This window comes from Periplaneta americana, chromosome 3 (genome assembly GCF_040183065.1).
Source record: "Periplaneta americana isolate PAMFEO1 chromosome 3, P.americana_PAMFEO1_priV1, whole genome shotgun sequence".
NCBI classification, from domain to species: domain Eukaryota; kingdom Metazoa; phylum Arthropoda; class Insecta; order Blattodea; family Blattidae; genus Periplaneta; species Periplaneta americana.
In genome coordinates this window covers 42,491,612-42,613,507 of record NC_091119.1, presented here as the reverse complement: position 1 = coordinate 42,613,507, position 121,896 = coordinate 42,491,612, and the positions used below count along the sequence as shown (strand labels likewise).

The 121,896-nt window shown below is 35.9% G+C and overlaps 3 protein-coding genes across 3 annotated transcripts; 1 reads left to right on the top strand and 2 right to left on the bottom strand.

The window, feature by feature from the left end:
• Window positions 1-2,203: 2,203 nt before the first annotated feature.
• On the bottom strand, window positions 2,204-4,465 carry LOC138695958 (cytochrome c oxidase subunit 5B, mitochondrial-like). Its single transcript, XM_069820372.1, has 3 exons — window positions 4,288-4,465; window positions 2,659-2,732; window positions 2,204-2,580 (listed from the first exon to the last, which is right to left on the bottom strand). Exons 1-3 carry the CDS (start codon window positions 4,367-4,369, stop codon window positions 2,377-2,379), a joined length of 360 nt encoding a protein of 119 aa, XP_069676473.1. The 5' UTR covers window positions 4,370-4,465; the 3' UTR covers window positions 2,204-2,376.
• A 12,415-nt stretch (window positions 4,466-16,880) lies between these two features.
• Prosbeta5 (Proteasome beta5 subunit) lies at window positions 16,881-31,462 on the bottom strand. The gene is made up of 5 exons (XM_069820371.1): window positions 31,289-31,462; window positions 26,494-26,644; window positions 25,325-25,566; window positions 21,720-21,924; window positions 16,881-17,102 (listed from the first exon to the last, which is right to left on the bottom strand). Exons 1-5 carry the CDS (start codon window positions 31,430-31,432, stop codon window positions 17,002-17,004), a joined length of 843 nt encoding a protein of 280 aa, XP_069676472.1. The 5' UTR covers window positions 31,433-31,462; the 3' UTR covers window positions 16,881-17,001.
• A 535-nt stretch (window positions 31,463-31,997) lies between these two features.
• LOC138695956 (transforming growth factor beta receptor type 3-like) lies at window positions 31,998-94,860 on the top strand. The gene is made up of 15 exons (XM_069820370.1): window positions 31,998-32,175; window positions 45,002-45,065; window positions 46,678-46,880; window positions 50,288-50,667; window positions 53,090-53,400; window positions 55,612-55,807; window positions 58,784-58,979; window positions 59,323-59,511; window positions 61,826-62,067; window positions 65,749-65,922; window positions 68,097-68,268; window positions 81,941-82,230; window positions 85,893-86,031; window positions 87,518-87,667; window positions 90,757-94,860. Exons 3-15 carry the CDS (start codon window positions 46,766-46,768, stop codon window positions 90,894-90,896), a joined length of 2,694 nt encoding a protein of 897 aa, XP_069676471.1. The 5' UTR covers window positions 31,998-32,175; window positions 45,002-45,065; window positions 46,678-46,765; the 3' UTR covers window positions 90,897-94,860.
• The last annotated feature ends 27,036 nt before the right edge of the window (window positions 94,861-121,896 follow it).

Below are 121,896 nucleotides of genomic sequence, written 5' to 3'. Positions count from 1 at the left end.
TAGAGTGAAACCTACAGAGCAACAATCGGTCGGCAAAATTATGTTTTAAAAGCACACCGCACGTTATTGTATGATGCAGACATGTTAACCATGAAAGCGTGGCAATAATACCAGCATGGGTATCAGAATGTTTAACTTCAAAGTGACACTTGATGTTGTACATTGATATGGCATATTAAACATTGAACATTGCTGTTGTCAGATTGGACAACAAGATACATTACCTCCCAAGAGGTGTTTTAATCCTGAACCGACTGTCGACACACTTCTCTTCATTCTTGTTCACGACAGTTAAGCACAAACGATAGTAAACCATATGGATGAATGAATGACTGAAGGAACGCATAATCCAGCAATGCCTGAATATCATCCAACAGACGAGAGGAAGAGTTGATGATCGCATGCATTCGTACACAATCACAGCCTCAGCGACAGAGAAGAGTGGGGGGTCCACCCTGGGCAGACATAGGCCAGCGTCTGGGCTCCCTAGCCCTCAAATGCTGTGTTGGAATGGCCTGGTGCAGTCAAGTAAATACTATTAATGGAGAAAAAAAACTTGATACGAAGGAGAATTCGCCAGCACTGTGAATTGGTTAAGAGCACTCAACATGCCATGCTGAGGGGTCCTGAATTCGATTCCCAATGCCAGAACGAATTTTTCTTCATTAATATAGTATAGATCAACAAGCTGATCTTTTTCATTTTCGGTGAAATTTGAGCCTCCATGCTGATAAAAGAACTTGAAACCACGAATTGTTAAACTTAGGAAATGGAAACTAATCTCTGAGTTCATCTTCAAATTATGGTGATGTATGAGCCAATGATCCCTTATAGAAAAAACTTATAAAAAATGTTTGTGGTTATTGTGTTTAAACTTACAATCTTACATCGTTTAATAACATCAATAACACTCAAAGGCTGTAAATAATAATCGAACGAATTTATAGGTTGTAACAAAAAAGATCAATGTGCTTGTGACGATATTGCCATACAAAAAATCCTGCTTATATTTTTACATTAATAACACACGAAAGCTGTCGATAAAAATTGAACGAATTTATAAGTTGTACCCAGCATATAGGCAATTGAGTATGGACACTTCGCGTCGGCACCTTTGATGTAGCCGGACTGATTTCAATGACCTTCAAGCCAGCTAGAGCGTGAGACTCTGCTATCTCCCTAGAGTTGGAGCTGACATCACACCAGCTAGCAGTCGACACAGCGGAAATATAACACATATGATTAATACATCTAGGTACATTATGTACTCAAATAAAATAAATTGGATCCATAAAATAATAAATCCGTCATTAACTGTAATGTCTAGACTCTAGAGTTCCTTTATAATGAGTTGAGACGCTGATCCCAACAACAATTAAAATATGTAATGATTTGATAGCACTGAAAATGGAAAAACAAAATTCTTATGAGAAGTAAAACCATATACCTATATTATATTATATACAAATATTAAACGAATTCGATACTTAATTTTATAATGCATTATATTATTTTATAATATAATTTATTATATCTGAAATAAAAAAAAAATTATTATTACAACTAATTTGCCACTGAGAAATAAGGAAAAGCTGTTAACTTGAATTTATTTGAAGCAAAGCATTACTGGATTATGCAATAAGGTAGGCGATGTTTGGATCCTGTGTCTCAACTCTATACTCAATTATTATCTTACCATATGCTCAATTACACTAACCTCTAGCGCTTGAAAGTGGAACTAAACGCCGGCGCACAGAGAAACAAAACACAGGAAAATTTGCTCAGTGTCCATTCTTTATAATCCATATTCGCTGTTGTACCAACGAAGGACAATGTGCTTCTGACATTGCCACATAAAAAATAAAAATCCTTCTCAAGAAATGAAGAAATATTCCTACCCACAATATTCGCAGACCCCCAAAATGAGTTTTGGAGGACCCCGGGGGTCCACGGTCCCCCCTTTGAGAACCACTGTCGTAAGTTATGATAATCTTATATTAGCATATAAAAATTGAAGTCTTATTAGACTGTATTAACATTCTCTTTTTGCCTTGTCTATTTCAATTTCCAATTCATGCCATTTTAAAGCTATGAAAAAGACAAAACCATATTTGTATAACTTTATAGTTTTCATTACTTCCGCCAAAATTAAAAGAAAGTGTACGTCACTTGCCAATCAGGGCACTACAATGAAATTAAAAACTTTATTCCTACATTAGAGCGAAAATTTCCCTCTATTTATTTTATTGTTTTTCAAAATACTATACACAGAGTTTTCATTTAACAAAGCATCTTTTTTTTAAGTGCATTGATCTGCTGCACTTCAAAATTACACCACGAAAAAGTCTACAAAGTACTGAGCCAACTAAAAACAAACTACAAAGCTGGCTTCTCCACAAGCTTGAACCAGTAGCCACAACCACACCGTGAAGCCTGGCCCTTGTACAGCCACATCCAGTTTATGTGGGTCGACTCATCTTCACACATACAGCCAACAATCCTAGAGTCGAATGCGGATGGGATCAAGTTGGGCTTGTCCTTGGTGCCAGGACCCCTCTTGATGGCCAGACCATATGGATCCTGCAAACAGTGCAAAAACATTATAGTGCAAATGACACAGGAAAGGAATTTCAGAAAGTCACAGCAAATTTTACTTACTGGGTCTTTTCCAACTTCGTCATTAATGATTTCTCGCTTTTCCAGTCCAGTAGCTAATTCCTTTGGATCAGTAACTGAAAGAAAAAAATTAACGTCCATATCATTTCGGCCTTGTTCTGAACACAAGTAGTTTCTATTCAAAACGCAATGGTACAAAGTAAAACAGAAAAAAAATATTTGTAAGTTATTACGTGAATTGTAATGTCTACAAAAATTAAATAAAAAAGATTTTTAAATAATTACAAAATTCATAAAAAATCTCACAAATACTAAAACAACAGTTAAAAACCTAATTCAGTAAACTATGGAGCAAGTTGTACGATACAACACACCAAAAAAAAATAATAACAACAAAATTCACAAATATCTCAGGAAAACTGCACAATATTTGAAGAACTAATTCAGCTCATCTTCTAAAATAATAATATACGATATAAAACAGGTCTTTCAAATATATTGCATAGTCGTGAAGTTTAACTCTTAAACAAAATAAATTATGTTGCACGTCTAAGTCCTTTTACAATCTATATTATTGTCGAACATTTTTCCAAAATCCTATATTAACTTAGATACTCCTTCTCTAATATGACCTAATCATTTCCTCGTCCCTACTTCTATTTTTGTGTTTACGTGTACTACTTCCATTTTACTTTTCAATGTATTTGGTTTTGCGCTGAACTGAAAATGCAATCTCGTAAACAAAGAATTAAGTAGGCTATATTATTACAAATTACAAGTGGCAAACTCTCAAGTAAAATTACAAGTTTAAAAAAGGTGATAACTTTACATATCTCGATTCCGGTCACCAGTGGTAGTAATACATCCAAGGATATTGCAAATTGACTGATGGTCTCTAATAGAACCTACAGTACTTTGGGTTCAAAATCGATTAAAACCCCTCTACTCTCTAGGAAAACCAAAATTATTTTATCTAAAAGAATTGAGAGGTCAGCTATAACGTAGGCCTACACATCAGAAACTTGGATGATGAGAAAGACGAAAGATTTCGTATATTACACAACTTAAATCTGTGCTCCAAGCGGAATTCAAACCATGACCATACCCCTACAATGTTAATAGCTACGCACACCAGCCATTAGGGGGGAAAGAACTGGCCACCCTACCCCATTATCTCCTGGCCTAATTGCCTCATAGGTGATGCCTTCTTGGTATCACTTGTGAGGTTCAGACCTGTCTTCGGACAGTTGACTAAACGTCTAGCCATTATGTACACTATTGGCTCAATTCCTAACCTGATTTTCAAACTCCGATTTCTTTAGATCTTCGCCCTTATGAATACGCACAGCCAAGACATCGTATTACACTGCTATCAGCTTTTAAATAATATAACTGATTACATATTGTATCTATCATCGCTAAGTTTAGATAATCGTCTTTAGAAAATGGCGGTTGAAAGAAATTATAAGATTTCCTTTAATTCTTATATATTTTTTTCTGATAGACTTGCTTCAATTGAGTCTCAAATTATAGCCTCAATCTCATTTGAAAGCCACATTCTGCAGAACCTAACAAAGTTTGCTCTTATAGTCTACTTGCAATAAGACATTCTCTACCCTCTGATCACAAGTAAATGGGTACACCAGCAAATACCTCAGCAAATCAACTTACATGTGTTGGCATATCTTACACATGAATACACGGCATTTCGTCGAGATGCCTGTAACGCAATTCTTGTGCAAAGAGAAGCCATCTTAAACCAAGCCCAAAGGCCAGACAAGAGCAAAATTTAGACCCGAAGCCGAACCCTCCTACTGCAACAGCTGAGGATACGACCTTTCAGAGTGACCAACATTCCTAATTATTACTGTATATACTAGTTTCTAGTACTGTAAGAAAACAAAAGCTTTTTAAGTTCTGAAATATTTAAATAATTATATAATTTTATAAATAAAAAACATATATTAACATAAAGAGCATAAACTTTAAGTTGATACATTCTTAAGGCGATATATGTCGCCATCAGGTTGGTATACGAACTATCTATAAAAGTTACTATAAACACCAGATAGCAGCACCAAAAATCACTATTGACTATAGTCAATCTATAAGGTATATCTCACACTGTTCAACTCGTTTCAATTTTACGCATGCATGCTCGTATGCCACGAGCCACATTAGTGTGACGTCACACCCTTAACAACCGCATGCCGTGTTTCCAAACAACTTTCCTGTCGCATTCCTAGGCTAAGCTATGAGCCTAGATCATATATAAAACAGATTGACCAAGCTTATATTAAATTTAGACGCAACTGGAAAATAACGGACGCTATGCGTCGCTAGTGTCGAGAAATGAGCTTGCAATAACCAACACTAGATGGCAGAGTACCTGAAAAGTACATAGAGTAATACGACTGTGGGATGACTTTTTTACGTCATGCCACCTCCAAATTTCTTTCTCATTGTAATGTGAGGTTATGTTACTTTGATGTGTTGCTAAATTGTAGCATACAGAAGCTTGTTTTACCCAAATTCATAAACACACATAGATGACATTTTGGTACATGGTTGATATGATGTTGTATGCGTTCAATATATAATCTGCCGTCATTTGATGTACGAAATCTAATTGTTTTTAATTTTCAGTATACAATACCTCCCTAGAAACAATTATCACAAAATACTAAAAAGATCAGATTTGTCTGCGTTTGTTGAATGCACATCATGATGCTCACGAAAAGGCACTAATTTATTTTGTGTGAACAAGATTACAATTTTTGAATATGAAGGAAAAGCAGGTATCCCTTTTCTGAAATTTATCCGAAAGGGGAAGAATAACAACTCCCTCCTCCCAAAAATGTTTCCTCTTTGCTAGGCCTACATGTTTTCATTTTACAGGTGTATTATATGATGCGATATGGAAGCAGATAAATAATAACTGTGCGTTTCTCGTCCACATTAAATTCAACGTGTTCATAACGTAGACCTGATATATTGCTTCATGTAGGCTACACAGCTGGCAGTGTTCTTTTTACGAATAAGCGGTCGTACTAATCATTTTCTTTTCATCTGAACTATTGCTAGAATATGCGTTTGTGTTTTTATTTGCTCTGTATGTTGTTAAATAACTACTGAACATCGTCTTTGGTTAACAAATTGTTCTAGTATTCGTTTCATATCAGTCTTACGGTATTGAATTATGTCCATAACGTGGGCGAGATATTATCAGGCTGGAAAATTCGCTCTGAATGCATTTTTTTACACAATTTTCTAATTTTCAGCAGATTTACGATACCCTGTGCGGTTTCTCTGCCAATGCAAAGTTAATTGCAATATACGGTAATTCTGTTATTTTCCTGACACTTTATTATCCGTTCTCATAAACGTACTGATTTAGAATCTTTACCCTACTGTAGGTATTTTGCTCTCTACAAATCATGGTTAGTCAAATGAAATAGTCTATAATAGTTGTTTGTAACGAATTAGTAGACAACCTCAATCCCTCCTGACCGCCTCCCTTACGAATTTCTTTCTCACTTTAATCAAATTTCATTTATACTGGTCCTTAAATTACTTAAACTAGTGCTGAGGTAGTTACGGTGATTTCTGAAGTGAAAATCGTTCAATTTATAAGGATGAAATCAAAAATAATTTTTGTAGCCTTTCCTGTCCTTAATTGGAAATTTGAGTAACTTCATATTACGACAATATTTCTTCCTTCTTCTGCAGTTAACATAATCGCAGATGGACATTTCTAAATGAAGTTTGTTACACAGAAACCTTTGAGACAATATTGACACTTGAAGTTCTTTATATATATATATATATAGTTCATCTATAAGAGTTAAACTAGCGCTGAGGTAGTTTCCTTCATACTCAGCTTCTTCACCTTGCATACATGAGCCAGTAACAGGTTAGGTTTGGTCAGTGCTGTCATGGTAATTTTTTTCTTGGCCATGCACCCCACCCCTTGTTTTCTCCCTTGAAATATATTTCACTCTCCTCTTTCTATCTCTCCAATTGTCATTTAATTATTATTTTTTTAATATTAAAGAAGAAGTAAAATTGCTTTGCTTTACAATTTAATTGTACAAGTTTGATTTAAAGAATACACCATGTAACACCACCATTGATGCACACTTGTCTCAATGAATCTTGGAGTGTATATTTGCAGCACTTCTTGTTTTTCAACCATTATTTTATATAATTCTGTATTACAGTGCTGAAGAGGTGGATAATTTTTGTTTATGAACATCAAACAAAATACCGGTAGGTACAGTAGGAACAGCAAGAGATGATCTAAGATCTGTATAGATCTCCACATACAAAACTTAGACACCCATATGCCGTATGGCTCCTTACAGACAAAATTTTCATTTCCCCATATGATTAATTAAAAAAAAATTGTAGGTTCCATACGATATATGGCCTCGTGTGGCCTCCATGACAGCACTGGGGTCAGTTAGTTTAGGCACTTTTACAATATATGATCTAGGCTTGCATATACAATCAACTGCATCTCCACAAAAAAATTCCTTATAAATTGAACGGTTTTCACTTCAGAAATCACAGGAACCACTTCAGTGCTACTTTCACCCAGGTAAGTAGTTAGCAGTTAATCATTTCAAAGCTCTTGTTATATTATGAAATTGCATCACACAATGCTGCCAAAATAAATGTTCCCAGTGTTAAAATTACAGAGTGTAAATTTCGCTTAGGACAGTTTTGCTCTGGAAAATTAGAGGAAACAAACAGTATATCAAACCAGCAGCTGAGACACAAAGCACCTGAAATTCGAAAGTGGTTAAATATTTTTATATTTAGTTCTTTCTTATTTACCAGCAACAGAAGTACCGGTATCAGATTTTTTGCAGAGCTAATATCAGAGGCCCCTCCTATTAGAGAATGTTTTGAATATTATTATATTCTGGGAAACTACATTGGCACATCAACCTCCCCTCCCCCCGCCTGAATTTTGGGCTGAAGCACGAAAATTTCGAAATGTACAAACTACAGATGCGGCAGAATGTTACCACAATGGTCTTCAGCAAGAATTTTGTAAGATATATCCAAATATCTTCATGGTCATTATATGTATTGAAGTAAAACATATACTACATGTGAAGTACCTACTAAAATATGAGAAATAGAAATGGGAAGCACAATAAAAAAAGTGGAATGGACAAACACTAAGAAACTATTCATCTTGAATCAGTATGAACAATAGGACACTTTTTTTTTTTTTGGTGCCAGTGGTATAGAATATGAAATGAAGTTGCATCAATAAGTTTTTCGAGTTTAGCATTACTTTAAGTATTTATTGTCCTCCTGTTGGAAAGATGGAATTACTTTGTTTGAAGCTTGATTAAATTTTATTGTACCTTAACTCAAATTTGTAAGGTACAATAAAATTCAAAATAATAACTGCAGGCCATTTTAAAATAAATCTGTTGGATGTACCTGAATTATTTCTTAATTTATTAGGACCATAAGGGTATTGTTACAAGCGATAGATTGAATCATTTTTATCTTAATAATTTAATGTAGGATGATTATTTCGGGAATTGTTATGCTCTAAATTGTGAGGATATTTTAATACTTTTTTAAAATATAAATTTGGAATATGTTTCCAGTTAGTAAAGAGTAATTCAGAGAGACAGAGGTCTCAAGCATATTTATTGACACATGCCAGAATTATTAAATATGAAAAAAAGAGTTCTTGCACTAACATACTGTTTATAAAGTAACCAAATCTTAAGAAATACAATATATGTACTGGTATTGTATATAAAGGCATAGGAGTGAATATAAATCTGTTTTAAGGAATTCCTATTTAATATTTCTGCTATAGGAACATTACAAAATAAATACAACGCAGCATGGAAGCTATTTCAACTCTTTTTATCGAGTATTGTTGATGAGATGTGTTATGAAGATAGACCGAATCATTCAATATAAATGTATAAATAGGACGAATAATAGATTAATTTCAATGTATGTAGTATCAAAACTGAAAGCGGTAACTAGTCTATGAATGATGTCTTAACAAGTATAAATAAAATGGACTCTTGACAATAGACACACATTTGGCTTCAGTAATAACTAGGACTTCAAGGAATTTATGGTAGCTCACCTGTCAGGCAAAACTCTGAATAGTCAGCATTGTCGAACTATAGAAGCGCGATTAAAAAGTATTTTTTCCCCACCCATTACATATGATTGCTTTTTTCAAGTCCCGGTAATAACATTATTAAATTAATTATCCTACATATTTGGGTGGTGCCTTTCTTTGTTTCTGACATAATTTATGAGAGTTTCTCTTTTACACTTCAGTAGAGAAATACAACTTTCAGTGGACAATGAACGTGTACCGTAACTCTAATGGAACTCTAAGAACCACAGCATTAATGTTTTCTTCTTTCCTTTCATGTCCTTTAGTTTTTGTTGCAGATAACATCATACTATTGGATAATTATACATGCACCTTTCTAATAAAATTGGCATATATTTCACTGGTCTCAGAAGTAAAATTAAATGTATAATAGCTTCTCGGTGCAAAATATTTACTGAAAATTATTGCAGGATTTGAATAGAAATGCCACTTCTCAGGCAAGGTTATTCGTGGATGGCTGTATAATATATAGAAAAAATTAGTGATAAATCTCATATCACCGCCTTGCAAAACTAGCTTGACGTTATTGAAAACTGGACTACAACAAATAAAATTAAAATCAATGTGAGCAAAAGTAAATCAATATGTATCCTTCTGTAAAACGCAAAATTAAATTCGTCTCATATACCAATTAAATGGCTCACCAGTGCCACAAGTAAACACTTAGGTACTGTATATATTTTAGTAACAAACTCGTTGAAATAAGTCACTAATATTACAAGGATAGCCTGGAAAGCACTAACTTACATTTCTTTATGCGTATTCTTAAGAAAGCTAACCGAAAGTCAAAAGAATTAATGTACATAACCCATGTTCGGTCCACTGCTGTGGAGTAATGGTAGGCACATCTGACCGTGAAATGAGTGGGCCCGGGTTCAAATCCTGATTGGGGCAAGTTACCCGGTTGAAGTTTTTTCCGAGGTTTTCCCCAATTGTAAGGCGAATGTCATGTAATCTATGGCAAATCCTCAACCTCATCTCGCCAAATATCATTTCACTATCACCAATCCCATCGAGGCTAAATAACCTAGTAGTTGATACAACATCGTTAAATAATCAATTTTAAAAAAAGACGTCAGATAAGCAGAGGAAGTTACAAAAGCTTGTGGTGGCGAATTTAAAGTTTCCGTGATGTTCAAGAAAGGAAAGTACTACAAATGGGAGGAAAAGTGGTGTATTCATCACATGATATTACACAGGAGATATCACCACATATGGTTGTAAATAACCAAGGACATTTTAAATCTGAATGTGTATTTTAGTGTAATCAAGTGTTGCTTTGTATAATAAGAACTGTAGGCACTGTGTATAAATCTCGATATGCATCTGAAAAAAATAGTAATCAACTTGGCAGAAATGTTCGTGTGTCACAATATAATTCGTAATATTTTATTTGTTAATGGCACTGTTTTTTTTTTCATTAAAGTATTCAGCAGTTACATGTACTACACAAGTGTCTTAATTCTTTGGAAAACAACTATTTATGTCATTTGGCACAATAATATGAACATTTTCCATTTTGATAATAAATTAAGTGGCAAGAAAATGTTCGTCACACCATATAATATTTCATATTTTTTACATGATTAATTATTCCTTTTCATTAAGATTTTCTGTTTATATGTTGGAATGCTTATGTTAAAAGACAGTGATGTCTCTTTCATAAACTCTTAAGTATTTAATTAAATATCCTGTGAAGATCATAGTTACTTCGAAAATGTTATGTGTGTCACTATGGAATGACCATCAGTATTGTTAGTATTGTTACAAATTACAAAACCTGAAACTGTTAGAATGGGATCAGGAGTAGTGACAAAAAAATGTAATGTTGTAGGCCTACATCAACATGACTATTTTAATCCAGTGTCTAATAAGGTGTGAAGGCCTTTTGAGGTAAACAGTATTGAAAATGTGAGGGAAGGGGTATTTCTTGGTAATGGATTAGGCCTGTATATTTTATAATATTATTAACTATATATTGTTAAAGTACCTAGTAAATATCGTAACATGTATATTATATAATACTGTAAATGAGACATCACAGGCTGCAAACTAGATTATTCTTGTTTTTGTATAATTATACGAACATGTATGAAATAAACAAGACTACTATTGCTTAGGTTAGGATAGTATTACTTATATATTGTAATCAGGCTATATGCACAAATTTTCTAATATACTACTATCATAACTAAATAGGTAATGTTAACATTAATTTTCATACGTTTTTGTGGTTCAAGTTAAAATAATTCAAAGTAAAGTATAACGAAACTCCGACAACATTATAATTATGAACGTCAAATTCTCTTATTTTATTTATTTTTCAGTGTTTGGTCCCTTATTTCCCATTGTTCATGGATTTATCATTAGTAAAATATCAATTAACGGATAAATTATGTTATACACTCAGTTGATAATATAAATAATATTCACGACAAATATATAAAAACAGAAGAGATAACGAATCATAATTTAGCCGACGGATAACTTTATAACATGGTCTACATATTCTATATTCTATATAGGTAGATTGGCTTTGCGCCGAGAGACTGTATTGTATTCTATTCAATGCAAAGGCGTACTTTATCTTATCTCTTCGCTTCGCCCACGTGACAACTATATTTAGCTGCATCGTTCCGAACTTTCCAAGGTCATATAGGCCAATAATATTTATCCATGGTCATCAGTTGTCGACAGTACATACGAGATAATCTCGTAAGCAAGAAATAATCGATTTAGACCGACCAGATCGGTTCAGAGTTCGTTTCTCGTGATGGTGTTGGTCATTGTGCCATCTGTTAACGATTATTGAACTACATCAAGCCGGCCTCCAACTGCTAACTCGAAAGTCTATATAAAGGAGTTATCTGTTAGTATATATGATCTAGGCTATGAGTAATAAGAAAAATGGTTTACATTTTAAAAATCTACAAAATTACAGAATTGTAATTGACTGCACTGAAATTTATCATGTCCCAAAAAAACCTGAGCCATCAAAGGACAACATATAGTGTACATAAACACCGCCACATCGTGAAAGGATAGATTATTTTGTTTCTAATTAAGTACCGTAGTAACTTATGCTAAGTGGACCATATCCTCCTCCTTTTTCATTGATACTACAGTCCTTGTAGTCTACCATAGTATTTTAGCCCATTCTTGTCTGTCTATTGCTTTCTTTCTCCATCTTTTTACTCCTAGAGTTCTTAAATCATCTTCTACATCAACTGCCCAACTCAGTTTCTGTCTACCAATATTGCATCTACCTTCAGGTTTTGAATTTAAAATCTTTTTAGGAGTTCTACTGTATTTCATCCTGGTCTATAAGCTTTAATTTCTGCTACAATATCTGGAGATTTATATTGAGTTTTTAATTCTGTATTGTACCTAATTCTCCAAAGACCATTTTCATATATAAGACCATACATCTTTCTTAAAATTTTCTCTCCCATGCCATCACTTGTTCCAGTTCCTTAGCGTTCATGTTTCGCTACCATAAAGCACAATTGGTCTTATGACTGTTTTATACAATGTAACTTTTACTTTTTTTACTTATTCATCTAACTTAGTACTCAGAAATTTATCAAGAGCTCTCGAACATTTACTTTCAGCTACAATTTTATGTCTATCAGCTTCCACAGTATTGGTTTCGCTACTACAGTGTAATAAAAAGTTGGACATAAATATGGGTCGCACTGTGTGTGTGTGTGTGTATATATATATATATATGAGAGAGGATATTATTACAGTAACATTTATGATTAACATACAATATGATTACGATTTAATAATAGAGGATTATTACATAACAATATTTATATAGTTGGCCTACAGTCTATACAACACTAGAAAGGTATTGACATTTCAGTGGCTTCAAGGCGTCACCATGGTAACTGCTCAAACCAGCCAACCAGACTCCATGGTGACAGATTGGCATTGCTGCCTATATCATCAAAAAGATTGAGAAACACTGTAGTACATTCTATACTTTAGACTAGGAGCCGTACTAAAGTAATGTGAGGAAAAGAGGAGCTTCATCATCAAAAAGGTTGAGAAACACTGCAGTACATTTTACACTTTAGACTAGAGGGCTGCACTAAATTATTGTGAGAAAAAGAGGAGCTTCATCATCAAAAAGATTGAGAAACACTGTGCTAGACCAGTGGTTCAGTGATTCTCAACTTTTCAGAGACTGTGGTCCAATAATTTATTTTTTTCTATAAGACATGGGCCCAATCCCAACAAATTTACCTGTAAATATCCCTACCTTTCCAGTTTCTTTTAAAAGTTCATACATTTAACTAACGTAAGTATTAATAATTAAGTATGGTATAAGTAATCATAAGACCTATAGAGTACCAGTGGTTGAAACTTGGGAAATGATTTTCTTTTCTTTTAAGTGTATCTATTTTATGTATGAAGAATTCAATGGGTTTGTTGACTAAATCGAAATGGTTTGTTTTGAGATCTCGATAAAACCATGATGACTTCATTTCCCAGAACAGTAGCACAAATGACACATTGAGATCGTGGTAATTGGTCAGTGTCAAGGTAGTGTATGAAACCAAACTTTAAGTAGTTGTCCATGTATTTACAAGTGAATGCAGACCTTTTCTTGTGTGTGCTGTTAGTTTTCCAATCCTTCTGCTTAGCCTGGAGATCGCTCTGTGGACTTGGAGGTGGATGCAGAACTAGTTGTGTCACAAAGTGCTTCAGTATGATATCTCTTAACACCAAAATTAGGCAAAGTCTCTTGTCTTTTATTCATATTAATATTAAAAAAAATCACGACACTCGAATTTTGAAACAAGCACTTTTACACTGCAATGTGAACTTGAGAAGAGACAGTATTCACTATAACTATTAAATGTATGGTTACAAGTCGCTACTTTTGCTGTTCAACTTTTGTACTGCAGCTGCAAAAGTTGTGTGTCATGTTCACACGTAAGCCAAAAGTAGCATGCTGCACACTACTTTTCGTGCTGTGCAACCTGAGCGCTGCAAAAGATACAAGTGGAGGTTGCGAGACTGTTCACACACAAGGTGCTAATGTTGCAGCTTTCCATCTTCGTGTATATATAAATCCCACAAGGGTAGCTACCCTTCAGTAAGGATTGCCAAAAGACACAGCATACTAAACAAATAAAAATAAACATTTGTGTTATGATTATTATTTTCAAGTGAAAGCTACCCTTGGGAAAGTATGTTTATTCAATAATTATTAATAATCAGATAGAATATAAAGAAATTTAGGTGTATAGGTGGTTACGTAAAATCTGAAAGAATATTTCATTATGTCTACAGCAATAATTTTCAAAATTTTTAAAGGAATTCCAAAAGACTTAAACATTCAACTGAGAATTTTGGAATTGTTCCCCTTGCTCCGAACAATAATCCAAATACTTCAATCTGTCCTTGTATATGATGATAATCCCTAAAGTATTGAATATACATTTTGTGGTTATGTTTGCATTAGAGTTTCAGATTATGAAACTCATGTGACAGCTTACTTATGTATTATTTGCTTTTCTGTCCTAACTAATATTCAGAAACTGGCATTATTTTTACTATAAAGGTATTAAAAAAACGCCTATACACTTAAATTATAACCAACAGCATATTCACGTAATCAATGTTGGTAACCTTCCTGTTTGAAACTACGCTACGGAAAAAAAAAAAAAGAAATGAATTATATCAGCAATATACTCTGACTGTGTTGTACATTTAGTAACTGATACAAATCATTTATTTTCATCACATCAAACATTGAAATATATCCAAACAATAAAAGTATCATTGACACATTTGGGTGGCAACAATGGTCGCAACTGCTGCAAAAGTTTCAACAAAACCAATATAAAAAATGCTGTGGCTACATGTCACTACTTTTAAGGTGTGAGCAGCATGAAAAAGTAGCGGGCAGCTGGTTTGGCAGCTGCTACTTTTTGGGTTGCACCGTTCACACATCACAGTATGAGAGTTGCGCAGTTTTCTATACTGCAGTGCTGCAAAAGTAGCGACGTGTGACCATACCCTAAGTATCGAGAACCAGATACAGACTGCCTTAATCTTCAATTTAAGTGGAAAATTTTGTTATGCTTTCCAGCTAATTGGTCACTGACATCTGCAACACAGAAGTTATTTCGTTCAGTTTTGAGATGAGAGGATTCACCATCCATTCTTATAAACGGCTTGCAGACAAACAGTCATAAACAGCTGTATTTCCTTTCCTGAATGTTGAAAGATTTCTAGGTCTGAAAAATTCTCGATCATTAAAAAATAGGTGGGCTGACCAATGACATTTACTAGAGATGTTATTTAGTTCGATTTTAAAATTTAGGGTTTAGGGACGATCTGGCTCTGTGCTTTTCGACACAATCACGAAAATTATTCTCCTAAGAATATTTCCCTATAAAATATTTATTCGTGAAAAATGCTTAAAAGAGTAAAATGACAAATTCCAGAATATCTCGTGGTCTGGTGTAATTGGTGCCATGGCCCAGTGGTTGAGAAACACTGTGCGACTATTAAGGATGACTATTTGTGTGTAGCACAATTTATGAATTTATGTTTACAATGTTAACCTCCATGACTGCTATGGTGGCTCAGTGCTAGCATGCTGGACATACAAGCCTAGGGACCCAGGATAAAATCCTCGTCGATCCATCCTAAATTTATAATTTCTGTTGGGCAAGCAACTCGGGGATTTTCTCCAGGTATTCCAGATTCCCTGTGACATCCCAACAATTCTCAATCATCATTATCATTCATTACAAGCACAATGTAGACCTACTGCCTGTGGTACACCCTGAATGGTCTCCAATGAACTAAGTGGTTTATGCTTCTCGACACTAATGACGTCTCTATGAGGCATGCTCGTAGTCTGGGTGAACAACAGCTCAGAGGCACCATTGAGGAGAAAAAAAATTGAAAGCAAAGATTCTTTATGAGTCATCAACAATGGTAAGTTTGGTTTTCCAGCTGGTCTTTGAGAAGCAGCGAACCCAATATCTCTGAAGTATGATGTTGGGAGGAAATTTGCCAGCAAATGTAATTGAAGATTGCAACTATTTTGAGTTCTGATGAATTTTATCCATTTTTCTGTCCAGTTAATTTAATTTATTTTAATCATTATTTATTTCGAATAAATTTTATTCAGCTTCTTCCAAGTGAAGGCTGCCTAGAAGACAAAGCTTACCATAAAATTGTTGTTATAATGAAAAAAAATAAATAAATAAAAATAAAACAATGGAGAAGAAAAGAATAAGAAATAGTACAATTAGAAATAATTGGAAAAGGCTAAACAAAACATCATTAATTCCAGAAGAAACATAAAAATTTCCTAGTATCTATTAGATGATCACAGTCGTCTATTTAGCACTGGTTGCAAGACCCAACTTAAGTGAGCAGATCGCCATAGCAAAGAGATTAATCTATATAACTGTAGAGATGGTTTCTTAGGATTTTTATAGATCCCTTCACTGCAGACATAGATACTTCAGTGACAAGAGTTTGTCCTAGACCAAACTGCTTACAAAAATGCGCGAATATTTTTGTGATGGTTCCTCTAGCCCCAATCAGTAATCCAATAACTTCGATCGACGTTAGATGATATTTTTCCTTATAATATGGTATAGTGGGGTCATATATGTCGCATTTTTCCTGATTTACCTCGGCAGGTTGATTTTCGTACATTTCCATCTTACAGTTGGATCAATTATGAATCCGCTTGTTGATCTTGTCGGGATAGCGGTGATGTCAATGCGCCTTGAAGATATCGTTCACAGTCTAACAAAATGGATCACCATAAAATATTTTTAAATCAGAGTCAATACTGTTATCAGGATCGGTGTTTTCTGGATGTGATATTGAACGTAACATATGGAAAAGTTAATGTGGTATTGGTATTACAAGAGCGTATGATAATTATGCACTTTAAAATATACAAACATTTCAAGATCTATGATTTATTATAGCTGCTATCCCTGTGTCCCAACAAGCAAACAGGTAGGAAGTGCACAAACTGAAAATGTTATCAAATAAACCGAAATTAACTCACATGCTGTGTAAAATACTTAACCAAACAATCTAATTAAATTTAAATCTGTAATATTTATTACGGAACTCAATTACACTTCAGAATTACAAGAAATGCAAACAGTCAGTCAAGCAAATATTCAACTTAAAAAATTAGACGTAACTGTGACTTTTCTTTATGATGGAATAATGCCCTTTTCTTCCTGGTATTTATAATGCAAATCTTTGCAGTCTTCATTGGATATGTTCACCCAACCAGTGCTCTTCATGTGATACACTGAAAAACAAAATAGGTAATGACATTATAAGGTTTTATATTACATTAAAAGTCTGTCCAACGAAAGAATAAGATGATGTAGACAGATGCACGTCGTTTGGAATCTCTGAATTGGCAGTGGCTCCTTTGTTTGTTGCCATGTAAACAGATATATTAGTGTTCTACAGTTTACATCACTTTACCTTTTTGTTGGACAGAAGATATATCCATTTATTTTAATGGTAAAGAAAGCATTAAAAGGAATGTTAATTAATCTTACACTTTGATGAGCTTTTCATTTATATTTGCAACATGTGTTATAAGCTTACATCAATGTTACTAAATTCTTTGAAAGGGATAACCTCTTTAAAGAATTTTAAAATTATGTGGAGTGCCATTTCCAAAAATGCATTAAAAATATGAACTGTTTTCTTAATAACATACGGTGTGCTTGTTTTATTTCCTTACTGTTAAGCAGCACTTTCACTCTACATAACTGGGTTACCAGATTTCGTCATGCAACCCACAAGATAATCAATTGGACAATAAAGGTAAGTGCTCATTGACCAGCACTGCAAGCACAGCAAGAGTCACCTGAATCGCAATATTTATGTGGAGTGTGTTCACTGATCAGCATTTGTATCAGTATCATCCGCATTGCGAATTTTCTCTCATTCAACAGCTACAAATAAAACATTTATGCTCACCCATGCCGAAATGTAGTAATTATACACCTGGTAGTAGCCCTTTAATGCACCTCATTAAAGTACATCTATTCATTATAATTCAGTTGTTCAGCCAATGAGAAATCACCATTGTACCATTATGAAATTGCAAGTATCGATTATTCTTGGATATGCAATCGAAAGACAATTAGCGAAAAGTCACGGAGGCTGGAAATCCAATACTGTCGCAGAAGGTTATGCTGTTACTATAATAATTAGCGTTAATTGTAAATAATATTCAAATAAATTCAATCTGTCACTTATGTTTCAATTCTAAATCAATTTCCAGGCTATATCAAGCCTAATGTTCATGTTATTCTCTAGATTATATCAAGGTCAATGACATTCGTGCCTTGGAAAAAATCAATACTTTCGCGTGTGCGCCCATCTCACAATTTACGAGATATTGCACATGGTCAGTTCCGCTCCCCAGTCACATAAGAATAACATGAATACTTATGAATAATTTCAAGTTAGAAATATGGTCGAGCATAAAAAGTCGTATGGAACTTGCTTATAATGGTAATTAAGACGCTCGTATGAAAATTATGAAACTCGCTTGTGCTCGTTTCATAAACAAACATACTCGCGTCTTAATTACTACCATTATAGGCTCGTTGCATAATGTACTATTTTGAAACTTACGTGGTTGCTTCATTACTGCTCCAATCTCTTCCCATATATTGTTCCTACATTAATAACAGCTCTAATCTGGGTGTTTTAGATTAAATACTTCTTCACAATGTTCAACAATCGTGATAAGCATGCCATCATCCATTGCACTTGTCAGCTTGCCAGTGAGGAATCCTGTACTTGAAGAATATGCGGACGCATGATATTTGTGGTATCGTTCACTAACCAGAATTCAGCTATCATGTCGTCAGCGTGTGCCAAAAGAGTTGTTCTACCAAGAAATCCATCCACATTTTCTGAGAGATGACTCCTGTGATGTGGATCAGTGAATGTATGTCTATTTAAATAATGCAAAGAATATGAAAATGCGATTCATGTGGCTCTTGCAGCACATGAGTGCGGTGTAAATCAGTGAACGCTTACCTTAATTCATCCTTACCACTTACTATTACACTACATTATCATTATTTAAAAACGTTCTACATACTGTTTAGGATTCTTGGTTCAAAACATGTCACCTCCTACATTTTTTTTTTCTGTTCACTTCATGTTTTCCTCAATTTGCATTGTAGCACGACCAAAAACTTTGACACATGAAAAATTCTTTGTAAAATATTTTTGCACTTATCGAGCAGAGTTAGAAACAAACACTTGCTGTTATATACAGCGTGATTATAAAGTTCTAAGACATTTTTGGGAAGAGATTAACCAATCTCATTTCTGTTTACAGATGCCAAATGCTGACTTTAAAAGAGTGTATAACTAATGTTTCTGCACGTATAAGAGGTAAAACGCACAAGGAGGTTAAGGATATGTTGAAACGAAAGTTCAGGAAACCATCTCTAGCACAAGGAATATCCAGTTACTGGTAAACAAATTCATGCGCACAGGATCCGTTGTGGATGAGAAGTGCACAGGTCGACCACCCATATCCAATGAGAAATATCCATGACATCATAGAGCATGGTCCTTTTGTGAGATGATCACTGTGGATATGTCGTTGTTGTTTTCTAATGCCAGGCGTTTGACAATAAAGTCATTTGACCTCTTGCACGCCAATATTTGTCAAAGATATTGTCATGGTCAGCCACTGAAGCACAGATTTTGAGGTGTTCCGAATCCATTTCTTGATTTGAATTGCACAATGGACAGTTAGGGGACTGATATATTCCAATTCTATGCAGGTGCCTGGCCAAACAGTCATGACCTGTTGCCAATCTAAATGCAGCTACAGATGATTTGCGTGGTAAATCGGGAATTAACTGTGGATTATGATGCAGGAGTTCCATTTTTTCCTTTGAGATTGTGTTATCAAATTTTGTTTGTTGAAGTCTAAGTATGTAGGTTCCATAAATCTTTTCACAGAGTAATACGTAAATTTAGTAACAGGTCTGTAAGTAGCAGTGCTGCCCTTCTTTGCTAAAGCATCCACATTCTCGTTTCCCAGGATTCCACAATGGGATGGTATCCATTGGAATACAATTCTTTTATTGAGTGATATTAATTGAGAGAGCATTGTGGATATGTTGGAGAAGGTGTTTAAGATTACATTGAACATATTGATGGAGGTCATGTGAAAAAGTATTGATTTTATGACATCTCATCTGTACTGTAGTACCATTCATTTTGTTATTAGCTGGCTATTTCCCAAAAATATTCCGGGTATAGTAAACTGAGTAAAATCCATCCATTTCAATCACATGATGACCATAAAAAAATTCTCGCTTGTAACAGATGCCAGACTCAGCAAGAACTTCCTTGCAGGAACTGGGTGAATCCAAGTATCTTGTATTATTGTATTCTTACCTCAAGTCTTGATCTTACAAATCTCACACTGTGTATGCTGGCTAAGACGATTCATAATGCAGTTAGAGGAGTAAGTACAGCTTAGTAATAAGGACCCCCCCCCCCCCAAAAAAAAAAACAGGCACTCTGAATATTAAAACTGCAATACCTTAACAGATAAAAACTGATTTCATAGCAAATTACAGCACACAATTCTTTAATTTCTCAACATATCTACAGAATATCTCCACCTGCACTATCACAGTTGTTCTTATAATTATTATTGCATTCATTCATAACTTCAGCTTTATACTATAAGCAGTAACATGAGCTGCTGGCAGGAAGTTGAAAGGTGGATAGGAATGACAAAAGAAGCTTTTAATAGAAAAAGAAGCATGATCTGCGGAAATGTTAAATGTTATATTTTATTTAACGACGCTCGCAACTGCAGAGGTTATATCAGCGTCGTCGGATGTGCCGGAATTTTGTCCCGCAGGAGTTCTTTTACATGCCAGTAAATCTACTGACATGAGCCTGTCGCATTTAAGCACACTTAAATGCCATCGACCTGGCCCGGGATCGAACCCGCAACCTTGGGCATAGAAGGCCAGCGCTATACCAACTCGCCAACCAGGTCGACTGATCTGCGGATCTCTGAAAAAATAACTAAGGAAGAGACTAGTAAAGTGCTTTGTGTGGAGAGTGGCATTGTATGAGGCAGAAACATGGAACATATGAAATGGGCAGATAAAATAAGAAATTGAACTGTGCTAGAAAGAGTGGGTGAAGAAAAAATAATACTGAAACTGATCAGAAAGAGAAAAAGAAATTGGCTGAGTCACTTGTAAAGAAGAAACTGCATACTGAAGGATGCACTGGAAGGAATGGAGAATGGGAGAAAAATTAGGATACAGGGATCGTATGGAGAGATAAAGAGAAAGGCAGGAAGGAAGAAGATTGGAGAATGCTGGGTTTGCAGTGGAAGACCTGTCCTTGGGCAGAAAACTATGAATGAATGAATCATAACTTCAGTACATGAATCCAAGTAGCTATTAATGTCAGCAGTATACTTGACTGTGGGATCATCTGTTCTTTTTAATATTTTGGTTTGAAGCAAATTTCCAAATAATAGGTCTGTATCTTATAAAACCGTAGAATAGAACACAATTTTCAGTTAGTCCAGCAGCATGTCATAAGCTCACAAAAAACTGGAAATATTAATTTTCCACATTCTTAACAGTGCTAAAAACACGCTCATAGAAAAGTTTTAGAAAAAATGGTTCATGATGACAGAGTTGGTCAATAATTTTACCCATCAGTAATTATCAACCTGTGGACTACGATTCTTCATATATATTAAGTTAAAGAACTGCAATGTATTACTGAAATAAATATTTTTTATTGGATAATGGTTTTGCTTCACACTCGATCAAGTCACACTTGGGCAGCATAGTTTGAGAAACGCTGATCTAATTTACTAAAAACTTAATCTTACCTCTCACAATGCCTCCACTGTATGCATCACGATGTGTTGCATGATAGATAGACCTGCGACCCAGATCATAGGCTTCTTCATCTTTTAAATCCCAGCGATAACCTGAATCTAGGACTCCAAAGGCATAGACAGACCCAGATCCAACAGAAAACACTTTTCCTTTTGTGCGTGTGCCTTCACTATCAACGTAATATAGACCAGGTCCCTATCAAGAAAAATCACTTTAATACACAACATAGCACATTTCTTTCCTTCCATAAATTTCCTTGTTATATCTATGCCTGAACATTTTAGGATTGAAGGTTGGCATAAATAATAATAATAATAATAATAATAATAATAATAATAATAATAATAATAATAATAATAATAATAATAATAATCACCACTATCATAAAAAGAAACAAAGATAAATATCGAGTAAGGAGGGGGGGGGGCAGCATGGGGAATTCTAACTAATTTCGTCTTAAATAGACACTGGATGATTAGACATTAAAAGTTAAGAGCTGATCTGGTATCTGTAGGGACGGTTTTTAGGTCTAGTTCACAAGATTCCGAAAACTAACAATAGAGGACAGACACACAGCTAAGATCGTCAATGGTATTAACTTGTAACTGTCCAAATCGGAGTCTCTTTCACTTTAGTGCACAGTTTACCAGATAAATGTTCCAAACCATGTGACTCAATTCTCAATTATGTTGCTGTTGTTTTCTAATGTCAAGCGTTTGACAATAAAGTCATTTGAACTCTTGCACTCCAATATTTTTCAAAGACATTATCATGGTCGGCCACTGAAGCACAGATTTTGAGGTGTTCCGAATCCATTTCTTGAAAAATATAGCTGCAAAAGGGTATCTGTCGGATACAGGGGGGAGAGCCATTAATCCTTCCCACTGAAAGCTCTAAGGAACCAACCTGGACAAATACCCAATGTCCCATCCCTACCTTCCCGTGGTGCAGCTGTTAGTAAGCATAATTTTACAAACTGAACTAAAGGGAGGGGCTACTCATCAATTAGCACTGGTCAGCTTGATGAGTTAATGACTGAATTTGGTATAATTTTCCTCTATTCAATACCTAATTCCCTCTTTACCCTTTCCTATCCAGTCCTCTGACTGAACTCTTACTTTCTTCGACCCCGACGGCATTAGGGCATTCGAGACCTAGGGGTTCATTTCACTTTCCTTCCTCCTCTTTCTACTTTTCTGTTCCTAGTGCTGACCTGCTATGGCACTAAAATCGTCCTCCAGTGGCTTAAGGAGGGAAAGCTGGTGATCAACAAGATCTCCCAGCTAGGTCCAATGGACCCGTCGACCAACAGCAGGTGTGGTCCTCCAGACATTCTGGGGGTTGTGTGTGAATGAAGTAGCCACCAAAACGTTAAAATGTGGTGTTCACTTAAATCGGCTACAACTTGCCATTTTCACTCCAATATGAAATGAGTACCATTACGGTAAAATTATCCGGAGATAAAATAGTCTCCCAATCGAATCTCCGGGCAGGGACTACTTTAATGGTACAGAATCAATTCTCAATTATAAGACTTTGGAATCTTGTGAATGAAGCCTAAAAACCCTCCCTATGGTCACCATATCCACATTACTATACTTAGTGGCATTCTTAACTTTTAGTGCCTAAACAAACTTTCTATTAATAGTTACTTTTCCTCAAGATTCAAATACCCCAATCAATAAATTAATGAAAATATCAATATCAAATATAAATGATACTCGGGAGGAAATTAAACACAATAAATATAGCCTTCGTGTAATAGCCTATTGTTTACTGTAGTGTGTTTTGTTTTATTCTGAAATGCAATTAGTTCTCAAAACTGACGAAAGATGGATTTTAGAAAAAAAAATTATGTAGGAAAACTAACGCTTCACTGAAAGTTACTATTTTTCTGAAAATTCTTGGATGCCAAGCTTCAAAATGACGGGTCATTCATTAAAATTCGTTCAGCCATTTTCCCGTAATTTCCATTACCAGTTCAAATTATATATATAGATATCAAATATACAGACTGTAAGCATTGATGGGAGGTTTTAATATTTTTAATCAGAAAGTCCCCCTCCCCCCAAATCTATATAACAAATTCATCCGAAATGTTGTTGCTGTTGTTAACTAATGCTGTGTTCTTGACAATAAAGCCACCAACTTTCTTGCTCTCCAATATTTCTCACACACAATGGGTTTAGAGAAAAAGGCTGGACATTGCTGAAGATGATTCTGATCCATTTCTTCCTGAAGATTGCACAATGGACATAGTGGTAAAAATACAATTCTTTACTTTTTGGAAGATTTATCTCTTCCATCCAAAATGTAAAAAAATGAAACTAAGACAAATGTTAAGACTCCTAAACAGAGAGAGACTCAACTATAGCAAATGTGAGTGACACCCAGTACATCTAGTGCACAGCCACAATCTCCGAGAAGTTTAACAATCAGTTTACTTAAAAATAGAAGCAAAAAAAGAAAATCCAAGACAATGCCGTATAATATAGTATGTTTTATATTATTACGATGTACCGAAGTACATATGATATTTCAGTGCAGAAATTCTGCGTCATCATACGATGATGGATGAGTGGAACAGAGTAAAATTATCTCCGGCACCGGGATTTGAACCCAGGTTTTCAGCTCTACGTGCTGACGCTCTATCCACTAAGCCACACTGGATTCCCATCCCGATGTCGGATTGAATCCTCTCAATTTAAGTTCCACCTCTTGGGTTCCCTCTAGTGGCCTACCCTCATGCACTGGGTCATAGATGTATGACAGTGGCACAATGTCCACACATGTGCAGAGGTGCACTCTGTTTCACTCATCCATCATTGTATGATGACGCAGAATTTTTGCACTGAAATATCATATGTACTTCGGTACATAGTAATAATATATGATATGAGAAAAATAATCACTTAGTGATTTAAGACGGCACTTATTCCGTCGGATCCCGGCTACGTAGTCACTCATATATATATATTATTTTAATGTACCGAAGTACATATGATATTTCCATGCACTCATAACCATTGCACCTCAGCACATGTATGGACTTCAGTCCTATGTTCATAGACATCTATGACGTAGTGCAGAGGGAACCCAAGAGTTGGAACTTAATCTGAGACTATTCTGTCCGGCGCCGGGGTGGGTATCCGGTGTGGCTTAGTGGATAAAGCATCAGCGCGTAGAGCTGAAAACCTGGGTTCAAATCCCAGTGCCGGAGAGAGTTTTTCTCCGTTCCATTACTCTTTCATCATTTAAGCTAATCCGACATCGGGATGGGAATCCGGTGTGCTTAGTGGATAGAGCATCAGCATGTAGTGCTGAAAACCCGGGTTCAAATCCCAGTGCTGGAGAGAATTTTTCTGTTCCACTCATCCATCATAGTATGTTTTGTTAATTTTCATTTCTAATGTTAAATTCAACTATTACTAAAAAAATTCAAATTGTTAATGTTAATAAAAGTCGCAATTTCATCTTTGAAGTTTAATCATTAAAATAATATATGTTAGCTAATTAAATTTATATTTAAATTAGAACAGTATAAAATCTATCTATCTATAAAGCTTTACAATATATCCTGAGAGCAGGCACTTACTCTCTTGTCCCATCCTGCAATCATCATACCCATGGAGAGGCCCATGCCCTTATAGTTGTAGACCATGTTGGCCATAAGTTTGGAGGCTGCAGCGACAGAAATTCGTTCTCTGTTCCGTAATTCGTACATCCGACACTGCTTTGCCAAGACTCGGTCCCAGTATACACAATCGGCAGCTCCTCCTGCCAGTGTCCCCAGTAGGTAGTCATTTATTTCAACTATCTTCTTCATGGTCTGCGATCCTAAGCACACAAAAACAATTTACATGACAGATTTTATCTATAATGAGGACGAAAGTAAGAAGCTCATCTATATGCAGTACAATTTTTAAGTTATGTAACAGCACTTCCACAATAATATGTTGTTAGATTTTCACTTTTGATCCAATCATCCGAATTTCTGCATATCCAGGTCATGCCAATCCCTAATTAGTGTGGATAATATAAATGATGCTCGGGAGGAAATTAAACATAGAATAAATATGGGAAATGCGTGTTATTATTCGGTTGAGAAACCTTTATCATCCAGTCTGCTGTCAAAAAATTTGAAAGTTAGAATTTATAAAACAGTTATATTACCGGTTGTTCTTTGTGGTTGTGAAACTTGGACTCTCACTTTGAAAGAGGAACATAGGTTAAGGGTGTTTGAGAATAAGGTGCTTAGGAAAATATTTGGGGCTAAGAGGGATGAAGTTACAGGAGAATGGAGAAAGTTACACAACACAGAACTGCACGCATTGTATTCTTCACCTGACATAATTAGGAACATTAAATCCAGATGTTTGAGGTGGGCAGGGCATGTACCACGTATGGGCGAATCCAGAAATGCATATAGAGTGTTGGTTGGGAGGCCGGAGGGAAAAATACCTTTAGGGAGACCGAGACGTAGGTGGGAGGATAATATTAAAATGGATTTGAGGGAGGTGGGATATGATGATAGAGAATGGATTAATCTTGCTTAGGATAGGGAACAATGGCGGGCTTATGTGAGGGCAGCAATGAACCTCCAGGTTCCTTAAAAGCCAGTAAGTAAGTAATTGGAATTCTACTTATTAATAGTAACATAACGTGTAACAATTGGTACCAGTAAGTGTAAAGATAGATGAAAGTGACTGCCGCCAATTCTACAAGGCAAATAGTAACATAGATATCTTGATGAACAGCCAGTACCTATGAACTGGCCGCCTGTAGCTCGGGAATCAACAGCCAGCACTACACCTCCCTGGTATCGAAACCCAAGAGTTGTAGTTCCATGGTCAAACTTGATCTTAATGTCCTTCCCATTTTCATCAGTGGAGAATCTTGCAAGATTTTCTGCAGGCTACAATTAAAACAGAAGGAATGCTAAAATATTAAATGAGAAGAATACAAGAATGTATACAAATACTCATACAAGAAAATCTGATTTACTTTAAAAAGTCTTCGTTTAATTTAGCGTTCACTCTGTTAAGGCTATGGAGCTGTGAAATGTCTAACTTCTACATTTTTGTATTAATTAATCTGAAACTTTCACCAAAAATTTCTTACAATGTGGACATGCAATAAACAAATTTTCACTTTGATATTCCAATTAGTTTACTTATAATTAATTTTTGTTATTTTTTAAAATACCTAACTATAATAGTCTCAATTTTCAAAGTTTACATAATTTATCTTTAAATTTATATCTAATTTATTCCTGATAGATGTGAAATATGACACAATCATGGTTTTCAGATTCATTCAATTACTTTTTGAAAAAAAAAAAAAAACTACCCTTTTAAGTTGTTAATTTTTCAATTTTTTAAAAATTATCACATCCTCAACACATGGTGATTTGAATATTTGCAATAGCAGAAGAATACACATGTGTCAGTTTACTTCACATGCTTTAGTGAACTTCTGTGCAAAATTTCACTAAGACTGGAGAAAAACTGTATTCATTAAAGCATTTTGAAAGTTACAAAATGTTGAAAACTAGAAATTCCAGAAAATAAGTATCAAAGTACAGTATGTATATAATATGTACTATTGATATCCTTCCTTCCTATACAGGTCTACCACACACATTTTTCTCCTACATAATAGGGTGAAATATGAACTGAATGAAAAGTAAAATTAGTTAATGAAGAACAAAGTCTGTCAGAATGACAGCTGAGTGTCAATTTAAAGGGCTGTAGCTCCATCACTGGTCCTTTTAGAGTTCAAAACAAAATTTCCATTTTAATAGATTTTTCATTATTTTTACTGATCCACAGCCTTAAATATATACAGTAAAGGTAAAGGTATCCCCGTAACATGCCATGAAGACACTTGGGGGGCATGGAGGTAGAGCCCCATGCTTTCCATGACCTCGGCACTAGAATGAGGTGGTGTGGTCGGCACCATGTTCTGACTGCCTTTTACCCCCGGGAAAGACCCGGTACTCAATTTTATAGGAGGCTGAGTGAACCTCGGGGCTGTTCTGAAAGTTTGGCAACGAGAAAAAAATCCTGTCATCACCTGGGATCGAACCCCGGACACTCCAGTCCGTAGCCAGCTGCTCTACCAACTGAGCACAGTAAGGTCATCATAATTACTGAAATGGACACACATTATCAGTACAACAATGAAATCAGTGGAATCAAGAAATATTTTATAATAAGGTTTGGATTTACGCCAATTTTCATTCATTCATTCATTCAGTATCCTGCCCAAGAGCAGGTCTTCCACTGCAAACACAGCTTTCCCAATCTTTCCTATTTTCTGCCTTCCTATTTGTTTCCTCATATGATTCACATATCTTAATGTTGTCTTATCTGATATCTTCTTCTGTCCCGAACTCTTCTCCTGTTCACCATTCCTTCCAGTGCATCCTTCAGTAGGCAGTTTCTTCTCAGCCAGTGACCCAACCAATTCCTTTTCCTCTTCCTAATCACTTTCAGCATCATTCTTTCTTCACTCACTCTTTCAACACAACTTCATTTCTTATTGTCTGTACACTTAACACGTCAATTTGTATTGTAAGTTACTGTTTTAAATCCATGGCACGGCAGGCCATTGAGAACCAAGGCCAATCAGCTGACTGCTGACCATAAGTTCACATGCCTCAGTAGATATGAACAATCATCCAACCAATATGGCTCCAGATAAAAAGCGGTCAGCACAGTGATTTCCCCTCCCCCTCCCCCTCCCCAATCATTGAAACTGGCTTAGAGTGGGCGCAAATGGAGCCATCGTCACCGGTGGCTGCCACAAACTGTGATCTAGATTTTGTATGCAGCTTTAACAGACAATGATAATGCAGACTAAGTGCTCGTAGTGGGATGGGCCGTACACTACGGTAGTGGCGATGTCTCACTGCTTGTAGAAGCATTCGAACACCATTCATCCCACACAAATGGAACCATTTGCGTCTGGCACGCCATTCATTGAATGTTTTCAAACTCATTCGAAAATACTTTAAAAAAATTTACCTTCGAGCCTCTTTAGCTTCTCGAAAAGTGTAGCAAAATGGTCGTATTCGCTGCGAGTTCTCAATATTAGATGTATAAAAAACGGCGGTCTTTGTCGTCGCACCGTATTATTAGTATTGCGATCAATGCTTCCATATCGGAGTCTATTTTTCTACTGACGAAAAGTTGGAGAAAATGTCTGCATTAAGTGGAGGCCACTAGTAGTCGTGTTTAGCTAGTGGCTAGTGGTTGGAAAGGAATTCGAAATTCGATTCTTCTTATGTTTCAGGGTGTTTTCGTAAAATCCCCCTTTAGTAGGCCTACAAATGATTATGGCTGCCAGGATTCGCAAGTGTTTTACCCCTGGAGCAATAATACAATGCCAAAACAGTTTGCTGGCATACTTCCATACAGGGGCAGCGGCAGCGGTTAGAGCCCAGTTTAGGTGTGTGTGTGTGTATTAATCGAAAAAATGTCAAACATGCGTCCTATTCTCAATATTTTCTAGCCCCTAATTTTTAATTAAAAAAAACACACACACACACACACTCCTGCAGGACAAAATTCCGGCACATCCGGCGACGCTGATATAACCTCTGCAGTTGCGAGCGTCGTTAAATAAAACATAAAAAAACGCACGCACGCACGCACACACACACACACCTAAACTGGGCTCTAACCTTAGAGAAATGCCGCTGCTCCTGTATGGAAGCGTGCCCCACTTGGCCGGCAGCTATAAATATTTCTAATAAAAGTGTGATTTTTGCCTAACAGAGTGTGGGGAATAAACAATGGCAAACTACAGTGCCTATCGCTGTCAAGTCGCCTGTTGCATGGCAGCGATAGCAACCGTTGATAACCGAGCTCCTGCTGTGAGATTGAATGACTCCCGCTCCTATGAAGGGGAGGGGATTCAAGTCGGCCGCAGTGCCGGGAGCTCGGTTATCAATGGTTGCTATCGCCGGCCGCCGTGCAATGGGCGATTCGACAGCCAAAGGCACTGTATAATTGTAAAAAATAGTACTACAGAAATATAAGTGGTGGACATAACTTATACAAGGAATGTACGGCAATAAAAATTTCCAACTCCTTCAAAATTCGATGCTTACACAGCCTAGTGAAAAAAAAAACAATTATTCTCGCTTGTTATCTAATCAGTAAGTTAAAAAGAATTTCCCCTGACCACGTTAACTCCTTCAATTACCTAGGGTGCAATGTATCATACTGCCAGAGAAACGATATAACTTATAAATTGAATAAGTTCCAAAGAAGGTGTGATATTATAAGAAGGATCTTAGGACATAAAATTTTGAAGTCCTCACAACTTAAATTTTATAAAGTTATGTCAGTCCCTATGCTCACATACAGCAGCAAGAACTGGACTTTGAATAAATCAGATAGAAGGAAGATAGAGGCCGCAGAGATGAGATTTTTGAGATCGGTTGCGGGGTTTACTCTCTTAGATCATAAAAGATCTGAAAACATACGTGCTGAACGTAAGATTTTTAACCTCAATGATAAATTATTACAATGTAAAGAAGACTGGAAAGAACATATTAAACGAATGCATGAAGACAGGTTATCAAAATTACTTTTGAACTACACCCTAGTTGGAAGACGGAGTATATTTAGACCTTATAATAGATGGGAAGATCAATTTCTCTGAGAAGGAACGGACCAAATGGCCCAAACATTGATGATGATGATGATGATGATGATATCTGATCAATATTTTTAAGAAATGGTGTAAAATGACAGGTATATGGAGAAATATTCGGAATGGTTGAAAGCTGAAGTGCGGTTCCATCAATAGAAACCCAGTAATGTAATATTAAGAGATCCATTGTTACCAGTTTCGGGTATTGAGCGGCCAAAAAAATCCTTGCATGAAGCAGGACTCAAAACGAAACAAATAATTGTCTTTGCCATTCGGTATCTCGTGGAATCTACATGCGCGTAAGGGAAGAAGTGAACTGAGAATCTTCCCTCCCTCGCTACACTTTCACGTGCAGGTAGCTAGCTCGCTTATCCCTACCATCAGGTTCTTACTATGAGCTATGGCGCACCCAAGTATTTGGTATCATGAGGTAACAAATTACCTACAACTAACTTAATCTAACTTTTTTCGGAGAGTGAGAGGTATAACCTAATCTAACCTAACTTTCGGAGAGTGAGAGAGTCTTTAAAGGATAGCTGGATGGAAATCACACAGGTAGTAGAGAAATAGTGGATAAAAACGGTATCGCTAAAGTAAACAATTCTTTTCACACAATCGTATTATCACATCACGAAGACATTTTGAAGGATTTAATGCCATGTAAGTTAAAATAGGCCTGAACTAGAATTTGATTAAATCTCAAAATTGTATTTTGTATGAAAATGCGATACAAAAATTTTGCACAGAAATACTTAACAAATGTTGAATATATGGGAATCTGAATATCTATCTAGAAATCTAGATTTAAGATATGGGTAAAACATGTCAATTTATGAAATGTCATGGTGAAGCAGGTTAGCTTTTGACCTCTTCAAATTGCTAGGTGAATACTTACGTCCGGGAAAGGTGGTACAGCTAATTCAAGATTATTTGCGAAATTCCTGCTGTACTGTTCATATTCGTCCTCGTATGAAAGATCTCTGTTATTAAATCCAAAACTCTTCCGAGAATCAATGCCACACAAAGATTCCAGCGCCATGACTGCGTTGATTTGAATAGCTATTTTATCGAAGTCGAAGTATCGAACATAATGTAAGCGGATATGAGCGAAATTTGATGAACTTTGATTTCTAAACGTTGTCATAGGTCGCCAAGTTTAAACATTTGTGAACACGTATAAATAAATTGTTTAAGTAGTCAATTCACGAATCTAGAACAATCTGATTACGAATTTAGATTTTTAAAAGTTACTATAGTTGTCCATGTATCTCAATCATATAGTTTACAATATTACATGGATAGCTTTTATATTTATTATGTTGGTAACCTGAGAACGTGGCAACTTTCATTCATACATGTTTTCGATGACCTTATGCGAAAATGAATATGATCGAGCGCAGTACACAATCGAAACAGCATTGCTGTTTGTTGAAAAAAATATGCGTCAAATGGTTAATAAAATATAGTCACATTTAAAGTAGTATTCATATTATTGTAGTCAAAATTAAATATTATTATCATATAATTCTAATTAAAAATTTTGTCTATCAATTGCTCCTCTAGCGGCGAAATTGAAAGACCACTAAAAACTCCAAAATTCCGCCCAGGGCGCTTTCACAGCCGTAAAACGAGGGTCAATGGAATGGATGACAACATGAACTGGTTGCGTCATAATGCCTAAACTTGGAGTTGTAAATGTGTTATTGATGTGCGGTGAAGGCTAGGAAATTAGAAGTACGCAGTTGTGCTCTAAATCGAATATTTTCAACTGTTTCAAGAATGGTAATAATCATGTATTGTATTAGTGGTACATTATTGTTGCGGAGTAGTCTAAATATATATAATTTTGGCAGATGGATTATATCGTATTGCTAAACGTATGATTGTTACTCGTGGACACTATTCAAACATGTTTATTAGTGTAATTGACATCTGAAAGTATATTAGTTCCCCTAATTAATAAATACTACCGTGTACTGAATTTCCATACATTATGGATTAAAAGTCTCTGTAGATGTTTCAAGGGAAGTTCTGCCAGAAATTCATTTCAGAGCTATGGAATATTGTGTTTGTTTTGTTAGTGTAAGTAGGTCCTATGCGTGATTTTGGAATTGTGTAGTAATTAGGATGGTTAACAAGTGATTGAAACTATTTTTCGTTACGTTTACTTTTTACAGAAGTAGATTATGGTAGTTTTGTTTGACTTTTTACATAAGTTAATATGGAAAACATGATTTCTTTTACAGTATCCATGCTCTCTACTTATGCTGTTGTGTATACATATCCTAGAGATCTGTGACAATTTAATATGGTTAATTTATCCAGTCTTTTCATAACACGTTTGATGTATAATGTAATATTTTACCTAGGAAGCAGGAAGGGATCTTTGACCCAATGTTAAGAGAAAGCTCTTCAGTCCATTAACATTCATCTGAATAGACTATTAATTTTGTCGGCATAGCTACGGTAACATTAGCGTTGTATAATTATTCGCGTTTATTAAATTTAGCTCTACAGCATTTGATTTTCAATCTTGTAAGTTGCAAGTGAGTAGCCTACAAGCATTTGTTGAGAATGGCCTAGATTAAAATTACCAACAGAGTGTTTTAATTGTGCAAATGGTTTTAGTGCGAATTTTTCACATACGTAGACGCACTTTTCCAGAATAAATTAATGCCTGTGAACATGGCTAATACAGTGTTACCGGATATGTTTAATTTATTGTGATGTTTTTATGGAGGAGTGTCATTTAAACTGTCAACCCAGGATGCCATGGTAAGCGACTTTAATATTTTCAAAATTTCATGTAACACAGCATATTTTAAAAGAGATGTAATTAAATTTATCCCAGAATTAATGTTGAGGTGTTGCTCATGTGATCCCTGAATGCTTTCATGCCCTAATTATCTGTACACAAATCTAACATAACCTAACCTAACCTTATTGCACTAGTAGTCTGGAGTGTAGTGAAGCGGTGTTGGAGGGAACGGTAAATCTTTCTTATGTCTCAGCCACTATAGAAACTTGATAAAATACTTTGAAAATGTCTTGGATTTGTAGTTTTGGTCAATAGAAATTGATGTGATCATGGGAGAGCTATAAGCCCACCCAACCCGCCCTAAATACGTACCTTATATACGAAAATCGTCGTGCGTGAACGAAGAATACCACCATATTTCTTTAATGTAATAGTGGGTTTCAGTGTTGCCAACATAGTAATACTACTCACCTAATCAAACCTAACCTAACCTAACCTTTCTCTTACTACACACGTAATCAAACCTAACCTAACCTCACACATAATACACACCTAATCAAACCTAACCTAAGCTGTCACATAATACTACACACCTCAGTAACATTCCTCACATTTAGTATCATTTCGTTTTCATGTATTGCCGGCTCTGCCAATCGTGTCTGTTTCCATCTAGTGGAAGTGGATCGTACTAATACTACTAATTCGGACAAGATGCTATGGCGACTTTCATAATAATTACATTTTACATGTTTCGTGATATGCTATATGTGTAAATGTAGTAATCATTCTATATGTATGGTACAATAAGATTTGAAATGTGTTGTGGTTGTGATAAAAGTATTGAAAATTGGTTTATAGCGTCACATTGGCAGTGATAGAAGTGTGCAATATTCGTTTAGTGGCTGGTGGATGCTCTAGATTGACCGAGGTAACTTTTAAGACGTAGTGTTTAGATATTCCTTATTGTTACTACTGTACCTTAGAAATTACTTTGATAGAATGGAGAAGACCACAAATGACATCTAATAGCTGAATCCAAACTAGCTCATTATGTGACTATTACTCTGTCGATAGGCCTAAATTGGCTTCATATGGGCGAATCACGAACAATCAAGTACCCACCGTAAAAAGAAAAAAAAAAAGCGCATATCATGTGACCTGTTCGATGACTAATTAGTTCTCGTTTTATGATTAGCAAATTTGGCGTTTTCAGTGAGTTGAAGTCCTGTACAATAAAGCCTACCACAAGTAGTTGCGCATATTAATACAATTTCTATAGTATATTATTCATTGTATTTTTCGAGCGAAAATTATGAAGTCTGTTCACTGAAAGAATAAAGTGATGTCAACACATGCATGTGGTCTTGAGATCTTTGAATTGGCAGTGACTAACTATTTTGTTTGTTGCCATGTGAACAGATTTCTTGATGTTCTCTGGTTTATATTCTTTCGTTGGATATAGTAGCAAATAACTTATCATATTTGTAATTCTCCTCTGGAGAAGACAATTTTCTTTTTCATCATTGGCTTCTGTGAAATGTACTGTATATAGCAAACACATGGTGTTAGTGTGCAATCACAAATACTTTAAACATGCAAATTGTTTGATTTTTCCCCCCCCCCCCCCTTTTTTAGTGATTTATTTTACGACGCTTTATCAACTAGCCTACTATGGTTATCTAGCATCTGAATGATATGAAGGTGATAATGCCAGCTAACTGAGTCTAGGGTCTAGCACCGAAAGTTATCCAGCATTTGTTCTTAAAGGGTTGAGGGAAAACTCCGAAAAAATCTCTACCAGCTAACTTGTCTCAACCAGTATTTGAACCCAGACCCGCTCATTTATGGTCAGGCATGATAACCATTACTCCACAGTGATGGATTGTTTGATTCTTACCTTTGTATTCTAATGCACTGTTGTAACCCTCTCTCCCCCACTTGTTACCAATACAGTTGGCACTCCTCTAGAGTCTGCTTTATCCAGTTGTTCACTAAGTCTGTAAACAAAGGATGTTGAGAGAGGGAAGGTATGATTTACAGTACCGCAAAGTAAAATGTCTTCACAAATAAGAACAGGAAAACCATGTGGTTGATAGAGACGAAATCGACAATGAAATAAGAGAGAAACAAGGAATACTGGACAGATTGACGAAATACATAGAAGAACCTATATGAGACAGGGAATCTTCTAGATAACTTAGCTATAGAAGATGAAGCAGCTATACCAAAGGACGAAAAGAATCTTCTATTCTGAGAGAAGGAGTTGAGCGAGCATTTAGGGAAGTGAAAAATGGGAAAGTAACAGGAGTTAATGGAATCTTCATTAAATTATTGAAATAACTGGGTGAAGACAGGAAGGAAATTCTATCATTATGCAACAAAATTTATGAGAAAGGCAAATAACCTGAAGATTTCATGGAGAGAATGTTGCTGCCAATACTGAAGAAAAATAATGCCAAGAAATGTAATGAGTTCAAGACTGTCAGCCTGATATCACATTTGCGAATACTCAATCAACGTTTATATTCTAAGATGGAAGCAGAGTTGGAAGAACAATTTGACTTCAGAAAGGGAAAAGATACGAGAGCTGCAATTGGACTGCTGCAAGCAATCTGCAAAGAATACCTAGACAAAAATAAAGAAGTATATGTAGTACTTTTGGACCTGGAAAAGGCATTTGATACAGTGGATTGGAATAAACTTATGGGGATCCTGAAGAAAATTGGTGTGGATTGGAAAAAGAGGAAACTATAGTCGCGACGCTGTTATTCCCGGCATGACTCCTCCTCTTTGCTTACGTCTTAGGAAGTCAAGGCTCTATAAAGTCTAGGTAGGTAGTATCGTTCGCCATTTTTGTTCTTTCGTTGCCGAGCTACCAGACGAGGGATCTATTTGCCACACCGTTAAACATTATCATGTCGTAGCTCCTATGATAATAAATCAAATGCACTGTAATTCAGCAAATAATTGAGCGGCAAATAATGTCCTCGTGCGCTTTCTGCGAACGCCAACGAAAGTGCCAAAGTGGCGGGCGATTATATATTAAGTATTTATCCAGCCTTAGGAAATGCTTTACATCTTCATCAGCGAATCACAAGACGCACACTTTAAATGTAGCCGACCTGCAACGTGATTGGCTGCCGGAAATTAGAGCGACGGGACTATAGTCACTAATGTTTATATGAAACAAGTCAAAATCAAGATAGGGGAATAAATGTCAGAGGGAAGTCGATTAGGGACAGGAGTATGATAATGATGACCTTTATCACTTACTCTGTCCAACATCTACTTGGACGATTTAGTGAACTGTTTTCAGAACAAAGGAGAGGTGATAGTAGGAGAAAGAATAAAGTTGCATAAGATTTGCTGTTGATATGGCATTGTTAGCATAAAAACAGACAATACTAAGGGATATGCTACTGGAGGTAAATAACAGCTGTGAGCAGTATGGGATGAAGATAGGTGCAAACAAGATGAAGACTATGGTTATCGGAAGAAAAATAAAGAAGATAAACGTGCGAATTCGAAATGAGGCAGTGATTATTACACGCAAACTTGTATATCATGGACTTGTTGAAAAATCGAACTTCAGGAAATTTACGAATATACTACATGAAGTGATATTGCATTTAAAATTTATATCATAGCGTAAGTGTCTGTAGCATTTGAGTGGTCTAGACCTTCTGCCTGCCACGTAAGTAGTCCTAATTCGAATCCTGATCATGTCTGAAAAATCCATAGTGACACTTGTGAACATGTTAGTAATTGGGGTTTTCTCGGGCTTCTCCCATTTCCACATATTAAGCATCAACATCATTCTGTTTTATCTCCATTTCATATCATTCCTCGACTGCCAGCTGGTCTACAGACGAGTGAGATTGCCTGCTCGAAACCTGGAAACTCTGTGAATCTTACTGTAGTCAGCTGGTGCGTTGTGGAAATGTGTTCAGCTGTTCTCTTAGAGGAACATCATGCTAAGATTCGCTCTCCTCCTTCAGAGAACTAATATCATAGAATAGCTGACCAGTGGGCCTTGCACATGCCATCACTATCTGGCTTGGTTTGATTTTTCGAGAGCTGGGTGGATCTGCACACTTTGGCCATTGTGTACCCTGTATATGCAATGATTGTCCAAGTTCGAGAGTGGCCTGGATGGCATTCGTGAATCCGATGCTGACAGGTGAACCACCCTGTCTCAACCCCTGATAGTCAGGTCCCATTTTGCAGACAGGTAGCCCAATAAGCCCCAGTGGGCCAGAGCCTGAGCTCTGGCCCTTCCTATATCAGCTTTGGAAAGTCCTACTACCTCCAAAACTTCACCTTAGCTTATTTTTACTAATGAGATGATAGATGAAATGTGGGGAAGATGGAGAGTGTTCGTGGAATGATTGAGGGAAATGGGAATACCTCAAGAAAAATCTCTGCAACATCTGCTTATCCACCACAAATTCACTATTCATCGTGACAGAATCCGTCAAATCAATAACAGAACCAACATTAATGCTATTATCTTATTTTGACTAGCTTCCCAACCAGGGATGTTTCTGGAAGTAAACAGATTAAGTGGGCCACAGTTGCGGCCAGCAACATATTTCAGTTTGATATGTGAGATTGGAAATACGTCGTATAAATTGTGAGACTTAAATTGTGGTTGCTGGCTTTTTGAGGGTCGAACGTGAAATGTGTTATGTATTTAGGCTCAATTGGCCCATTGTGCGCCCTATATGTATCTGCTTTAGAGAGCTGCAGATTAGAGCTTACAACTGATTTTCTTTCGGCCGATCAGAGAGCATCCATCAAGGTAGAGCATCAGAACGAATATTTGAATTTCATCCAGTTGCTCCTGATGTTTTGCAGGCTAGACAGGACACTGACATTTTCTGAGTACACAAACAGAGTAACAATTGAAGGAATTTACCATGTGTAATTTAAAAAATGTATTTGCTTAATATAGACCTACAATTGATAGCATAGCCTACTTACTATGCTTATCTTCATAACATATATGGATGAACAAATGGTCACCGGTAATAACAAAGGAAATAAATGTAATGAAAAATATGAAATCTGGCGTGTAAAGAAATGCAAGAATAGAATAAATTACATTTACTTACTAAGTAGAAGAAAAAATAAGTACATATATTCAATTACTAGCCGTACCCGTGCGCTCCGCTGCACCTGTTAGAAATAAATATAAAGTAATTACATAATTAAAATAGGACGTTTGATCCAGGGAACAACTTTTACAACAGCGCAAGATAATCTGCTTCGCTCATTACCCAATTTTTTTGCATTGCATTTATTGCATATATATTTTATGTATTTTAACACGATTCATTTGAGCATAGTTAAAATTTGAATTATAAAATAATGGATTGCTAAGCTAACATACTATTACTGCATACTAAATCAATACACTCTCGTTGTTCGTTAATTCTCTGAGATTAAAATTAGTGTACATAAATATTATTTTAAGAAATACAGAAAACGAATGTACAAAATAGCCTATCAAATTTTCTGTGCATAAGAAGCTATTTTAATCTTACCTGTCCTCGATTTACTCAGACGTTACTGTAATAACATTATAGCATTATGTCCATCTAGAGAAACTACACTTTTCAATCGTGAAATTATAATTAATTATACAAATCACTTAATTTAGCTTCTGATATTACTTCATAAAAACACAGAACATTCTCTGCAGGCTATGTTTAATAGCTTTCGATTGTTGATGTCCAAGGCCCCTGTTTCGATTGTTGTTGCCCAAGGCCCCTTATAGACGAAGTCATTTGTTCTTAATTCATTGCACCGTCTTAGATGGCGTTATTTTAATTTTAAAACTCATTTATCTCATTAAATATCAGTCCTGTCAAAATTTTGTAAGGAATAAAACTTAACGGAAATCATTTTTAAAGAAACTTTTGTTATGTAACATTTTTCACAAAAATCAATAATAAGCGAGATATTTCGATTTATTTAATTCAGGCCCCCTTATAACCCCCCTTTTAAATAAAGTATTTTGAATGCCATATAGCCTAAAATCTAAGTTACAATGAACTTAATTTATATTCCAATTTTCATATAAATCGGTTCAGCCATTATCGCGTGAAAAGGTAACAAACATACAGACAGACATACAAACAAAAATTTCAAAAATGCGATTTTCGGTTTCAGAGTGGTTAATTATATATGTTAGGACCAATTATTTTTGGAAAATCGAAAATTACCAGAAAAATTTCGGCTACAGATTTATTATTAGTATAGATAACGTTTACAGTTTAAACTCAGAATGCATACCTCTAAAACCCTTGGGGGGTTCGCGAAATGATTTACAAAATAAAACAAAAATGCCTTATTAACATGCATTTACTTTCTATGTACAAACATGAAGTTAAACATGAGCTTTGCATACGGTACTGACTACAGTGCCAGGTGTTCAATAGCAATATATAATTTCTATTTTTCGTAACTGGTTGTGCACGACTCTAGTCTGTTTTGTCGCTACAAATCCCATCATGTCATAGCCGGGGTTGAACCAGCGTGCGATAGCACTGAGCTGCATATGCGGCTTGAATTTTGTTAAGTGTGCTTATGCTGTACAACGAAATTTTATCATTCGTGTATTGTGATACAAATTCATTTCATATTTGTTTGAGTATGACCTCTCCTGCCACAATATGGGTTCAGGTATAGTGGTGAGTCAGTGTTTGTAATGTAGCTTATAGTCTAGATGTTACCAGTTCGAAAGCTGGTGAATAGGGATGTGGTTTCGAGCGGCAGTAGAGTTAACAGTTGACACAATCCTTTTGCGTTCTTCACAGAACTGTTGAGGTGAGACCCATATGATATTTCCAATCCAAATAGGGTTGTGCACTCACGCACACAGATACCCACACGAAATGTAGATTACAAAAACACTCACTCACTCACTCACTCACTCACTCACTCACTCACTCACTCACTCACTCACTCACTCACTCACTCACTCACTCACATCTTCAATAAGTCTAGTTTTTTTTGAAATCCCGCTGCTAATTATGCTTCGGTGTAAAGACTTCCAATAAATAACAATATAAATTGCAACTGGATTAGAGGATAAAGTTTAGTGACACATGAACATAACATTTTTGTTCGAAATGTTGTCCATATAAGAAGTTGATTGTTATGTGATGTGCCTCACTTTTACATTTATGAAATATTAAGAAATGAAATGGTTTTGAAGAAATATAAACAAATGTCCATTTGAGCGTGACACATGAACTCTCAACCTTTCTTTGTAATAATTGTAATCAAGCACGAAATAATCATTGTATTACGGTTTCTGTGCATTATCATTATTGACAAAGGTCAGCACTTCTTATTAATTCAATTTAACATACGGAAGTAATGATTTATTTGCCTTAAATGTGCTTTCGAATATGTGATTTCTAATAAATAATTTCGCGTTCTTAAACCACAGACTTCTTTATGTTTTTCCTCCCACATCAGTGTTGTTACACAGTTAGTGTTGTCAGATTAAAGAAATTCGGATCATAACGAAAAAAAAATGACATGTAACAAGAAGAGATTCGTGAGATTTTTTGTGTTCGTGAAAATGTTGCATTTTCATGGAATGACCCATGTTAACAAAAGTTAATGCTATTTTGAATACTCTGTGAAATTATGACAAAGAGAGAGATTTGAAGCAGATGTGGGCAACTTGCTTAAGTGCATTGCTTAGCTGAAGAACTATGTTTTTAATGAAGATTGTTTCTTTAGATATGTGAGTTGTTTGTTACTGAAAGGTAAATATGATTTGTTACTGAAAGGTAAATATGATTTGTTACTAAAAGGTAAATGTGATATACTGTGGCTTTCACTTGGGACCTATTATAAGACTTCTAGTGTACTCACACTAAATTTAGATAAACTGTACAATGACTACTGTGATCTCAGAACGATGTATCCAGCTCTTAATATAGATTCATGTGATGCTAAATACAATAGAACCTCTATTATCTGTGGTAATGAAGGGGGTGAACTGAACGGTTAATCGAAAAAATTGGATAATCCGTATCATAAAATATTTTCGTAAATTAACAATACTTTACTTTTGTAATTTTCTGCATGATCTTGTGTTTAACTTGCAAGTTTGCTCATTCAAGTTCGGTTGTCAACGACTGGTTTTCAAGGGGCAAGGAAACTCCTTGTAATGCCTGTCAGTGGAAGGATAGGAATAGTAGAAGTCTCAAGCTGTAGATTTACATACTTCATACACTTCATCCTTGATTTTTTTTATTAAATCGTGCATAGTTGTAACACCAGTCTCGTATTCTGATGCGAGATGAGTCACAGTTTCTCATTTCCCAAACTTCTCAATTATTTGCACTTTTTTCGATACTTAGCACAACACATTTTCTTTTGACATTTTGGAGTACATTTTATACAGAAGTTGAGTAGATATTACTGTGTAAATGAAAAGGCATGTAATAACACTCTCTAGAAAAAATACTTACTAATATAACGTAAAGTAGTACTTCATATGTTTCTGTGGGAAAAAAAGAGAGAGAGAAAAAGCCAAAGACAGTCCGATAATCCGTCAGTCGGTTAATAGAGTGACAGATAATCGGGGTTCTGCTGTATGGGCAGAATTTTTCCACAAACATGAAATGGCTAATAAACTATTGAAGTTGGTTTCCTTCGTTTTGTCAGTTCCTTTAATGTATATGCTGAAAGGACTTTCACTATAATAATAATAATAATAATAATAATAATAATGGTGATGATGATGACAACGATAATAAGATAATGATGATGATGATGATGATGATGATGATGATGGTTAATCAAAATTGACATATCACTGTCAAAATCAGTCTTACCAACAAATGTCCTACCTGCAATGTTGTTTAGTGAACTGTCCGCAGGGCTGGGCAGTATTTGAAATATGTATTTGAAATACATTTGTATTTTGTAATTTGTAAAGATTTTCGAAAGTATTTTGTATTTAAATACATAAAATTGATGTATTTTGTATTTCAAATACTCAAAATACTTTTTTCTTCTTCTTGTTCTTCAAGTTTTTGGATTTGGATTTGAAGAATGAACTTTTGTCTTATTTGCCTACCCATTTCAGTTGTGCTAGCCATACACTTAGTTTTCTTGCCACAACTGATTTCCTTAATGCCATGAAGAAATCTCCAACAGCATCAAGGATCCATCACCCAACACTTGCTAAATGTTTAGCATTATGTAATGCGTTTAGGAGACTCAAATACTCAGAAATTATATCAGATGTCTTGAAATATTCATTAAAGTTTCCTTGCCCAACTCGATGGAATTCTCTTTATGACTCAATTTCTCAAAGATTGCAATTTAAACATGATGTAAACAGTATATGTGAAAAACTGGGATTGCCAACCTTCAAAGATGTTGAGTTTCAGTACCTTGAAGAATATTGTGCAGTTCTGAAACTCATTGCCGTAGCCTTTAATATAATGCAAAATGAGAAGACGTGCTATTACGGCAACTTTTGTCCACATTAATTTCCCTTAAAAACAGATTACATATTCTGTTACCTAGTAATCTACGCCATCTATTCCAAGTAACTTCAATCCTAATAAGTTCGCTTTCAAGATTTAAAGTGATGTTTGATCTGATCCCAGAAGCAAATTGAGCTATTTTGGCAGCTTGCTCCACCCATCATTGAAGATGAGATGGCTACCTGACACTGCCTCACTAAATGATAAGAAGAGGACACAGAATATGTGTTGTGAAATCAGCTGAACAGTTGTCTGCTACATCTTTGGTCAGTTCAGACGATGAAAACAATTTTTATGTTTTCAACTCAAGTACAACAGACTTTGAAAAGCAAAAAGAAAAGAACTTCTCTATTGTGGAGTATGAGCTCATACAATTCTTCAATGGCAAAGGTACAACTCTGTGCACTCTAGAGAATTACCCAACAGTGAAACAAGCTTTTATAAATATAATACAAGTTTGTGTTCCTCTGCACCTGTAGAAAGACTGTTCTGTTTTGCAGGATTTATTCATTCACAAACAAGGGGATCCTTATGTGATGAACTTTTTGAGGAATTGGTTGTTTTGAAAGGGAGCAGTAATTATTCATATGTAGCATAATTTTATTTCTCACTGGGAAAAGGCAGAATGTTCAGTTACAGTGTTTATATAAAACATCAAGGTAAAAATACTTTTAATGTTGATATAATATTGTAAATTTTGATACTGAACAACAATGTAATTTTATTATCTCAACACTAACTCTTCACTCTCTACAATTTAACTTCACTCCCGTCAACAATGGGATTTGCTCTCCACACAGCAACACAGCGTTTGTTATTGCACTCCACAAACGACAATGACAATTTACTTGGACTATTACGAACAACAGTGAACTGTTAATCTTAACTAATATTCACAAAGCACTATTTACAACACAGAACTGTCAGTTCTCAGTTCATAGCTCGTTTGTCTTGGCTAGTTCTTCTAGCTCAGTCACACGCGTTCACAGAATCTCGAACCCCAGACCTTCAGAGACTATCCGCTGCACTTCGAACTCAGGTCCCCGAACTGCGGTCCACTGCACTCGAACTCCAGGCTTCAGGCTCCACAGTTACAGACACAACTCAAGTCGCGCTCTGGTCTTGAAGCTGGCTTCACTGCTACACAAGACTGTCTGGCTTGCTCTCCACTGACTTTAACAACACTGCCTGACTGACAGACTGACTGTCGTTCACTTGCGCGTTGTATTTATAACTAAGCCATAGTTTCTCGAGAGTTCGCGGTCGGTCGAAAGATGCCTAGAAGATAATGGATATCCAGACTTCTCTGGATCTTTCTCCTCAGTCACCAGCTGCTTTACTTTCCCCTCTCTGCCACGGAACAGCGTGTCGCAACCTCCTCTCTTCTCTCCCTGCCGCGCACCGTCCCCCAGTGCTCCGTGGAGCCCGTGTCGACTCACGCGCGACCTGCTCTCTTGCGGGACGCTGGTCGTGAGTTCGAATCTCACGTCGCTGTCACAGTATTTTAGATTTTCAGTAATATTCTTTTTTCTTTAGGCCTATGTCTATTATATCGAGTATTTGAAATACAAATGTATTTTGAGTATTTGAAATACAAATGTATTTTGGTTAATTTTTTAAAAGTATTTTGTATTTGTATTTCAAATACAATTATTTGAAGTATTTTTTTTTCTGTATTTGAAATACTTGGAAATCAGTATTTTGCCCAGCCCTGACTGTCCGAAGACAGGTCTGAACCTCACAAGTGATACCAGTAAGGCAGACTTATGAGGGAACTAGGTCAGAAAATAATGGGGTAGAGTGGCCAGTTCCATTACCCCTACATGAATTAGACAGATAAAAAAAAATGTGATAACTAAAAATAGAGAAATATAATTGTAACTGGTTTGAAATGTGATATTGAAAAAAAAATTGCGAAAATATATATATATATATATATATATATATATATATATATATACATACACACATACACACACACACACACACACACACACACACACACACACACACACACACACACACACACACACACACACACACACACATATAGTAAGACTGGGAATGGAGATTTACATTTCAATTTTTGCTGCAAAGATGGGAATGGGTTAATTGGGTGCTGTAACTGATAGACTTCACTAAACATTATTTCCTTTTCCGATTTGTTAAACTTGCTGCTCTCCTCTTTAGGATGTAATTATAACTTTCATGACAGACTGATGAATAATATACGTATTTTTCATTATGTAATACATTTATGATAATATTTTAATGTGATTGAATTTTTATTCCAACACTTTACCTTACAGGTTCGTTTCTTTTGTTACAGGACTTGATTTTTTACAAAACACAACAATTAAGCTGTAAAATAATCGAGGGCACAGAAGTGCACAGTAAGTTTCTAATGTCTCATTTTAAAGTTAGAGACAGAATATTCTCGAATTATAAAAAGTACTATAAATGTTTTCTGAAGATCATAACCTTTATGTTAATGTAAGGAAGAGTGAGGATATTTACCCATTGGTCCTGTAGCAGCTGACTGTTACTTGCACAAAAAAGTTCATAAACTAAGACAGTCCACTGCATTTCCTCTTTGCTTAGTATATTCAGATTACAGTGACATCCAATCACACAAAAATTTATTGTAGAGATGACAACAGCTCTAATCACTAGTCAGAAGTTAGTGCCCCTTTCTCTTGAGTATAAGTGAGCATGCTTTTGCTTGACTAGCACACACGGTCTGAATTATCATTGTTTTATTTAAATTACTGTAATTCTTGTGAGTGCATTCATTACCTTTATATTAGTCATATGAACTTGATAAAAATTAGTGAGTTGTAACAAACTGGACCGACCCTTGTAGCTGATACAAAAGAATCCTGTGCTGTGTATTGTGTCAAACTGTGGTAATTTCAATATGGATAGTGAAGCCAGAGGTGTGTACTGCTATTTAATGTAAAAATATGCAAATATCTTTTCCGAATAGAGGTAGAAATGTAATTTTGATTCCAGATGAAAATAAAACTCTCAAAGTTTCTTCGTCTGTAAGTTTGAGGCACTGAAGGAAACAAAAGATGGTAAGAACAAATGCAATAAATTTCATTGTTACAATTAATTATACAAGATGATGTGTTTTGTGACTAGCAAAATTTGAATCTGTGACTCTGAAATCAGCTACAAGGGTCGATGCGGTTTTTTTTGCCGCTACTGTACTCATTGACTGCTCTCTTGAAACATCAAAACATAAGAATAATTTCATAGATCCTTGAAAGAGTAGTCCCTTTTTCCTTAATTTCATAGTTTATGTTTATGAGTTTTCTGCATCTTAGTATTTTTCCCGTGAAATGAAAAATCCAGTCTCCTTCGACCAATACTACGTTTTTAACGTCATAATTATGATGCTAGAAAATTCATTTTGTTACTTTATTGTTGCAGATTTGAATTCTGCGTTTACAGAATGTAGAAAAAATGCTACATGTTCAATATTTTAAGAATGAAGAAAACACGTTTTGAAATGATGCTCTTCATATGTTGTCTACTTCATTTTGTATTTTTTTTCTCTTTCATTATGAAAAATTAGACAACTTATTTTGTGCTTTTCCCAAAACTACTGTTATAGTGCTTACCATCTTTCACACTCTAACCCTTCAAGTACTGATTATGTAGGATAATACAATAAAGAATACAATAATTTGTTTCATAAGGTTATATAGAACTATGTAAATAATAGCTTCTTTTTTAGCTTAGACCTGATATCAGCTGACTTTGAAAAACAGAAAAGCAAAGGAACATGAAAATGAAAGAACCAAGCAATTAAGTTCGGTAGCAAGATAAAGTTTTTATTGAAATGAAAGCAGAAGTAGGTGTAAAGGTAGGCTGTACAGTATATGGTTTGTATAGGTTTTACAAAGGCATATCTAATGTCAGATATCAGCCCTTTATGTTGCTATGCTACCTATTTCCTTAAGAAATCTATTTTAATGTACCAATATTTTTATGTTACAGATACACAAAAAAATTCTACCTTATTTTAAAGAGTCGACAATGTGAACCAAAAAAAAATATAAAGACAAAACATCGTATTGTGAGAGAGATGTGTAAAGAATTGATGACCCCTGCAGCTATGCAACCTACAGTACTTTCATCTTGTCTCTTTTTTGCATTGAGCATTTTATTAGGCTGCAGGTCGATTGTGGAGGGAAGTTCAGGTAAAAGTTGTAATATAATATAATATATTTTAACTCTGAGCAGATTAACATGTGTTAGCATTACTTATCGCTTTGTTCACTGTGTATAACTATAGGTGTTTGAAAATGGTTTTATGCTCAATCATGCCGAAATGTAGTAATTATACACCTGGTAGCAGTCCTTTAATGCGTGTCATTAAAGTACACCTATTCATTAAAGTTCAGGTTTTTTATTATTCTCGGATATACAATCGAAAGACAATGAGGGAAACGTCACGGATGCTGGAAATCCAATACTGTCGCAGAAGGTTATGTTCTGTTACTATAATAATTAGCGTTAATTGTAAATAATATTCAAATAAATTCAATTTGTCATCTCGTCTTTCAATTCTAAATCAATTTCCAGGTTATATCAAAATTAGTTCATGTTATTCTCTAGATTATATCAAGGTCAGTGACATTATTGTTCCTCGGAAAAAAATCAATACTTTCGCGTCTGCGCACATCTCACAATTTACGAGCTATGCACAAGGTCACTTCCGCTCTTCAGTCAGATAGGAATAAAATGAATATTTCTGAATAATTTCAAGTTAGGAGTATGGTCGAGCATAAAAAGTCGTATGAAACTTGCCTATAATGGTAATTAAGACGCTCGTATGAAAATTATGAAACTCGCTTGCACTCGTTTCATAAACAAACATACTTGCATACTATCATTATAGGCTCGTTGCATAATGTACTATTGTACTATGGAAGTCCCTAATTCAGTGTTTTTAGTATTGTTGATGGTACTGATGACCTGAGCAATATGTTAAATATAGACTATAGTTTCCATTTTTTGTCTGTGGTTTCGTCACGAAACAGAAACATGTCACTGTCTTTTGTTCTTCCTTAATTTCATTCTTGCTGTTTTCTCCTAGTAGTCGTAAATAATGCTGAATTTTATTGGCAGAAGGCATTTCACTATTACCTGAATATATTTCAACAACTGTTTCCCATATTTTAAGATCGAATTTTTCAATAGGAATATTGCACTTCACAAAAGTTTAAGATGTGTCCAGTATAAAAAAGATTTCTTCTTTCACTTTCTTCTTTTACTTTTTCACGTTCTTAATTGTTTCTTATAATATTTAGTAATCTAGTTTCTTCACGTGCTTTTCCAACTGGCAGTGCTTCACCTATGCATCCTTTCATTGATAATCAAATAGACAGTCGCAGTCCAACAACCTAATTGCAACATGTGGTTTTATTGCTAATTAACAAAAACAAACTTCTCAGAATATAACATACGAGATATAGACACAAGAGCAAACTTTTCTCTAGAGGGTATCCCATTTTATGTCAGGAATGGTACCCAGAGCTTTATTTCTGGGCAGAATATCACAAAATTTATTTATGGGCAGGGCAGGTAAAACTCTACATCTCACAGAGTGACAAAAATTTACTTCTGGGCAATGTATCAAATGGTTTATTTCTGGACTGAGTACCAATCCATTTACTTCTAGGCAAGGTACCAAAAGCTTTTCTTCTGGGCAGAGTACCAAAAGTTCTACTTCTTGACAGGGTGCTCATTGCTCTGTTTCTGGACAAGGTACTAAAAGCTGTTAAAAGCTTAATTTATGGAAGGTTACTGAGAGTTTTACTTCTGGGCTGGGTACTCAAAAACTCTATTTCTGGTAGGATGCCATAGTTTTACTTCTGGACAGGGTCAGAAAGTTTAATTTCTAGACAGGGTACCCATAGCTTTATTTGTGGACAGGGTCCGAAAGTTTTGTTTCTAGGCAGGATACCTCCATCTTTACTTGTGGACAGCATGCTCCTTGTTTTAATCCTTATGAAGAAAGCTATGTCTTAAAAATCCATTCGTCACTTTCCTTTGGGTGAAATTAAACAGAAAACCAGGGAAAAGTATAAGTTAACTGGTTTGATTCCGTTTAAATTCTTAGTAGCCAAAGAACAGTTTGCAATCTATTTATATATGGCTGCAATTCATGATATGGAAGCAGACTGTGCAAGGAAATCTCTTCATTCTTGCCACATCGCCTACATATGACCTTACAAGACTGTCCTGTCAGTATACCCTCCCCCTTGTCGTTAGTGATAAAAGGTTTACTGATTTGAGGCAATGTGCTCGGGACGAGGAATTTAGCCTATCCCGTACCTGGTGCTTCACTCTAAATTCTTCTTAAATTCTTTTGGATTTCTTAAGAAAATTTTCTTTCATTGATCTGAGTCTGACACTTGTGAGAAGATCTGGAAAGTTCTGGTCCAGAAGGGGTGGATGAAACCTGCATTAATTGAAAGTGTCGGCTTCTTCATAAAGAAAAGAAATCTGCATTGCTTAACTGTGTTTGAAACCACCACCCCCGCCCCCGCCGCGATAATGATGATGATGATGATGTCGAGTATTAGGCTGTTAGGCCTATTAAGACCTTTCACAGCTAATCACTGAGGATGACTCCTTTAGGCCCAGTTGTATGATCACAGAATAAATCTTGGAATAGCTATTCATGGAATAGCCTAACTATAGAATAAATGGAGTATCGTATTGTATGATGTTCGTTTCTTCCAAGGTTATCTATTCCATAGTTTAGCCGAACTGGAACAAAGGTTGGCAATATTTTAGATGGTATTTTGTTTATAAAGTACATTCAGAATACCAGTAATTGTTGAAATTTATTTTCTGAACATATCATTATTTTGTGTACAGATTTTATTATAAAGAAATAAGTAAATCAAAATAAATTAGAAGTCAAAATTATTAGATAGAAGATACACTTAAGCTAGTTTTGTTAGTGAATGACTATAAGAACGTGCTAGAAAGGAAAAACTGATGCCATAACTTTTAAACAAAAGACAAGAGCTTGGGAATCTATAGCTAGGTTATAATAATGCAAAATGTAATACTGATATAATATTATGCTATGAATTTGCTTAAATTTAATTTTAATTATTTAAAAATAACAATTTCTTTATAATGATGAAATTGTGAACTATTTTTACCTGTGTGTTATATGTTCCAATAATCATTAATCGATCCTAGCACGCTGTAAGTAGTGTCCAATTTTAGACTGAATCTTGCCAGAAATTCTTCATTGTTATACTCGTCTGATAGATAAAGTCTGTGCCTTATTTCCTTTGTTTCCGTACTCTCAGTAATACATTATATGTAATTCATCATCACTATCAGAGATTCATGTCTAATGCTGCTGCCATTTTATATTTTATTCTCTAGATAGAAATTTAATAACTACTGAAAGCATGGAATAGCTTATTCGGAAGTTATCCTCCGAATAATGCACTATTCCAAGTTTGTACAACATATTTCTCGCATAACCGTGGAAATAATTTTAACAGGACTTTATTCCGTGTTCGTACAACTGGACTTTAATGAGTGGATGTGTAAAATGTGTAATTTTCCATTTCAGATAATCCTGAACTATGTATAATGAAGTCTTTGGTGACACCCTACTTTATTCCTCTACTGGACACTCCTCGCAAGACACGTGGGTGCTCAATTCCCTACAAAGCTATAACAACTCGTGCACGCTCCAAGACGCACTTGCTGGCACAGTTGCAGGAAGTGCATGTGATAATGCTGCACAGTACCCCTGAGACTCCGCCTATGCCTGTGAAACTGAGTGTGAACTTCAGTCAAGGAGGCAACGAGTCAGATGCTGATGTGCTGGGGCGCTTGATTCTCGTGTTGAATTCAGATCATCCTGTTGCATGGGAGTTGGCAGCTAACTTGGACAACGAAGATAATGACAATGATGATCTGTATTCTTCACCTCAACCTCTCATTTTGGTAAGACTCAAACCTACTTGAAGTATTTCATTATCACATTGAAAGGGATTTATTGTGTTCTGTTCAAGTCATCTGATTGTAGTTATGTCATCAGTGAATTAATGTAAGGAATTTTTTCGAAAATATTGCACATGTGTACTACTTTTAAAGAGAGAGAAGAACATACGTTCAACTTCAAGTTGAAATGAGGACAAGGTTTAACGAAACTGATTTTTGTTTAAAATATATTTAATTACAAATGGCGATCCTAATAATTCTGCCAAGCATGAATGAATACACTGGTAGACAAAATATTTGGAACACTTTAATTTTACATATGTAATACGGTTAAGATGACACCAAAATGGTTTTAATGCCGATTAATTTAATTATGTGATATAATAATAATAATAATAATAATAATAATAATAATAATATCCACTGACAATCAATATTATGTTGGAAATTGCAAAAATGACAGCCATTGTTGTTGTTCTCTCCGTTGAACGATTTTTCTTACAACAGATTCCTGAATGTTGTATTAATTGTTGACACACTCCATTGTTTATCAATACTGGACATGTAGTGCATCTTCACCATCATGCCCGTGATGAATGACTGGCCATGTGCCCGGTGGGATGCCGCGCTTCTGCCACTGAGATGGCAAGCGCGTTCGCACAACTTAACTCGTTAAAACTTACAATGGAACTTCATGCACAATATCTGGTTCTCTGATGATCTATATCTGTCATTCTGTCATTAAATAGGATTTTTTTAAACTTTCACGTCGGTAGTACAGACAATGGCTGTGAGAGGAAGTATGTGCAACAATAGCAAAGATGGCCGATCGCCTGTCTGTTTGCGAGTGATCGCAGATTGCTACATACTATGAAGTGTGAAATTCCGTTGTTCTTGTACAGAGATAGTGGCGTACGCCGTACAGTGAAGTGAAGGAATGCCAGTATTTTTAGCAGTGGTGAAATTCGGTAAGCCTCATGGTTGTATTGTGAATTTCAATGATAGACATTAGAATATCCACAGCAGGGTTCTTGTTGAAACGGTATCTCTTCTTAAATTGTTGATCATTGTATATCTCTAAAGGATTTCGATGTCTTGGATATATCTTTTGTTTTGCCGAACCACATTTTCATTTTTATTTTAGAACTCAATAAATTCAATAAAATCATAATTATCATCCATTGTATACCGAATCAGCTGATTACAATGCATATGAGGAAACACTTGAGTAAGCTGACAAGCTATCTTATTTGAATAAGTGTTTACTTCAGTGGGATTTATGAACTGGAAATGATTATTAGCAACTGCTTAAGAGTTTCCTTATGATAGGTGTTGACTATGAATTCGGCCCTAAGGCCCAGTTGTACGAACACGGAATAAAGTCCTGTTAAAATTAATTCCATGGTTACGCGAGAAATGTGTTGTACAAACTCGGAATAGTGTTTTATCCAGAGGATATCTTCCGGATAAGCTATTCCATGCTTTCAGTCGCTGTTAAAATGTTATCTAGAGAATAAATTATAAAATGGCAGCAACATTAGGCATGAATCTTTGTGATAATTTTGATGGATTACTATAATAAAGTATTTTTGAGAACGTGCAAGCAAAAAAAAAAGTGTATTAGATCTGATCTATGAAATAAGTAAAACGATAAAGAGTTTCTGGCAATATTCAGACTGAAAAAGGACCTGTTTTAAGCGTGTTGGAATAAATGATTTGAAACACATGATAGACAGGTAAAAATAGTTTACATTATCATCATTGTACCTTTTTTAATAAATTAAATTAAATTTTAAGCAAATTTATAAGACAGTAATTATTATAATATCACTATCACATTTTACGTTCCTGTAGGTAGTAGTCTGAGCATATAACCTAACTTTAGACTCCCATGCTCTTGCCTTTTGATAGATGTTATGACCTCACTTCTTTTTTTTAGCACATTCTTATAATCATTTATTATCTCAACTAGCTTAAGTGCATCTTCTATCTTATAATTTCTAATTAATTTCGATGTATTTATTTCTTTATAATAAACTCCGTAGACAGAATAGTAATAATATGTTTAGAAATATTAAACAAAAAATACTGGTATTGTGAATGCACTTTATAAACAAAACACCATCTAAAGTATTGCCAACCTCTGTTCCAATTATGCTAACTATGGAATAGACAATCTTGGAATAAATGAACGTTATACAACACGTTACTCCATTTATTCTATGGTTAGGCTATTCCACGAATTGCTATTCCAAGATTTATTCCGCGATCGTACAACTGGGCCCTAAGTCCATTATTTCTTTACAGGTATTGTAACATAATATTTGTGTTTGAAGCCTTGTTTGACACATTAAATCCATTATTTCTTTACTGTTATTGCAGCATAATACTTATATGTGTAATAAAAGTATTTCTAATTTCTTAGGTATCTGAGGGTTCTTCTGTCAAAGGCAATTTCAAGTTCAACTTGTCGCACAAAATGTGGCCTAACAAGAAGGCTTTGCAGCGGTTTGTGAAGAGAGAATACCCGATGCTTGCATCATATACAGAGGTGAAGGGGGCAAATCACATGGAACTGAGAGTTGGTTCAATTCTGAACTTGAGTCAGAACCCAGGACTTGGAGATGAGTGCAACATCAACGACCTGAGAGAGAGCAATGTGCTGACTGCCTCTTCCACTGTGCAGCTCAAGACTGAGGGCTGCTTCCATGAGGACTACATTGGAGACAACCAAGTGTAAGCAACAAAACTTTGATTATTATTCACTGTTTAGGTTAACTCTCAAGTAGGGACGTTGTACAGGGTAGACTGCTCGAATGTACCTAATTTCAATTGTATGTCACTGGTGAACGGTTGAAGATAGAACCTTACAGTAACGTTTATATGAAAGGAAAACTCAACAAGTTTCGAATCCTGTTGGTAGATGGTGTGCAGACACGGTTTCTTTTCGTAGATTGTATCGATTGTCACACCGCAGATGAAAGCACAAACTGTGTTGTGGTATGCGGAGTTTAAGTCAATTGTTAGAGTTCAAAGGGAGTATCAGCGAGTATTTAACCATGATGCTTCAACTGCTAAAAGCATTAAGAAGTGGCACGATACATTTTTAGCTACAGGATTGGTGTTGAAGAAGCATGGTGGTGGTCATAGAACATCCGATGAAATAGTTGCAAATGTTCAACCCACATATGAATGAAGCCCGCGGAAGTCATTAAGAAGAGCTTCGTGAGAACTTCAAATACCAAAATCAACTTTGCAACGAATTGTCCACAAACATCTTAAACTGTACGCATACAAAGTGCAGTTAATACAACGTCTGGAGCTGGATGACAAACCCAAATGAATGGAATTCGCCAATACGATGCTAGACCGTCTCTGCGCTGATCTCCGGATTTAACACTGCTTGATTTCTTTCTCTGGGGCTACGTCAAAGATTAAGTGTGTGCTACCCCAGTCAGAGACCTTCGTGATCTTCTGGAGCGCATCATACAGGCTACTGAGAGCATTCCAGAAGACATGCTCCAGCGTGCTTAGCAAGAAATCATTCATCGCCTCGATATCGTCACAGTGACAGCTGGAGCTCACGTAAAGATATGGTGATGTGCATATCGAAACTTGTTGAGTTTTCCTTTCATATAAACGTTACTGTAGGTTTCTATCTTCAACTATTTACCAGTCACATACAATTGAAATTAGGTACATTTGAGCCGTCCACTCTATATATTAATGAAGCCCCTATTAAATGAGGAACATCCATGAATTTTGTTTTCCGTAGAAATTGAGTTATTTTTATGGGAAATACGATATATTCTCATAATAAATATTTTAAAACTATAACTTCTGTTTTTCCTGGTTAAAATACAAACAAAATATGAAAAAGTATTTTTAAATGTCACGTGGTTAGAGAATTCTGTTTAATATGTGTGATGTCACAACGTAACATTACTCCAACAGCATTTATCTGATTTCATATGGAGTGAAATTGTTCTGCACTTCATATTTACTTTCCTGCCAGTTGCTTATTTATCAGCTGTTGTCAGTGGCGCCAACTTACATGAGCCAATGGGGCCTGTCCACCCAATAATTTGTCGTGTTATTATCATTATTATTTATGAAATTTATTTAACTTATAACTCTAGTGTTTGAGCCAACCAAATGTTTTCCAAAAGTTGGCGCAACTGGCTGTTGTAGACATTTGTTATGACTAGGGAACGGATTTCTAGTTCCATATCTATTTTGTCCTAGACGTATGTTATTCAGATAGGCCTATCTCTATGTTTTATGTACACAGGATCCCCCTATTAAAATTCTATAGGATCTAAAATGCCTAAATGAACCATAAACTCCTATAAAGGCTAAAAACTATGTTTGTTCCTTGAAAAGCGCCTTTTTAGTATTATGCTTATATTTAAAATAAAAATACTCGTATTAAAAATGCAGAAATGCCCCCCCCCCCCAAAAAAAAAACTACAAAAATTCTATTTAAAATGTAAAAAAAATTCTCTTACAAACACTGGTCTGGCAATTTCGTCCCATATTGGTCTTAGAAGAGAAGGGAAGATCATCTTATCTAATTTCCTAGAACTGAATTTCGTTTGGAAAAGTCCATTCTAGAATAAAAGAGCGACATGAAATGTCACATATCCGGGGCTCGTGTTGGACTGGTGAAGTGTCGGACTACAGAGACACTACTGTAAAACATACTTTATGTACAGTGTGTGAACAAAGCCAGACATTCGGAATTTTCTTTTATAAAAACACATTTATCCTTTAAAGAAATTGTAAAAACAAGGCATTTCAAAAACAATTTTGAAGTGATATACTGAATTCAAATAGTTAATCTCAATTGTATGTAACAATGGTGGAGAATTTTCTGATGGTTTTTCGATATTTTAATTTTCCAATCTTACGTTGTTTTTTAGATATTTTAATTTCCCAATCTTACAGTGATGTATACGTGGTGGAACTAGATGCAGGTGCAAAGGGAAATCGACCAAATAGAGCTCCTCTCCCTGTGCTGATACATTTACAAGGAGAAGGCATCCGCCCTGTGCCTCGAAATGTCACTCTTGTTCTCAAGTCTCACCAACCAATTCGGTGGCAATTTGGAGCCAATGGAATCAATGGAAATATTATTGTAGTAGTAAGTACATAATTTGTCCTGTATAGTTTGTGTTACACTTTTATAATATTCAACTTTATTTGTAGCAAATTTTTCAAGCACAAAACAAATATGTAATACTGGTAGGTCTCTCTCTTTGTGGTATTATATTCTTTGGAGAGGTAAAACCTGCTGTACAAATGAAGCATCTTCATGATGCATGAACAATAGACTGAGATTGTTAATCTTTATATTCTACCCCCAACTTTGATCATATCTGTGTATTTGTGACTTCCAGAGTTAAGGGTGACTTACAAGGAGAGGATACGCTCTGTATATCACCGAATGGAATAAGATTTTGTGAGATGAAAGTAAAAGACGTACTGTTTAAAGTCATACCTGGTATGGGTGGCCAATGACCCCTCGTTTTGAAAATATTGGCTATTGTTTGTGACATACTTCCATTAGGTGCCTAATAGGGAAGCATTAGACTGTGTAGCAGCATAGCCCATATGGTTGGATGCTGAGTTATTATCCAGGCAACCTCAGTTCGAATCTTAACTGGTCCTATATTTTTTTCTTTTAATAATGATTAATATTGTGATCACAGTTATCTATTTACATACGTATATCATATTTCTCAATGTATTGAATGCTTCATCAGGTTTTAAACAAATTACTAATTAACTAACATTGTATTGTAAAGGATAAACATTGAAATACTGCTCACGTAGGAAGGTAAGATGTGTCACTGGTGTTTGTTCTATTTCTGTAGCAGCTATTCTATTTCATTTTGTACCCGATTCATTATGATGTCATAAAAACACACAAAACATACATATTTCCTGCACCATGCACAGCAAATGAAAGAAGGTTGTCCACAGTCACACACATTTTTCCGCACTTCTGCTGCAAAACAGATATCCTTCACATTCACAAACACTTCTCGTTCGTTTATCAATTTTGATGCATACCACGCATATTTCAACATGGCTTTGAATATAGGAACTGACAACTGAAAGTGAATTAAAATAATAATAATAATAATAGCGGTGGTGGTGGTGGTGGTGGCGGCGGCGTCGTCGGTAGCAGGAGCAGCAGCAGCGGATGAAAATGAAAAGGCATTATGATTCGAACTCGGGTTGCCTGGATGACAACTCAGTATCCAACCACATAAGCTACGCTGTTACACAGTCTAATGCTTCCCTATTAATTACCTAACGGAAGTATGTCATAAACAATAGCCAATATTTCCAAAACGAGAGGTCATTGGCCACCCATACTAGGTATGACTTTAAACAGTGTGTCTTGTACTTTCATCTCACAAAATCTTATTCCATTCGGTGATATACAGAGCGTGTCCTCTCCTTGTTAGTTAGACTTCCGAGATTTGGGCATCTCAGATACTTTGGAGTCACTATTCCTGTTCAAAAATGTAAGCCCCTGCAGATGTACATAATAAATACGATAGAGAGTCAGTAAGTAAATTACAAATTGAAAGCGACCTACAGTTCTGAATGGAGAATCTGAAACTATCACTACTAGATGGCAGGTGTTATTGATGTGTGCACAAGCAAAACAAATAAGCATCTATGCAAGATGGCAGTACCTCTGTATGATTGCACCATTGGTGACTTGATTCGAACATTTTAGCATGCTTTGTCTCGGGGTGATAATGATGCACCCAAGACTCATTACCTGTCTGCTAAGGTCAAGTTGCTAACCTGTTACACATTTGTCTCTGTGACTAGTGATGAGTCCAATCGACTCTTCAACTTGAGCTAGCTCGTCAGGTCATGCTCTCAAGAGGGAGCCATTCAAAAGAGTTCATTATTTTTCACACTTAACAAATGCAGTATTTGTTTCACAAGGATTAGAAATCTTTCTTATTATCAGTTGCGTATCACTGTGTCGTCTATATCATGAGCTGTTTAACCCAGCCTTGTTAAAATAACGCAAATCCTTCCTATCTGCTGACTTGGGAGCATTTGGCACTGTTCGGAAATGACAGCTGACAGGTTATCTCAAACAAGTAAATATAATCGTGAGTTACAATACCATGCCAATTCGTTACTATTCATTTGAAGGGCGATTTGTTATGATTCTTTTGAACGACAATTGAAGCATGCATTTCCAGAACGTTGTAAGTGCCAATTTGTAAAGTATACAGTAGGAACAAAAATAGTTTTATACAGTACATACAATGCTGTAACTTGCGCAACCTGAAAGTGCACTACTTTATTACTTGGAGCAGCACTTTCTTCATAACCTTTCGTAATATTGTCAAACAGGGTACCTACAACTGATATGTGTAAAAAAAATAGATTCTCCCGGTTTCGGCACTTACAACGTTATGGAAATGCACGCTTCAATTAGTTGATACCACGAATTGATTCTTAAAATTCTTTGTTATTAGTCGTTCACGAATCGACCCAACTCAGCTCTACAGTAATGAACAAGGAGAATGTTTTGCATTAAGGAAATCAAAGAAACCTTTGCTCCACAATATCAGGCAGGAAGTAAAGACAGAGCTATTTTGTAATAGTACTTCACTGTATACTCTTCTTATATCCATTTATTTATTTATTTTTTTCATTCCATGCAACAATCATTCTTTAAAGTGTTGACTGGTTAAATAAAACTGCTATCACCTATCCAAGTCCTGACTGCTGTTTTGCAAGCTGGGCCATCGTGAAAATCTTATTAAGCTGCCAGTGGTGACCTTTCTTCTGATAGCTGCTCCCTTTCTCACTACTATATGTACTAAACCCCACACTATACTTTACATTTAGAATAGCTCTTGGTAACAGATTCGACACATAGGTTCTTCCTTTTCCTATCTTCCCTGATGATGGAGTTGATACAACTCTAAAAAGTGTCTGTACGTCTTTGGCATGGCCTCGTACCACTTAAAAGTGTTCATTCTTTAGACTGGCACTAGTTTAACATTTATTTGCTGCATGTGTAGTTAAAACTAACTGGAGTGATTACAGCATTGTTTAAATATTTGCCTTCTAGAGTGATCGTGAAGATCAGGTCGAAAATTATGCTGTGGAAAACCAAAATTTGGAGGTGCGTTCCAAACCTCTGCCTGATAATCTTCCAGACCTCCTGCTCTCTGTAACGGCAGAATTTGGTCCACCAATTTTGTATGCAAAAACAGGCCGTGCATCTACACTTCGATTGTTGGTGGGAACAACAAGGAATAAAGCTGGTGAGTGCAATTGAATTACTGGCAGAGCTTGCTAAGGCTCATTTTCTCTACTCTTATATTTGGTTGAATTCAGGTGATTATGCCAATTCATATGAAATGAAGGTTAGTTGCATCATTCATATTTCATTGAGAAATCACTTCCTTTTATGTATTTGAAGTTAGGATTAATTCAGATAATTCGGTAGATTAGTATAGTGTGATTTTAGCTGATTTCTGTATCTTTTTTGTAAGATAAAATTTGACTTAGGCTTCTTTCCAGACTACTTTCAGAATGCAAAAATTGTTCCTGCCTTTCTATAAAACGTTTAGTTATATTCAACATGGTTTCTTGAATCTGTTACAGGTTTGAGGAGTGGGCCAGAAGTAAAATTAGTTCATGGTGTTCCTGAACCAAAACTCAGCAAACCCCTGAGTACAAAACCAGGCAGATGGGACGAGGAGGAGCAGACCAGGAATACTGGCAGCCACGAGTTGATGCAACAGCAGCCCAACTATCCAGGTGCTGCACTTTTGAGTGGCTTGAGAGGCCAGGGTGAGTCAGTGAGATAATTCATTCGATCAGCTGCTATTTCAAGTTTAAAAATTCCATTATCTTTGACTCCATAGCCTTAACAGGGTGAGATATTTTGGTTAAAAGTAACTGCCTGTAAGGTGACATTGCTTGAAAGGAATCTCATAACTCAATTTATTACTCTCGTCATTGTTGACATGAAGTAGGTTCTTCCATCCCATTTGAGAATAAGCAATAATTACAGGACATACACATGTAGTAGAACTATTTGATCATTTAGTCAACAAAAGGTTAGAGACACATGCAGTGTCTATGAGAAGGAGATAATTTTAAGAATCGATCCTGGTTCTGCTGATATGTGTGCCAGCAATGCTGCAATTTGAGCCACAGTGAACGAAGTGTTGTTGCTGCTGCTACTTCTGCTGCTACTACTGATTTATCATCACTATTATCAGGAATCTCTTCTATCTTAATTAGATTTGCTGATTTAAAATCATCAACTCTTGAGAATATTCCTTTGTAATGTATGTTTTGTTATGGAGAAATTTGCATGCTTGCAGGTGTGTGTGTGCATATGTACATGGGTGCATGTGCGTGAGGGAGAGTATTCAATGTTATGTTTTGTTCTGAAAATTGTTAAAACAACTAGAGCTGTCACTCGACTAAAATTTTTTATCATTTAATGGGGTCCTTTCAATCGATTAATCATCTGGTTAATCGAATTCTAATCATTGTTAACAGTGTTTGTAAGTTTGAATAAAAACACCTAATATTATTTTATAATACGTAGTTTCAAATGCTATGAAGAAGAACATACGTTTTCACAAAATATTTTTTTATTTCATTTATATACATCGCAAATTAAGAAGGAACTGGCACTGATGATTTAAACAGAAAGTTTTGAAAAACAAATGTTTCCAGTTTACACTTACAGTCTGTGACGCCATGCCACAGCTCACCACATATTGGTTACGGCTGCTAGGTCAGATGGTAAAGGTGATGTGGATTTGATGAAGTTGCACAGTGGAAGCATACAATTAGTAATGCTGGATATTAAATAATATAACCTATAATTAATTACATATGTAAAAGAATACAAATATATACAATGAAATTAACTGACAAGAAAGAGCAAAGAATTAATAATGGAAAATATGTAACAATATTACACTAAATCAAATTATAAAAAATGAGAATTAATGGCTGATAATCAGTATAATATATTCTAATATATTACTTCAGGTTCCAAGCCGTATTCGTATTAACTCTGCTACTAATAAATTATTAACACACATCTGTACAATATTAAATTATTAGAAACATGCCTTAGACTAATGAGAGAAGGAAATGTTTCAAAGAACTTAGAAAACACCAAGCTAATACTTTACCAAACAGGCGAATCTCTCAGTACTCAATAGATGTTACTATAATCAGGAACCTTCTAGAATAACTCATCATAGGCAGCCTATAACTTCCTCGTTCTCAAAACTTCAATACTAATCCATTACTAAACTCCGCGGGATAAGTTCACACCCTCTCATTTACATCTCTATATGCAAAGCCAAATCTCCGAGTAACGAAAAGTAATTTCTGAACGTAACTTATCTACATGTCTAGGCAGAGGTGAATTCCCGAGTGTAACGTTTCTACATGTCTAGGCAGAGGCGAATTCCCAAGTGTAATTTGTCTACATGTCTAGCAAGCAGATGGTGCGTTGCTCCACAAGGTCGTCTGTGATGGTTGGCCTCCCACTGTGCTCCTCGTGATGCACATTTTGGCATCCTGCTGAAAATTGTCTATAGCAGCAACGCACCATCTGCTTGCTCATGAAATTAGGCCCATAGACCTGCACAGCTGACAATAAATTTCAATCGGCGCTATGCCCTATGCATTCAGAAACTTTATCACTGATCGCACTTCACAAGTGACGGGAGCTGGAATAGAAGCGTCCATCTTCAACCAATGCAACGAAGCTACTGAGAGCACTTGGGAAGTTCTGCTAGCGCATGAGCCATGCCAGGACATTACTCTATCACATACATGCAGTCGCTTCACGCAACGTATGGTTTGCTAGCTGTGGGACGAGTGGGAATGTTACTTTATGGACACGTCTCGTATGTACATATTATTTACTGCAGGAGAAGATGTCTCTGTTTTCACTTAACAAGGGCCCAAGAAAGTGAGCCCAGGGTGTTGATTTGGGTCTGTACTTGGAACATGATTTTCCGTATAATAAAATATAAGAGGGCAACTAATGTTAAATAAAGTTGTTGGTTGTAGTAGAAATTGATGTGTCTATTTTTAGTTAATGTAAAAAATTGCATACTGTTGGCAGAGCCTCAAGTGAGTGCTGTGGTCCGCCTGAGAGCAGCAATGATGGTTGACTGTGGCAAGACCCGCATCACAGTGAGCTTCCCTGCCAGTCTGGTCCACGAGCTGGGCATCACTCGTCTCAGCCTGAATGATGCCAGCTGTGTGTCACGATCAAATGGAACCCACGAGTTACTTTCTAGTCTTATAACCTCATGCGGCAGTACAGGAGACAGTGATGGCAAAGTTGTTTCCTCTACAAATGCTGTAAGTATTTACCACTGTTGCTCAAGAAATACACATTAAATGTATTAGCTATAGAAATTACTACATTTCTGTTAATATAAGGCTTATTTTTATTGCCGAAGGATCCAGTATGAGGAGTAGTCATTAAGTTTTAATTTTATCATCATGAGAAAATCATAATGCCAGAATATCATCATATGAAGGAGATAGCCGATTTCCTGAGCTTGCTACACAGTTAAATTTTCCCATCCAAGTGAATACTGGGAGCCATTGGCAGTCTGAGCAACATCAGTTGAGCAAAGGTAGGCTCGCACTGCATTAGCAAAGGAAGTCTGCCAAAGAGATCCCCAACCAGATGACCGTTGTGTATCAGAAAGGTGTGCCAGCATATTATAACAGACTTGTTGGATGAAAATGATGCTTTCATTGTGGCCAGACAACCCTCCATGATGAACTCGAAGTGGAAAGGTGACGTTGAGTATGTTCTGGGATCGGCAGAGTGTCATCATGTCTGCCTGCGGACAAAAGGGCGTCGTCATCACTGGCGAGTACTATTGGAACCTTTTCGAAAATTACAGGAGGAAATCTAGAAAAAACTATGAAAGGTATGCTACTTCTTCATAACAATGCACCAGCTCATGCTGTGACAACACTTGCTGCCAGTTTGGGATATGAAATTCTCCCCTATCCGCCATACTCATCAGACCTGGCACCCAGTGACTTCTTTCTCTTTCCACTGTTGAAGAAACCACTTCGTGGTAAGCTATTACAGAGCAATGATGGCGTCATTTCTGCAGTGGAGGACTTTTTTAAACAGTAAAAATGCGACCGTCTATGATTAAGGTATCTAGCAGCCAGTGCATCATTGGGAAAAAATGTGTGGCTTGCAGGGAGCATATACAGTGTAAGATTATTCAAAAGTAAATTCCCATTTTGAAATGGTAAAAAGTTTGTCAATTTTTTAGATTCCACAAAAATAAAAACACTAATTTGTTCGTAAAGAAATGGAATTTTATTAAAACACGAAAAAATTAAATATGACCACCACCGTGTTGTTCAATAAGAAATAGTCTTTCTTCTATGCTATAAACAACATTAGTAAGCCTATTCCTAGGGATGTTTTCAATGACATCTGATTATTGACTGTTTCAGTTCCTCATGTGTAGTAGGTCTACTAAGAAATACCTTTTCTTTTAGATAACTCCATAACCAGTAGTCAGCTGGATTTATGTCTGGTGACCTAGAAGGCCAACTGTTCGGAAAATGCCTACTAATTACAAGATCACAAATGAAGGGTACACGGGAAAAACGAACAATGTCACATTACCATTAAGGGTAAGATAATGATCTATTTCAGTATATTACTGGAAAATTTATTGGTATTTCTACTTGAAATGAAGGAAATGATGAGTGTATCCATGGTTTTAATTCTCCTTTACCACTTTTGGTAAAAATAACACTATGGTTTGTAGTAATACAGTGAATTAGATAACGACATCACCCTTAAAGGAATTGTGACATTGTTCGTTTTTCCCGTGTACCCTTTAAATGTGTTCCGCAATAGTGTTTTTACATTATTGTGTATGTGAGGTGGAGCACCGTTTTGCATGAAAAGAATGTTTTCGATTTCATAATTCTGTAATGCTGGTATTGCAAAGTCTTGCAACATTTGGAAATATCGCTGCCCTGTTACCGTCACAGTTTTTTTTTGTCCATTTTCAATTTATTCATAGAAATATGGTCCTATTATGAAATGTGACGTAAAACCACACCAGACAGTAACTTTGATATCATGTAATGCTTGCTATATAATTATTGTGTTCAGATTATCTTCTGGCCATATTCTGCAATTGCGTGTTAACACCTCCGTAATTCGAAATGTGTCTCATCTGTCCATTTCTCAATCCATGTAACATTCGATATCTTCTCAATGCATATGCATATTGTCTATTGCATTCGTAATAGCACTGAAAGAGGCCAATTCGAACTCGTAAAGGTAAAAATCATTGTAAAAATTATTAAAATTACCTTCCTACAACTGACGTTTGTATTCTGAACAACAATTATTGTTTATATAAGTGCGACACAGTTACGAAACACATCGATGAAAAACTCTAAACCTTCTAAACAGTAACAGTACCTATATGAAACCAAACTGCTGATATATACAGAAGATACAGCTGTTTCAAAATGGGAACTTACTTTTGAATAACTTTATATAATTGGTATAACATTTCTTGCACCTGTGTGTCTATTTCTTCTTCTGAGTGATAATTAAAACTTTATGACTACCACTCTTATTTGTTGTTTAGTCAACTGTCCGAAGATAGATGTGAACCTCACAGGTGATACCAAGAAGGCTCCACTTATGAGGCAACTAGGCCCCACTCTTATTTAATGGTCGAAAAATAACAGAAATAAGGCACTAAATTAATGATAACATAAAATTTCCCAAAAAGATTATGACTGTTGGGAGAGATGCATTTTACCAGTGCTGTTACTCATTTGGCTCTACTCAGGGGGTACATGTAGCTTAAGGACGCTATGGATGTGAGTTCAGTAACTCTAACCCCTTGTCATTGTTTTATAAATTAATATATTTTGAAGTCAATAAATATTTCCTCTTCTTTTTTCATTACATTTCAGTATGAACACCTTGTGTATTTGTGCATACATTAAACAGTTGATGTATTTGTTATCAAACACACTACAGCAGTATTTCTAGTAACATTCTCAACCACACCATAAATCCATTGCTTTATTTCTACATTCTGACTGTCAATTTATATCTTTTACATCTGTCATCGATTTGCAAAAGGGAACAATAACAAAGTGTTGGAAAATCGCAAAAACTATAACTCAGTTAACAAATTAAAATGTTCACATTTTTTTCTAATTAGATCACTATGGATACATACATTCAGGATCTATGAACATTTAAATTTTTTAAGTCTATTATTTATTTTGTGATTTGTTATTTTGGATGTGTCCCCTTTTGAAAATTGATGACAGACATAACCTCAGATGAATAAATCTTGGGGGGTTTAAATCAGTTGAGCGAGTATATCAGGAAATCAGTTCTGCTCTACCAATCCATCTACTAGGAAAATCCTACTTCAGGATGTCTCGGACAACATTAATATGTTGGTGTCCCTTGAAGTTGATAGATAATGAAAACACCATAAAATTGCAATATATTGTGAAATTAATTGCTTGTTAACTCGTTGGGAACATTTGGGCTTTCCTTTTTAATAGTGTCTATGTTGAAATTATTTAGATTCTATGCTTTTATTAATGCTGATATTAATTTTGATCTTGATATTAGTGATTACGTCATGCCATGAATTCCCTGCAGAATTTTTGAATAAGCAAGAGGGAATTGACTCAAGAATAAATGTCAAACTTCACTGGTGCTTAAGTAACCTCATTGCACTGAAATAGTAATAAAATGGTAAAACAATCTAAGGTAAATGTAGAATAGTCTTTTCATAGCCTCGTCACATGTGTGACAGGTACATTCTCAGTCCCATCACAGATCAAGTGTAGAACATATTTTGAACAAAATTTTGTTTAGGTGAAAACTTTCTCGTTTCATGTCTCTTATAGTTCTCCAATGGTGAGTGAGTTTGTAGATCTTTGCTTATCACAGCAGTTGAATCTGAAGTCCTGTTACCTTTCTTCATGAGTCTCTCCTGTGTGCAGATCCATGTGTCGTTTGGAGTAGATGACAATGAGAATGACGATGAAGATTTTGAGGAGTCATCTGGATGGTATGGAGACGGTTCACTGGAAGTTGGCAAGATACCAATAGTGTGCAAATACCATCCGCACTTCCCTATATCAAAGCCGGGCCTGGATACTGAAGATCCATTGACAGTAAGTGGTCTGAATCATTTTTCATGTATTTGTTAATCTAAATGTGGAAGACAGGCGCAGCTCTCTGAAGTAATTGAACAGGTGACATGCCAAGTCATTTTTACGAAAAATACAGAACTCCTAGTAATAATAGTAGTGGTGATGGTGGTGGTTTTCTTGAACATTGATTTTTCTATGTTAGGGCTGCAGGGTTCTTGCACTGAACCACAGAAATGTAGCATTATGATAAGAAGCTTCTAATAATAGATGTAGGTAACATTATTATGCTCATTCATTTGAAACAAAAGAATAAATAAAGATATGTAATCACAAATGACACAGGTAACAATCAAATTAGAACAATCCAGCAAAAATAAATTACAAATATGCATCTGTTTACTCGATCTGACATTAGTGGAACAGTTCACTGCAGTGTGTAGGCAATGAGTGTGGGCAGTGTTAGAAGTTGATAGATTGACATGAGGTTGCCATCAGAGGAGGGGTTTAACTTGTGTGATGGAAGTTGTATCCTCATAGGAGTTTCTTAGTTTGGCACATTGAGTTGGAGTGTACTAGTTGTGTTCCGGTGGGAATGATGGGAAGAAATTGGTTATAATTATTGCCAGTTTTATAACATTGATATTATTATTTAAGTATAAAATAGTTTTTTTTGTATAGTCAAGTTACAATTCCGGTCAGATACGAAGTAGCTATATTAGTCACATTTGTTCAGTTGGTCAGTAATTATATGTTGAAAAACCTATTACATTTGAATATTGAATACACAGTCAGTTGATGTGAATATGGGTAGCAGAGGGAATTTGTCATTGATTTCCAGTCCAATGTTCAACCATCATATAAAATGTCCCAAATTGATGTATACACTCTTTGAAATACTATTTCACAGCAAAGAAATGAGATAGAAATACGATTTTTGCGGTTTATGATTCAGAAGACGGTGGAAAGCTTGGAGACATGTTCCTCTGTTTATAAAGAAACATGGCGGTGCAATTATCATTCGATGAACATAAGTGGATACTGAAATGTTATTGCAAAATGGAGAATGTTGTTGAGGTTCAACGATGTTGGATGATTGAATTTGGAACACAGCCACCAACAAGGTTAACTATCACAAGAATCCGAGACAAGTTTGAAGTCGACAGAACGGTGCAAGATGTGTTGAAAGGATGGTGTGGAAGAAAGAGAAGTTTCACTAATAACGAGAGTGTTGATGCAGTCGTGCAGTCTTTCGCACAATCCCCAAAGAAGTCAATGTGGCAATGTTCTCATGAGATTGCTATCAGCAAATCCAATGTTCATCGAATTTTGCGAGCTCAAAAATGGAAGCCTTAAGTTCCTAGACTTGTCCATGCACTAAATGAGGATGACCCAGAGATGGCTAGAACAAAGAGGAAGTGCTGCGGAGTTCCTGCCTCAATCTCCAGATTTAACCCCTCCAGACTTCTATCTATGGGGAGCTCTAAAGGACACAGTGTACGCCACAAAACCACAAACACTGGAGGAACTGAGAGTTCATATTGAACATGCCTGTAATGATATTCTGTTAGCAACAATCCAGTTGGTATGTCGCTCTGCTGTACGTCGTTGTTGGTAGTGTACTGTGGCGAAAGGGGGCCATTTTGAACATGTACGGGCTTAAGGAATACAAAACCGCAAAAATCATATTTTTGTCTCATCTCATTGCTGAGAAATAGTGTTTCAAAATGTGTTTATATCAATTTGGGACATTCTGTATTCATATTCATATGTCAAACTAAACATCATATGTGGTATTCATATTGTGGTTGAACATTTCATTTAAACTAATAAACCATTACACTCCTTTGAGGAGTAATATGAAAAATACTAATAGTAACATGAGATGGTCTGATTTTTCCATCATTGGCTTGGCTTTAACATTGGTTCAGTAGCCTCTCGAAAGTATTATATTGAGTTGGAGTGTTTCTGTGTTATTTGTCTATGGTTGCCATGGTAATTGTGTACTGCTTGTCCTGAGTGGTAACTACCAGGAATGATTTTTTTTAATACTGTAGTATAGTTGATCTTTATTTTATGTTACCTGTTTACACATGGTAGTACTACTTAGCCTTTTCCTTTTTCATTTTAGTAAATTCAGAAATTGTTATTGCTGGTAATTCAACAGTATTGTATTGACTATTTTTTATCATCTGCAGGGCACTGAAGACGTTGTGCTTGGTGGAACCAGCAGCAAAATGACGCTGTATCATATGGAGTTATACAGAGACAAAGGACACATGGAACACATTGACTTCACTTCACCAGATCCAAGTGTCCGAGAGACGGAGTTTGACGAGACCCTTTACGTCAGGGCCTGGATTGATGGAGGTAAGAAATGGAGACTTGATCATTGTGAAGTATAGGTCTCAGTTAACTGCTCGCCAAACTGTGAGCTAAAAAGTCATGTTAACTGTTAGGCTCAACAGGTTAGTTTATTCTGGACGATGAATTAACATGACAGGATCAAAGTAGCATAAACTAATAGTCGAGTCATTAGGATTGCTTAAAATTCCACCAATATTAAAATTCGATGTAAGCACCAGCATTGCTGCACATTTTTCCAGACATGGCTGAATGTTCTGTACTGCTCTCACAAGCATTTCATTTGGCACCCGGCCACACTCGTCTCGTCTGACCATAGAATGAATCCATGCTAGTAGAGACTCCGCAAACTCCATTCTGATATCACAGTCCTCACATGACAGAGCTTGGCTTCCATGGCTGCCAATTCATTTCCTTTAGCAACCGCTGCACAGACCCATAGGATACACCAGATTCCCGCTGGTACTGTCGAATGGATTTCTTAAGACTTCTCTGGAAGGTCTCAGTAGCGGCTGCTTTAGCCTCCCCTGTGATCACTGTTTTTGGTCGGCCAGCACCCTTCTGTTGTGTAACTGAGCCAGTCCGAATCAAGTTGGTGTGAAGTCTCTTGATGGTCTTTAGTCCAGCGTCGCATTTCTTCCTTTCACCATTCTCCACCATATCTGCGCCATAATTGAGAGAAAGAGAGAGAGAGAGAGAGTGTAAAGCTGCACAGTAAACAAAGTTATAACAATTAAGTCATGTGATTTATAATAGAAAGACTGCTTGTGCGATATGTTGGAACTTATCTAGCCCAATCTGAGGGACTGACACTCCTCCCATCTCTTCTTGGCACTACAGACTGGCAAGCAGATTGCCAGCTCTTGTGAGTAACATTCCTGCTGTCTCAGAGCACTACAGGTGGAAAATGATCTCTCATGTAACTAGTGAATTATTTATTTATGGGAATGAAGAGAATGTACTTGAATTTCGGGCAGTTGCTCAAAATGTCCTGTGTGTTGATCCCTTAAGTTTGACTCTTGTATCACTTCTATTCTTGACGTTATCTGTGATGTACATTATTATTATTATTATTATTATTTATTTTTTATTTTTTTATTTTTTATTATTTTTATTTTATTATTATTATTATTATTATTTATTTATTTTTTATTTATTATTATTATTATTATTATTATTATTATTATTATTATTATTATTATTATTATTATTATTATTATTATTATTATTGAACGGGTTACATCAGCTTCTTGTCTATGCGGATGACGTGAATATGTTAGGAGAAAATACACAAACGATTAGGGAAAATACGGAAATTTTACTTGAAGCAAGTAAAGCTATCGGTTTGGAAGTAAATCCCGAAAAGACAAAGTATATGATTATGTCTCGTGACCAGAATATTGTACGAAATGGAAATATAAAAATTGGAGATTTATCCTTCGAAGAGGTGGAAAAATTCAAATATCTTGGAGCAACAGTAACAAATATAAATGACACTCGGGAGAAAATTAAACGCAGAATACATATGGGAAATGCGTGTTATTATTCGGTTGAGAAGCTCTTATCATCCAGTCTGCTGTCCAAAAATCTGAAAGTTAGAATTTATAAAACAGTTATATTACCGGTTCTTCTATATGGTTGTGAAACTTGGACTCTCACTCTGAGAGAGGAACATAGGTTAAGGGTGTTTGAGAATAAAGTGCTTAGGAAAATATTTGGGGCTAACCGGGATGAAGTTACAGGAGAATGGAGAAAGTTACACAACACAGAACTGCACGCATTGTATTCTTCACCTGACATAATTAGGAACTTAAAATCCAGACATTTGAGATGGGCAGGGCATGTAGCACGTATGGGCAAATCCAGAAATACATATAGAGTGTTAGTTGGGAGACCGGAGGGAAAAAGACCTTTAGGGAGGCTGAGACGTAGATGAGAGGATGATATTAAAATGGATTTGAGGGAGGTGGGGTATGATGATAGAGACTGGATTAATCTTGCACAGGATAGGGACCGCTGGCGGGCTTATGTGAGGGCGGCAATGAACCTTCGGGTTCCTTAAAAGCCATTTGTAAGTAAGTATTATTATTATTATTATTATTATTATTATTATTACTATTATTATTATTATTATTATTATTATTATTATTATTATTATTATTATTATTATTATTATTATTATTATTATTATTATTCTCGGGAGGAAATTAAACACAGAATAAATATGGGAAATGCCTGTTATTATTCGGTTGAGAAGCTTTTATCATCCAGTCTGCTGTCAAAAAATCTGAAAGTTAGAATTTATAAAACAGTTATATTACCGGTTGTTCTTTATGGTTGTGAAACTTGGACTCTGAAGCAGTAATTAGGAGAGGGAGAGACCGATTTATTAGCGAAGTGATATCTCCATATTTTTATTACATGTGTTCGCGGGGATGTTCTGGCGACTTAGTTAGAATTAGCTTCCCACACAGGTGTTTCGTCACTTGTCAGCATCGGACAGATTTAGGGCCACCTTGAGCGGGGTTTCTTATAGAGACTCGATGAAGCATAAAAGCCGGAGTCGGACTAGACCCGTGGGAAAGATACTGCCAAGCTTGGGTTTTCCAAAGAACGGGTATTCTTGTGAGATATACAAACTAATTTGATGTTATGGGAAATCCAAAGTTTAAATTTAGAGATGACATATTTCGCGCCCAATAAGAAGAGATCTTGGTCCAGCTTATGAGGTCACTTTGGACCAATAGGGAATAGATTTTAGGCCAGTTAGTGACGTAGTTTTTAACCAATAGGATAGTTAGTTTTAGCGTAGGATAGGTTTTTATAAATAAGGGTGACGGGGAGCGGAGATGAGGACTACTATTCCGCTTCGGAGCGGAGATCATCAAAACTACTTTACATCGTGTCGGCAGCCCTACATACAGGGCAGACTAACTACTTCGTTTGGTGTCGACAGGACTACTATTTCGCTTCGTGTCATAGTGTATGGACAGAGTATTGAATTTGTAGTATCGGATAGAGCTTATTCAGAGCCGCCATAGAGTCGATACAAAAGGCGATCAACGATTGAATTATATGTCAGCCGGAAATACATATTCTAGGGTTTACCAAGTGGATAGGACAATAAACTTATAGTTTTGAAGTTTACGCGGCCTTTTATTTAAGTAGCCGGCTTGGTATTATTCCCGACATCAACCTATACCACAACCGTACCTCGGCTACCCTGAGTGAATCTCACGCAACATCGAGACGCACCCACCCTCAAATGGCGCCCAACGTGTGGTCACAATAACCACTCACCCTCAAATGGCGTCCAAAGTGGGAACCCAGCTTCTCCCCCACCCACAAATGGCGTCCAACGTGGGAACTCAACAACGATACCACCCACAAATGGCACCCAACGTGGGGCCCCAGCTCCTCCATCACCCACAAATGGCGCTTTCCAACGTGGGGCTCGAAGGAAGACAGCTGTTCCAGTGACCGGCCCCGGGTGCGAACACAGCACCAAACAACGCGGAGGACCGGACGGAGCATTTCAGCCCTGCATAGCCGAGGAACGACGCTGGAAGGCGGGAACAGAACCAAGCCATCGCGACATCACGACAACACTAGAGAAGACAACACGGGGACCACCAGAGAAGGCGACTCGGAGAGGCGGCGGCAAGTATGAATAAAAGACGTATAAATGTGTATATATGTATATGATATTTTGGGGGAATAATTATAAAGTGTATATGTTTCAATTTCCGGTGCGATATTTTGGGTGTATATATATGTGTGTATTTTTCTTTTGTGTGTGATTTTGGGGGAAAGAGTGAAATAAATGTATTGCGTAATTTGTTAGAAGTGAATAGAGTGCAAATACAGGCCTAGGTAGATTATTATTGGGAAAGCAAGCGTCGGATAGATGACAGAGTAGCATATAGATGATACTACGTAGCCATAGGAGTAAGGTAGTTAGGAAAATACGAGAAAGACGAGGGAATAGAAACAAGGGAACCATGGAGCAAAGGAAGGACGAGGAAATTATGGAAATTAGGGAGGAGGTCGAGAATAACGCAGGACAAGAAATAGAGGGAGAGCGAACGGTGGAAAAGCAACAGAGTAGAGACAGTGGCAAAGGGGAAATGACGCTAGAGCAGTTATGGGAGCAGATGAGACAATTCATGGAAAATAAATTAGACAACAATTCAAGGGAAAGTAGAGAACAAATAAAACAAATGGAAACTAAATTAGAGAATAACTCAAGGGAAAGTAGAGAGCAGATTCTGAGGGAAAGTAGAGAGCAGATAAAACAAATGGAAAATAGATTGGGGGAAAGTTCGAGAGAGATTAGAGATCAGATTGCAAAATTAGCGGAAAGAGGAAACAAGATGGAAGACAAAATAGAGAAGCTAGAGGGGAAATTAGCCGAGAATGGGATCGGAATGGAGAACCAATTGAAGATAGCTATGGATAGGATGTCAGAAAGTATGAAGGATTTAGAAGTTAGGGTTAGAGATAGCGCTACTAGAGAGAATAGCGATCTAAAATCAGCTGTTGAGGAAACGATAGTGGAGAAGGTTCGAGAAATTCAGAATTCGGTGGAAGAGAAAATAGGTGAGATGGATCAGGAAGTGGACGGTCTCAAGCGAGCCATAAAGAATAAAGAAAGGGCGGATAACGAATGTTTGGAAGAATTAAGAAGTAAACTAAACTCAATAAACGACGTACTAAATGGGGGTAGTCCCGCAAATCTAAGCGGACATAGCAGCTCGGACCGTGCAGTTTCTAGACAAGAGGGCACAAGTGAGAGCCCGGCATCAGGTAGCAACATAAATGTAAGACATGTTAACAATAGTGTTGGTGAGGAATGTCAGACCTCACGGGATGATGTGCGTAGTGAGTTGATAAATGTAAACGACAAGGCATATTTAGGCCGTCCCCAGTACCCCACTCACATTTTGAATGAGATTGGTTACCCTATTTTTGATGAGGTTGAATTTTCAAACCCACATAACTACATAAGTGAGCTAGAAACGTACTTTAGAGTAAGAGGGGTGCCGGATGACTTAAAAATGACTGTCGTACGAAAGAGCCTAAAGAGCCGACCACTCAACTGGGCGCTAGTGGCCCTAGGGGATAATGTCACTTATGAGGAATTCAGAGAAAAATTTTCGGAGAGATACTGGGGACAAAGACAACAACAAAGAATTAGGAAGGAAATTAATCAGAGCAGGTTTGACGCGGGAAGAGGCGTCTCTATGATAGACTATTTTCTTGAAATTGTTAAGAAAGGGAAAAGCCTCAATCCGCCAATACCGGATTCAGAGCTGATCCAAACTGTGATTTCGCAGTATCCCGAGAACATAAGATATAACCTGATCGTAGCAGGGCCCCGAGACTTCGGGGAAACAATAGATTTATTGACTGCGCTGGATGGTTCGGACGCCACGCACTATGAATGTAGTGGACAGGCAGATTATGAACATGGCAAAGGAAAGGGTTCAAGCCCCACCGACCAGAAAGCGGGGAAGGGGGCAAGTACAGCCTTTTCATCCCCAAGGAAAGGAGCCCAAAATCAGAGTAGCTGGGGTTGTGATAGGAGCCCCAACAATGCATATAGTCGATACCATAATGGTCAGAACGGAGGGAATAGTCCCAACAGGGAAAGAAGGATTGACCCGCCCTTTGGGGGCCCTTACAATAATATTAGGAACAACCAGAGTAGTCATAACAGGATGAGAAACGATAGAGGAGGTGTTGGTCCCGTGCGTAGGGTTAACCACATACGATGGTACACGGGAAGACAAGAGAACGGAAATAGTAGGCTTAGAACCCAACCACATTGGCTTCGAAACAGAAATTACAGACAGGGATTCTGGCAGCCTAATTTTAGCAGGGGACCGCAAAATCGAGGTGATTGGAGGAGACAAGAGCAAGAGAGAGGCAGACGAGACGTCCTACAAGAAATGGCCTCACAAGGGTGCAATAGGCCCCCTACACAGTGTAATGTGGGACAAAGTAGGAATAGAGACATGAACGGACGTCAGCAAAGTCCGGTCAGAATGAATAGGGACCGGGAACCTATAAATTGTAGAAATAGAGACGAGATAGCAGTGGAACCGACTGCATCGCACTCGGGAAACTGCTAGACAGAAGTCTTAAGGGTTCGGAGATTTCTGTAGCTAAGTGCAATAAGTCACTATCAAAAGAATCCACCAACGCGGTAAGCGTAAAGAGACAGAGCGAGATTACTAACCCAGAGTTAGAAAATAATGGGACTTATGTATTGCCTTATATAGATGCTAAAATATTTGGGATAAAGTGTTGTGTGTTGTTGGACTCGGGCTCCACAAATAATGTATGCAGCTTGGAATTTTTTCAAAAGGTTAGGGATTCAGGAATAAAACTGCAAACGTTACCCATATGTTCACTGTACTGTGCAGGCGCCCTAAGCAAGAAGAAGGAAAAGGTAAAATATCAAGTGTGGTTCGAGTTAGAGTGCGGAGAAGTGAAATTAAATGCTATTTTTCTTGTGATACAAAGGTTGACTACCGACATCATTATTGGAGTAGAAAGCTTCTATGAATGGCACGCGCTATTAGATTTCAGGGAAAACAGACTAGGGGTTACGGCAGGTAACGGCAGTGTAGGCCATGTCCCATTCAGTAGCAATAACGCTCGAGCTGAGTTAGATGAGAGAACCGCGGGAGAGATAGAATTACAGGAAGAGTTATTTTTTGTAGAGCACCTCAAAATTTGTAAGAATGTAATTATAGAGGTTAATCCTTGGGAAGGTAACGAGGTAACTAGGGGAGTGTGTCAAGTAGGCTGCGGAGAATGCGAGTTGTGTATCGGCGAATTAGTCCAGGCGAGACAATTAGGACGTAATCTCGTTAGCGGTAGGGCCAGATATTGTAACGAGATTTCGCCGGGCGATCTTAGGCAGGTAGACGCGTATAACAATAGGAAGACAGATACTTTCGAAATAGTGAGAGATAAAGTTAGCCAGGCACACGGCCTGAGTGAGAGTGAAAGAAAACGCTTAAGGGATGTTGTAGGTAGCCATTTAAATGTCTTTTCAGACGCGCCGGGTCTGTGTAGAGTGTATACACACAAAATTAAGGTGGTAGGAATGGAGGAATTTCGGCATAAATGTAGACCCATCCCCCTATCTTTAAGGGATCAGGCAGACGAAGTCATAAATGATATGTTAAAAGACGGAGTTATAGAAGTATCGGACTCGCCTTACGTAAATGCATTGTGCTGGGTTAGGAAGCCCAACGGAAGCTTAAGAGTAACGATCGATGCCCGACACGTTAACTCGTTTTCAGTTAAAGATAATTTCAGGACGGAGTCAGTGGACACTTTGTTAGGCCGTATCAGTGACTGTTCTATATTCACTAGTTTAGACTTGACCAGTTCGTATTGGCAGATTCCGCTGGACGAGGACTCGAGAAAATTCACAGCGTTCCTACATAACGGGAAAGTTTATCAGTATACCCGATGCCCATTCGGCATCGCGAGTTCTGGATCTGCGCTACTAAGGGCACTTGACATAATTTTTGGTGATTCGACGAAAGGTTTTCTGGCACAGTACATTGACGATTTTCTTATATATGGCAATAATGTGGAAAGGCATATTAGGGATATTGATTTTGTACTCACTAAATTGAGAGAGGCTGGTATGACAGTCAAGCTGGGGAAAACAGCATTTTTTAAAGCTGAGACAGTTTTCCTGGGTTACGTAATTTCGTCTGACGGGATTAGACCGGACCAAGAGAGAATTCAGAGCATTCCGAGGATCCCGCCGCCGCGGAACCGGAAACAGGTTCGTAGATATCTAGGTATCCTACAATACCAGAATCGGTTTCTCGTCAATTATGCTAAGCATGTAGCCCCACTCAGAGCATTGTTGAAGAAGGATACACCCTTCAGGTGGGGGTCGGCAGAGCAGGAAGCATTCGATCGGACGAAACTGCTTTTTGCCGACTCAATTCTGTTGGAAAGGCCTAACGACAGCCTACCTTTTCAGATTTATACGGATGCGTCTTCATATGGATATGGAGCAATTCTAAGTCAGACAGATGAAGATAATAAGCGACATGTGATTGCCACAGCTTCTAGGGGACTGTCGCGTACCGAAAGCAACGCATCAATCACGGAGCTAGAGATTTCTGCTGTATACTTCGCACTACAGAAGTTCCGTCAGTATATCTTTAATAGGCAGATAATCATATTTACCGACCATGTAAGCCTAGCGTTTCTGAGTAGATGCAAATTGACGAACTCTAGAATATCTAGATATGTGCACGAAATTTTGGCTCATGATGTGACGATTAGACATATTCTGGGGGCAGACAATATCTTTGGTGATTGTCTCTCTCGTTTGAATTCCAAATCGGGGCTACCGGAAACTATCACCGCCCCCGCGTACGAAATTGCCGTGATGAAAATTGATTCCACGAGGAATGGAGCTCTGACGGGAAAATTTCGGAGAATTGCAGATTTGCAGCAGGAGGATTCCACGATAAGGGCCTTAATGGACAAAGCTAGAGAAATCTCACAGGTGAAAGATGACGTGTATGGATTGCGCTTTGGTATCTTGTATAAATTGCATGGTAGGGATATCCAGAAGTGGAAGATATACATACCTGCGAGTATGGAGAATGAACTTATAAATAACTTTCACCTATCTATGTGTCACTCTGGGAGTGATAGGATCATTTTAACTATGTCAGAATCATTTTATATTAAGCAACTGTCAAAGAAGGTTAGGAGGGTAATATCTCGTTGCGAGGTCTGCCAGAGGGCGAAACCTCTAAATGTAAGGTATGACAATGTACCACAGGTCATTATTAGGGGTAAAAAGAATGAACTTGTAGCAGTGGACGAACACGGTCCAATGCCCACATCGTCCTTCGGACACAGGTACATATTTGTTACGTACGATGTATTCACAAAATTTGTAAAGATTTACCCTTTAAGAAATATCTCTAGCAAGTTGTGTGCTGATAAGCTGGTTAGAGACTACATACCGACTTACGGCCCGGTAACAGCGGTGCTCAGTGACAATGTGTCGGTACATAAATCGAAAGTGTTTTGCAAAAGGCTGGAAGATGCGGGCGTGAAACTATACAATTGCTCCGCATACTTTCCCAGCGGTAATCCCTGCGAAAGAGCGCTTAGGGATATATCATTGTACCTCCGTATTCTGTGTCACCGAAACCATAAGGACTGGTTTAGGCAATGTGAGGTGATTGAGAGAGTCATGAACCACTCTATCAATCCAACGACCGGAATAGCTCCGATCAAACTTATGTTAGGGATCGATCCTGATCCCCTGATAAAGAGTTTGCCGCAGGCAATACAGGAGGGTGAGCCTCCTAGTGATGAACTTCTGTGTAAACTAGCTTTCGACCGAATCAGGAAAAAGGCTGAGTATAGACTCGGTAAAGTTAAAAGATATCGCCACAAATGGGAGCCCACACCCGGCGATTTGGTATTGCTAAGGGACGTGAAGTTATCTTCCGCCCTTAGAGGACGTTACTCACGCATGGAGCTACTCTACAAAGGGCCCTACGAAATTAAGAGTAAATACGGAGACCATACTTTCGAATTGGTAGAAAGGGGAAAAAGTAAACCTGTTGGCAGGTACCACAAGCAACTCTTGCGGCCTTTCAAACAGGAGAGGTTAGGAGGCAGGAATGAGAAAGAGTAGGATGGTTAGTCTCACGCGTACAGCTAGGTGAACCTGTACAGGGCGGCTGGTACAACCAAGCACGCAGAGTGTATAATTGATCAATTAATAAATAAATGTAAATATGTGAATGAATGGTATTGTACATATGTAAATGTGGATATAAATTGTACATTGTTGTGCTTATCGTGTGAGAGTTGTGTACATAGAAAGGCTTGTGAAGATATATGTAATATTTATTGTAATTGTTTGTAGTGACATTGTAATCTCACTGTATTGTAAATAATGTGTTACCGGCTGATCGCGCGGGGGAACTATGAGGCTAGTTATAGGCAGAAAGCGGGGACATCTCATAACATTGGAAACTCTTTCGGGAATTTCCAATGGTTATGTAGATGGGCATTTGAAGCAGTAATTAGGAGAGGGAGAGACCGATTTATTAGCGAAGTGATATCTCCATATTTTTATTACATGTGTTCGCGGGGATGTTCTGGCGACTTAGTTAGAATTAGCTTCCCACACAGGTGTTTCGTCACTTGTCAGCATCGGACAGATTTAGGGCCACCTTGAGCGGGGTTTCTTATAGAGACTCGATGAAGCATAAAAGCCGGAGTCGGACTAGACCTGTGGGAAAGATACTGCCAAGCTTGGGTTTTCCAAAGAACGGGTATTCTTGTGAGATATACAAACTAATTTGATGTTATGGGAAATCCAAAGTTTAAATTTAGAGATGACATATTTCGCGCCCAATAAGAAGAGATCTTGGTCCAGCTTATGAGGTCACTTTGGACCAATAGGGAATAGATTTTAGGCCAGTTAGTGACGTAGTTTTTAACCAATAGGATAGTTAGTTTTAGCGTAGGATAGGTTTTTATAAATAAGGGTGACGGGGAGCGGAGATGAGGACTACTATTCCGCTTCGGAGCGGAGATCATCAAAACTACTTTACATCGTGTCGGCAGCCCTACATACAGGGCAGAATAACTACTTCGTTTGGTGTCGACAGGACTACTATTTCGCTTCGTGTCATAGTGTATGGACAGAGTATTGAATTTGTAGTATCGGATAGAGCTTATTCAGAGCCGCCATAGAGTCGATACAAAAGGCGATCAACGATTGAATTATATGTCAGCCGGAAATACATATTCTAGGGTTTACCAAGTGGATAGGACAATAAACTTATAGTTTTGAAGTTTACGCGGCCTTTTATTTAAGTAGCCGGCTTGGTATTATTCCCGACATCAACCTATACCACAACCGTACCTCGGCTACCCTGAGTGAATCTCACGCAACATCGAGACGCACCCACCCTCAAATGGCGCCCAACGTGTGGTCACAATAACCACTCACCCTCAAATGGCGTCCAAAGTGGGAACCCAGCTTCTCCATCACCCACAACTCTCACTTTGAGAGAGGAACATAGGTTAAGGGTGTTTGAGAATAAGGTGCTTAGGAAAATATTTGGGGCTAACCGGGATGAAGTTACAGGAGGATGGAGAAAGTTACACAACACAGAACTGCACACATTGTATTCTTCACCTGACATAATTAGGAACTTAAAATCCAGACGTTTGAGATGGGCAGGGCATGTAGCACGTATGGGCAAATCCAGAAATGCATATAGAGTGTTAGTTGGGAGACCGGAGGGAAAAAGACCTTTAGGGAGGCCGAGACGTAGATGAGAGGATGATATTAAAATGGATTTGAGGGAGTTGGGGTATGATGATAGAGACTGGATTAATCTTGCACAGGATAGGGACCGCTGGCGGGCTTATGTGAGGGCGGCAATGAACCTTCGGGTTCCTTAAAAGCCATTTGTAAGTAAGTATTATTATTATTATTATTATTATTATTATTATTATTATTATTATTATTATTATTATTATTATTATTATTATTATTCTCGGGAGGAAATTAAACACAGAATAAATATGGGAAATCCTGTTACTATTCGGTTGAGAAGCTTTTATCATCCAGTCTGCTGTCAAAAAATCTGAAAGTTAGAATTTATAAAACAGTTATATTACCGGTTGTTCTTTATGGTTGTGAAACTTGGACTCTCACTTTGAGAGAGGAACATAGATTAAGAGTGTTTGAAAATAAGGTGCTTAGGAAAATATTTGGGGCTAAGAGGGATGAAGTTACAGGAGAATGGAGAAAGTTACACAACACAGAACTGCACACATTGTATTCTTCACCTGACATAATTAGGAACATTAAATCCAGACGTTTGAGATGGGCAGGGCATGTAGCACGTATGGGCGATTTCAGAAATGTACATAGAGTGTTAGTTGGGAGGCCGGAGGGAAAAAGACCTTTAGGAAGGCCGAGACGTAGATGGGAAGATAATATTAAAATGGATTTGAGGGAGATGGGATATGATGATAGAGAATGGATTAATCTTGCTCAGGATAGGGACCAAGTGCGGGCTTATGTGAGGGCGGCAATGAACCTCCAGGTTCCTTAAAAGCCAGTAAGTAAGTATTATTATTATTATTATTATTATTATTATTATTATTATTATTATTATTATTATTATTATTATTATTATTACTGCTGCTGCTGCTACATTTTAATTGTATTATATACAGAGTGGTCCACACCTGTGAAGTAACTGTCAGCACGTCTGGCCGCGAAATCAGGTGGCCCGGGTTCAAATCCTGGTCAGGGAAAGTTACCTGGTTGAGGTTTTTTCCGGGGTTTTCTCTCAACCTAATACAAGCAAATGCTGGGTAACTTTCGGTGCTGGACCCCGGACTCATTTCACTGGCATTATCACCTTCATTTCATTCAGACGCTAAATAACCTGAGATGTTGATACAGCATCGTAAAATAGCCCAATAAAAAAAAAATACAGAGTGACCCATTTATCTTGCTCACCCAAAATAATTTTCTTCTTAGGTGCCAAATGAAAAATTGTTTTCAATGAATCATTCCAGGCCTGTTCAAAAATGCATCACAATATACCATTCTAATAACCGAAATTTTGAAGGGTGCAAAAGAGTATGGAACTGATAGTGTACATTCTTATTGCAAATCCGAGTTAAAATGACACTTCGTGGCATTGCAATACTGTTATTAGGCTTAAATTTTTTGGTGGTACCTAAATGGCAGATGATATATCAAGTTGGTAAGAATCCCCTTTTCTGATCTTTTGGAGGCCATTCATTTGAGGAACAGAATGGCTATGTGATACTGACATGATGGATGTCCAGCACATAACACCTTAACAACCCATCGTGTTCTGTACCGAAAATATCCTGGTATGTGGATTGATGTGGTAGACCAGATAGTTGGACTGATCGTTTTTCTGACCTTACGCCACTAGACTTTTTTGTTTGGGGAGCTGTCAAGGATGCTGTCTATCGAGTTGTTTTAGCAACACCAGAGGACATGGAGCAACGTATTACTAAGCTTTCCATGAAATTATGTTTTCTTTCTGTAAACAGCCCCAGGGAAACTTACTTTCTGGTGGCTCTTGTAATTGCGGTCGAGTGGCCAAAAGTACTTGTTTTGACATTATTGACATGGTGGAAGAAAAAAAATTAACTTTTGTATCTCCCCCATGATCTTATTAGATCTTTCATTTTAATAATTCTCCTTATAGTTACTTTAAAGAAAATGTGATTACAGATCTAGGGAGACTGTGTTTTTAAATTATGTTCACCTTTTTTAATTAAACTTTTTATGCAGTCACTTAAAATAACAGTTGTTGACACACTTATAAATAAAGCAACTATGTACTACTACTCCTGTTACTGCCACTACCACTGAAAGCTCCCTTCCTCCACCACCGCCACCGCCACCGCCGCCGCTGCCGCCACCACCACCACCACCACCACCACCACCACCACCACCACCACCACCACCACCACCACCACCACCACCACCACCACCACCACCACCACCACAAACTCCTCCACTGTTGCCACTGCCACCACGTAAAATTTTAACTTGTTTCCTGTTGCTGACAATGAAGTGTGTGAAATGTTGCAGTGGTTCCAGTACAAGTTGTAACAGAGAACTGTTGGATCTCCAACTCTTCAAATCCACACCAAGTCTCATCTCGCATGGTGCTTCTGCGGAACACGTGTCCTGTGGATCTATCTGTTGAGATTCAGGCGCAGATGGATGCTGGAAACAACTCTCGTAGTCAGCGGTCTGCTCATGGAGGCTTCAGCTTCCAAGTGAACAAAGAGTACGAGAGTCTGGGCCAGTTCTATGTGCACTGTCGTCTGGGGCTGTGCACGTCTGATCCAGCTCATGTGAAAGGAAATCTGATAATGGTGAGTACAATGAGTGACATGCATTACATATTTTTTTTCTTTGAATAGATTCTACAATCTTCAATAAGATGAAGAAGAAAGCACATACTTTGATAAAAATCTCTTGATGTCGTTTTAGCAGGATATAATATCTACTGTATATATTGTAGTCATAGTAATTTACATTACTTATTAATGAAGAAAAATTCGTTCCAGTACCGGGAATCGAACCCAGGACCCTCAGCTTGGTGCGCTAAGTGCTCTTACCATCTGAGCTATGCTGAGACCTGATCCACAGCACTGGTCGAACTCTCCTCCTTTGTATTGTCCTTTGTTCGACTGCTGCTGCTGCTCCTGCTCTATTAATTTGCGCCATTCTGTCTCTAGCATTCCAATAAAGTGCCATTATGAGAGTTTAGCTTATTACAGAGGAGAAAATGTTGTTTGTTCAAAATGTCATTTTCGTTACATATTGGGCAGTTTGTTGAGCCGTTCAGTTAGACAGTCATGTCCTGTAAACAGTCGGAAATGTGCTAACGCTTGCCTTCGAGATTTTGTTAAAATGTGTCTTTCTTCATTGACTTTCTGAAACAGTTTGCCTTTCAGTTCTTCAGCATTGTTTATTTCCAGTCTCCTGTAATCCCTTTTTAATTTGTATTTCTACATTGAAGATAGGCAGTTATTATTCGGTTGAGAAGCTTTTGTCATCTAGTCTGCTGTCAAAAAATCTGAAAGTTAGAATTTACAAACAGTTATATTACCGGTTGTTCTGTATGGCTGTGAAACTTGGACTCTCACTTTGAGAGAGGAACAGAGATTAAGGGTGTTTGAGAATAAGGTTCTTAGGAAAATATTTGGGGCTAAGAGGGATGAAGTTACAGGAGAATGGAGAAAGTTTCACAACGCAGAGCTGCATGCATTGTATTCTTCACCTAACATAATTAGGAACATTAAATCCAGACGTTTGAGATGGGCAGGGCATATAGCATGTATAGGCGAATCCAGAAATGCATGTAGAATGTTAGTTGGGAGGCCGGAGGGATAAAAGACCTTTGGGGAAGCCGAGACGTAGATGGGAAGATAACATTAAAATGGATTTGAGGGAGGTGGGATATGATGGTAGAGACTGGATTAATCTTGCTCAGGATAGGGACCAGTAGCGGGCTTATGTGAGGGCGGCAGTGATCCTCCGGGTTCCTTAAAAGCCAGTAAGTAAGTAAGTCAGTACATTGAAGATAGGCATTCCTTTAATTTCGGCACCTTTTTCTTTTATCTAATTTGTCAACTTCTTCATTGCCAAGCAGACCCATATTTCTAGATTTTATTCTTTTGTACAGTTTTCTTATATCTTGTAGGTTTTCTGATGATTTGTTGTTATTGAATATAATCTCTTGCTACCTTAGAATCTGCTAGAATTACAATTTTTTTTTCTATGTGGCTTGTTTAAGACATTAAGTACAGCTTTTTTTCTTGGCATATTTGCGAAAATTCTGCTATACCACGAGTCAATTGGATATCTTTCTTCTATTGTTTCTATGCTTGGCATCTTCAGCACTTTTGGTGAACCCTCTGATTGAGGTTCTGCCTGACATGTACATCTATTATCAGGCAGTACATCTGACTTGACGATATGTGTCAGAGGAAGAACAATAATTGTTTGTATGCCTCTGAAGTCTGACTAGTGTAATATGTAGCTAGTCGGTGATGTATGCAATGGAGGGGAAAGAAACTGACCAGCCTACCCCATTATCTCCTGGCCTAGTTGCCTCATAAGTGGTGCCATGTTGTATCATTTGAGAGGTTTAGACCTGCCTTTGAACAGTTGACTAAACAACAACGTAATTATTTCATTTCATTCATTAGACATACGTAAATCTTGCGGCAGTTGTATTTATTTATCCTAATTGCATTACCCTAATTCCAGAATAGCCTTTGAGAGGAAAGTTTTAAGTCGTATTTGGTGACCATTTAAAGAAAATGTTTGGAGAACAAGGTGTAATAAGAAGCTATATGATCTGTGTAAAGAACCATGCAGCTCTATAACATTGAACTGAAAAAACTGAAAAATTTTATATAGCAATATTGAAGGCAAATGACATGCAGGCAAACCAAGGAACAAATGGATCAATGCCATGAAGAAGGATGCTAAATAGTTACGAATAAGGAATTGGGAAAGGATGGCGCATTTTAGACGCATTTGGAGATGCTTGTTGCTTGATACGGGAGGCCAAGGTCCCCGATATTGGACTGTTGTGCCATAGGAGAAGAAGAACTTTTGTATAAACATCACACACCATCATAAGGATTTCCTCAAATCCCTCGTCATTTTATTGTGTAAAAAGATGCAGTTATATTGTCAGACTCCAAAGCAGCTATTCTATCAATCGTCTCTAAACACACACCTTCATCTCAAACAGCAGAAATAACTAAAATGCTCTCTCAATTAATATCACTCAATAAAAGAATTGTATTCCAATGGATACCATCCCATTGTGGAATCCTGGGAAACGAGAATGCAGATGCTTTAGCAAAGAAGGGCAGCACTGATACTTACAGACCTGTTACTAAATCTACGTATTACTCTGTGAAAATATTTATTAAATCTACATACTTAGACTTCAACAAACAAAATTTGATAACACAATCTCAAGGGAAAAAATGGAACTCTCTGCATTATAATCCACAGTTGATTTCCGATTTACCACGCAAATCGTCTGTAGCTGCATTTAGATTGGCAACAGGCCATGATTGTTTGGCCAAACACCTGCATAGAATTGGAATATATCAGTCCCCTAACTGCCCATTGTGCAACTCAAACCAAGAAATGGATTCGGAACACCTCAAAATCTGTGCTTCATTGGCTGGTCATGATAATATCTTTGAAAAATATTGGAGTGCAAGAGGTCAAATGACTTTATTGTCAAACGCCTGGCATTAGAAAACAACAACAATAACAACATATGAATAATTGAAAGAGTGAGAATGATATAATCCTAAGCCACAAAGACAAAATTTCACAGAAGAGCATATTAAAAGTTTAGAGTCCAGTGCTATTAGTTGTGATATGATAATTTCTTCAAAATATGTACATCTCTGTTATTTGTTCAGTAAATTTTATATTTTACTGTAGCACTGCTACTTACAGACCTGTTACTAAATCTGCATATTACTCCGTGAAAAGATTTATTAAATCTACATACTTAGACTTCAACAAACAAAATTTGATAATACAATCTCAAGGGAAAAAATGAAACTCTCTGCATCATAATCCACAGTTAATTCCCGATTTACCACGAAAATCGTCTGAAGCTGCATTTAGATTGGCAACAGGCCATGACTATTTGGCCAAACACCTGCATAGAATTGGAATATATCAGTCCCCTAACTGCCCATTGTGCAACTCAAACCAAGAAATGGATTCGGAACACCTCAAAATTTGTGCTTCAGTGGCTGACCATGATAATATCTTTGAAAAATATTGGAGTGCAAGAGGTCAAATGACTTTACTGTCAAATACCTGGCATTAGAAAACAACAACATATTTTACTAGTAGCTTCCCCAAATGTGTAAGAAATGAATTTACACAAACTATTGTTGTTAGAAGTGTGACTTTAGACTATCTTATTCTCACCCCTTCAGTTCTTAATGAAATGTAATATATCTCGTGTGTTGCTTTTTTACAGTGCGTGGATCCAAGACAGTATTGTTCACGTCAGAGTTTGCGTCCATTTCTGGACAAGGCTGTATCCACAGCACAGCAATTGGCAAGTAAGGGCCCTCTTCGACCTGTGCCCAGACGGAGGCGAGTTCCTACTGTACAAGGTAAGGGAAGTTATCACAAATTTACACTTAACGGTATCTTGTTGCTATGAACACCCACCAGGAACGACCGCTAGATGGAAGTACAGTAGCTCCATGCAATTCAAATGAGAGTTATAACATGATTTTTTATGTAGTAACTACAGTAGATGTATGTTTTTCAAGGAGCAATTGTTGAAGAAATATTTTTGAGAGAGCTCCAGGATCAAGGAACTTTTTACACTTAACTATATCTTTCTGCCATTTATTTTCAGTACTTTGCGTTAATATTATTAATCTTACAGTTCAAGTGAATGTTTTGACTTAGAAATGTTACAGTTTTTTGAAACTGGAAAAATGAATATTAACTCGTCTGTAACACCTGTGACAGAATGTGTGTAACATCCATGACATGGAATAAACAGCTATAAAATATTTACTGATTATGTTTTTTGAACTAATTGGATGTCATGAGATTTGCATAGCTTTCACATGAACACTATGAGAATGAATCTCATTTTGCTTGAGGTATAGACCTGAGTTTTACACTGTTTGTTAATAAGGTATAAGGTGAGTTCACAAATCTTGTAACATCTGTGACAGAACCTTTTCTTTATTTTATGTAATAATAATAATAATAATAATAATAATAATAATAATAATACATTTTAATCAACAATTTTTTTCTGTTTTAATGATACTGATCTTCTAAATTGATTCTAATAATGAAAGTTGACAAAAGTCATTTCATTTTCAATGCATAGAGTTTGAAAATAGTAAAAATGTAACACCCTTGACAACTGGAATGGCTGTATGATTTTTTTTTTTTTTTTTTGCATAAAAACAGCCATACAGTCCCAACATAGCCATTTTCAGTCATAAAACAATCTACTTTATAAGATGTGCGGACTGTTTGAAAACATTTTTTTTTTCTAATGGTAGGTATTTATTTAACTTGAGTCATTCCATTGAAACATCCCCATCTATGAATGACGCTCCAATGCTGCATTTCTTTTTGCCATCATAGTCATTGCCGTAAGTGTGATACCAGAAATAGTAATGGGCTGAGTCTTGATGGTAGTCCTCCTGTATGTAGGCAGCAAATTTCGCGAGATTGTCCACAAGTAGCATATACACAGGTGCTCTTGTTTACTACACATGTGCAATGTGTTGCATCTGAAACTTAATAAAATTAGTTGGCCAATTTTTTTTTTTTTTTTTTAAATTGTATACCCCGGAAGGTAAACTACATGTTGATAATTAATTGAGCAATGGTGAAATACTGGTAGTGGAAACAGGAGTACTTTACAAAAACCTAACATCAAGCACCATCTTTGTCTATCACAGAGGAGGAATCTGGGCGAGCCTCATAGCCTTGGTTCAACTGTTTGGGAGAATGATCTATAACACAATATTTTGGTCCCAATTCTGTATTTTTAATTTTGTCCTTGTGTAATTTTTCTCATTATAGTTTATCAGACTATGTGAAGTGGATTTCTCTTTTGTTTAGTTGCATCTAGTTCAGAGGCACCTGCTGAGGGACGCCCAAAAATTATTTATGTTGGAGTATCGACAGAAGTAACAGTTGGAATTGCACTAGCTTCATTTGCTATTGGTGTTGGACTGACAGGAGCTTTATGGTGTATCCACATGAAAACAGGTACGTAAATCTGTTGTAAAGAAAAAATGTACACTGAGAGAAATTGTTATACAAGGAGATGCTAGGAAGTCATATGTGTAAAGCAATCAAATAACGTCTGGAACTCGCAGGATTATTCTCTAGAAGAATTGTTATTCAAATTAATGGAATAAATGTAATGGGCAACATACATAGATTGTATTTTCCACAGAAAACAGGTTTTTTTTTAGTGGGAAGTATCTATACTAATAATAAATCTGTAGCCGAAATTTTTCTGGTAATTTTCGATTTTCCAAAAATAATTGGTCCTAACATATATAATTAACCACCCTGAAACCGAAAATCCCTGTTTTGAAATTTTTGTTTGTATGTCTGTCTGTATGTTTGTTACCTTTTCACGCGATAATAGCTGAACGGATTTCGATGAAAATTGGAATATAAATTAAGTTCGTTGTAACTTAGATTTTAGGCTATATGGCATTCAAAATACATTATTTAAAAGGGGGGTTATAAGGGGGCCTGAATTAAATAAATCGAAATATCTCGCTTATTATTGATTTTTGTGAAAAATGTTACATAACAAAAGTTTCTTTAAAAATAATTTGCGATAAGTTTTATTCCTTGAAAAATTTTGATAGGACTTACATTTAATGAGATAAATGAGTTTTAAAATTAAAATAACTGCCATCTATGGCCATATAATGAAATTAAAAAACAAATGACTTCGTCTATAAGGGGCCTTGGACAGCAACAATCGAAAGCTATGAAAGATAGCCTACAGATAATGTTTCTGTGTTTGTATGAAGTAATATCGGAAGCTAAATTAACCGATTTCTATAATTAATTATTATTTCACCATTGGAAAGTGTAGTTTCTCTAGATGGATATAATGCTATAATGTTATTACAGTAACTTATAATATATAATATAATATAATATAATGTTATTACAGTAATATATAATATAATATAATATAATATAATATAATATAATATAATATAATATAATATAATATAATATAATATAATATAATATAATATAATATAATTTAAGTTATTTGAAGGGTTCACAACCATAGTGGGCCAAGCGCCATTTACTGAATACGTAGAAAACAAGGGTTAAAATTAAGTTATTACCATAATTCAATGGAAGCCTATAACAAGTGAAATAAAATATACACATTAAATCTAAATGATGTCAATCTTCATTAAACTATGGTTGCATGTAATAAAAATTAAGAAACATGTTAAAGGAATTGTCATTGCACCAAATGAGTGTCTCTGGACCAAAATGATCGCATTTTAATTATTTGGATGCAATTTAAATTAAGTAACATATTAAACGATATATCCTTCTATCAAACACGAATGTTCCCTGGATCAAACGTCCTATTTTAATTATGTAATTACTTTATATTTATTTCTAACGGGTGCAGCGGAGCGCACGGGTACGGCTAGTAATTTAATATAATAGGCTACTAGGTATTACTCAAAATATCAGCCGAATTTGAATACTGGTAGTGATATGTACCTGCACCACTAGATGTTGCTTGGTGTATCTTTCAACTACTAGTCTGCCAACTGACGTCTATAAGTTTACGAGTTTTGACTGTGTTCTTGTGTGTTTGCGATTTTGAAAATAGTTGATGTTAAGGAACAAAGAATTCGCATATATTCTGCTTCAAGCCAACAAAACTGTGGCTGAAGCCCACTGAATACTAAAGGAAGCTTTTTTAAGCCAAGCAATAACATTTGATTGGTTTAAGTTTTTCAAAGATGGTCAACGATTTGTGGAAGATGACAAATATTCGAGTCAAGTGTAATCATGCACAAATCAGGAAATGATCGCGAAAGTACGTAAATTATCCTTGAGGTTAGAAGGCAGACTATCAACGATATTTTTAATCACATTTCACTGTCATATGGAACATGCCAACGCATTTTAGCAGATGAACAGAACATGAGATGAATTGCAACTAACTTATCTCTTGAACACCTCACTTGTTCTGAGGAACTTTCTGACAAAAAATAACATGACTGCTGTCCCCCAGGCTGTCTACTCGCCTGACCTGGTTTTCTGTGGCTTCGTCCCTAAAATGAAACACAAGTTGAAAGGGTAGTGTTTTGACTATTGAAGAGATCTAAATGTGCTAAACATGTTAATGCTGGTTTATGAAAATGAGGAAATGCATGAACCATTGTATACAAGTCCAAAACAACTTTGAAGTGATGGTGGAAATTTTAGAGTAAGTATTCATATTTTTACTAGCAAATTCTTGGATATTTTTGGTAGCACTTTGAAAACTTGAGAAATTTTTGTTTTCCTTGATATAAATGCAATTAAAATACACAGTGTTCTGCTAAAATGAACCTAATTTAAATTGCCTGGAAAAAGTTAGAAGTTAAAGATATAATGAAACAGAAGGTGCCATCTGAAAGGAAAACTCGTCAATTTTTGTAGCCTTGCAAACAATGTGCAGAGATGATATCTTTAAATTTACTACTTGAACTCGCCCGTTTCGAAGGGATGTTGGATGAGTTTAAATAGGAAAATGTGAAATTCCCTGTTCCTACAGCGCGCAAAAATTTAATTCGAGTGATAGATAGTATCATGACTATTACCGCTGAGCACTGCTGTTGCACAATGGATTCTGCGAAATGCAAGCAAAATATTCTTATGCTTAAATCATCGAGCATTACTTCATTGTCTTCATATTTGTAACGTTGGCTACACTGCTCTTCATGCCGCATGACTCGACTGCCATTTAAAATTGTCATAAGGTTACGAAAACTTTCAGTATTTTTACGCTATTATGTATTACTATATTACAGCAATTATGGACTGATTAATGTACATTACCGTATTCAGTACAAAAAATATACATTATACGTATTTCAAAACTTTATTTTTAATTATCTATATGAAAATTACTAAATTTCAACATGGAAAAAATGTTTGTGCAGTACAGTGTGTCTTTACACAACCTATAAACGTATTTTCCAATTATCTGGCAAAATCAGTTATCTGGCACTGACTTTGTCCCACAGTTGCCGGATACGAGGAATTCTACTGTAATATTATTTCATGTAATGTGAATTATTGATTTGCAGATCCATTTCGGAGACAGGTAGACAAGCAGCTGCCAGGAGCAAGAGCTGGCGTTGGAGCAGGCGTTGTGACCGGCTGCAACCTGTCACCGCACAGCGGCTGCTCATCCACCAACTCGCAGGCGGCCATGACAGCAACCTGACCCCAGGATAAGGTCTGCCAGTCTGCTAGTGCATGATGAAAGGACACCCCTGAGATTCAGTACAATCATTTTACAAAACAATAGGACTGAGAAGGGTATATAATTATAGGGGGTGACTAAGCAAGGGTGTTGCTGATTAGTACACAAAGATAATATTCTGTGATGAAATAATAAGCTTCCAACTTTATATATATTGCAGCGTATATCTTTGTGTTGAGGTTGGCAGTCATTGCTACATTCTTGCTGTTTCTCTCTGTCAAGTCTCTACTACTATAAGCATCTTGACTTTTTTTTTCTGTGTGTTTTTGTAAGCCACCTTCTAAATGCAGTAATGTCTTGGTTCACTATTATGGCATGAAAAAACGTGCTCATACATAGGTGTCTCCTTTCATTGCCAACACTCGTTTTTCTCTCGTTCTATCTGTCTTTACCTGAAACATCGACTTGCGAAAATGATTCACAGTTAAAAAATGAATGTAACTACTATAACCGTACAATATTTGAAACTTTGAATCAGGAAGTTGATTTACCTCAGTTGACCTCTCGTATTTGCTCAATCCAACCATTTTTTCTACTACTGTAAAATGGTTCTGAAAGTTGAAGTGGTGGTGATGATTCTTCACAATCAGACGGCAACATTTAGGGCAGTAAGAAAGCACAGTTGTCCATTTATGAACAGGAACCACAAGGGAAGTTTTTTTATGTAATAGTGAACATGATTTTGCTAATGCATCTTAGCCAAAGATCATGAATAACTGATGAACGTTTACATAGATGGAATATTATAAATCTTATTGTTGGAGAGAGATCAGTTAATATCGAACATGAGTGTAATGTAGTACCAGTTCTCATTTTAATTCTTATCCGAATTGTGCTGTTCAGATAACAAGACAAGGTCTATTATATTTTAAGCAAAGACACAGTAACAACGTTATCATGTTATTGCAGGTTTCCATTACACATTTAAGGGATGCAGAGGTATCAATGACTTTCGTCATTCCATAATAAAGATGTTGACCTCATGTCCTTTTTACAAGCTATAACTAGCAATAACCAAAACAAACTCAGACACATTACTTACATAATATGTACTAGTGTACTAGTAAAGTGAATTGAATTGAATTGAATTGAATTGAAAGAGGAGAAGTGGGAGGAGAAATTTAAAAGGTACGCAAAACGCGTCCTTGCAAAGGGTTCGGGGCTGAAAGAAACTGAATATGTGAGCTCCAAGCCTGTTGGCCACTTGTCTCACTCCGGGTTATACTGTTCCACTGAAGGAGCTCTAGAAAATTTTGAAGGGGAAAGTCGAAAATGGACGTAACCTCTTAGGTACCACATATGGGAGGGGAGGGAAATGTGAACAAAGTGATCACGGGACAGGACGAGGAAGAAATGGCAGATGTAAGTCTGCACATTGAAAGGAATTTTGCCATTTCGCAGTGCAAGTGGAGTCGAGAAGACTCAGCCATCTGTTGTTCCATGACAAGGCAGGTGAAGGCTGTCAGAAGAGACGCCGTGAATTCTAAATCTGCAAATTGCAAGGTTCTCTGTCCTTTTGCAATGCGACTAGACGAGTGACCTCGCCCATTTAAGAGGTATTTTATAGATTCTGAACCAGGGCATTTACTTTGTTTTGTTAGAAAATGAGGAAATTTATGGGGAAGGGCATATAGGTCCGTGGCCCATTCCTCTTAGGGCTCATCCTGACATTTGTCTTAACGCCTTAGGAAAACCATGGAAATACCTTAGGCAGGATGAGTTGTCTCAATATAAGAGACTAGCCGATTGCTTTTAGGTAGGGGAAGTAGTAAAGTGCTTTGACTTCAGGCTTTTATGGACCTAAATGTTGAAGGGATAATATTGCTGTCAGTTAAGTTTTCATTTTACTTTTGGGCGTTTAGAAAGTCATCCTTGATTTTAGTAATTACTCTTGGTGTTAGTTACTGTACAGACCTAAAAGTACAGACCCAGAAACAAAATTTGGGTTTCCATCAGGAAAGAAAATAAAACTGTTGATCTGATGTAGTGTATTTACTACATGTTAAAAATTCCGTTTTAAATAATAAAGGAAAATAAGAGAAAAATTGTATATGCAGACATGCTGTTAACTTCATTCTCAACTCGTAAAAGATGTCACCATAATGATTGTGGTGACCTACTTCTGATATAAAAAAGTGGGAACACGTCGATTCAGAATCTCATAGTCCACAGCTCCACTGAATTACACTTAGATTCACAAATTGAAAAGAATGTCAATTACACAAGACCAATAAAGAGGAAGCTAGTACCTTTGCTATAATGTTTTCAGCTTTAGAAACCAACCAGTTCAACTTTTGATATTCTTCAGTGAAAGTTACATATTGCTTTAGATTTTATTTGCAACTCTGATAAAGACGTGGAAATAGAAAATTATATTTGGAAGTATCGAGAAATTTAAATACTATATGTGTATGAAGAAAAATATTCTAAGCTGCATTGGCACTCTTCATTAAAATTGGTTGTATTGTGAAAATTTTCCAGACATATTGATCCCAAACTGTGCATCTTTATTTATTCACTTATAAAATATGTCGTAATCTGTGTACAAATTTGTCATTGTTTGTGATGTGTTAAATATTTTTTTTTTTAGTTTTATAATGTCAGCTTTTGCAGAACTTGGAAACTTCATCACAACTCATTCACTGCAGAAGTATCATTTATACTTTTCTCTTATTTGCAATGTAAACGAAAATAACTGTAACTGTTCAGTGGCTGTTTTTCTGCCCACTATTAAAATAATACCTGAAATTGTTTGGAATTATGGTACTCCTCTTTCGAAATGGAAAAGGAAGAGGTTCTTAATAGGATCACCAGGAGAATAATACTGACAGTTCTCTGTGGTGTTGCCAACAAGCACTAACCATTACATTATACAAATCTGAAGCCTTATCCATAGGATACATTTGCACGAATTAGACTGCTCTATATATAACCACAAGAAAAATTAAAAAATTTTCATTGGACAAAGACATAGACCACAGGCGTGGTTTTGTGTACCCTTAGCAATCTGACAGCACTTTTTTCTCTTTCGTGGAAATGCGACAATACTGATTATCATGATGGCATAAACAAGTCTGTAATAAGATAGACAAATTCAACTTGTAGAACTTTCACTTCTCCACATTCACGGGAGTTATTACAGCCACTCATTTATAGTCCAAGTATATTTGCAAGTAATTGGAATATATCAGTCCCCTAACTGCCCATCGAGCAACTCAAACCAAGAAATGGATTCGGATCACATCAAAATCTGTCCTTCAGTGGCTGACCATGATAATATCTTTGAAAAATATTGGAGTGCAGGAGGTCAAATGGCTTTATTGTCCAATGCCTGGCATTAGAAAACAATAACAACATATTTGCAAGTCATTGCACGTGGGAGATATTGTAATTTCGTGTTGTGAATTGCATTTTTAATTAGTGAAGCTTGTGTAATGGAAACCTGCACTCAGATACGAAAGTTTCACCCTACAGTATTTTTATATGAATTGCTTCAAGCTCAAGTTATGAATTTTGCATTAACTGATCTCTCTAGGATGGGTTCCGAAAATGGCGTGAAGGTATTTTAGGTGCACCATAAGTATTTATTTCATATCCAGTGGACTTCTGATCGTGTAGGTGTTAATTATTATAATATTTATTACATTATCACTACTATTTAATTTCGACAGACGAAGTATGTGTGAATGGAACTTGTGTACTTTTCATGTTCTCCATGATTGTCTTAGTATTAGGAAATCTTCACAATGTATACATCTCTGTTCCATGTACACAGTTCATCCCTACAGGATCATCAGTGTTTCCTCCATTATTACAAAAAGTATTTCTTGTATCTACTTTCAACCCTTGTCTCTAGCACATTTTTCAAGCAGGTAATTGTTAATCCTTCATAACTGCAACTGCAGGGGTGGAAGAAATCCAACGTCAGGTGTGTGTGTGTGTGTGTGTGTGTGTGTGTGTGTGTGTGTGTGTGCGTGCGTGCGTGCGTGCGTGCGTGCGTGCGTGCGTGCGTGCTACACATAGATTTGTAGAATTCGTTGTGTGCTGAAACAATTGCCTTTCATTTGAATGTGTGGTGATATGAAAAGTTTGCAAATTTTTGCAACCACATACTTGTACCATCTTCTGGGATATGGATCACATATAGTCATCGTCGTCATGATGATGATTACTATTATTATTATTATTATTATTATTATTATTATTATTATTATTATTATTATTATCATCATCATCATTATCTCAAACAGCAGAAATAACTAAAATGCTCTCTCAATATCACTCTATAAAAGAATTGTATTCCAATGGATACCATCCCATTATGGAATCCTGGGAAACGAGAATGTGGATGCTTTAGCAAAGAAGGACAGCACTGCCACTTACAGACCTGTTACTAAATCTACGTATTACTCTGTGAAAATATTTATTAAATCTACATACTTAGACTTCAACAAACAAAATTTGATAACACAATCTCAAGGGAAAAAATGGAACTCTCTGCATCATAATCCACAGTTAATTCCCGATTTATCACGAAAATCATTTGTAGCTGCATTTAGATTGGCGACAGGCCATGATTGTTTGACCAAACACCTGCATAGAATTGGAATATATCAGTCCCCTAACTGCCCATTGTGCAACTCAAACCAAGAAATGGATTCGGAACACCTCAAAATCTGTGCTTCATTGGCTGACCATGATAATATCTTTGAAAAATATTGGAGTGCAAGAGGTCAAATGACTTTATTGTCAAACACCTGGCATTAGAAAACAACAACAACATTATTATTATTATTGAATATCTAAAATATATAAATAACTGTATTGCATCTAAAATAATGTTATGGCTGTAGTTAAGACGAAAACTAAGCATTTATTCATTCATAGTTTTCTGTCCAAGAATAGGTTTTTCACTGCAAATCCAGCATTCTCCAATCTTCCCTATTTACCACCTTCCTTTTAACTAAGCATAATATATAATAATACAAATTCATTTACAATCTTCAAAGATATGATAAGTGAACCTGAGAAATTACGACTTACAACATTTTGAGAAGAGGAGGATAATATGTAATGTTGCATTCGTATAAATGTTAACTATGTTATCCAGAAAACTGAACAACCAAATAGAATGTCATAATGTTTCGTTTCATTTACAGATGGTAATCATTTTCATCATTAATATGAAATCTTTGAAAATATAAATAAAATTTACCAGGAGGTGATAGAATTTGACTGACAGTATAATTTGATGCCAATAATTTACATTTACCCAATCTGAAACTGTGGAAAAAAAAAAAATAGCTCTTTTTCTCAATGGTTTCATATTGAGTAAAATAGCAATATGTTACAGTGGCACTCAACACTTTAAAATGGTAATTATTTTTTTAGATGAGTTATGATGAACTACAATTTGTCCAAGTCTGGAATTTTTGGCAGTGGACCCACTAGAATATGCCATGCATCGTAGGTGCTAGTGACAGTTGTAAATATATGTTTTCTGTATCCCTGAAAATGAGTCAGTAATTAGTTCCTGAATGTTGCAGATTTATCATTTCGCCTCATATTTTAAACACCCAAAAGCTATACCAAAATTCAAACATAGTGAAAACTTGAAATTCTATACCGGTACATATCTTCAGCTGTATTTTATTATTATGCTTGCATGTGGTCTCAAATGCTATGGGTTGAAATTTAGTCAAGGTGAAAGATGTTCAAGTCCCGTGCCGTGGCGTTTCGGTCTAAGGCATCCTGCCTAGGACTCGCGTTACGGAATGTGCGCTGGTTCGAGTCCTCGTGGGAGAAGAAATTTTCTCATGAAATTTCGGCCAGTATATGGGACCGGTGCCCACCCAGCATCGTGATGCACTTGGGGAGCTACGATAGGTAATGAAATCCGGTTGCGAATGCCAGCTATAACGGCCAGGGGGATCATCGTGCTAACCACACGATACCTCCATTCTGGTTGGATGATCGTCCATCTCTGCTTCGGCATGTGGGCGTGAGGCCAGCAGCCGGCTGGTCGGTCTAGGCCCTTCATGTGCTGTAGCGCCACGGATTATTTATTATTTAAGGATGTTCAAAGTGCGATTTTCGTCAGATAAGGAAGAAGAGTTTTTGATTCCATGACAGACTTTTATGTTCAGGTCGTATTCTACTCTTTTTAACAGGGGCTACCACGATAATGTTTGCGGAATTCTGTGTCAGAAAAGTGTGTTGACATAATGATTAAAAAATTCACTGGTCCACAGTCTTCTTTGTGCAACATTATGTGCCATTTTTCTAATATGAAGAGCACAAATTGGAAAATAAGCCAAGATGAGTTAAGAAGGATTGACTTAATGTCAACTTCTTGGTATTGGAAACCAACCAACTAGAGCCACTTCAAACTCCCCCTCATTTTAAAAAATTTGTAACTTCACTCAGAGATAGTCTCTTCAATTCGTGTAGAATCATTAAATGTAATGACAAGTTATTTAAATATTCCCCCCTGTTTTATTCTCTCTCTGTCTATCTCTCTCCAGGTATTTCTTCACTTTTCTATATTCTTTCTCTGATTCTTTATTATGGTATTAGCCATTATGTTCTGACTTTCCTTTTCCATGTTTACAAAGAGATTTAATGTCATATTGACAGATTAACTAGTCGCCATCTTTCATAATTAATTCATACAATGTATGGGTTAGAGTTAAATATCACACAAGTGTGTGTTCTGTAGGATGATTGCAATTGATTTTCTTTGTTCATATGCTCATATTCGCCATGATGTAATCATCCTAATCCATAGAATGACACTGTTACAAATGTATGATGAGAGGTTGTGTATCTTTTAGTTGCATTTACATACCCTGCAATGTTCTCTGGATATTCCAGTGTCAGTATTTTGAAATATTTTCTTTCTACCTCAGTTTTAATATCTCGTTTTTTCCAGTATACCTCACAACAAAATCATTATACCCATACGTGTTAACCCATTGCTGAAAAAGGATGTTTAAATGTGACATTTGAACTTAAAGCGTGAAAAATGCAATTTTTTTTACTAAAATTGCCATAATTTCTGCGGAAAAAATTACTCACAGTGTCCCAGGATACATATTAAAATTCACAATTGTAACTAGTTTATAAAGTAATCATATAATTTAATTTGTCATCTAGTTTAAGTAGGTATTTAAGTTCGATAATTTTCTGGCTTATGCGTATTTTTTCTGTGTAGATCTTGTCTTAGGTATATCTTTAACTTTCTGTTGTACTAACATTATATTATCATGTATTTCCTTTTTATCCTCTGGTTGAGTGGAAGAGAAGGCCTCACGGTCTTAACTCTGCCAGAAAAAATAAAACATTATTATTATAATACTACATTTTACATTTTATAAGGCTCGACCTTAAGCATATCTTGAGTGAGAAGACAAATTAGTGAGTAACAATAGGAACTTATGCTTGTTTTACATCCATAAACTTCAGTTGTTACCTAGCCTGGACAAGATATGCTTTGATTTAAAAATTATTAGTACCTTACAGTGTTATTACCATTCACAGTATAGTGTAAGGTGCGAAAATAGGTGTAGCTTAGACATATCTGAGTTGGACGCAAGCTCTGAGGCTGAGCTTGGGGATGCGTGAATTCAAAATCTGACTCTTGCTGATTATCTGCTTGAGTTCTTTCTGAGTGTTGTGCAATTATAAGGTGAATGTCAGGTAATTCCATAACGAATCAAAATACCATCTCACTATAACCAATTTTTCTGTGGAACACAATACGCTATCAGGCAGCGATGCATTTGGGACAAAAAAAAGTGTAGAAGTGAGTGGTATTAGTAAAGTTACAATAATTTTATTATTGATATTGTCTTAAATTATTCAAATAATTCGTAATGTTACTTTAATTAAATTTATTCTACAGCACAATTAAATGTTATATTTCAATTATATTACTGACTTTACAAATTTACGTATGTAAATCATCATGGCACCACTCAATTACTTCTCTTTGGAAGAGAGAGACAGTTAACTTTTGGCTTTCTTCAACTAGTTTCACTAATTCCTTTGCACTTCTATGATTGGTTTTCAGTCAAATTTCATAAGTTATGAATATGATATAGTTTAACTACATGTTAATATGACCAAGAAGTCTACAATACATTATTCATTTGAATTTGTATGGAGCCTAGAAAGAGTCTTCCACGAAAAGTCTCATGTTAACGGATTTTTCACAAACACAATATTTTCTGTTATTGTCCGATCTTGCTTTATTCATGCAATAAGACAAATTCTTTCAATATTCGTGGTTTCTCTATGCTCTTTGACATAAACAAATATCAAGTTAAGTTTAGAAATATGAGAAATCGAAGCTGTGACTGTACATGCCCAGTAAAACTGAATGGGCTTATTCAGTTTACATTTTCATCTCTCAGAATCACGTATGTTGTCTTGTTTGTGTTAATATTCATTATATTATGGCATTCTGAACAAGACCATGCCTTCACCAGAACATCGACAAACTTGTGTTTATGAAGGATAAATTCTTTGATATCTCGTATTTGTCCCTAATTTTTAACAATCTCCTGCTCCCGTATTTTTCTTTTCTTCGAGTATTTTTCTTCCTTATTTTTGCATAATGTAAAAATCATTATTCTGAACATTTGATTTTGCCGTGAATTATGATGGTTTATATGATAAATTTGTTGTTCAAGAGATGCATTGAAATGTGCAGTCTTTGTAGAAGGTAATGCCAAAATTGGGTTTTAGTGCTCACTTGTTTAAAATCAAGTAATACTAATATTATAAATTTAGAAAAACTAGCTAGTTTTATTCTAAGCATACCAAGTAGTAATGCTCATACAAAGAAGATGTTTTATCTCGTGAAGAATAATTGGACAGATGTTCGAAACAGGAGCACAACACATCTAATCAAATCAGAGCTGCAAACTGCAATAGACTTCAACTATTACGCGAGACAAAGTCTGTCTCAAAATACTCTTAAATTAAGCCTAGCTGGCGAAGTGTAGAATAAAGTTGTTTTTTAATAATTGAACAGAATAATTTGTCAATTTCCAATGTGAAATTTTGTCGATTCCTTAATCTCCCATATTTTGTTCAAAAAAGTTGGCAACCCTAATCATGATTCACATACATATTCGGAATTGAGATCTTCATCTGTGAAGAGAAACAACTAGTTGCTGTTAATTTAGAAAAGAAATTTCTTTCACAAATGGAAATAGAAAGATGACAAAAAAAAAAGGGTGTACAAAATATTATGCAATTTATATTCGTGAAAAGTTTTTTGACTGTGTGTTAAATATTTTCAGAGCAGATTAATTGAGGTCACTACTTCTGCAATGGGTTAACAAGTATCGCTTTAAAGAGTTCCAGAAAGATTTCTGCAACATTATATGAGTACATGAAGATTACATATTTTGCATGTTCTTTTAGTCAAGTCATGTGTGTGCTGGGTGCAGCTATGATACTTATCAGTTTTCTTGTGCCCGTGTTCCTGGCGTGCAGTAATGTAAATGTCAACATTTGTTTTAGTTTCACCATTTGTAGAAATGGATGTACAAAGCCTTTGCGATCAGAAGTCCACTGTTTGTAAAGCAGCTACAACATAACTATTTAAAGTAGTAATAGAGCAAAGTAGCTACAGAAGAAGGAAGCATTGATGCATACAGACGTAACTAAGTACCTGGTTTTTATTATATATTATAATTATTATGAACAAGTAAGTGTATAAAGTATAAGCTGAAACTTGATTTTCGAAAGGAAAAAGTTTTCCTTTTTTCATTTCAGCTTAAGAAAGTAAGAAAACTTTACATACAACAGTATTTTAAAACCTGAATTTTCCATTGATTCAGGACTCCATTTTTTTAAAGATATTTTTCACATTTAAATACTGCCCACAAACTGTTTTACAATAGAAATATACCGGTGGCAGACATTTCTCAGGGTCCCTTGTATAAAACAAAATAATAGTGTTAAGTTATATTATAACAAATATGTTGTGTATAGGTTTATTAGAATTAGATATTTTATATTGGTTTTTGTGGTAATTTAGTGTTAACTCTTGAGGGAAGCAATCATAGAGTTTTCTTTTTTACATGTATCAACATTGCTGTGATTTACAATAGGTAGAGAACACATCTTTTGTTATATTTCCATTATTATAGCACGTTTTTATATTTTTTCATAATTTCAGTGTACAAGTCATTTTATAATATTGAGACCCTTGATTGTGTCCCTCAAGTTTCAGAAAGTTGATATGGTTTTAAATTTGGTAACTTACAAAATTAATTATTAAAACATAGTTCTTTTTTTATTCTTAATATGAATTCTTTAGATTCTGGAAGTATTGACAAGGCTTGAGTTTTCATTTTACAATGGTGAGAAAAGTAGAAGTTCTTTTTTTTTTTAAATCAGTTTTGCTCTTTATTTATTGTTTTTTTCTCGTTTGTATTTTCTTTCTGTGAAAGAAAATCGCCTGATCTGATTGATTGAGTGGGATGAAACACACGAGGGTTTGCAGGGGCAGTTTTATGTTACATACATTGTTCATTCCAGTCCATTCCTGTCTTAATTCCTGTAGTGGGAGGATCAGACTTCTCAGAACTCTTTCAAATTTTTATTTGCAGCTTATCGTAACTTATGATGTTATTACTATAAAAATTTCAAAATTAATTCCATTCTATATGGAGGGAATCTCGTAAGCCTGAGTGGAGGTTTTTTCGTATTTCGCCATAATTTAAAATATAGTTCTGAGGTTCTCTCAGGCTCTTGGGTGTCTGTGGGAATAAAGGCAACCAGAATGTGGAGTTAAGGTCTTGCTACATTAAATGCAGGTTACCATAGCATCCTGCGATTCTAGCCCATAGCCGGAAGGATGCTGACCAAGTTATACACAATATTACATCAACCTCGTCACACCTGCATTGTCTTACTGGATCAGGCTAGAGGGGGATGTATTGGGCTAGTTCAGTTTGTGTTTAAAGTCTGTTACTTGCTGTGTTCTGCATTCTAGTAGGAACATGAAGCCAGTAGGTACGAAAATACAAATTTTTGTACGATCTCGGACTTTCAGAGTATGTTGTGAAGAAGGTGGAGACATGGAGGGAAATAGAATTGGCCTTAAACTTAGAAGGTTCAGTTTCTTTTTCTACATTTTCTCGTATGATTGAATAGTGCAAGCACTTTTTTTTTGTCAGAACATTCTTTTTCATTAGATATACCTACAATAAGCATGTACAAAAAAAAAAAAACAATGCTCTCATTGAGGTTTCGTGCTACCTATACTAGTATACTGCTGTGTGTATGATGTCTCCTGATTGTAGGATGCTGTGGCTTCTGGCAATGTCCCTCCTATTTCATTAGCCCTCATTCTATGTGGCAAGATCTTTAACCACATAATTATTTTCTAGTATAGAGATCAGAAATTCTGTTTCTCGCATCAGTAGTGAGGAGAACTGTGTAAAAATTTATTGAATTCCTTATTCTTATTTTAATTGACGTAATTTCAGTTCATATTTTGTAGAGTTGTTATTTTGAAATATAAATTTGAATTTATAAAACTTGAAACAACATTTTGATAATCTTGTATCAGTTTGAGTGTAGATTTTGTAATAACTTAAAATTCTGTTTTTGTAAAACTACAAAATTTCAAATGTAATGTCGCTTTACTTAAGGTTAACCACCATTTAGTAGGTACTACTTCAGAAGTTTTCAGTGCCATTTTTTATTGAAATGAATTTAATTCTTGCTTTTCTCTTCTCTTATTTGCTATATATAATCGTATTGTTTGAAAGAGAAATTTAAGTTCGCCATATGTTGGCAACACTGTTGGAATTCATGCTGTATCTGCTTCTCTGCACATTTTTTAGAAAGATGTAATGTCACAAGGGCTTCAGATAATTATTAATGGTCAAATTATGGCGATATACGATGTTAAAATTTTCAGTTAGTTTGAATAATTGTTCTAAACATGCTCTAATATGAGTGAGTGTTTTCTTTATGTGATTTGTAAATTTAATTTGTGTGTCGTGGAAAAATATTTGACTTAGTATTGAAAGCCAATTAGAAATAGGCTATATATAAAGAGGACATTAAACTAAACTTCAGATATGACATATATTTGTCAAACAACTCTTTACATGTAATGATGGACCTCACATTTTTTGTATGTAGTGCCACCATTACCATTTTATTCCATTTACATTGACTTATAGCATTCTCAGTTCCGTATTGTTAAGTTCCTTAATTCAGATATGATTACATCGAAAACGTATTTGTATTAATATTTTATTTATTGTTTGAAATTAATGTGCAGGAAGAATTATTAATACCTTTTTAAATAAGAAAAATGTCTTGAAGATTTCTTGATACAGAAATGCAAACTTTCAGTATGATATTGCATTATAAAAGGAATACTTAACTTGGTATACTACTTTCAGAGTTTTTGTGTAAGTCTGATCATCCTATTATAAACGGGGTACAAAATAAAGATATTAACTTCTATAGTTCCTGTTGGATGAAAATAGATTTAATTTACCAACTGTATAGTTAAATGTTAACTTACAGTAAACAGAGTAATATATTTTAATGAGACTCCAAACAAAAGTTGTTGCTATATGAAGTAAGAAAAATGTAAAGAAATACAGTTCAGCTGCATATTCTAGCGTTAAATTCTTGTATTTTTGGTAGTGTATATTTCTGCTTCTGTTCCAGTTGTGTCGGGCCTAAATAGAGCATTTTTCTATCATAATCTTGTTGTACATTTTCAGAAAATGTAGTTTTCCAAGGCCTAAAAGCCATTGTTTACACAATGGACATGTAGAAATCATTGCATAGACATTAATACAGCATCTATTTTGAAAGCAAGATTTTGTACATTTCAAAATGCTGTCAGTATATGTGTTGTATAGTGTTTACCTCCATAGCTTGGCTAAAGCCTTTATGGATTTTTTATGTTCAGAGTTCCTCTTTACTTGCTTGCGAGTAATGTCGGCATATGCACAGAGTATCCCACCATACAATGCCTACAGTTTGTCACACTATAGTATATATTATTGATATAAGTAGTCTTTCATTTTCTTTAGAATAGTAGTAATATTTCATGTTTTCAGGATAGCAGGATAATCCTCTAGTATATATTTTATAATGACGTTTTTGGGAAGGTGACACATTAGTAGTCGTTCTTGGAGGTTTAGAGCAGTGGTAGTCAGCACTTGCTGAAATGGGTAACGGGTAAGAATTGTATCTGAATATGCACCATTGTGCAGAAGAGAGAGAAAGGAAGCATACCCGCCAGCAGTCACGGATGCACTTTAGTGCAATGTCTTATCCGCTTTTAAGAGACGCTAGCCTGATAACCGCTGGTCTAGAGATTACTGTACTTAAAGAACTCGAGGTGCGTTGGTCCATACCAAGGATAATGGATTCCTTTGTTTATAAATTTAAGATGAGTAAAGACGAAATACTACGTTCAGGCTTCCCTTTACTCTGGTCATAGTAACAGAGAACATAATGATTCAAAATTACCAATCCATAGCCCTGCCTGCCAGTATACCAGTATGAGGTACACAATTGATTTGCTTGTCAAGAACTTGGCATTGGAAATAAACCACAAATAGGGTAAAGATGACCTAAATGCTGCAAGTCGCACAAACCGTCTCTTCTGGTAACACAGGCAGTTTTTGTGACTAATTCATAAAGCATTATTTTAATCAGCATTGTTACAGTTCAATTGAAGCATATTTCATATGTATTATAGGGACTGTATTTTTTGATGAAATAAAATGGGTGATTCGGTGTTAAACCTGCTGCTATTTCGATGGGTATTTCGTGAAATAAGTTGTCAATAAATGTGATATGTTATGTTTAATACCTATGCAGTTTCTGTTACTTTTTTTTTTTTTTTTTTTGCTTACACATATCACGTATCAGTATCGCCAAAATGTAAACTAAGCATAATTTCTACATTGTCCACACAAAGATTTGTGCTATAGTCAGTGAATATTTTCATGTATGCAGAAAAGCCGCTCTCATTGTCCACATTAGATGTAGGAAATGATTCTGCCCACAATTCATGCCAAATTTACTATGGTCCTCTACTAGTCACCCCAAAATCTCTTCACATCAAAATATAGCCTCCAGTACATAACATGCAACATTCTTCAATTTTTGCTCTAGGTGACTACAGAAATCGATTTTCTTTTTTTTTTATATAGCCATAGAGATAGTAAAAGTGAGTGTACACAGTATCCATAGAGAAAATACAGAAATGATGCTATCAAGTGACTGACAAGTAAACTGAAACGAAAGTCACAAGCATGTTTTTTAACAATATTGAATAAAATTTTGGTGCATATTTTGTTTTTTTTTTGTTTTTTTTTTTGTTTGTTTTTTTTTTTTTTTTGCGATAGAGGGGTTATATTTCGTGACTATTGGCATATTTCGTACAATAATCCAAATTTCAGGTTATTTCGCGATTTTGGTTTGCATAAATATAGTATTTTAGGTATTTAGAAGGGTAAATGTAATAAAGTAATTGTGGAAAATTTCGCTCATATCACAATTGTCAAAAAATACAGTCCCTAATTATACCCAATTATGCATAATAATAAGCCAGCCCCTATAAATCTACAAAGAATTTTTCATACTTTATTCTTTTGACAGTATTGTTTGTCTATAGGAGCAAAATATATTGTTATTAGAATCAGGACCAGTTTTTGTTGTGTTTGTTAACATATCAAACACTTTAATAATATTAAAATAGCACAACAAATTTGACGTCAAACCTACATTGAGGATCTTTTGTTTCTGCAGATGACTATTACACTGCATTTTGAATATCAAGTCCAGAATATTTTACTTTTGAGCTCTGAGATATTCTTCCAAATTCTTTATCTGTAATGGTGGGATACTGTATGTGTTAATGTACAGGGTAATGCATGAGTCATGTGGTTAGATATCCATTATATTGTTAAATCTGTTAAAATATGTGCATTTGATATGTGTGTAGTTAGTATTGAACTCCCAAAACTAATATAAAATCCCCGTCCAGGGGATAATTATCTCAACAAACACTTGATAAGAGAATTCACATTTCTTTACTTTATTAAGTACAAATAAAAAAATACATTTTCCATTTTCTTATTGCTAGCCTATGAAACACTTCCAAATGGCTTCCACCATAGTAGGTATTGTAGTGTTATGGATGAATGATTGCATATGAATTTTCCCTTCCACCAGTTCCTCCCCAGCTGTACAATATAAAAAGTACAAAATATTTAGAATTCACTGTTCCAGTTAGTGAATAGATGAGGTTCAGTAGGAATGATATTACTGGCAATTAAGCAAACGTCATTTAGTATATGTTGTCACATTGTTTTGTTCATCAAACTTCTCTCTCATTGTTTCCTTATTGGAACATTATTTCGTCAGGAAGTTTATATTGGAGCATTTCATCTTTTTTTTTAATTCTCCCCTTCCTCAGACTTCATTAAGAATTAGGTTAATTTAATCTGTTCATCCTCCGATTTGTATTATTTTTTAAATTATGATCAGTTCTGCCAACATTGGTATAACAGTCTTGAGAAACATTTTTCAGAATGAAGCAGAGGACTTGCGTTGTAACTGTGTTAACTTTCTGTGATGTAAAGAGCTGATCTTTCACATTATGTCACTTAAACACTTGTATTGCAGTCCATGAATTTTACATCATAAATTCGGATCATTCAGAGTTTTGGTTACTTTTGTCTAATTTTTTTTACAAAAATTTATATTTGCAACCCACTTCATGCAAACTAACATCATTCAAACTTTCACATGTGTAGATTAATAATTGATTGTTATCAATTAACGATGTATGAGGTTATAAATGCACTATTTGTGCATATGTAAAATAAAAGTACAAGTTTAAAGGATGCAATGCACATTAGCACCATCTTACAATCGTAGATCCACGAAATTATTGACTCATCTATGTGAAAGTAAGATGCACAATCTCAGAGAGTGAAGTTTGTGAAGTAGTGTAATTATGATGAAGTACAATATGACACGACATAAAGACATAGGCAAGTTTTTGTGACCATTCAGATATTATACCAATATCATAAACTTACATCCAAACAATACCTCAATTTCTGTTGCCACGTAGAAACAAAATCTGGTATAGAATTATTTATCGATTAATGTATTTTAATTTCTTTTCATGACATTACATTTATAACCTCATGTTAGTAATTTCAGTTGTATGATTGTCTTAATTGAATTTATGGAAGGAAACTTTTTACTTTTTCATTAAGTCTGGAATCTCTCTTAACTTAACATATCGTGCCCATATATAGTGTAAAACCTTTGTGTTACTAATGATGTAACATGAACAGTTGAAATAGCTATTTAAAATGTACCAGAGGATGCCATAGTATTAAAGTAGAGGTACCATAGCTAATTTGTGGGAGTGAAATATGACATGACCACCATGCAGAAATTTGCTTTGAAGTATTTCGTTGTCGATTTTTATGAAACAAAATAAGCATCTTTAAATAGACTAAACAAATGGCCTTTAAATTTTAGTGAAGATATATTGAATAATTGTTAAAGTGAACTAATATAATTAATTAATTAGTTCTTGGTATTTATTTTGGGGTTTATTGCTTTTGTTAACTAGATAACTTTAAGTAGAAAATGACATATGAATGAGAAATCTATTAAAAAGTTATAGGAACTGTATAATATCGAGCATTCAATTGTTGATACATATTAATACTCATAGTATGTTAACATTTATTACAATATTTACATACAGTACACTTTCAAATGTTACAGTATTTTCAGCATTTAAGATAGTCATTAGTTTTATAACAAATAGCATACATTCCCCACTAAACTTTAACACAAATTTTCGCGTAGTGTAATAGGCTCACCAGAATGCTTGACATTTAACAAAACTAAAATTTTATTAGGAATTTAACGAAACATTTTGAAACATGTTTCTAATTACAATTTTCTCGAAATAGTAATATAATTTTCCAAATTATAAATTAAATCCGGATGTGGCATTTTGTTAAAACATATGCTTCTTTTTCTTTTACTTTTTAATCCTCATGTATATGAAGTACAAGAGTTTCAGTGTTGCTTGTTTTCTTTCTTCTGTACACAAATGACTGAATATAGGAACCCTTATTATGCTGGATTCTCATCTACTACATACTGAAGAGTGCTTGTTTTTGTTGTGGAAGATTTTTGACATGTTCCAGCAGTAGGAATTACTAGTGTTACAACTTTTTGGAAACACTGATATTATCATTTAGATACATAAGATAATGCTCAACAACTTTTCAGGAAATTACTGCATTGTTATAGACATTGCGTGCCAAATTTTAAGAGAAGCCACTTGAGATTTGCATAACATTATCAGCATTTAATAGTTTGAGCAGTATGTGTTACTACATGCTGCAGTGAGAGACGTTTCATCCAGTGGTTAAACAAACATTTTGCGTTTACCACATGTATGAATGAACACTGAAGCCTTGCAAGATGTATATATTTATGATTTTCGTAGGCGTCAAGTAGGTATCTTATTAACATTATTTTGAAAAAAAAAGATAAGTTTTGCTCTAATGTCATTATCTACAGTTCGTAACTTGTAAATTCTTATGATGTAAGAAGGCAATGAAAACAATGTCTCTGTGCTCCATATGAAGTTAACTTGACACTCTTTGAGAGAAAAAAAAACAATTGCCTTGAATTCAGTCGTTTTATCAGTCATCTTAACTCTTAAATGAGCATTTAGGTATTTGGAAACATTAGTGGCTGTGTAAGTAACGAGTTTTGTTGTAATATGCCTGAAGGTTAACGTAGTTACAAGCCTGAAAATTTACAAGTATTAAAAAATTTTTCTTTTGAAATGAAGTACAGTGAGTGAGGTGATCAGTTCTGTCCTGTCATATGTTGGTATAAAGGTGAAAGTGCCAAAAAAATTCCAAAGGTTCCTATGTGTATCAACAGTCAGATTGAATATGAAATGAAGCCAAACATTTGTCTCTGTACTTAGAAGAATTAATTTATAATGCTTGTAAACTTTGGGTTGTATGCAGTCAAATACATATGGAATCCATTGTAAAGGTCTAGCTGTAATTCAAAATAGTTATTCTTGGTATAATTTCGTAACAGATTGTGGTGTATGAATTGTTGTAAGGATTACTTGTCATTTTATAATTACTGACTATTGCATATTCAGCACTGTAGATAGTTTGAACTAGCTGTAAACGTTTACACTTTTCAAACTTCTTGCTAGTGTGAATAGTATGTCTCAAGACTACTGCTTACAACACGAGAAATATATGTCAAGCAATAACTATTCAGTTTGAAAGGAAAGATAACTCTCTTCTGAAAATCGAACTAATGTCTGCTAGGTATGTGTCCACAAGACTAGTACTGTTTTAAATTTCACGAAGTTCAATAATTTTTCACCAGCAAAATTTGTATTCTTAAGATGTAAATATCAAAACTGACATGTCTCTCTCCTATTACTGTTCTTGTCTAATAGAAACTGTCCCCTACTGAAAATTATGGTGAATTTAGTTTAGTTACACTTTTATTTTGATGTACAGCAATAATCATCAGCTGTGGTTGGTTTTGGTGAAAATGATTTTGTATCACAATTTTCCCAAATATAAGTTGAATTGAAAAGTTGGCTCATTTAGAAAGAATCTTAGCAATTAATTTATGGGGAGCATGAGCTGCTTGGGAATTGGATACGCATAAACAACGAAAGTTACTTGAAATTCTGGAGCCAATAAACGTAACTTGGTTTAAATTTTTTTATTATGATTGGATTTAAATTTTCGCCTGTTTTCTGGTATTTTGTCACAGTAGTTTCCTTGAAGTAGTAAAATATGAGACAATGAAGATTCAATGGTCCACACCTGTGGAATAACGGTTGGTGTGTCTGGCCGCAAAACCAGGTGGCCCGGGTTCGATTCCCGGTTGGGGCAAGTTACCTGGTTGAGGTTTTTTTCCGGAGTTTTCCCTCAACCCGATATGAGCAAGTGCTGGGGGGCTTTCGGTGCTGAACCCTAGACTCATTTCACTGGCATTATTACTTTCATCTCATTCAGATGCTAAATAACCTAAGATGTTGATATAGCGTCGTAAAATAACCTACTAAAATAAAATAAAAGATTCAATCTACTGCCCATAAAATGGAATATAATAACATAGTTGGAAAACGGCAGTCATATATTTAATAATTCTACCATGACAGTAGCTTGTGCATATACTTAGTTTTAAGGAACCCAGAGGTTCAGTGCTGCTCTCACATAAGCTTGTGCAAATAGTGTACAAAATGTGCATTCAGCTCTTGGTGTTCGGAGAGAACATATTTTGCTTACTCATGAATGAATAATTATTACACTGTATCATAAACTCAAGACTTGATTCACTTTCGAGAATGTTATTTCTATTTTAAGTTTGTTGATTTGTGATTGTGTATTTTGGCTTTAACTTTATTGTCAAAACATTCTTATGCAATCAATTAAAATTATTAGTATTGCCATATCTGTTACGAAATTATGTGAAGAAATGAATATTTGTACAGGGTGAAGAAACAAAGATATAATTCTCATTAAGCACAGAGATGAAGCAGGGGATTTAGAAGCCCGCAATAAAAATGCAGTCTATCCCTTTGCTAATGCCACTAATGTTTTTAAGAACCAATTTAGTGTGTAATGTAATATGTAGTGTTAGAAAGGTACAATATCCCTTGAATATTCAAGTATGTACTACTGTTTAAGATCACTTGTAAAGGCAACATAATCTCTTCCTATTTTGGTTGTAATGATGGGAAACAAATCGGAGATTATCACGCCTCCTTTACCTTTATAATCGAGATCTCCATTTTGACCGTCAGTCCCCTTACTCCTTCCTCTCCTGACCCATCAGTAAACAGATACACAGAGTCATGTACATTCTGAATCTAAGGAATCCCACAAAAGACTTAAATACATCTCTCCGTTTTATATGCATAATCTAATAGCCATATTCATGAGTGTGTCTTATGTGTGGGTGAGGATCTGTTGTGTGAGTGTTAACTTTTTTTTTTATTAATTACAAACTTTTGATGTAATTCGTTGATTTATCAGCAGTGAGAAAGTATGCATGGGTAAGAATCGTGCTTGGAAAAATGAAGAGATTATCTTTTTTTCATGATATGTATCTTAATTCATTTGCCTTGGACATTATCAGTTGCGTGGTTATGACGTATTTGTATGACTTCTTATTTTTTATTGCTTTTATTTTGAAAAAACTACGACTTTACTGTCTCTGCTGGTGAAGAGAATGAGACATTACTAGAAGGTTTCTGTTTGCAGTTGTTTACATTTAGATTATTATTGTGGTTGTGAAGTTTTAAATTCGTTTATACATTAATCTTTTGGCTGTTTGTACTTCACAAATTGTTCCTTTTACAAGTTTTTAGGAATCTCGTACTGATGTTAGTCTTTTACTTCTCTGGATGAGAGAACCCCAGAAAGTTTTCATCCTTTGCTCCCATGGCACTCATAGTGGAGAATAATATATCTTTCTTTCTCCTGGAAATTTGTCATATCATATTATTGTTATATAAATTTATCACTCACAAATATTTCCTAAACTGACCATGTTCAGTTACCAACCCAAATGCTAATTTTAAATGGCAACTTTTCACTTAGTATGTTTATATTTACTAAGTTTGTGGCTTACTTTACTGGAAAATTTTGTTTTTATTTATAATGGTAGCCATTTGTGCAGAGTACGCTTCACTGCTGCCCAATGTTCCACCTAGGAACAACAGGATATAAGTCAAGTAAGTCAAGCCATTTGTGGGATAATGTGAAAGTAATTGTACTTTGGTAAGTAGTCTACTGACGACACATTTCTCTTAATCCCTCCATATTATGAGATACAGTGTACTCCTGATTATCCGTGTACGAATTATCTGTTTTGCAAATTAATCATGCATGATTTTGACTCAATAATAAATTTCTAATATGTACCATATATAAAAAATTCATAGTCGTACTTCTTGATCTGCTTCTGGACATATTATATCTTTAAAGGAAAGATTGACAATTATGCATTGTACAAATGCTTCAGGACACTTAAACTGAAGCTACTTATAATTGGAAAAGTCAAGAAGCCTTGTGATTCAAGGGCATGGAAGATAAAAACCTGTCACTGCAACCAGAAAGGGGTGAGATATTTTTTGGAATTGGTTCCAGGTGCATTTCATTCCAGATGTACGAATATTTCAGCAAGAAACGAGTGTGTTATTGAAAGCAGTATTGCTTTAGATGACACACACTTGCATCTAAACGACAATTCGTTATATTCTGACAATGGACTTACTGTGTCAAGTTTCTGCCTCCAAATGTTGCTGCAGTTACACAGCCCATGGGCCAAGGAATAATTGCATCTGAGAAGCAGCATACAAATCTCAATTACAAATGATTCAACTACTAATTATATTGACGAAACTGTTGACATGCCCACATTCTGGAAACAGTTTTCATTGTTGGATGCAGTGTATTGTGTGTCAGAAGCTTTGTCCAAAGTTAAAGCTTCGACCTTTCAGCAATCATGAAGTAAAGCTGCATCTACATCCATATGTGTAGGCATGCAATCTTGGAAGAATATTGAAAGAATCAGGTTTAAAATGCGCATGGCGCGAGAAACCACCATGTGGGACCCGTACATAGGAAGGAGAACACAGGGCAGGCCAAGAAGAAGATGGGCAGATACATTCAAGCAGCAGCTGGGAGGGAACTGGTCAACCATCGCCCGCAACAGGAACGAGTGGAGACAGATAGTGAACAAACTCATATAGATAAAAAATTTGACAAACTCTAGTGTATCTCACATAGTGAATGTGAATGTAAATATTGTTCACGTGAAATAGCTCATCATGTGAACCACACCAACCGAACTTCCCCTCCTCTAGGAGGCCCTAGCCCTTCATGGGACACAGTGGCTTCATTCATTCATTCATTCATTCATTCATTCATTCATTCATTCATTCATTCAATTAAGATGCTTGAAGATTTTGTTCTACATGGTGCGCTGTTTTGAACATTATCTTTCACTATGTAAAGTGAATCTTATCATCCTGCGGATTGGTAACTAGGCAAACCTGCATTTTACAGATGATGCGAAATGCAGGTGCTCACATCGCATTCACCAGCTACGATGTTGACCTATGCTAATGTGCTATGATAGCACATCAGTTAACACGGTGGATTGTCCTGGTTCAGATCTGGATTCATATCATGGCTCTGGATACATACTTTTTTTGTCATAATCTATCTGTGTTTCGAGAACATTCTAGAAAAGCATGTTTTTTGTCCGAATGCATAGAACATTCTAGATATTGAATTTGCCTATAAATAGGTGGTTCCTGCCGCTCGTGCTCAGTGCGGTACGTAGCAGTCAGTTCAGCCGAAAGTTATACGACACAGGGGACTGTGTTTACGATATAGTCTGTAAAATGCCGGTACTGCATGACTTCTCAATCCACAGGATGAGAAGATTCACACGATATATATATATATATATATGATGAACACTGAAATGCGCACGTATGTGCATGGAAGAAGTCTCTCGTGTGATCTGTGGCTATCTTGTTCTGCGCCCGCGTACTGCTAGATAGATTTAGTTCTTCTTTTGCAGCTTTCGATATGATATCGTTCACATTTATTACCGCAGAGTTCGCATATGCACGAATCGTCTGGGTCATGGAATTTTTTTGTTCTGCACAAGGTATGGTGGAAGCCGTGTACCGCTAGTCTCATTATGTGCCTTTCCTTCCTGTTTGGTCCTGTCCGTTCTCGGTTTGTCATGGCTTCGCTGCAGTAAAAATCTCTCCAGATTTCTGACTTGTTTGCATATAGCAAGTTCGTTAGCTTCTCAGTCTCAGCAGAGGATGGCAGGAGGAAGTTGGTCCTCAGTTCTTCAATGAGGAATGGTTCTCTTGTTAATTCATACATGAGTCAGGATGGTGTTGTTGCCACTCCTAGTGCCTTCTTTAGAAATCTTGCCTTCAGTTTTTCCAAAGTGGCCAGGTTTGCTACATTAAGGCTTGGCCATAAGATTTCAATTCCGTAACACAGCATGGGCACTATTTTTGCGTGAAAAAGCTTTATTGCCGTTTCTAGTGAGAGCAGACTGATGTGCAATATTTCATTTATTCCTCTTGTTGCCAGCGCTGCTCTTTCTGTGACGTGTCTTGTTACATCAGCTGGCTAAACCCATCCGTAGTTAAATTAGATTGCAATAGTACCGGTAGCCACCCCATCCACCACCGCTACCACGCATCATCATAGGAGGAGAAGGACCGCTGATATATATATATATATATATATATATAATTTATTAATATTAACTATCAATCTTGCCTGATTTGCTTCAATGCATAAAATTGAAAGAAAAGTTGAACCATATGCACTTTTAGACTCTTCCCAACCTCGAAGACAGTAGAAATTATGTTGATGTTGAAGTAGACTACATTTGTGAAATTCTGGCATCAGTAAAAGGAGCCAAAGGTTTCGAAAAAGTTGATCAAGAAAACTTGAGCGAGTGGTTTCGTAGCAGTTGACCGACCAGAAGATTGTACTTTAGATGCAACCAGGAGGGGTAGTGAAAATGACGAGGAAGGGGAAGAAAATGAAAAACACATTTCTCATTCTGTAACTTTACAGTGTGTCGAAATTTTGTTGGATTATATGGTGTAATGGGGTTTCGAATACAGTGAGATTACTGCTGTATGCAAAATGCGGATAGGAAAAAGGAAATGAATAGTCAGAGGCAAAAATGCATTAAAAACTGTGTGTGCAGATTAAGCCCAAAAGTGCAATAAGTAAGCATGGGAATTAGTTTATATTTTCAATTTATGGTATATATAATTTATATTTAGATGTAAAATATTGAATTCGTGTTAAAATAAATTTGAACTTGGAAATACCTACAGTAAACGCAGGATTTTTAGATTACCCGTATTTCTGGACTATCTGTATCTGTTCTCTCAATCATTAGTCTGGATAATCAGGAGTATACTGTATGCATATAAATCATCTTGCTCTATCTGCACTCTCACAAGTAAGATTTGTACTTAAACAGTGCACTACCTCATGAAACACATCTTGCTGCTGTGTGTAATAGAATCTCATGTTTTCTCATTTGCTTTCACCTGGCATTAATTTGTTCTGTAATATGTTCAAAGAGTTTTTCATTATGTTAATGTTAAATAACTCTGGTTCTACCTCATTATCCCTGTATGCCTTGCTGGCATGGTGCTTATATATCAAGTACTGTAGTTTTAAAATGTAATATCTGAGATAGTACTTGAAAATTTATGATCTCTGAAAGGCACTGCATACTTTGAATTTATAAAATAGTACTGGATCTGAAAAACTACTGGACTGAAACAGAGAATTGTGTTTATGTAGTAGGCTCAATTGTTACATTAAGATATTTGATCCTGTCTGATTGGTCATTTATTAGTTCAAATGCTGTGTTAGTTTGACTTACTCTGCTCTATTGCATTGTAGCATTTGAGCCTTAGTATGAAATAGTCCTTTCTTCTGAGGAATTAAGTCTGCTTCATGATTTCAGTATAACTTACAATGTTCATTCTTATAGACAATAAATGATATCAGAAACTCTCTAGTAATGACTCATTGCTTTATTTGATGGTTAGTTATATGTTGAAGTTAATAGATTTACAATGTTTGTACTATGTATGCAAGTTTTCAAATCTTAATTATATTATTATACAGGGTGATTCACGAGGGAAGGTAAGAAATTTAGGATGTGAATTCTGAAGTCATTCTGAGTCAAAAAATTCATATGAATAGAGGTCCGTTTTCGAATGGTTACGGAGATATGGCTCTTTGATTTCACAAAAACTTCTGGAATTCCATTGTACCAACTCGCATTTAGAGACAGATAAAGGACAAATTTAAAGTTTATATTCACGTAAGTATACATACCTAATATTCTAGATGTCGGGGTCGATGTTTTCGCACATTTTCAAAGGTACCTCCTCCTGCTTCAATGCACTGTTGCGCTCGGGTGTGAATCACGCTCATCGTTCAGGAGAGTTGCACATGGCTGTTCTTTATGCGGTGTGCAGCATCCAAAATACGGTCGATTAGCGCCTCTCTCGTTTTCACCTTCCTTTGGTATATCAAGTCTTTCATCCAACCCCATAGACAGTAAATACTCTTTGATATGGTACTCTTCTGTTTGGAAAACTTCGTTCATATTCAGTGATGGCACGCAAGGAACTTCCATCGCACAAACCATAAACATACACAATATCGGCATATTCTGCAGTCGAAAATTTATAAGGCATTTTGAAAAACTCAACTTAACACTTCCGATAACTGTACCTGTATAACTAACGTACTGTAGGTAGCTGACTGAACTGCTTTGAACTGATAAGCGATAGTGTATTTGTGTTATGTACGGGATCTGTGTCATTACATCAGATAAGTGTAGGTGATTGGACATTTGTAATGCCCCATCACCCGGTTTGTAAGATGAATGAACTTATCCATGTCACTCACAATGCAGATTCCAATGTTACATCATTCATTGCGATCGGTGATCTTGTCTCACATCTCACGTCAGCAGCATATGGTAACGTCCGATTCACATTGGGGTGAGAAGTTTTACCAAAAAAATGGATCTAGCTCCTCCATCGTTCGAAAATGGACCTATGTTCATATGAACTTTTTCACTCAAAATGGCCTAAGATATCGTATAGGCTACTAAATTTTTTACCTTTCCTCTTGAATCACCCTGTATACATTAATTGATTATGAGTCCGTGGTGAAATCTGATTGAAAGAATTCTTACACTATTAAGCTTATATCAGAACAGGAAAGTATTTGTAAGTGCAAGCTATCACAAAGCAATAAAGAATTTTAAGACGTAATAATATTTGTTACTCTGAACATGGATTGAAATGTGCAATCAGTTGTTTACAAACCAGCAGATGACATTGTTGTATGGCATTACTGGTGTCTAGTGAGTTGAGATATCTGTCCAGTTGAATAAACTTATTCGAAATTGAGTTTGGGTTATGTATTTACTGTCTTGGACGTGAAGACCAAAGTCCAGTCATTCACTCCTTGATAATGTGATTGCATATCCCATGAAAATAAACAGGGATATTATTACTTCTGACTGTGTCGGTGGGTGCCTAGTCATATTCTTTGGTTTCCAAGCATCTCTCTTACTATGTTGTGTAACAGTCATCTTGCCTGCTGTTAAATCTTGAACGATATCTGTGGTGCAGGGTAGAACTGAATGAATGTGAGGTTGTTGAGGTCTAGTATGAACAAAGATTGAGAAGCAGGCTTCATTAATAGTATTTTTTTAAGTAGATAATGTGGTCGGTATGTAATAATAATGGTCCAGTGTGGTAACAAAATGGAATTTACAACATTCAGGGTGGTGTTGACTTAAGTTGTACAATTTTTATACTCGTGTATAAGTTTTGTAATCATATCACAGCAATACCAAAAGCTCTAGATGATATCAGGACAATAGTACAATGTTAGCCGTATGTAAACCTAAGTAAATTGTTGATGTAATAACACGTTTTTAAGTCTCGAATCTGTTTTATGTGAAACTTTTGTAAACAAATGGTCAAATGAGATCAGCGGTGAGCAAGTGGGCTATGTAATTATTGCAGAATCTATTCTGAATGTGTGTAAAACATTTTTATTATAAAAACTGTAAATGACTATAGAGTTTTGATTTTATGTTTACTTAATCATTCAGCCAGGTCAGTGATAAAACAATAAAATTATCAAGAGACAATGGCAGTGTATAAAGCATTGTCACATATTCGGAAAGGCCACAAAAGTAACTCATAAGGATAGCAGATTGAAGGAAGACCACTGAGCTATATAAATCTTGTTAATTTTTTTAAATTGTTCAGAAACTGTATGAGTGGAAAGTTGAACAAATATTTTATTGATTCTTTTGTAAAGTTTTAATTTGGACCTGCATGATAATACATTAACTTTAGAATGATGATGTGTGGAACAGTAAGAAGAACTTTTGAATCACAAAAGTCAGAAAATCTTGAAGTTCTTTAAAATAATGACAGTTCCAATGCTCAGCTGTAAAAACTGAACTATAAATAGAAAGCAGAACTATCTGTGATGGAAGATCTGAACTTGGTAGCTGAATTGTGTTTTTTGAATAAACAAAGGAATGTTTCCATGCAAGAACTAAGTATTTTTAATTTTAATGACACATTGATAGCATAAAAAATTACGATATAATATCCAAATATGGATGAAGAATTACAATGTAGGTTTTAAACCAAAATGGGAATGAAAACTGAAACAGCCCAAAACAGAGATGATCATTCTTCTCTAATAAAAAAAAGAGACCGTGAGCTCTAATCTTGAAAAATGTATGAAGCTGAAGATAGAAACATTTCTAGAAAGCTAAAACTTTAGTTCAGGTTGATTTCAACATATGAATGGCTACTTTTTGAATAATCTGTTTTGTCGTGGAATAAAATAAATTGAAGTATTTGCCGTTGGAAGATAAATACTCAATTATGTGCATACTACTTCGTATAATTGATATACATTCACAGTATACACATCATATCTGTGATGAAATAGTTTCATCCTGAGTATTTCAGCTTGTAACTGAATTACTCCATTAAGGTACTGGTATTATATAATATAAGTGCTACATTTCATATGGTTATAACCTAGTTCTATCAAAATTTCGATTTTCTTTAAAAAATGCTTGTCATAAAGGTGACACATACTTTCTCATTATAAGCATATTATATTACTTAATTCAGTTCCTTTCTCATGATATAGATTATATTTCTGTTTATAGTTTAATTTTTTAACTTATTTAAAGGACATATAAATAATCCGAAAAGTAAGATATTGGCTTAAATAGACGTATGTAATTAATTTTTTCACAGACGTAAAACAGTTACACATATGTTGTAATCTATATCTAATAGGATTACTTTTCCATTTACGGAAATCGGAATTTAATTGTAAGAACGTCAGCAGTTTATAATGAGCCTGTGTAGAGAGAGTCCTGTGTGCTTAATGCTTTGCTTTAGAACAGAAAGTCTAAATAGATTGAGCAATAATTCTTCAATGGTAAAGATAAAGAATTACAAGCTGGAAGGAATAAGTCTGGGCATACAGAGGAAGAGAGGAATTATAACAGACAAAAGCCTAACATAGTGAAGAAGAATAAAAAGAAGAAGATAATGTACTGAGTGTGAACCAAATCTGATCAGTAGTTCAGGAGAAATATCTGTACACAGATAGGCAGTATACTCAAAACTATTTTTTCCTTACCCAGGATGCTGTAAACGTGTAAAAATCTCGAGATCGATTTTTTGCAGTATCACTTTCTTTCTGTTTTATTCTTCATGAGTAAAAGAGTATATAGAATTTTTAAATTAACTACAAAAAAAGTATGTAATTATACTCTACTGTAGTGACGTTTTGTTTATTTAAAACAAATGCGCTTCATAACAACATTGGCCTTTCCTAGAAGCTTGGATTAATCATCTCTGTTAGGAGTCACAGGCATTCAGTTCTGGGCCAGTCTGTAATCCTGGAATCCAGGTATCACCTGAGTTATTGGACAAGCTTTTCTGTTCTCTGTCCCTTATTAGAAACAGCCCAGTTTATTGTAATCTAATTTTTTATACAAATCGCAAAACTCATTATTGTCTCTCACTTGCCATTGGCTGTGTCATTGTAATGGGACCATACCCAGTTCTCAAGGTCATTTTTTCTAACTGCTTTTTTTTTTCCTCGTCTAGCTGATTTAAAACCAAAGTTTCTGTTGCTTATGGTGAAATAAATCAAATTAATGTTTTATAAACGATAATTATTGTATTTTTCGCCCTCATTGTTTTGGTGGCTACCATGCTTAGTGCTGGGTCCAAGGTTCGTGGGTTCAAACTTAGCTGAGGGTAATAAAAATCCTTAGTGTTAATATTTAGTTCACCAATACTCGGTAAAACTGTATTATAAATTTATGACATAAAAGAACTTGTCCCCGAATGAGAATACTTCAAGCAAATTTACAGTTGTGTTTAGTATGTTGTAGGATTCCATAATAGAATTTTTAAGTTAATTACTGAGTTGTGTGAATCTCTGTTGGATTGTAATAACGATTTACGTGAAATGGTTAAACGTATTTTACTTAAATTAATTCCAGCCTTAGTATTTATCAGTATAGTGAAAATAAGATGTCAGAACATAATCCTCAAGTCATCTGGAGCTTTTGGAGTAGCTGTAGACCTTCAGCTTTATATTTATTTTATGTATGCATTGTTTCAGCATTTATATTAAGGTGTAATTGTGTAATGATAGGATCAAAGGGTGAATGTGTACAAAGTCAATGAAGATTACATATTCTGACACCATAGGACGAGTATTACACGAATATTAATTTATATATATTTTCCCTCTGAACTTTTTCGAATTGTCGACTGAATGAAAACAAAGTAGGTGCAGTACACACACACATTCTACAGTGCTAGGTCCTAAGTTGAACATCAGAAAACCTTAATAGTCTTTTTACTTAAGATGGAAATTGTCTTAATTTTTACTTGAGATAAAAACAAGGTTATTTATGTTGTCTAAGGACTTTGAGAAAGACTGATTGCCATTAAGTATGCTAGTTTCTATGTGAGAATGAATGACAAATGTGGTGCCGAAATAGCTAGTGGTCACTTGTACTAGTGTTCAAAGGCTGCGTAGTTAGTCTCATTCATTTGATCTTATGAAGTTTCTCTCAGCAGTGTTGAGGAGCATTGATCCAAGTAAGAAACTTTAATGTGTAGACAGAAGAAATATAGGTTTTCTATGTGAAGAAACAAAATTAATAAACATCTCTATTATCACACACATTAAGTAAGCATGTATAAATTTATACCAGTCAAATAAAAGAACCAGAACTATTTCTTTTAATTAATTGCATCAAATTGCTTAAATTGTTATAGAGCACACTTAGATTTTCACGTAACCTTTGTTATAATTGTGTTGGAATAACAGTGATAAATTGTTCATAATTGAAATTCGTTTACAGTACAGGTAAGAATAAGACAGTTAATACAGACTGAACAGAAAGTCTACAGAATTACTTAACTAAACAATCTGGTCAGAAACCACTTGTTCACGAAATAACGGGTTTCAATATTCCTATTTGAAAAGCTATTTTTTTACCTCCTTTAAGGAATTAACACACAATTATTTGCAAAAAAATGTAGAATTTTACATACTTTTAACAAAAAAAATCATGGGATGCAATTTCAGTAAACTAACAAACACAAATGACTGCAGATTTTGTTGTGTGATTCTTTTACTTCAGTAAAGGATCTGAATCTACATTCTCAGTGACTGCCAGAATATTTCTAAATTATACTTTTTATTCCAAGTAATTACGTTTGTGTTAATTCCTTAAAGTAAGGAGATAAAGTACAAATAGCTTTCAAATAAGAATATTAAAACCCCATTATCTCGTGAACAATTTAATTTTTGACTTATTGGTTCCCTACCTCTTTTTGTTTAGTTAAGTGCACTCTGTAACCACTAGAAGTTTTTCGGTAGATTTCTGTTCACCATGTATAATATACAGTAAAATCCCTCGTAACCAGCACCCAAATAACCGGCAATACCAAAACAACGCCACTTTTGGCTGGGCCAAAAAGAAAAAGTTTAAATCTGCCACATTGCCAGTCTGGTCATCAGTTTTGTCACATTAGGAAGTTCGTACGAACTTTAGTTTTCAGTGAATATTCGAACCTAAAATTAGTGTATTATTTGTGTTGTGTGATGTGTTTTAATAAAGAAAATCCACACAGTTTTTATGTTTATTCAGTTGTGAGCAAGTAATAGAGAAATAAGCTTCACATGGCTGCAAT

Excerpts from the sequence above, each read along its gene's own strand:
- LOC138695956 (XM_069820370.1), top strand. The coding sequence starts at position 46,766 with ATGTGTAAAGAATTGATGACCCCTGCAGCTATGCAACCTACAGTACTT. Across the intron at positions 53,401-55,611 it reads TACATTGGAGACAACCAAGT|TGATGTATACGTGGTGGAAC; the intron begins GTAAGCAACAAA and ends CCAATCTTACAG. Across the intron at positions 59,512-61,825 it reads GAGTGGCTTGAGAGGCCAGG|AGCCTCAAGTGAGTGCTGTG; the intron begins GTGAGTCAGTGA and ends TACTGTTGGCAG.
- LOC138695958 (XM_069820372.1), bottom strand. The coding sequence starts at position 4,369 with ATGGCTTCTCTTTGCACAAGAATTGCGTTACAGGCATCTCGACGAAAT. Across the intron at positions 2,733-4,287 it reads TGTAAGATATGCCAACACAT|TTACTGATCCAAAGGAATTA; the intron begins GTAAGTTGATTT and ends TTTTTCTTTCAG. Across the intron at positions 2,581-2,658 it reads ACGAAGTTGGAAAAGACCCA|GATCCATATGGTCTGGCCAT; the intron begins GTAAGTAAAATT and ends CACTGTTTGCAG.
- Prosbeta5 (XM_069820371.1), bottom strand. The coding sequence starts at position 31,432 with ATGGCGCTGGAATCTTTGTGTGGCATTGATTCTCGGAAGAGTTTTGGA. Across the intron at positions 26,645-31,288 it reads CTGTACCACCTTTCCCGGAC|CCTGCAGAAAATCTTGCAAG; the intron begins GTAAGTATTCAC and ends TTTTAATTGTAG. Across the intron at positions 25,567-26,493 it reads TACAGGCGGCCAGTTCATAG|GATCGCAGACCATGAAGAAG; the intron begins GTACTGGCTGTT and ends TTGTGTGCTTAG.